Genomic DNA, 139,781 nt, shown 5'->3' on the forward strand with positions numbered 1-139,781 from the left:
TTTCCAATGCTAAAATGGGTTCACATACAATATCTTAAAGTGGATGTTAAAACACAATTTTCAGTCTTTAATAAAAAGAAGAACGGAGATTCAAGTCTTTTATTTACGGTGGTTTATCATTTAACACTATAAAAGTAGTATATTGAAATACATTAAATCATATAACTTCTAACTCTCTCAAATTCAAAATTAATTTTTTTCTTTTTGCAAGATTACTATTAAAAGTTTTTAAAATATTATAATTGCCACTGAAATTATCATTCCAATTAAATTTAAAATTATATATATATATATATATATAACTAAAATATCCTTTTTTAGTGTAAAATAGTTTTCATTAATTTTTTAATTACATAAGAAAACATTTTCTTTTATTGTACTTTGACATCGACTAATATTAGACAGATTTCGAAGTATTAAAAACAATTTATATATAGACAAAACCGACTTTTCCTAATATTCAAAATTATGTAAAAATTATTTAAAATAGAAGCCAACTCGTATATATATATATATAATATTTATTTATTTATTTTTGTGATTAAACCGAACCTTAGAGGCTTAGAATATAGCCTCTCTTTTTGCTGCCTCTCCGACCGCCACTCGTGTCCCTCAGTATGGGCAGGTAGTTGAGATTTATTCTCCAACCCAGCCCAGAAGCTGCCACGTAGCAGGAGAAGTTTGTTTTCCTAAGACTTACTGCAATCATTTGTTCGGGTGCCATATGATCTAATGCGCTAAGGTTTTAGGCCTAAACGTGTCACAGCTACAAGCCCAAATTAATGTTATCTTGACCATTTTTTGGTCAATTAGAGTATCTTTCAAAGTCTTTGATCATAATTTAAGATCTTTTACGTTTTAAAAAAAAAATATTATTATCATTATACCTTCCAAGCATCATAGTTATCATTTAAACCATCCAAATATGTCAAAAGTGTCATTATTGTTAGTCCTAAAGGAAGGATCCTTTTCCCGGGTTAAATTATTGGTTTTCTTATTTTTAAATATTAATATCATCGGGATACTGGATCTTATTCAAGTTTTAACTGAGATTAGTTAAACTTGAGCCAATAAAATTATGCTCTCGAAAATAAGATAATAATTTCGATGACATTATAGTATTCTAAAATAAAATAACAATAATTATAATATTTAAAAAAACTAAATTGTATTATAATAGTATGAGCATACCCACCCACAGCGGAAGATAATATTTATGAGCATAAATTTCTTTGTAAAATAAATTATGCATGTGTATATTTGTTTTAGCTCGTTTTGGTTCCTAGTTAGACCTATTTGTGGCATCTTCTTAAGAAGATTAATCCGTATGTTCAACTTATGTACCAAAAAATACTAGCACATATATCCAACTTATGATTAGACTATGAACTATTTATCAATAAAAGAAATCAATGAGGAGTATGTAAATTAACATCCTTATATATTATTACGTTTACCTGTTTCTCAAGTACTAAAATGTCTCAAAACTAACGACAAATCCTTTTTAATTGCTCATGTTTCACCAAAAGCTTAAACTCTATATACATTGTTGTTACTCTCGTCATGCTTGATGTGTTACTGTAACAGGTATTGGCATGACATCTTGCTGATGATATACATATATATATATAACTGCCTAACTTTGCAATATTAATTTGTAATTCTAACACGTAGATAAGCATCAGCTCCAGCTATATGCTGAAAAGAACAAGCATTTTGTTTTGCCATGCTACGTCGTACTACCGGGGCATGAATTAAATATGAAGCACTCGGAGATATTAATTAATGAGGTGCTAGTATTAAAATAACTTTTGTTCCTCAATAAATATATATATCCTAAAGATCTCGGGAATCACCGACCCATTAAAAAAATATTTCGCGTAGAAGGATACAGTAGCTTTCCTTAATGGACACATGTCTCGTTGGCTGAAACATAGATGTATCTAATTTCCAGATACGTACACTTTATGATTATAATAATTAGTAGTAGATAGATCTTGTGACGTATACAATATACAGTTGTAACGATGGGTATCAGTAGATAGCCATGGGCACCTTGCAATGTGGCATTCATTTTAATATTATAGTAGATATATGCACGTCGGGAAACATGCCTAGTTACTAGTTAGGCAGATATATATAAATATATTTGTATATATCTTAAATAAAGATTGCTTCAAGCGATAAATAGCAGTCGTGCAACATGCAATCATTTCCTACGACGACGTGTCATTGCTATGGTCATCTCGATCTAGTTTAATATCAATACATTTGCTCACTTGTAGGAGGAAACCGAAGATTTCAAGTCCAAATTTTGCTCGTTGTCCTTGGGCCCACCAATACTAATATAATATAGGAATATTGCTACTTTTATTCCCAATGTTATCTTTTTTTTTAATGGTTGGTTGAGCACCGTAAGAAGCGAGATAAAGTGTGACGAAGAAAATATGAGAGCAGAAAAGGAGTTAAAAGAAATTTGCGAAGAAGATAAGAATTTTAATTGCCATGCCTACCAAATATCTATCGAGGAAGAAGGCAAGCCGATGGTTGTTTAAGCCTCCTACCCGAAGATCATAAAATTCAGTTCCTTCTATAGTAACCATCATAGAAGACTGAAGAAGTGATTCATTGCTAGCTTTTCTTAGCACCAATCATAAAGAAGACAACCTTCGAGATGACCATTACTTTTGAATTGACGGCGGAGGCGAGGTCAGACCTAGTGGTGGAATAAAGAAATCTCAAAGTAATCAGAGGAAGACATACTCATTAAGCAAGTGTCAATAGGGATTCATGAGTGTCACAGCATAGAATGTATAGAAAGGGTACGTGAAGCCCCTTCCTAGCCAAGAGATCCACCATGTGGATTTTGTGAAGGATTGTAAGCTAAAGGAAGATCTGCATTTTGGAAGGATAGGGAGCCTAGGGTGAAAACGTATCGAATACGAATCGGATAGTATTTAATTCATATCCGAATTCATATTTTTATTCTGGATACAAATTTAGATATGAATATTAGACGGATAGCGAAATTTAAACTCATATCATAACTAAATAGATACGAATAATTTTTCGAATAGAGAATTAAACCTTAAACGGATATTGATCCAATTTTAAATAAGTTATAATTTTTTATTTAGACATAATTAACATAAAAATATTAAGAATTTCACAAAAAATAAATTTTTTGTATGTTAAATACATATAAGATTAGAAAAATTAATTTCTATAAATAATATATAACATATCATTAGTAATAATATTAATACTTACTATTTAAATAAACAAACTAAAAACTATAGATCATTTAAAAATATATGCGAGTAAACGGATATCAGATATCTGTATTCGAATTCAAAAATTATATTCGACTTGTATCCGAATCGGATATAAATTTTTTATTCGAATCCGATCCGAGTCGGGTCGGATAGCGGGTTGAGTCAGAATTAATTCGACTCGTTTTCATCCCTACGAGGAAGTCTTCCGGAGGCTATGAGCCCAGCTAGTACTAACCAAGGCATGTAGCAATAAGAATTGAGGGAGGCTAGCAAGGAGTCAAAGGGCAAGAATCTCCAAGAGGCCAAATTGTGGAAGCTGGTGACCAACCGGAGATTCTCCGAATCCCACTAACCAGAGCAACTTCAACGAATATGGTTTCATCCAACCTCCTTGGCCACTATAATTATTAAAATTTTCATCTAAAACTAATGGTGTAAATACCGAAACTAATATGGCAATAGAACATACTTTGATATCATATTAGATTAAGCTTTGAGATAACACAATTGAAATGTATATCTACCTCCTTTAAAGAAGGTTGCAGAGAAGAGTAACTTGCCAACCGTTTTCTCACCAAAAACATTTAAATTAGGTTGGAAGTTGGAGCACATTAATAACGTGCAAATTTCGATCCCCATCCAGGTCATTCTTTATTAGCGTTCCTTTTATTCATAGGACTTCTAGAAACTACCCCGGCCACGTGGAGCCGAGGCTTAGTGGAGGTTCACGTCAGCGTTACAGCACCATGACGTATGCTTTTCCTATTTATTTTTTATGCTTTCCCTATTGATCCAGTACTACAACCACTATTCCGGCCCAGATTTTATCACTTTACTTTATATGGAAATTTTCAAAAATAGCCCCCTCCATTATGGGACTTTTATTTTTCAAATCCTAATCTTTTTAAAATATAAGAAAATTTGTATATCTTTTTTTTATAATGAAATTATAATTTACACTTTATATTTTTACTATTTATAAATCGAGTATATAATTTAGTAAATATGTGCAAAAAATTTTTGTTAGAATTAAACTAACGTCGTCAGAATATTTTATTAAGTAAAGATATTTTATTTTTGAAGTAACTAAAATACCCTTAGTATGACTTAGTTAAGAGTAATTTTATAATTTTTTTTATATATTCAATTTAATTTAGAGGTTTTGATTAAGTTTAATTAACAGATCTAACACTAAAGTATTTTCTACATATTCATTAATCTATAAAGTTTAATTTATAAATAATAAAAATATAAGGTATAATCCATTAAATTATATATAATTTCTCTCAAGTTGACGAAGTAGTTGGAACTATAAAAAACACTCAGAATGGTCAAAACCCAATAAAGTCGTGTGTGTGTGTGTGTGTACATACAAGGTGTTTGATTAGGCCTTTCATGTGTGTCTTAGCCTAACTGATAACACTAGTTTAATTATATCTTCTTTTTTTTAATAGAGGTGAAGACTATGAAAGCTCTTTTAGTTAAATAGGTAATTTATTGTTGTCATAAAGTTTTTCTTCTATTGAGAGATATATCTGAGTTTATCGTGACTATTTTATTTTGTATGACCAGATAGGATCACATAATAATTGCATGTGCTATAGACAGTTGATGTAATGCTGTGCATAATGAATAATATCAGAGCTGGAGTGTGATCTCAACGTAAAGCTTGACGCAAAAAAAGAAGTTTCCTAATATCTCGATGAAATATTGGTTAATTATCTTGATGCGTCTTGGTACTTGGAGCAGTGTGGTACGATAACGTAATGAACATATCCTCTTTCTTTTTCTAATATATCCACCTTAGTGAAAAGGAAAAATATTATAGTTAATGTCCATAATCCAATACTTTTTTGGTTGTTTAACTCCAAAGATTCCTAGCCCTCACTTACATTCACACTTAAAACTACTCGAACTAGTCTCAGATTCACGTAGATAGTCATATAGCAAAGTCGACATAAGTTCGGCACTTTTACGTTGGCGAATCTCAAAAGTCTCAAGGTTGAGAGTAGAGACCAAACTTTAAATCCGACATCAGACCATTCGTTCTTTTAAAATCTTTACAGCTGATTTGGCCACGAAAGGAACTATAGACCAGGTATCTAAACTTTATGAAATCTAGACGCTACTTCAATCTAAGCACTAGACAACTTTGATAGTACGCAGTCGATCGCCATGCTATCTTTTATGTATAATTATGTTTCTTTGTCTAATTATCAAACACTTGTATACCATTTAGTTTATATATATGTATACATAGTCTTTTGGTGTAATTAGTAAGTTATGGTGATACCAAAACTATTACACTATAGATGGCACAACTTCTTCAAATTAAGGACAAATTAACTTAAAGTATTGTCAGAAACCTTTATCCATTTCACGTATAAATTCTAGCCTTTATGCATGCACTTTGCCAATTATTTACTAGCAGCTTCATCTTTTTTGCATTGTTGTTCCACATGAAGTTAGGCATCCCAAGGCATGAAAATCTTATCAAATCACATCCATCATAAATCTTAATTAACCAACACATTAATTTCATTTGTCTTACTTCAAGGTAATCTCTACAGCACACAAAACTATTTCTTTAAACACTCAACCATCCCCTTCATCTAACATACTACCCATTTGATCATTTATAGTCGTTGACAAATATAGGAGTTGAACTCAGCAAGACAACGACATGGCGAAAAGTTTCCATGCCTTGCTATGGAAAGAGAGGTGGGCTTTCAGTATCATATTATGATACTATCAATCTATATCTTTTACCTTCTCCATTGCTTGTTGTTGTTGGTTTCCTTACCAGTTCTGGTCTTTATTCTTCAAGCTATCAATTGTTCGCTCTCTCTTATCCTTAAGTTTAATTTGTCTTAGAAGATGACATAAGCTGCCAAACTTATTGGAGAGCTTCGTTACTCTTCTTTGACGAAGTTTACTCATTTGGGTATTAGCCCAATTAACTCAAAGTTTTATTCACATTAAATGTTGGTCTTCTTTTATTTACTTTTTACTAAGTCAAAAGATAAGGGTTTAATTCGTCTTCCTTTCGACTCTATCTAACTCTTATTTCTCTGCCATTATGAGTCATGGCGTACCATGAGCAACTTTTCTCTTGGGTATCAGCCCTTGACTTCTCTCTGCCCATCCAAAAATTTGCCATCAATGCTATGACTTGTTGAGACTTCAGAGTTCGTATGTGATGGATTGTTAAAGATTGCACGATTCATATTACACATGGCTTTGATTAGAATAGGACGCTCCCTTCCCTCTAATAATGGATTAGATTCGATGGGAGTGATCAATATGGGGTTTCATATATAAAGGAGGAGATTATTGAGAATTAACATGTGAGCAAATAGTATTAGTATGAGACCCTTATGAGCTGGATTAAGGTTTTAAGTTAGATAAGTATTGTGAGATTTATGCCACGCCCACTACCAATCGAGAGTGGCAATGGAACTTATACAATTTCTATACATCTAAAGGGATTTTGCGAAGTGCTTAGAAGGATCACATCACGCTTGTAATTAATCTTAATAGTTGGCCAATTCATTAGAGCATCAATTAAGTTGCCGTCTAATTGATAAAATTTTATTGATTCATGATTTGGATTTTATATATATTGCAACTTATGCAACTTTATAAGCGTTACTACTCAAATAACCATGTATTTAATACCATGCTGGATCCAAATTCCAAAGCCTAGCCCAAGCATGGTACGTTTAGATTCCATTTCAATTTTTTAAACAGGCATGGGCCCTTTTGTTGCGTGTGCATGGGCACTTTTGTTGGGCTCTCACGGTATTGCCATCGGCAGACAGCCCTCGTTACACATTGGGTTCAAGTCATAAATGAATCGCTAGTCTAACTAGATTTCTAAATGGATTGCGTTTATATTCATATTTATTATCTCTACCAGTTTAATATATTTACGATGCGATAACCTGAATAACAAGTTAACAATATGAATAAATTATTTTCTAATTTAAATAAATATATTTATAATATAATAATATGTAAAATCTGATATCTTATTTATGACTGTTGTACCTCGTTTAATAAATGAGTCGTGTTCTCTTCTAAACCTTACCGATACAATACCGGGTGCAACCTTGACCAGGAGCAGTCCCATTGATAAGGAAGTTCATCAGTCGAGTTGGTTGTTTAGTTAGATTTTTATATTAGTTTGTTCTAGATACTAGTGAGATTTGTGCTAATCTTTGTCAACTGTATTCCTTATTTAAATCTTTGTACACCACATCGAAATAATAACACAACGAATCCATGCATTTACACCAACTTGTCATTTGGTTTTTCCTATATGCTATCGAACCTATACACTAGACCACTTTCCAATGAATATATCTTCTTCCTCCTCTTCTCCTACAGCTGACTGCATCTCCTAATCCTTTCCTACCTTCACCACAATGACGAATATAATAACAGTGAAGTTTACTCGAGACAAGTACCACTTAAGAAAGGCTCAACTCGTCCCATACCTCCAATGTTTTTCGTTACTTTATTAATCATCTACCCAAATTTCCAAATGATGGCAGTTCCAAATATATACTGCATTTATATATACTTCTCTTTCTCACTCCAAGGAATATGTGTGACGTGGTAACATGAATGAAGCTAGACCTAGTTCCACTTCATAAACTTTACGTATATGATGGTGAAATCTTCCTCAATCCACAACTTTACAGAAGCACTGTGGAAGGGCTTACAATTAATGTCTGGAGAGTGAGAAAATTCATACATCGCTCGCTTGTACCGCATTGGTAGCTTGTCGAACATATATTAAGGTATCTTAAACACTCATGTAGCTTACTTATTTCTCCGTCGTCATGATCTAACCAATTACAAGCTTTCTTGAATGTTGATTGGGGAGGAGACAAATGATCGACGTTCAATTGGGGCCTATTGTGTTAAACTAAGCCATAATCTTATTTGATAGAGCTACTAACGACAACAAAGTGTTGTTCGAAGTAGCATGCATGCAGGGAGGAAGAATACAAGTGAAGTTTACTCGAGACAAGTACCACTTATGAAAGGCTCAACTCGTCTCATACCTCCGATGTTTTTCGCTATTTATTTAATCATCTACCCAAAATTTCAAATGATGGCTGTTCCAAATATATACTGCATTTATATATACCTCTTTCTCACTCAAAGGAATATGTGTGACGTGGTAACATGCATGAAGCTAGACCTTGTTTTACTTCATAAACTTTACATATATGATGGTGAAATCTTCCTCAACCTACAACTTTACAGAAGCACTTTGGAAGGGCTTACACTGTCTGGAGAGTGAGAAAATTCATACTTCGCTCTCATATATTAAGGTATCTTAAACACACATATAGCTTACTTATTTCTCCGTCGTCATGATCTAACCAATTACAAGATTCTTGAATGCTGATTGAGGAGGAGACAAATGATCGATGTTCAATTGGGGCCTATTGTATTAAACTAAGCCATAATCTTATTTGATAGAGCTACTAACGACAACAAAGTGTTGTTCGAAGTAGCATGCATGCAGGGAGGAAGAATACAAGTCTTTAGCCAATGCACTGCAGAACTACAGTGGATTCAATCCTTACTTGCTAAGTTGGGTTTATCCTTTACGTTGGTGCTCTCATCCGATCTCGTTTTCCACACGAGAACAAAGCACATTGAATTAGATTTCCACTATGTTCAAGATCAAGTTTTCAAAAAGAAGCTTCTTATTTGATTTCTGTGAAGCAAGGATCAAAGGATTGCGGGTATTGTTAGCCCAAGAGACCAGGATGGATTTATGCTGACTCTGTCAACTGTATTCTTTATTTAAAACCTTTGGACACCACATGAGATAGTAACACAAAGAAATCCATTTACACCAACGTGTCATTTAGTTTTTCCTGTAATATTCGACAAAAGGTATATACCCAAGTAGATCAGATCGGTTATTATAGAGTGGCCCAAAAATGGGCTCTTTAAATTATACAATTGTGGGTCTATCTTGTTATAGAGCATATAACTGGAAGCTCAAATGTGACTCCTTAGGGAGATTAATCTTGCTTGTGATCTCCCTGTCTTTTATGAGCTGCAATCAGAAACTAGTTTGGGTTCTAGATAGGTTCAAATAGAAATTTCAACAAATTCAATTGAAAACAAAGGAAAATTTATAAAATAAGTCTGTAATTTGAGTTTAGTATCATTTACACCTGCCATCTATGCATTAATATTTCGCCACATGCATGAGCTAAAGTAAATGTAGTTATCAAATGAAAGAAATAAAATAATTTCCTTTTATTCTCAGTCTTAAAAATAGGGTATAATTATATAATAAATAAATAAAAATGCTCAACTACTAGCAAAGTGATCGCGCTCGAGATTCGAGGTCAAATATCCCTAACTAATAGGTTAAACCTTTGAAGATTAAAATTATCTCATATATTTCCCATAGCTTCTTAAACTATTGAAAGAAAAAGAAAAAGAAAGAAGAACAAACTACAAAGTAATGCCCAAAAGAAATTTCAAAAGAAAAGAAAAAACTTATCATTTGCCTGACATCATTCAGGGACAGAGGGAACATGCTCCGAATTCTTAACGTTAATCCAATCAGATAAGCAAATAATTACACCAAAACTCAAACATATACACTAATACATTGCCTCCATACTCATACATGCGGAAATCAAACAAACCAAATCACTCAACTGGGAGAAAACCGATCCATAAGCAAGCACACAGTTGCCTCGGATAGACTCCCACTTCTCCTCTCTTTCCTCCTCATCTCTTCACCTTCTCCTCTCTCATCTCCTCTACTCTGCTCACTTTTCCCCTCACTTTTGCATCCATCCACTCTCGGAGAACTCCACTTCCCCATCTTTGCGAACTCACCCAACCAAATCCCCATCGATCCAGACATCTCTACAAACTCTCTACTGATCACTTGGCTATATCTCAAACAATACTATTACATATTTATACTCTATTCGATGGGTGAAGTGGGAAAGGGAAGGAAGCCAAGGTTTCGTGTTACCCGGGGCTCACGCGGTTCTACGTGGTTTACTATTTTCTATTCGTGTTCTAGAGGTGAATAGAGAGGTGGGTCCAGGTCGAATAGCGTCCTCTTGTCCGCCTTGTCGTGAGTGACGAGGCCACGCAAGTCGGATAGCAACGGCGAATAGGGCGAATTGGCTGCGAATATCCTCGATCGTCGCCGATAGGATATTTCCAAGTACTTGCTTCTGGCAAAGGGATATTATATTGGAATAACTTGTTGCTTTGAATAGTCTGGATAGGTGCCAGCTCGCAATTGACCAGCAAAGGAAAACGTGGGATAGTTGAAGGTAATGTTAGTATGGGTTGTAAAAGATCCACGTCTGTTTGTAAGACTATGAGTGGTGGTAATTAGAGGAGACAAATCCGGGAAATATCTTCTCTAGTTTAGGAAAAAAAATCTTAGATATGCTTCAGATTTTCTTGTTCTTCAACTCGGTAGAATTTTAAATATCTTGGAAAAAGGTCGTAAGTACTGTTCAACTTGTCATCTCAAATATAAATTTGGGCCTACTTCTATTATTAGGGGTCGTTTTAAAATAATAGATTATAATTAAAATATTAATGTATTTGAAAATAGAAAATTACTTAAATATAATTCTGTATTTTTTCTGAAGTGCTAAGGGATAATTTTTAAGATTTAAAAAAAAGGTTATTAGACACTATAATATATTGCTGCTAAGAAAATCTGGATTAGTATCTGTACGAATTCCTATACTTTCTGTAAACAAAAATAAATCTAGACGCCTTGAAAGTATTATTATTTTATATATATATATTTTTAAGAGATAATTATATTTAGATCCTCTAAACTATTATTATTTTTAAATATTTATCTTAATTTTTTATTACACAGACGCCTTGAAGTATTAAATTTTTTTTCACTTTGTGACATCGTAGAAGGAAAAACTGAAAAGATTAAGATACCCCACGGAAAGTAAATTAAGATATCTTTTTTTATCTAAAATATAAACGTAAATATACCATATAACTACTCACACGATAATATTAACGAAAAATTTAATAAAAATGATAGTTAAAATATTTTTAATAGTTTATAGAATCTAATGTCACAAAAAGTTTACGATTGGTATGTGAAATATAGTGATAGTTTAAAGATTTAAATATAATTAACACTAACCCTGGTGCTCTTTTACATTTGATCTATAGTGGCACACAGATGGATAATAATGAAATCATAACATTTTGATTCAAAACCCACCACCAGCATTAACTCATGCTACAAATTATATCTCGTGTAACCTCTAAAGTTGCCGACTAATAAAACATCAAAGTAGTATATACATCTAATAATTAAAGCAATCGACTACGACGGACAAAGCTGCCTCAGAGTTGAAGGCCTCGGGTCCATACGGCTTCGTCTCCCGAGCCCAAGTTAGAATTGGATTACTCGGGCGAGAAGCTGGCTCGTTCGATTTCTTGGTCTGGCTCGAGTCTAATTCGGGACTCGACTCGATGGAGGAGACTATGGTCCGGCCCTTCTCGCGAAGCTTCTCGATCTCTATGGTCCATAGATCGATTAATCCAGACATCTCTAACTAAGAGGGGAAGAGAGATTAGAGAAGGATTAGAAGGATGCAAAGCTTCATGATTAGAGTGGATTTATAGGGATTTAAACCTGGGATAATCTTAACTTTTTTTTTCTATATACAAAAGGAGCAGCCCCTGGTGTCTTTCATTTACCAGTGGATTTGCCCATAGGCAATGGCTGGGTGTATTATTAGAGTTGATTTGTTTCATTTGTCTTAGGAGAGGTCGATTTCGTGACCTATTTGTTATGTTTAAAAGTGTAGTTTTTTGCATCCGTTTGTTTCAGGATTTGGTATTATTCAATGTGCGTGGCAAAGTCTGGTTTCAACTTCCAAGACATAGAAGAAGTACCTTTCAGTTGAGTTAGTTTCTGTGTGCCTCTTTTGAGAAAAGAAAATTTAACACAAAGGTTGAAAGGTGGATGCTCAGTTCTTTTCCTTCTTCGTGAATACTGCAGCTCCTTTGTACTTCTAGAATTATATTATATACCACAGTGATACTGATGCTTATGGTATTAAGAGTATCCATATCTCAGTTCACAGTTTCAGAGATCATAGGTTTGATTTCCCACCTAATGTTAGAATTGATATTTAGTCAAATTTCTATTTGAACGTATTAAAGACCAACTTTCCCTGTCCATTATCTAAAGCAAAGGGAAACTATAGTGCTTCTGCAAATATAATTATTCTAGAAAATGGAAAGATCAAATATAATAGTGTTTGATAAGGAATCTGAAAAGGGGACAAGATTAGTTCAATGACTATTGCACAGTGAGTGTGTTGTGCACGAAGCCACCGAGGGATCTAGAGATTAGCTAAACTGGTAGTCCCAATATTTATTAAAATTTACTTTTTATTATTAGAATGAAGCTTAGAGAACTTATACTAAAGAGATATATCATAAAAATAATAATTTTCTCCCTCTAATTCAATAACAGAACTTAGTAAGTAATTAACAGGAGAATAGTAAATATAGAGATAAAATATTATTTAAATAGCATTGAGAATGGAAAAGAGAACCGCATTTTTAGTGAGGGCTGAGGATTGTATAAATTTGTGTTTCATTGCAAATTAGTGGGTAAGGGGCTAGCTATCTCGAAAATGCCTGCATTATATATGCTCCTTTTTTTTTTTTATAACAATACACGCTTACAAACATTTTACCAACATTCTACTAACAAAACAACGTGGCGACTTAGCAACTACAGAATAATGCCACATCTACGCTGTTTGTAGAATGGTCCTAAAATGTTTATGGGCAAGGAATTTTTCGTAGCTCAGATTGGATCCACCTGCTGAGTGATAGCAACATTCTTGTGCTTCATGAAAACACTTGCAATAGAACAAACTTCTCCCTACATCTTAGAAGGGATTTCTACCTTTTGGTTAAGTGAAAAGAGAAGATTTGGTTCTCTCCAAACATCAACAAACACTTTGGGATTCTTTTGAGCAACAAACATATCCCATTTACCAACTCTGTCTTCCTAATGAGATTTCTAGGTCAGGTACCCCTGGGAGCTTCTTGCTACAGTCAGTTTGTGGAGGAAACAATATGTGTAGTTCCTCCTCTTCTACTCTTTGTGGTGGATGGAAGGCTTCTCTTTGTTCTTCCACTGCCTGCTCACAGGAAAAATAAACATATAAAACAGTTGGAACAGTAGAGTGTTAAGTACATTTTATCCCTCTTGCTTTACCTCCCTAAACTTTTTTTTTGGTATCATTATCCACTTTCAGCTATAACGATGGTCAATTGAGACGATAAATGACTTTAATAATCCTTCTTATATTAAATAAACATTTATGCGAAGAGAAAGTTCGGAGTAGCTTGACGATACAAAAGAAATTTTTTGATTTTTGTTCAAATTAGTAACACTTTTTATGATTAAAATTACGATAAAAATTAGATTTGGATTGAAAAACTAATGGTTGCGATCTAATCTAAATTATTATATAGATGAGATATAAGATCTAAAACTTACTATGTGCTATATCTATGTCCCATGCATACTAGTCAGAAGAGTAATACATTCATTTATTGAGACATTTAAGACCACACATTTATTGCAGTTATTGCTCTATTTAACTGTACTTATTATTACTGAAACAAACTACGAGTCAACTGACAAAGGATTATGACATTGGTATCTATTTGGTCATGGGAAAAGAACCTTCTTTGCCCATTTGATATCTATTTGGTATCTATAATAGCGCTGTACTTATTCCAGTTACTTTCCATTTTCCAGGATCCCTCATTTTTTATTTTACTTTGTAGAACTAACTAAATCCAGATGTACAAACTCCATGTTATTGTCTGCAAAGTAAAATAATAAATGAACGAAGCTACAAAACAAATAAATAATTCATTTTTTTGTGTGCAAATGACTCAAAAGAAATGTAACATGGAATATACCTGATTTCCCTTGCTCAAGAAGTTATCACATATCAGATAGGTTTGTTGGATTGACTTGGTCCAACAACCATTCTCCTCTGTGGATGGATAAGGTCTCCTGCAGACAAACTTACATTTAAGTCCAACAGAAATAAAAGATAATTAAAATGAACATCCATTCTTGAATGTCTACTTTTCAAACTACTGAGACCATTAAAAGAGGAGATGGATGCATTTATCCAAGTAAATATCAACTTGCCATTATCTGAGAGGTGCAATCTAATAGGCCAAGTTATGAAACATCTCCTTGTCTTTTCCAAGTGTTTTTAGTTGATACCATCATTGTGCATTCCAGTTGGGGGTAGGGACAATCTGGCAGCTATAAGGCCCTCATAAATGAGAGTTATAATCTCTCCAGCTATCATTATTTATTTTGGTTCTTTTATGTCTGGGAGTTAAATTCATGGCTTTCATGGCTGGAGGATGAGCAGGGGAATGGGGCCTCCTCTAGGTACTACGCTGTTCAACTTGTTCTGGATTTGCAGACATATCCTACCAATAATTTTGAAATGGCAGGAACTCTTCCAATTATGAGTCAAAGTACATGCATGCATGTGCAGAGAGAGAGAGAGAGAGCGTTGAGGAGCTGTGCTGTCTCTAATGCAACAAGGAACAATTGCAGCATATATAGGAGCAAATTGTATGTCTCTATAAATAGCAGAACTGATGGAAATTGAGGTTTCTTCCCCTTTTATTCAAAAAATTTATCGGAAGAGAAGTTTTGCTACTCTAATATTCTTGAGTTAATTAATGACATGAGAAACAGCACCAATTAATGTACAACTTAATGTACTAATATATCTAATTTTCTCTTCTTAAAACAAAAGGACCACCAGCTTAAAATTCAATTACAAAAGGAACTTGAGTAATGAAGTGCAATATCTTTTTTGTTGAGAAGATTGACGTTGTTGTAAGCACTAGTAATCAGGAAGGTTCTTCTCCAGTAATATCAGCATGAAGTACAAAATTCATGTTTACACATGAGAGCACATGAAGTAAATGCATTATCGAAGATCATTCTCTCTTGAATTTGTCTACTTTAATTATTCCTAGTTGGATTTCCGGTCAAATCTGACAATAAGATTTAAATATAGCAGTCAAATATTACCCAAAACTTCATTATTAAATCTTAGTTCAAAATCGATCTCCCTTTCAATAACTCGTCTTTGGCTTTGACAACTATATATATATAACACTTCAAACTATGCTCCTCTTTAAAGACAAGAATACACTGCTAACTAGATATCAGATGGTGAAACACATGCTACTCTTTGCTGCAAGAACCTGCAATTCAGTTAATATTTAATTCTTCGATTGTAACATTAACATGACAGCTGGAAGTTTAGTCAATCTGACCACAAAAATTTAAATGAAGGGTCATTTTACTGTAACCTGCCATTATTTTAAATGGTCTCCATCCTAGCTACCCTACTGTCATTGGACTATATGTATGTAATTACTCTTTTCTTCTCTCTTAACTACATACTGTATGAAAAATACAAAGGCAATATATCTTGAATACACTGTAGATGCCTATCTAGAGAGTACTAACCAACAGTATCACATACGCGAAATTTTGGAATCTCGGATTCGAGGCATTCGCGCATGGTGCGAGAACTTTTCTTTGTTTTGATTTTATAGTGTCTTGATATATGATATAGTATATATATGTTATGATGAAAGGAGAACAAGGAGATGAAGTTAGTACACACACACCTAAGGGGGTTGTGTAGTGGTGCTGGTGTTGGTGGGTTTGGTGCGTTCAGGGAAACTTTGTCACATGGCAGTAGTCCTCCTCCCTCCACTTCTGGTCTTAATGTTCTCTGGTTCAAGCCCATAATAGTCTGGACTTGGCCTGCAAGCATTTCATCCACCGCCCATGTTAGAAATGGCTCTTCTTTAGGAGACACAATATACTAATAACATGTACAGTGAGATAAAGGCCAAGATAACACTAGGTATTATGTTATCAACCAGTTTCTTGATAGCTAGTGAGATGACTAGGTGATGGCATCTGTTCACCTCCTAGAAAGTTAAGAGAGAGAGAGAGAGAGAGCAAGAAGAATCCAAGTACCTGCCCCTTTATCACTTCCCTTCACTGTTCTATACATCTGCAACAACACCCATATGAAAAAAATTTAGAGGAATCATTGAAAGAAAGGATAAAAAAACTCATTAAGAGAAAAAGAGAGAGAGAGAGAGAAGAAAGTCCATCTTATTATTATTCCATGGGTGCTCTTTTGTTATCATCTTGTTCATCCAGAAAATCCTAAGCCCACCACATGATAGATTAAGAAAGAAAATAAAAAGGTAGGGGTAATTTCCGTCGTTTTTTCTTTTCTACCTGTAGGTGGCTCTTTACATGGGCCAGTGTGAGATCCTTCACGTTCATCAACTCTAATACGGATTTCGGCGTTGCTCCTGCATGCCCAATATATCAATTTCAAGAACTTAAGATCTACGCCATTGATTATGGTACTATCAAGAACAATTAATCTAACTAGCTAGGTACGTAAGCGTAAGCAATAAGCAATAAGCAAGCTTACTTACTCTCATGGCCTCCAAGGAGCGCCACCGCATGCACGAAATGCGCATGGAGTGTTGTGGTCCACCTCATCCTCGGAGCCCTAATGCTCCTCTTCCCTCCATTCGCCGACCTCGAATTCCGCTTGAATTCGTAGATCTGAGGGTGATGGTAGTGAAGCTGGTGGTAGAGATGGTGGTGCGTCTGCTCCGATGCGGGGGCTTCTATCCCTAATCTAAGTGTCGGCTCACCGGGTTTCGGCTCCCGGGCCCGGTCCAGGTGCAAGAACCCTTTCTCAAGGCTCAGCTCACTACCACTGCTCTCGGACTCCGTTGCAGAATTGTGATCCCCAAAAAAGGCTCTTCTTATCGCCGTATCTGTCGTAACCGGCGACGGCGGGCTAATCTGGAGGGAGAGATCAGGGAAGGTGGTAGAAGCAGTGGTTGTCATTGTACCACTTAGATCAAGTCATGCAAGGTAATTATCCCAGAGAGAATGCTAGGTTTTGGTGTAGATCTCTTCTTGGGTGGTGGGGAGAAGAGGAGAGGAGAGGAGAGGAGAGGAGAGGAGAGGACAGGGGGTGTAAAGGGACAAGGGGGAGCAGTGGAACAGCAAAGAGATGGAAAGAGGGAATGGTGGGATGGAGGAGAGATGAAAAGGAGAGGTGGATGGTTAGGGTGGATAAATAGAAGTGCACATCCTGTGATTAGCTCATGAGTGGCTTATGATTTATTTCCATGGGATTTTGTGATTAGAGAACCATGTACTAAATAGGCCAGCTTTAAAGATCTAGGTTGTGACAAAGGCTAATAGGATGTGTATATAGCTAGGTTTACAGGCTATAAGGATAAACTATTGCTATAAAAAGAGAGTGAAACAAGAAGGAATTGCAGTGTTCTCAGGTAGGAATAAAATGCAATAAGAACCAGAGAGAGAGAGAGAGAGAGAGAGAGAGAAAGAGAGAGAAGAGTGATATTTTAAGTAGGCAGAGGTATAATGCCTAGTGAGAGAATGTGGGATTTTTAACCTCTTCCATGAAAGGTGAGGGGGGAGAATAAATCTTGCAGGTAATAAATGGTGGATAGCGATAGAAAGAGAGACGAGAGCGAGAGGAAAAAGGACCAATACGTTTGACGTCAACAGATGGGGACCTAATTTGCCCACTATATAGCTCAATAAGTGGATCGTCTGCAGCACGATGCAGGAATTTGCTGCATCTCGATGCTTCGCAGTCTTTGCGAAAGTACAATTTTACCCTTCCACCCCCTGTTCCCCGAAGAAATAAAGATCACAAATAATATTCTTGTAACTTAAACTAAAACGTTACCATTTTTGTCCTTCCTTAAAGTTGTATATTAGTATAGGAAGAATGATAAAAGAAAAATAATATATTTTACTTTATATGTATTTCAAAAATACTCCGAATTAGTTTTCCCTACCTCTCATTTGGCTCTAAAAATTTACTTCTCCATTTATGTTAACCTTAATCTAAATATATATATTCAAGAATATTAAGTTCTTCTTACATCTAGAGTTATTTTAACTCATCTATATAGTGATTGATAGTTGAGAAAAATAATAGTTAGTGTTTTTGAGGTATTTTAGACAAAATATAGATGTTAAATAATAAATATTCATATGATAGTATGAATAATAATTGAACAAAGTTATGTCCATGCACTCTATAAACACTTTATAAAAACTTTTGATGTGACATATTCTTGTTTAGTGATTATCATGATGACATGACAAGAAAAACTATCAATCAACAAGATGACGCCACATCATTTTTACTTGTAAAGTGTCTTTGGGCACAATATTATGCGAATAATAATGAATGCGAAATGGAGAGTTAACATTTTTTTTATAATTTTTTCCCAATAATATAAGAGATAATATGGATAAATAATAAAATTGAAATTTAGCTAATTATCTTTTGGACCTGACCACACAAAACTCTTGTAACTAGGGTAGAAGACGATCAGGATGCGGTTGAAAGAGGAAAAGAGAACTGTTTGTTGGAATTTAGAGGACTCGATGTTTGATAACAAGTAGTTTGATTGGGAATAATTCTTCTATTATATTAATGGTCCCCTACTTACTCCTAATAATCCTCCTCCAAGAGATCATTTTAGAATACTTTTGAGTAAAGATTAATACTCCTTCTCTTGTTAGGTACATGGTCCTTTTATTAAGGTCTGGAAATTTTTTCTCTTTAGGTTGTAGGAGCTTTCTAGATATATCCGGCATTTAATCATCACTTACCTGAAGATTATCATCCTATACTTTTATTTGTGATATTTAACCTAGACTAGGGAAGCTAATTTCTCTAATCACATAGAAGTACTTGTAAAAATATTACATGTTGCGTGTTACGTATAATTAAAGAGATAATATATCAAAAGCTAATGTAATCAAATCAATAAATTTTGAATTAGTGAAATTTGAATTTCCTATCACTTAGTTTAGTTTTGACTACTTAAGTATATTTATTTACAAAGAAAAAAAAGTACACGAAAGGATTTTAGATACAAAGGGGAAATTACTAAATATTTATTAAAAGAATTAAAATAAGAAATAAAATTATTTTCCTCGATTATAGAATAAATAAGAGACAGAGAGATCAACCGCGGGTATTTATATTCAATTTTATCTTCATTTTATGTACCTTAAACTAGCTAACATAAATTGGATATTTGGTTGTAAACTAAAATATAGATATTATTATTATCTTTATTCCATCTAGAGGGAGCTGGAAAATGTACCATATAAATGAACCAAAATGCCTTTTATAATTAAAAAAAAATAGTATTGAATCTTTTTTGTAAAATTTAATCTCTAATAAAATTGAAAATGTAAAAAAAAATATATGTCATTTTATTTTCTTTCAAAAATCTTTCTAAGACAGTAATGCTGCCTTCGTAACTATTACCAAGATAGGTCTTGTAATCACTGTCTTAGTAAAGAATTCTAGCACATAATGATAAAACATCGTTGTCATTATTACTTGTGGCGTACTAAAAAGTGTGAAAGAAATCTTCATTACGAAGAGAAATTAAGGATGTATGAGAGATGAGTTAAAATATGAGTAATATTATTACCTTTCGTGGCATAAAAATAAAACATTATTAATTTTAGAAAGAAATTAAAAATATGTTATGTAAATAGATCAAAATATTCCTTATAGTTAAAAAATGTTAGTATCGAAATACTATTGTTAAATTAAATCTTCGATAAAGTTAAAATTATCTCAAAACATATACTAATTTGTGAGTCATGAAGTAGAGAGAGAGAGAGAGAGGAGAGATATAAGGAAACTATATAGAAAATATAAGTGCAAATAATAAATTAGAAATTTAAAAACTCATATACCAACATCCAAACATGTATCCCTATCTCTCTCTCTCTCTCTCTCTCTCTCTCTCTCTCTCTCTCTCTCTCTCTCTCTCTCTCTCTCTCTCTCTCTCACTCTCACATCCTATAGGGATGAAGTACCTTTGAGTTAATTATTATTCCCTAACTAAGTTTAAAAACTTCTTATATTCGAACCAAACACCACCTTACATTGTTTATCCAATCCACACGTACTCCCTCCCATGCACACACACACACACACACACACACACACACGTGTCGTGGAGCCCTCCGTGTCACACGTGCGAGCACGAGCAAAGGAGGAGGAGGAGGAGGACATCATCCTTGATCCTTCACAGCTAGCTCATCAGCCCCACCCACCCCCCCCTCTCTCTCTCTCTCTCTCTCTCTCTCTCTCTCTCTCTCTCTCTCTCTCTGACACTGAGGTAGGGATGTCCGGCAACATCGGAGCTGCGATTCACGTGCATGGGGCCTTAGATTTGTTTCCCCATCTGGACCCCACGTTCCTCGTCCTCCTCCTCCTCCTCCTCTGGCCTCCTTCACCCCCTCAACGGCTAGCTTTTGTCGACTTCCTCTGAGGTCCAATCTCTCTCTCTACTCACGCCCTTGATCCTCCCCTCTGTTCCCTCTCCGTGTCCAAATATTCTCGAGCCCCTCGAGGCCACGTCGCACGCATTGACGCTGCTCCCACGTGCGGACCTCACGCGACAACTACGAACAAAAATTACGAGGCGAGGCCTCTAACCCATTATTCTTCTCTAACCATTGATATAATACTTCCATGCATGCATCTGCTAATCTTTTGTTACTAGTAGTTTTCTAGTACAAAAGTGGAAGAATTCTTTGAGAGTGGTGTCGGTTGGAGCAAAAAAGGGTAATCATTTGTTAATGGATTTCGAAGCCGTGGTCAGCGCCTGATGCGGTGAGTCCTTTGGAACAAGGAATTTCCTTCTTTCTTTCTTTCTTTTTGTTGTTGTTGTTGTTGTATTATTTCATACATTTTAACTTATTATTTTTCTCAAGCTGCTGGAATTTATTTATTTCTAATGACAGATTTACCCTTCTTCCCGACAACTCCGTGCCCAGAGAACGAATGGTCTTCGATCGGCGATTAATCTCTTGCTCGTGGAGAAGCGGCGATTAATTGGTCAAAGAATGATAAATAATGCTCTCTCTCTCTCTCTCTCTCTCTCTCTGCATATCTATCTAGATCTCACGACAGAGAATGGATTGTTTAAATAAATAATTACTTGGATTTATATGTATATCTCTCAAAATATATGCCATTTGCATATATCCCCTACCGGTTATTTTTTAAATTAAATCTGAATAATTTAATGAAAAAAATAAGTATACCCTTAACTAAGATAAATACTTAAAAAAACTAGAATAAAAATATTTTTCTCTTTTTATATTTAAACTGTTTAAATTTTTAATGATTAATTAACTCCAAAAGATATTCACACAATATTAAGAGTTTTAAAGAATAGATATGCAAAATAGAACTATGTGTTTTGAATGATATACATGCAAATGTCGACTTTAGAGGGGTAGCAATAATAATAATAATAATAATAATAATAATATATTATATCTTTAATATGATCATCAATAATTATATGATTGTGCATAATGAAATGGAAATAATCCAATTAGCCAATAGGTTAGTATTACAAGTTAATAAATGATCCATGCTAGATAATTAATTTATCAAAAAGCTTAAACTATTAATTAATAAACTAACAATGTATATTGTGTCTTAAACATGACATAGAATAATAAAAATTATAATTCTCTAAAAGCTTAAGTGAGTAGTTAGTAAGTTAATATGAATCCAACTCTTGCAAGACCTATACATGTACGAGGCCTTTAATATCCACAGGTGTGTATTTTGGTGCATGAGTCACTCGAATATCTATCAATTACTAATTTGATTACCAAAATTCATTGCTATTCCTTTCCTTTGATGGTACCAATGGAATGTAACTAGAGAATAACGAGAATAGTCCAGTGATCACTATCCAAGTACTCTTGCTTGCAAATCTTCCACGGTTGCATGAGAGAAATAGGTCAACAATTTCTGATGTTGGTCTGGAAAGTGTAACTAGAATTGTACAGCTTTATCATGTTGGTGGTGCATGCATGCTACGAAATGATGTCCAGGTCGGTGCTGACACGAGTTAGGCATCACGTACTAATGTTGTTTTCTTTTTCCTTTTTCTTTTCTTTTTTTTTTCAAGAAATAATTGGAGTCGCCTGGTTATGAAATTAATAAGGTGAAGCATTTATAAAGTTACATAGTTAAAAGATAACAAATGGAGAAGAATAAGACAAGAAATGGAATAGGAGGGGCAATAACAACAGAACTCTCATTTTCGCAGTAAACTAGCGAGTTCTACATGGAACCCAATTGGGATGGGAGCTTTGTAATTGAAGATTATATTATTGTGCTCTCGCCAAATTTTCTACCAGAAAGTAAAGGCGAGGAGGAATTCACAAAGCTTATGAAAGGGATGAAGATCTTTATGATCAGACTGGAAGTCGTGACCTGAGCTGACTACCCCTTGTACTACTTTGGCTTACCAAAATAGATTACACCATAAATATAATATCAAATACTATCTATTTTAGTGTAGCTCTTAGGAAAATACTAAACTGTTAAGCATTTTATCTAGCTAAAGTTAAATGTTGTTATGATAAATATTTTTATTGAAAAAAATACTAAAAATTTCAGCACTCTATTAGGAAAAGAGGATAAACATAAATTACCGAACAATTAAGCAAACTATTCAATACCTTATTAAGCATTTCATTTGTAGCGCCATAGCTTTATACTTGGTTATTCATTTTTAGTTATAAAATATATTATTGTGTAGATATGAAAAAGATTTATAAGTTGGAATAACATAATTATTCTCCACAGCCAATTACACTGATCAAAATTGTAAAAAGATTATCATAACTCTTCCAAATTTTACTTTTAATTTTTTTCAGATAAATTGCTTAACTATTCAATATTTTCTAAAATGTAAAATACCGAATAGTTTAACATTGATATTTTATCCAAAAGTGCAAACGCTCAACTTATAAGTGTTTTACATAAGACTATAATGCTATATACTCATTTTGATATTAAATTTGAAATATGATTTCTTTGGATAAATAAGTTTTAAAAGATGGCTACTTTGGTCAAAATCTCCGATTAACTTACACCTATGTATTATGTGGTCCACACCAAGTTGTAGTATTTAGCTGATCATTAACAGTGATATGAAAATATTTAATTAGTCCATATATTTTGGTAATTTAGCGACTAGCTTATGGTAAAAATTTATCGAGAATCTATGATTAATTTTAGATTTTACAGGTGAAATTTTTGACCTTTTTATATTTATACTTTGTAGAAATAGTGATCAACAAGTCATTATAAGAACCATGAGGTTTTCCCTACGTAAGGAGCACATATATTTTGATAGTGAGTGTTTCAAAAATATTAACACTAATTATGATAGTGATTATTTGAAAAAATATATAGTTACAATTCACTAGTTTGAATCATAAAGAATTAAATATTTAAATTTGAAATCAAGGAGTGCAAGTTAAAATCTGATCAAATCAGAGAGGGCTAAAAAATAATTTGCCCAAATCATTTTATACCTCAAAATCTTTTTTTTAATAAGTCGTTAAGCCTCATTATCTCTCTCTCTCTCTCTCTCTCTCTCTCTCTCTACATATTTATTTACCAAAAGCAAGATAAACTAATTCAGACATTCACCATCTTTTTTAACGACATTTGCAATAACGGTTAGTTAAAAGTTCACGTTCAATATATAAGTAGCTTTCGTTCAACCTATAAAGGAGTAATATATATATATATATATATTACCGGTTTAGCAGGTAATTTTTTTTAGATATATAATCTTGCACATTATTTTTTAACAATTATATTATGTTAATATTTTATTAAGTAAAAGACATATATATCATTAACTGAGAGTAATGTATATATATTAAAATAAGGGTATTGATGTCTTTTATAATTAACTTGATGAAATTTTAATTACATTTTATCTTTTTAATTATTTTTTATTATTTACATATATCTCCCATTAGTTTAAGATTGATTTAAATTAAATTTTAATAGATAGAGATAGAGAATTATATTTAAATTAAAGTTTATCTCCAAACAATCAAATTTAAATTATTTAATATTAAATAATATCTCATATAATTAAGGCATAATTATATTTAAGAGAGAAATCTTAACGGAAAAAACGTGTAGAGCGCTTCTTCCGTACTTATCAATCACTTTGATAAAGATCTAATGGTTAAGATCTTCAAGGGTATAACAAGAAAATTGGAAAGTTAAGCACACATAATTAATCTTCTTAACTGATATACTCTTTTTCTTACGTAATGTGGTTTTGGAACCGGTACCGGAAAACTGGTACCGGGTATGAAAACTGGCTATTATAGCCATTGGATTAAGATTATAATTTTTAAAGGTGCATTAAAGTATTTGCCATATATATTTGTATAGGTTCAAAAGTTTAGATTGGTAAAGGTTTTATATATTGAATAACAAATATGTCCAACAAGATTCGAATTGAGAAACCGTAACTTCGACATCATACGCCTTGTAAACTACTTATAAAAACTTTTCTAAGTTTTTCCTAGACAATAAAGGCATGTTCACTTACAGAATAACATTAATACTATTATAGTTATTCTAAAAGGAAATTATATTTTATCCTCTATGGCTAAATCTAAATTTATTTACTTTTTTATAACTTCATTTGTGTTAATTTATCTCATTACGGTTATATTCAAATTAAAGTTATTATTTTTTTATTATCATATTTGACTAATTCATGTATCAAAAATTAAAGATACTTATTAGATATAAATTTATCTTAGATATAATAAGCCTTTTAATGTATCCAAAATAATATAAATTAAATTTCAAATGATAAAAAAAATACTAAATATGCTGAACATATACAAAGATATGGTAAATTATTACACAACTATATTAGAATACAACTAAATACTAGAATAACTTACACCGATATAAATTAGTATAAAATTTAAAATAACTAGACTAAAATTATCATTATTCAACGAGTGAACAAGCCCTCGTTAATGTTCGAATTTGCAGACAACCTCCAAGTGCGTTGTTATCCACACTACTATTCACACAATTATTCTTCTCCCACTCTACCCACAAAAAGAATTAATAGGCCGACCGGATCTATCCATAGATTCCTCGAAATCCCAAGTACGTGTTAATAAAAAGATTGATCATCTCCTCCCAACCACACAAACAACTTGCCGAGGAATTGAATTGAATTGAATTATTCTCCTTCTCCTTCTCCTTCTCCTTCTTCTTCTCTCTCATTTTATACATACTGTAGGGAAAAAGTTATATAGCCAAAGGACCACCGAGACTCGTGCCCACGGACTAACGTGCACCGATGAGATTAATTATTATATAATTAACTAACCACAGGAAGATGATCGAGGATAAAATTAATTAATTAATTACCTTGGTCAAACCCCACATCCATATCCATCAATTAAGCACTCAATAATTGAGCTCGCATCGTATCTCCTTTGATATAGAAGGGAGAGCCAGCAGCAGCCCTAATAGTACTCTTTATTTTTTAATCTTTTTCCACCTGCCTCAACTCAAACTTCACCATGAAAAGGCCCACAAAACTATGCATGGCTCTTTCTGAAAGTCTTCCATGTTTTAAGGATCAAATGGAAAGGTTATGGAATGAGAGAGACATGCGTTCATGTCCATTGCCAATCTCTCTGTCTCGTAGGTTAGGTATACATTTCGCCGGGGGTAGGGGGCTAAAGACCAATGGCCTTCCTCGTTTATTAATTGTGGATCGATCGTTAGAGGGAAGAAGGAATTGGATTCGATTGGATTGTTACTGAGTGAGGTGAGAATATGAGATCGAGCTATGCTTGCCTTCTATATTTGGTGCTAGTTGGATTGCACTATATAAGTGGGCTCATCTGAGCTTTACTCAAGATTCTCCTAAGGGTATAATGGTCTTTTAAGCAATTTGAAAAATTATATTTCACAAACTATATTTAAAGTTAAGCTTTTGGATTTTATCTCTTGACTAATATCTCAATGGTTTAGACACTAGATTCTTAAGATTTATAATAATTGATAAATTAGCATGCTATCAATTTTGAGATGAATGAGAGCTTAATGGAATCATAAATAAACTAGTATCGCTATGATTCTATCTAGGGAATATGAGAGCTAATTTTATAGTAGTCATATGTTTAAATTCTATTCGCATGCAGTAATACACCAATTTGCACTTTTTTTAAAAATAATTTTTCTATTACTTAAATTTTTTTTTTGATGATCTTACCTAATTTGACGCATAGCTTTGAATTTATCTCATTTTTACTTTTCAGTAAAGATTTCGATGACGACTTAATCGTGTTTTTTTTTTAATTGAATCGGTTTTGGCTTAGCCTGAGAAAAAAGTTCTCTTAAATTGAAAGCCTTTCTACAGAAAAGTTATCAATATCTTGCTGATTTGGAGCTACAATGAATCTTTCACTAGAAGAAAACAACCATTTCACTGTTCTCGAAGAAAAATTACACTAATAGTACAACAAGGTTACATCAGAGATATTCTTCTTCCATTTTGATCTTGAGAGCCATGGGAATTATTAGCCAACCTCTCCAGAAGGGTAGCTGATCACGATTCACAACCCAAAAGGCAACAAGATAAGCACCAATAGTCAAAATATATCAATGTCTCTTTCATGATTTAGAATGCAAAATTTAATCAAACAACACACACACATACATCCATTAATTAATTCCTCTTTCTGTCATTGTCTTCCTTTCAACCTTAAGAACTCTATATTTTTTTTTTTATATCCATCTTTCTTTGTCCCAAGACATCTTAAGATCTAGGTCTGAGACTGTCTCATCCCCATTTCCAAAGCTACCACATGGACCACTGTGTCCCAATCTCAGCTCTCTTATAGATTATAATCATTATTAAATGCCTAAATTCTCTTCTTCTTCTTTTTTAATTTTTTATAATCATGAGTTAGTATGCTATAATCTATACGTATATAGACGCTCAAGTGAAAAATTAATGAGATAACCTTTGTCATGAGCTAGTAGGACCAACTATTGGGCTAAATCCCATTTTTAAAACTAATTTCTCGGAGAAAGGGATGTTTAGGCTTCTTATTAAATTCTCCATGGCCTATGTCTGGGAGTCTGAGTCATTGGTTAATTTCCTACTGTTGTACTATGCACAGATGGCTACATGTTGTGATGTGGGAAGAGAATGAGATGGGGGAGAGGATAACAAACAGAAAGAGGCAAAGAGCTTTGTGTTTCAATTTATGCACCAACATCTAAATCAAATTGGACCACTTGCTCTTAGCCTTGGGGATCACAAAGTTGGATGCTTCCTTTAATACAAAGACTAACTTGTTTGCAATCTCTAGGTAGCCCTAGTTCTTGATTGCACTATAGCTATTAGAAGCAACAAAGAATAGGAATGGGGTCTTGGAGTTGTTTATCTATTTAATGCTAGCTTGATGAATTCATTCACATCATCAAAGAGTAAGATTAACAAATTAATTGTTTGAGTACAGTTGGCAGGCATACACAAATATATGTGTTCGAGTATCAAAAAGTAAATTCATCGTTCTCTATTAGTTTAAACTTTTAAAACAATCGGTTAAAATCAATCTAAAATCAGAGTTAGTATATTTCTGAAATTGTCATGCAATTTAGCTATAGTTTAGCAAAATTTAGGTGATAAAGTAGTATCAGTTGGGTTTGTAGAAATTTAGAAAGCCTTCGATTGACTGTTCTGAAATGAACTATTGACAAATAGTTGCTGATTTGATTGAGAAGGCCAGCAAAGACTTACTATTATTAGGGTTTGGAGGAAACCAACAAGTTTAGGAGACATTGTATTGGAATTTACTATCCACACATAGTTTCTGATTGGATTGAAAAGGCCAGCATAGACTTGGGGGGCAGTGTTGAGCCCCATGCAAGATTTTGGGGACAATAAAAAGGGGAAGAAGAAAGAAGAAGTAAACCGTATGAGGCCATTGAGAAAGAGATGAGAAGGGGAGATCATAACCAATGGAAACAAGTGATTTGGAGCTAAGGAGAATTAGACATCCCTGGAATCAAACTCTTATTTAATGCATTAGAAAAGACAGCTGATGACTGTTACAAGGTTGCAAGTCACAGTTTGAGGCACAAACTGCATTACTAAACTTGAACGGCATTCTCAGACTTTCAGCTGTGCAGGCCTTGGGAATATAACTTGAAAGAAAAAAGATATATATATATATATATATATATACTCTTGTTAGGTTGAAATTTAAATCGCCTTTTTGAATTTTTATTTGTGACTTTTAATCTCTCTACGGTGCTGATCTATGTATAACGTCCATAAAACATTAGCTCTGACATAAAAAAATTGATGTTGATTAGAACGTTCCTTTTAATTTACAATAAATAGTTAGAGAAAATATAAATTCTTATAGAAGATTGTAAGTATCCCCACCACTCCGAGAAGATAAGTGTTTTACAAAAAAAATTCAAAAATTGGTCAGCATATTAGAAATTGATATCGTTAAGATTTGATATATATTAATTATTTTTTAAACAATAAAATTTTAATAGTGTCCTAATTAAATCGATGTCGTTAAGATTTGATATATACTAATAATTGCACGTAAATATAACATTATAAGGCAAGCAAGCAAATAAAAGTTAAAAAATACATGGTAAATTTTTTACCAAACTATAGGAGGTGAAATGTATCTCCAATATAACTTAATCTGCCAATCTATCAGTTGCAGACTTGCAGTGCCAAATGGACCACTCCTGGCACCAGGTTGAGCCCCATGCTGCTCTTTTTGCTGGATGGGCTATAAAATCATAGAAAAAAAGGGCCTACTTGGTGTTCGACCTAATTTAATAAGGATTGTGAGGCAGAACTTGAGCCTATTTAGGGCCTTTAAGGAAAATGGCCTGGCCTAGTCTCATAAATTGGCAGGCCATAAAATTAAACTCCTTAAATCTAGTGACATGCTTGATGTATACCATCAAAGTCCAACCATATCAGCTTAATTATGATCATAAAGCTTAAATATATATATATATATATATATATATATACATTTCTGGATACCTCCTTAATGGGCATTTTAATTTGATTAGATAACATGAAATAGAATGTGGTAATGTAGAAAGATTACGATTGTGGCCTGTTCTTACTATCATCCAGGAATGTGTTATTGTTTAGTAACTCTCAATTGGTCGTAAATGCAATTAACAATTATGGCCAGAATATCAACTGAACTATTCTTAATATCATCCAGAAATGTGTTAGTATTCGATTTCAAAGCCCCTTTACTGGATCTTTAGTGACTCTTAATTGATCATCAATACGTTTAACAATTGTAGCCTGAATATTATTTGGAGTATTCTTACTGTCATCTAAGAATGTATTTGGTGGATTTCCCTTTTATCTCAGATTAAGGTTTGCCAGTCTAGTTGATTAAGATTATTCTTGTCAAAATTTGGACTGATTCACCTTTGGATTGGAATAGTAGTAGCTTTGCTGTAAATGAAATCATCTAGTTTATTTACTATTTCTCAAAAAAAAAAGAAAGGAAAAGTAAATGGAGGCAGAAATAGTTGCATTACATAGTACAATATTCTGTCTGTAGCTCTGTGCTTTTACTACTACTTTCAATGATCATTTGTTTAGTTTGCTTCAATGGTGAGCATAGCATTGGCATTCATAACGATTTATATGACAATCAGTGATAGGTAAACCACTGCAAAATTATGTTGAAGAGATTAAATCTGCTTCAGTTGCTATATGGAATTTGCTTCCCTGTTATTCTATTTGGATAATGTGGCAATTGAAGTTGATTTCTATCTTCTCATCATGAACAACAACATAATGCTTCTTGTGGAATTAAAAAAAAAAAGGATCTTTTTAAATCATCTCAAATATACTGAATTCTAGAAATTAAGATGATTCCAGATGAAAAAAGAATTTGTTGTAAACTATAGTATTAAATTATAGAAACAGAGTATAAATCTCTAATAGTTGATGCAACCCAAAATTAATGCACATTAACTCCCACCTCGCAAGAAGAAAATTATATCCATTTCTTGGAACAACTTCTTCTACTCGGCTTCCTCGAAGGAGGTCTCCACTCGAATAAGAACAAACCCAACTGCCACTCCGACCAGCACGAGCCCATTCATGATAGCTGCAATCCTAAAGATCTCAGCTGCGGCATTGCAGGTGGAAGACAGAGCTCCACCTTTCCCCTTCTTCCCACTTGGGACCCTGAGGGAGTTCACCACAGTGGCAAAGTTTTGGGCAGCGGATGCAGGGAGGCCAAGGGAGGACACCTTGTTGTTTACTTTGAGACCACCAAAGGAGTTCATCCCTTCTACGTAAACCACTCTAGACTTCTCCCTCATTGTGGAGTTCAAGCTTGAGCCAGAGATGGCAGCTACTGATTGAGTGGCTGGAGACATTGCTGCCATCTTTGGGAAGAAGATAGCGCAGCACCTGTGAAAGGGGGGAGTTATAAGGATGGCTTTGTAACTTGTTAGATTGGAGAAAGGAATGGAGTTTTAGGGGAGAGGATAGAGGAGGGAGAGCTTTGTATTGGAGAAGGAAGATGGTGGGGTTGTGGATAAGGTGAGGGATAGAGGGAGAGAGTGATTGGTAGAGATGGAGATTTTATCCTTCAATCTGGAGAAAGTTATGCCCAATTTTATCCTTGGTCCAACTGTCCAAGGAGGTCCACATTAAAAACAATACAAACTAGCACTATTTCAAACTTTTCCGTACATGCCATTGAAATTACTAACCGTTAAAATTTGAATAATTTAAATATAAATAAATAATAAAAATATTTATACTCTAGTTTTTATATGTTGACGGTAATTTTTTATTTTTTCTATTTACTTAAATTTTTTATCGGAAGGATAGGTCATAACTTTTGATGGGCATGCATACAAATATCAAAATTTAGAGGTAAATAAATAAGGGATTTTTTAAGGGTATACATGCAAAATACCCTCTTCTTTTGTTTTGTTGGGCCAGGTTTGGGTTTGGTCTTGGGCTTGGGCTTGGATTGGAGTTGGGCCAAAATCTTATAAAAGTTTTGCCTTTCGACCTGCTGGCTGCTGCTAAACCCAAAACCCTAATAGGTAGTCGTCGCTGCTTTCCTTCTCGAAAAATGGCTTGGCGTGGCTCGATCTCGAGGTCTCTTCTCGCCACTGCGAGATCGTCCTCCGCATCTCGCCTCCGCCCTCCGCCGCTCGCCGCCCCTCGCCTCCACCGCCGTCATCTCCCATTCCCTCCGTCGAGGTAAAGAAACCGTAACCTTAACCCTACTTTTAACTTTCCTCCCTGTTCTATCCTCTGAAATGGTTTCATACACACAGGCCTTTGGGTGCGTTAGGGTGCGTCCAGTCCCTGCTTCCTCTCCACAGCTCGGTGGCGATTCCTCGTCTCACCTCGCACTTATCGGCCAGCGCGAGAGCGTGCTGCGAGCTCTCTCAGGGTACCTTCCGCCGCACTTGTCAAGATCGCTAGTTGTCTCTCCTCTTTGTGATTCTTGTGGTCAGTCCCACTAAATTAGGATAGTTTGAAACAAAAAGAACAGCATTTAGATGTTTCCTTCCAACTAATAAATTTAAGGGGTCTAATGTTATATAATTGTTTTCTTGTACTCATTTCTTTTTATGATATGTAAATCTTTGTAAAGATAAGAATTTTGGTTGATAAGAGGACACTGGAATTGGGATTTGATAGGGGGAAATGGGAAAGATGGTTGATGCAGGAGAGCGGACGGCATCCAACGGAATTCCTTTCACTTAAAACACTGTAGGTTTTCTCCTCTTAAATGCCATTTCCAATAACAAATGAGTAGGAAATTCTAATTTTGGAGTGGTGAATGTGGAGAGACAAATAACATGGAAAGGAAAAAAAAAAGGCCACAGATCCTCTTTGATCGGTGTGGTGTGAGTGGCTCTAGAAATATGGTGTACCGTCGCACTTCATCAGTACTGATGTTTTATGCAGTCTGGAGATCTCTTCTCTTGATGTTTAAAGTTTGACTTTTCTCTGTTAATCATCTTTGTTTTGATATTGATGACTTTTTGATTAACTGATCGTCGCATGCTGGTATACCAACTCTTTCTGTACTTGCAGAAACTAGATTTCTGATAATTCTTTGGTGCTCCATTATCTATAGCATTTCAATAGCTCTTAGGATAGGATTAAGATTACTAATTATCATTTTGAGAATCTCTCCAGTTTACAGTAAACATTCTATGACATGATATCGGGAATTAGAGGTTGTTATTGCTATTATTTGCTGATGGTCTTACATTTTTTTTACCCTTGATATCTTAGAAATCTGAGACATCTATATCTTCTGTTCTTTGCTTCACATAAGTTAACTTTGGTTGATTGAGGATATTGGGGTTGAGATTTGTTAGGGAGGAATGGAAAAGATGGGTGATGCAAGAGAGAGGCCAACATTGCATCCAAAGCAGGAGGAACATCTGTTTTCAAATACTGTAGGTTTTTTCTTTTCCCAACTATTTTTATAAAAGTAAATACATGAATAAGATGTGATTCATAAAATGGAAATAATAAAGTAGCGAGCAAAAATAGTGTGCAAATCTCGTAGCCACTGCTTGGAGGACATTTTTCAATAGCTCATACTAGTTTAACATAAGGATTAACATATTGGCATGGCTACATGGATCAGTAAGGTTGGTACTCAGATTGATAGTTTGTATGAAACTGGCACAGGCTAATAAGGTTGGACTTCTAGTACAGGAGAGCGCCTTGATAATCCCATATGTTGATGTTGATTAGGGATTAGTTTGCTAATACATGGATCTGCATGCTGATAAACTTCATCCATGGTTAACGTGGAACCTTCATCCATGCTTGAGGACCTATGTTAATACAATATAGTTTTCATTTCCTTTAGGCTTTAAATTTTCTCGTAGTTAAACTTAGATTTACCTATTTAGTTTTACCTCTTGACTTAATAGATGTTTTAGAAATGGAACTTATACTTGCTTGGTTGTTGCATATGAATCTTAGTGGTCATCTTGTGTTCTAAGGTTATTCTGAATAATGAATAACCATTCATATGATATACTAATTTCCCCATATTTAAGATATCTGTCCTCCTTAAATCTTTTCCCTAGATGGCTTCTGGTGGTTAGGTTGTTATCTCCCGTTCATTTTTGGTTGGAGGAGAACACATTATTTTAATTCATCATTCCTATAAGTGATGCAACTTGATGCACTGAGATTATGCTAATAGCCAGTTCTAAAAACCTGTCAGTTTGTTCATACTTCCTAGAGTCGTTTGACACATTGTTGGGAGGAGTTCAATAATGTTGCTGTTTCTCTCATCACAATTCTCTCACAACTATTATCTTAATGCTTATCACTTATGCTTCCACAGTGCATAAAATTTCCTAGATTTTTCACACTCCCTACAACATGCGATTGCTACATATGATTCATATTCGTGTACTTGCATATTAAGGCTTGATATTATGTTAGTTGGTATGAATCCTTTCCTAGAGTTAGCACTATCTATTGAATGCAACTTCTTATGAGTAGCTCCATTAACATTTTTTAGTACAAGCTCAGCTTGAGCGACTTAAATAACTGGCAGATTTCTACCATGTGCTGGCAGTGTAACATTGACTTTCCACAAAGCTAAATTTGGTATAACGCTATTATAATGCTTTAAGGCTAGTGCAGATAGAGTTGTCAACCTTTTCTATGGATCTTAGGCTGATGGTAAGATGATTCAAGTATTCGATTCTTTAGGAATTACTTTAAACGCCTTAGAGCCTACTAGTCGAGATTCACAAAGATGAGAACTTTTTCTTTAGGGATTTTCTTTTTATTCTTGAGGCAGCCGGACAGACAAATAAAACTCAATCCTGAAGTCCACTTTTTGAAGAAAGGGCAAAATTTACCCTTGCTTCATTACGAGACTTAATAAAATACAATTATTGGAAAAAGATGAGAACTTTTTCTTTAGGGATTTTCTTTTTATTCTTGAGGCAGCCGGACAGACAAATAAAGCTCAATCCTGAGGTCCACTTTTTGAAGAAAGGGCAAAAATTTGCCCTTGCTTCATTACGAGACTTAATAAAATACAATTATTGGAAAAAGATGAGAACTTTTTTCTTTAGGGATTTTCTTTTTATTCTTGAGGCAGCTGGAGAGACAAATAAAACTCAATCCTGAGGTGCACTTTTTGAAGAAAGGGCAAAAATTTGCCCTTGCTTCATTACTAGACTTAATAAAATACAATATTGGAAAATTTAATAGCCTGTGAAGTGCGCCTTATGAGAATATCTGTGCATAGAAGATAATTTTAAACTATATAAATCTTGGGTCCATTATGCCCTGCAACAGAAAATAGAAAGTTGCAAAGGGAAGATGTCTGGAAGAATTTCCTAAAGGAAGAGTGTATTGACAAGTAAGCCTTAATAAAAGAACTAGAAAAAAAATAAATTCTGAAGTTTGTGGTGTTTGAAGTTGGATCCTAAAGGAGAAGCATGGAGTTAAATTTTTCTAAGCCAAGGTTTTTTGTTGCTATTCGTTTTTTCTTTTTTCCCCATAGTACTAGTACCAAGCTTTTCTGATCATAGAAGATTTTTCCTTTTTCTTTTTCATAGTAGTGTTGAGCTTTTACATCAGATATTTATGAGAGAATTAATTCATACCATCAGATGGTAGTTGAGTTTGCCATCCCTCTTCGGTAGCTCGTTCATTTATTATCAGAATCTTAAAATGATCTTCAAGCATCAAGGAATATACTTAATATGCAGTGTTAACTAAAGGCTGTATGTAATTTTGTGGCTCCATTGTTTGATTACTCAAAATCTGATCTCTCAATCTGTAGGTACTTGAAGACCATCGGTTGATGGAGTCTGTTGCGAAGGATGACAGCGGTTATGATACTTTCTATTTTGGAACGTTTCTAGCTAATTTTTATTAGCGGCAAAGTTGGAATGCTCTATCAGTACCTTTAATCTTGGAATTATCAAATTTTCATAATCCAGACATGATTGAATAATGTAATGTATGCTTCTAGTACAGTCTGCTGATGGATTTTGTATCAGCTGTTTATCTTGTTTTGTGGATTACAAATTTGACCATCTTGATTGAATTACAAATTTTGATGGCCAACTTGTTTGTCTGAATGTGTACTGAAGCCTGTATTATAGTTTAACCAGTTTCTTAAGTTTAATTAACTGGGACAATTTGCTACTAGCTTGATGTGATAGACACTATATTCTGTTATGAATTTAAAAGGACTGAACAAATAATATATTAACCTACAATTTCAAGTTCTTTTATTCTTTTTAACAATGGGGATGACCAGTTGGTTATGGTAACCTATTTAATTGTCCTACACTCTGCTCTGTCTAAACTGAAACAGGAAAAGAATCCTAGGTACTTATTTTGGTACAAGTAAGATGTTTCTTTAAACATGCTGAGAAGTATAACCATATATTTATTAAAGGTGTATTCTTTAATAAATAATTGACTAATCCAGTTTCCCAGTCACAGGATTAGAGCTTAATGTTGAAAGGAACAATCAATTAGTGGACGAGGTAGCAATTTATCATGAGAAATGCAATAAATATTGCCAATATATAAGGTGTTAATTACAATTTTCTCAACAAATTACCTGGAAGGAGGCCACAATAGATGAGAAATTAATATCATAGCAAAAATTCCCATGTACAATAGTTATTTTAAAAGATAAGAGTATTGAGTATAATAGTTAGAGTAATAGTAATCCTTTGCATTATAACTATCAGTTCCCATAATAAATATCTAAGGTGCAAAAATATCTTCAGGAAATATCTATAACCGGCGGCGTCCCGATATTTTCTTAAACCGATAACTACGCCCCCAGTTTTCCACATCGCTCGCTGTCACTCTTTCTCCTACCCAAATCTACGGCTCAGATCTAGAAGAACTCGTACACGTAGATTACCCCCACCAATCAAATGAAGACTCTTTAACAGCTCATCCGCCACGTCGTCATATTTTGTTTATTTTATATCTAAAATAATTATTCATCAATTATTACTTCTCTCTGAGAACCTTATCCATTTCACCTCCTCTCTTCTCGCTTCCCGTGTATTAAATAAAAGGATTGGAAGAACCTCCACTCCATCGACATCGAAGACGAAGAAATCCAAAGCTAAAAAAAAAATGCTCGGATCTGTTGCCGTCCGGTACTCTACTCCGCCTTCCTCTTCCTCTTCCGATCTATACCGGGGGAGGAGGTCGGGGGTGGTATGCGATGCGCGGCGGAGCAGCGCATCCATCCCGAAGCTGGAGCCCTTCAGTAGAAGCCGCATCGATCGGCTCCTCAAGGAGCCATCTTTCTTGCAGAAATCCGAGAGCGATCTCACTGGTATGCGATCATTTCTTCATTCTTTTCCGTGATTCGTATGCACTTCTTTTTTTAAAAGAAATTTGGGTACTTTTTATTTATTTTTTATAGATTACTGTTCGATACTCGAAGAAGGCGATGAATCCTACAGCTGTTGGAGAGCATACTTTGAGCTCAAAGATCTCGAGGTATCTGTCTGTTCTCATCTTAGGTTTTCTATGATTAAATCTTTGTCATAGCTCTAACTATTTCCCTTTTGGTTGTTAAATAGAAAGAACTACCAAAGGAAGACGTCGAAAAATTCGTGAGGCAGGCTGGCGGAACGAGATCTTTGATCGATTGCTTGCATGGGATCACCGCCATGGAGAAGAAGAAAGGAAAAGAAGTGGAAAGAGCAAGGTGTTCGGATTCAGGGGCAAGAAAGGAGGCGCCTTTCCATGTGCCTGACGGGCTGCCAAAGACCCAGGAAGAGATGGAAGAAGAAGAGAAGGCTCGAATGCCGGATTCACCTCTCACCAGGCTGCTTAGGAGCAAGGGGAGGCTTCCTTCTTGGTATTCCCCTGCCCCAGATCATGAAACAGATTGATCTTTGTACTCCTCCTACTGCCTACTAAATTTAATCACCTGGAGGTTTATGGTTTGTTAATTTAGTGCTCTAATGGCTTTATGAATTGCTTCTTAACATTTTTGTGTGCAAATGTTGGAGATAATTATAGTATAAGTATACTGAATCAAGTAGTAAATTCCTAATAGAATCAGAATAATTTTTGGACAAGCTTAGACGTGATCAGTCTGGAAAGTTATTAGAACTTTGTCATATGTAGGTAATTCGGCTATGAATGAGATGGTCTTGTGTAAGTATTTGGTGTATATGTATGTCTAGCCATAACAATGAATTACTAGTTGATAATTATTGAGAATCTAAAGATTTTAAAAGGAAAAGACTTTTTTATTTTGATAGTTTAGATCTACCCTAATGGATTGAAATATAGGCATTTAAACGTACAAGTATTTAAGCATATAAAATGTGGAAATATAAGAAGAGTCCAGTGTAGACTTTTGTACCCGGTTAACTTCTTAATAGATTTTAGTCTTTTGCCTACCAGACATTTGAGGCCAAAATGAGGGAGCAATTGATAAATATCCTGGTGGAGTATAGATAATAATAAAAGTAAAAGATCAAGAAACTATCCCTCAAACAATCTTCGACTTTGGATGAAACTATTCCTCAAACACATTCTAAGATCAAGAAGCAAGCAACAAAACTTTCAAGAGTTACCAACCAACTCTAACTATAGTAGAGTTGTTAGATACCTTCTTCATGACAAGGAGGTAGAGAAATTATTTGGTGGTTGGTATTTTGATAGTTTGGTTCGTTTCGGTTGATGACTCGATAGTACTTTTAGCTTAGAGGAATAGCTTGGCAAATTTAGTTCAGAGCAATTGTTCGGCGACACATATGGTTTAAAGCTTAGATTAGACAGCTAAAAGCTCGGTGAGATCTAAGTGTTTCTATATTTAGGGAATGTTGACTTTTTGTCTATCCTATATCTAACCTTCGAGCTCATGAATGATCCAAAAGAAATAAAAACTTCTAAAAATTCCGTCTATTTCTGAGGGCATCTCTATACATTCACCAATCCACGCTCGAAACAAATATGAATCCCTCCAAGAACTTCGAAACTTCATGACTCTAAGTTACGGATGAACCTCGGAACTCCCGAGAGTACTCGGCAAGTAGTCCTTCAACCAAAATTCTCTGCTCTTGGATTTGTCGTCCAGAACTCGTGGGAGCTGGAGCTGGTAGTAGTCAGCAGCCCCAATGACCTCGCTCATCGCCTCCACGGACAAGTACGACAAGAGTTAGGCTCAACATTAATCTGATCTGTTTGGTGCCAGACCACTTACGTTCATGGATTTGGCACACTTTTAATTATATTGTCTTGATCGACAACAGTGATTCAAGGCGACTTGATAACAAAGAGATAATTTGATTTTTGCCACAACATATATAAACTTGATGTTAATCCTTGATGGCTTACTCTGATACCATGAAAAGGATTACAAACTTAACTATATCAAGGAGTTGGTTTCCTCCACTCAGCTTAATTGTAGCGTGAGGTTGATGTATATTATATATATATATATATATATATAGATGATCATTTCCAGATTACCATTCAAATATAAAAGAATCCGTAAATATGTACAGTGAGCTGCCTAATAGACGTTTGCTTCAGGTCTTTCCTTCTTCCTTGGATAATTTGATATGCTGACAAGAATAATTGAAGACATAGTTTCTATCTTTATATTCGAAAAGAGAGTTAATTTACCCAATTTTAAACAGCTGAGGAAATGGAAACTCTCTGGAAGAAGAGTTCTTCTTTACTGCCTCTAGATCAAATAGAGATACTATAGTTGAAGTTGGCCAGCATAAGAGGACACGATACCTTAAAAGTTCCTTCCTCTTTCTACTTGAGAGTAAATTTGGAAGTACTTTCACGTTAAGTGTTTCCTAATTTAAGTCATCCATCCTCTCACGGTTGTATGTGTTCTCTCCGAAAAGGATTTATTAACAAACCCCTTATTTTTTTTTCTATAGAATATTTGTGACAGTTTACTATTACTTTAACTAACATTATTAACCCTTGTGAAGTTTTACAAATCATACCTTATATTTTACTTATTTTCTGATTCACAATTAATCTTTAAAAATTTTATAACTCGACCCCTCTTTTTCTTTATAATTTTTATTTAACATCTTGACGTTATTTTAACTAACTAATGTTGACCAAGTTATTAAAAATAACTCCACAATTTTTTTCTTATTTTTTAAATTTTTTTACCATCTTTCTCACTTACCTGCTCTACTGTTGTCGTTGCCACCGTTGCCTTTCCTCGTATCCATTCTCCCCATCTCTTTTTTTTCTTCAAGGAAGAAAATAATAGGATGAAAAAGATAGAAGTAATTTAAATATTTATAAATTATTCTAATAATATAATATTTATTTTAGTATCATGTAAATTAACCCAATGTGTTAAATAAAAATTAAAAAAAAAAGTTGTGAATCTCATTTTAAAATAAGAGCATTCAATTGCCCCAAGTTCCACTAAGATGACAAATTATCGCACCATTATTAGTTCCGAGATTAATTCCCTGTACGATGAATCAGCCAACCGTGATCGGAGAGGACACGGCGGCGCTGAGGTCATCAGGAAATTAAACAAGGAAAGAGTGAGAATAGAAAGAAAGCGTCCGGATACACTGCACCTAATCCACTATAAAAGAAAACGCCAAATTAACCAACCTCAAGGACGACATGGGCCTCGAAGTCGACCACGCATTCGTCCAGGCTCCCGAGCACCGCCCGAAGCCCACCATCTCCGAGGCCGGCGGCATCCCGCTCGTCGACCTCTCGGCGTCCGACCTACCGGCACTGGCGGCCGCGGTCGGGGCCGCGTGCCGCGACTGGGGGTTCTTCCAGGTGGTCAACCACGGGGTGCCACGGGAGCTCACCGAAAGACTCGCAGGAGTGGAGAGGGACTTCTTCGCCCTGCCAAAAGAGGAGAAGAGGAAGGTGAAGAGGGACGAGGTGAACCCTCTTGGTTACTACGACACGGAGCACACCAAGAACGTGAGGGATTGGAAGGAGGTCTTCGACTTCGTCGTCGTTGAGCCGTCGGACGACCTCCCACTCGACGGCGACGGCTCGCTTGTGTTGAAGAACAAGTGGCCTCAGCACCCTCCCGGTTTCAAGTACCTTTTTTTTTTTCTCCCCCTTCTTCTCTATTTTCATGTCAACACTTAATTCTTTCGATATATTGACAGATTGAATCATGCTATGTTTCTAAAATTCATAAGAAATTTTTAATATTTCTAAAATTGGAGGAGTCGAATTGCAAGCCATGATTTTCTGATATGTATTTATATTTTTGGGCAGGGAGGCTTGCAAGGAGTATGCCAAAGGTGTAGAAGAACTGGCTTTTAAGCTTCTAGAGCTCATCGCAATAAGCTTAGACTTGCCCACTAAGAGACTGCATGGTTTCTTTGCCGACCAAACTAGCTTTATCCGGTTTAACTACTACCCCCCTTGCCCGTACCCTGACCTCGCCCTCGGCGTCGGCCGGCATAAGGACGCTGGAGCTCTCACTATCCTATACCAGGACGACGTCGGCGGGCTCGACGTCAAAAGGAAGCCGGACGGCGAGTGGGCTCGAGTCAAGCCCATTCCTAACTCATTCATCATCAATGTAGGGGATATTATTCAGGTACTTCTACTAGGCTTCGCAATGATATCTATAGACAGCCAAAATGTTACAAAGAGGCTCAGGAAAGAACCCTTCCCAGGTACCCCAGCTGGCTAACTAGCTTGCTGATTTATTGCCTCATGGTAGAAGTGTTTGAAACTGATACAAGGGAAGAAAGAGCAGGGGAACTCGATGATGTTTGTCTTATACCAAGGGTTGGATTTTATAAACCTTTGTCTTGTTCGTTGATTTCATGGATTGATTACGGCTGCTTTTCCGTAGTTGATAACCTACCACACCACAGACTTGAGCTCTGTTAACTTCCATATGAATAATTTCTTCAATTGTGTATGATTGTGACAGGTTTGGAGCAATGATAGGTATGAGAGTGCAGAGCATAGAGTGTCGGTGAACTCGGAGAGGGAAAGGTTCTCAATCCCTTACTTCTTCAACCCTGCAAGCAATGTGATGGTGAAGCCATTAGAAGAGCTGGTGGATGACGAAAGGCCGGCCAGATATGAGGAGTACAACTGGGGCAACTTCTTTAAGACAAGAAAGGACAGCAACTTCAAGAAGTTGGAGGTGGAAAACATCCAGATATCTCATTTCAAGAAGGCTTAGTACTTATCTTGGTGAGAGGTTGTGAACTACCTTGATACATAATATAATGAAGGCCTGTACTAGTTTCACTTTATGTGATTATATATAGCAATAAGATAAGAGGAGTTGATGTATGTGTTCAGGAATATCTATGTATGCTTCTTGCTTCAACTTCTCGAAGGACCTACAATAGCCAATAGGTGATGCATAATAAATAAACAATTGGGCAGATCCATGAAAGGCAAACAAACTTAACAAAATTCACTGCATGATTTGTGTCTAGAAAGCTATAGCTCAAACATGGAGACTATTTTCTAGGCAAGCAAATGTTTCGATAATTTCTTTTCGCCTGGAAGCCCCTGGAACTCCTTAGCATTGTTCTAAGCTCTATCTAGTATGTAGTGCATCAGAAAAGAAGCCCTGTGCATGTCCACCTTTTACTCACTGCAACTGCCAGAAGGGTCTGCATTTCTGAGAATCCATGGATGTTTCAAGATCTCTTGAATAGAAAGTCTCTTTGATGAGTCCTTCACTAGTAGCTATATAAACAAAATGACATTAGACCTCAAAAGTTTGGTACGTGGACATCTTAACCAATGTAAAATATGAATGCTGTTGAATTTACCTTGCGTATAAGATCCTTAGCTTCAACAGAAACACAATGAGTGGAAGGGAATTTCAGATCCACTTGAACAATCCTGGTAAAGTTTTCATTTAGGATAGTACATCATATACTGACATTGTAAGGGTAACGATTCTTTACCTCCGTTTGGTATCATTTTCATCAGCAGCTTCGAAAGGTGGAGCGCCATAAAGGAACTCATAGCAAAGAATGCCTAGGGTCCAGTTATCAACAGCATGGTCATGTGCTCTTTTCTCCAGCATTTCTGGTGCGAGGTAATCCATAGTGCCACACATGGTATGCCTCTTAGCATTTGACTGAACAGCCCATCCAAAATCTGCAAGTTTAAGTCGACCCTACAAAACAACAAACAATTTTAACACGCATATTATTGATTATCCCATGGCTTTTCATGGGCTGGTTGCAATTGAGTACTTTCCTAGTAGAACATCATATCATGGTGCCAATGTATATTTAGCCAGCTGAGGTCAGTGGAAGATTCATCTTGGAATGAAATGAAGGCAGGTTGACAAGCATGAGCAGGTAAAGGAGTAGAGTTTTTTTTCCCAGTGGCATTGAATTCCCTACTACAGAAATACAATTCAAAGTGAACATGCCTATTTCTCTAACAATACTTAAAGGACATTTCCTCATGTCTTGGCTCTAACAGCATTCTTGCATTGAAATCTGATATTAATCATAAGGTGAGCAGAAAGTTAGCAGAATAATTCCACCAAACTGAGTACAAGAAAAACAAGCACTCATGTGCAGTAATTTTCAATAAAGAACATGATGCATCTGAAATGTATACCAAACACTTTATTCCACCTTCTTGGGAAACCTTAGGTTCCTTTAGGAAGTAAAGAGCACAATTATGATTTAAAATGCAAGGAGAATCATCTATTTACAGAAAGGTAATGATCTAATATCTTAAGATAAAAGAACAATCAGGGATTTCACGTAAACCGGAAGACACCAAAATTTTGGTTATAGAAAAAGATAAGTAACTTTTAACTATTCCATATGAAATGTAAATTACTATAGCTGTCTCCATCCAAAGAACAAACTGAATTAAGATAGCAGAGTTCAACAATCACAAGTAGAAATAAGACCCAAAAGAGATAGAAAAAGAAACTACTGAAATCATGAAGGGAGCATAACAAAAGAACACCAACCTCGATATCAAGCAATAGATTCTCTGGTTTGATGTCCCTATGGATCACATGCTTCTCATGGCAATAAGCAAGTGTCCTTGCAAGGCTTGCAATGTACTGCGGATAGTCAAAAACCAGATTGCCATAAGAATGGGAAACAAAGACAGAAACAAAATGCTTAAGCTTTGCAATTGGAATTCTTTATCCAAAATGGGAATCCAAATGGAACAGAAAGAAGAAAAAAAAACCATTAAAATCTTTAAAATTTTGAGTTCTAAATCTAAGAGTGGGAATTCAAACGGAAAATGATGAACAAAATTTGAATTATTTCTTTAAAATTGGGAATCCAAAGATCAAACTCACAGTGGCGGCTCTATTCTCGGAGAAATGGCGAAGGCTGTTGAGGAGCTTGTAGAGCTCTCCCCTGGCGGCGTATTCGAGCACCAAAAAGACGCGTTCTTCGTCATGGAACCACGCGAAGAGGCGGAGCACGTTCGGGTGGTTGAGTCGGCGCTGGATCTCGATCTCCCGTCGGATCTGGGCGTGGTAGCGGTACTTATCAAGCTTCGCCTTAAAGATCACCTTGAGAGCTACCACATAACCGCTCTGATTACAGAAGAGAGCAGGGTTTAATTCAAAAAAAAAAAAAATCAAAGAAATAGACGGGTGGAGGGTGGAATCGGAGATGAGATGAAACCTGTTTCTCTCTGGCGAGGTATACTTTGCCAAATTTTCCTTCTCCGATGCGCTTACCGATCTCGAAGTCGGCGAGGTTCCATTCCCCCTCCGACATTGCAGTTGGAAGAAGGCCAGAGGTGAGGTGAAACGAAGTAGTAATTTGGTGGGATGTTTTGAATCGTAGAAGAGAGGTTTCGACACTAATGTTTACAATAAATTGCGTTTAACCCCTTCCATTTAGTATATTTTAGAAAGTTCCCCTCTGTTTGGTACCATAAATATAGGGGATAATTACACATAGATCCTTCACCAGTCGCCCATTTTCACATAAACTCCTTAACAAATATATTTTTCAGAGTCGCTTTACAAAAACAAGGAGGTGTACGTAGAAGTAGCGAGTTCGGAGGAGCTTAACGTAATTATCCCAAAATATAATTAAGTCACGGATAAGCGGCGAATCGCGCTTAATTTAATAATACTACCCAAACCTTCTCTTCTTCCACTTGGGTCTAGGGTTTAAGGACTAATCGAGAACATCTCATCCTTAAGAAGAGGTACGAATTGGTTCATAGCATACAAATCCTCTACAGATTTCTACTCTCCGGGAAGTGTATTCTTCTATCGATCTCAGATTGCTTTTTATCTTCACTGCTCTTTCTATATCTGAAGGCGATGAGCTCCGCGGTATTGGGATCGGTTTCAATGGACGTTGGATTGCTTCGTAAGGTGCGCACTTCTAACTCTTTGTCATGGAGAAGCAATTAGCGAGAGAACAAAAGTTGATTTTTTTAAGCTAAAAGTTTTCGATCTTTGATCACAGTATGGAGTCCTAAGCTCTAGACCAAGGCAATGCGATGGTTGTATGCTTCGTGTAAGAGCATCCGCGGCTTCGTCGCCACGAATCTTGCAGTCTCGAAAGGAGAGGAGCCATAAATCGGAGAATACAGTTCGCATTGGGGTTCTGGGTGCTAGTGGTTATACTGGGGCGGAGGTACTTCTCTATCCTTCCAAATTTTCTTTGCCAATTCGTAGTTACTATGATGTGATTAGTTGACGACTATAGCTCAAAGGCAGTATGGTTCTTGGGTTCATTTTGGAATGGTTATTACCTTATGGATGCAAAGAGAAGCTGTGCATGATAGTGTGATTATCAAAATAAGAGGCATAGACGTCTTCCGACTCTTTTCATTACTAAGGTTCAAATATTTGGGTGCCACAAGCTCCGCCCATTTGTTATTTTTGCTCTGAAGTTGGAAGTTTTTGACTGCTTTAAGTCTGAACACAGAAAAATGTATCCAACTAGGTGAAATTCTTTGGATTAGTTGAGTTTGTTTGACGTTGATGCCATATAAGATAATTGTATGTCTCTGCAAAAATAATATCTAAGTTAGCCATTTTATTTAATAAAAATCACTTTCTCTGTAACCTATTTTGGGTACCCATAGATAGGGAAGCATTAGCATACTGTAAATTGCTCAATGGATTGGCAGTTTTTATACTAATCATTTAATTTGCTAAGTGCACCAAAAATTGCCAATTGAGTTGGCTATTTTTATTGAACAAAATTACTCTCTCCAAAATTGATTCTCCTTGATGCATCTAAATGGCACCCACGTGGACTAGAAGTCACATACTCGTGTAAAAACTGTAAATAGTTTGAAACTCACCTATGGGGGTACAATGTTTAGTGTGCACACTTACAATGGTTAAAAACTCGTGAAGTTGATGACCTTTCTTTTATTATTATGAAGCCATACGAGATTTCATTTATATTGTACATCTTTTGGATGTACATGATGATTTGAGGAAGAAGACAAAATGAATCAAGACAGAGGGCTGCGTAAGAATTCAATGGATTGTGGATCTTTTGAGATAAAATTGTTATTAAGCTCAAATAGGCAAAACATGGTCCTCTTTTCACTGATTTCACTGGACTTGGTTACACCTCGTCTATCTTACTTTTATACTTTTCCAGTATTTTCTCTCCTTTTGTTCAAATACACCTAATTAACCTCTATTGTGTCTTATATATGCAAGACTCGATGAGATGAACCATAATCACATTTTATCTTTCAAAAATAACTCTTTGCCTTCTATATATGTACAGTTTGTTGACTGTACAATTACGAAATTGAGGGAACACTATTAGTTTATCCTAGAAGTTATTACGTGATTAAACTACGTGACCTTTCACCCATTTGGTCCTCCTATTTCAGGCATGTCTCTATTTAAAATTTTAACTCTCTAGTTTTCATGGAATTGCTTCAAGTTGTATCCTGATTGATAATTTGACGTATTTGCAATATGAAGTATAACCAGGACCCATTGACCTGTCAGATACATTGTAAGATAGTTTTGTGATGTGGGTGAATTTATCTCATCTCTCTTCATACTCATGGGATGAAAGGTGCATTTTTTAATTCTACAGATTATTCGGCTCCTTGCAGACCATCCGCACTTTGGTATCACGATGATGACTGCAGATAGAAAAGCTGGTCAACCGATTGGATCAGTATTTCCGCATTTGATAACGCTAGTAGGTTTTCATCCTCCCCCCTTCTCTCTTCTGTTTTAATTTTTCATAGGTAGGCAAAGCAGCAAAGCTATGTTTTGCCTAGTGTTTATGATCTACTTGAGACATTGTATCATTATCTCGTTCCTTTTGACATCCTTTTTGTGATTGGGTAGGCACAGAAAATTGTAGTTGATATCTTATATCTTCTAGCTAATACCTGGACAGGCTTGATTTTTCCTACTACTATTAGAAAAATTTCCCCAACAGTTCAAAGGTTTTGCAAATCCAGTTCTATAAGGAGCTCAAGATGGGATTCGTCTCTCTGAACTGTGTGCTCATTAGACAATTTCATATTTTTCTCTCATGTTATTTGTTTCTAACTCTCTATGTTTGACACAAGTGACCTGCTGATATGGTTGTTTTTTATTTTTTATTTTATAGGACTTACCTGATCTGGTTGCTATCAAAGATGCAGATTTTTCTGATGTTGATGCTGTATTCTGTTGCTTGCCACATGGAACAACACAGGTCTTTCACATCAAATGTTCTTTACCTTTCAAATGTTTTCTTTTCAAGGAATAAGAGGAAATGATCTTATGCTCCATAAATATGGCTAGTAGTTTGTTCCTTCTCTGGCTCTAATGCTTTATCCTCACAGGAGATTATTAAAGGCTTGCCTGCAAGGTTGAAGATTGTTGATCTCTCCGCAGTATGTACTGGGGGCACTTTCATTACTGTTAAACTAGCTGATTATTTATATGCACAGCCAAGAATTCTTTATATTTTATGGTGGTGAAAATAACTATTTCTACAGGACTTCAGGTTGCGAAATGTTGATGAATATGAACAATGGTATGGTCTGCCTCATAAAGCACCAGATTTACAGGTACTGCTTTCTCGGATTGCACATTTTTTTGCTATCCTTGCATAATTTCACCTTAGCTTTCTGTCCAATACTAGCTTTACCTGATTAGCTACACCGGTGGCTTGGTACCAACTCTGTATTATCTTTGATGACTGTCTCATGTTTGTTGAAAATTATGATTATGCAAGAAAATGTGTCAGGGTTGCCATCACATCCTTCTTTATGAATTAGGGTTCATCCTTGCTGTGCTGCTTGATGAATATATGGTTGGTAATTAACATGGTATGCATTGATATTATTGAGAGGTTAAGAGTCATCTCCTACATTTGGACAGAGAACATGGATTTTATAAACCATTATGTATTGCAGACATTTGGTTTATTATTTCAGTTTTATAATGTATATCCTTTTTGTCCTGGAATTTTGCATGTTTGAAATTATATGGTGAACTTCTATTTACTGATGCAAGAGTTATATGGTGAAATTTCTATTTACTGGTGCTTAGATTGCTACAATATGTGATGACACTCTTCTTAGTTATAGATTTAATATTGTTCATATTGCTTTTAATTAGTCAACATCTATTATATGGCATGTCCTGTTACCTGTTAGATGTACTTCAATGTTGAAACATCACTATGAGTAAGAAGGCAGAAAAAGTGAGCATCCTTTCAGGTCCACATACTTTTGTTAATCATCCTATAGGCCGTACGAACAATATCTGTTTATTATTGCCTATTCTACCTCATTGTGCATACTGGGTTATTGTTGTAACTGATAATTTAACATGCTTCAGTTCTTTCATGTAAACTGAAACGTTAGACAGGTTTTATGGTGAAATTTTATTTTTGGTCTCTAAAGCACACGCAGAAGTTTTAAAAATAGTATGCTTGCATTATATCTTTGTAATTGCAATGTTTTTTCTTCCTGGATTCAGCAAAAAACTATATATGGCTTGACAGAAGTTTCAAGAGATGACATAAGAAATGCTAGGCTTGTTGCAAACCCAGGATGTTATCCTACATCTATTCAGCTCCCTCTTGTTCCACTCATAAAGGTTTGAACTCTATTTTCTCTTACAACATGAAATAATGCATCGTAGGACAACAGAGCTATCTCTGATGATCATCAAGAAGGATTATATTTGCAATGCCATCCTGATAGTACATATTCCAATATTTCATAATAGTATATACACCCTATACATCTCTCTTCAAAGGGGCAGCATTAGCAGACTCATCAAATGCAACTCCTGCAAGTCAATATATCAGCGGTTGCACTCTTCCATTTAAAATGTCTTCTCTTCTCAATCTTATCATCGAAACAGTAGTTAGATGGTACTAAAATTTCCGTTTAGAATTTATTTCCTTTCATGGACATTATCCATAACTGTTTCAGATGCATGCAATAATTTTCTGTCTTATATGCAGGGACACCTAATAGAACTGAGAAATATTATTATTGATGCAAAATCTGGGATCAGTGGGGCAGGTTTGATGCACGAATTATGTATTCAAGCTACAAAGAAAACTGCCTATTAGTTGATTGTATATGTTTCAGCATTTTGAGGAGCTTCTAACACAAGCTATCTCATAGGACGTGGAGCTAAAGAGGCAAATCTTTACACTGAAATTTCTGAAGGCATTCACTCTTATGGAATCACCAAGCATCGCCATGGTACACTGTCAGGATTTTACTAAATTCTAGTTGTCACGTATCAGAACATAAGAATACATAGCATTACTAATTACCTTCTCCTTTATTGGTGTATCCATTACAAAAGTATACTTATTCCTTTCTCCATGGTGCTATATTGTGTTCATATGACAAACTAGGTGCTGAACTCCAACAACAATATTATGCTAAAGTTTGGTACTCATCAACTGCTAAGACAATTTATGTGAACCCTCTTTTTGATTTGATGACAATCCCAACCTTTTTAATTATTAATATTTTCTAGTTAAGTACTTTTACTTTGAAGCAAACCAAAGAAAGAATATCCACAGTTAAGGATGTTTTGACAGTCCACACTTATGACATTCCACTTTTGTTCTGAAAAAAATAGATATCAATTTACCAAAGTGACCTCATCAACTTGCCTTTTCTTGATGTTGTACTAAATTCCACAATTGCCAGGACGTGCATCCTATGAGATTTATCTTCTCCTTGGCATATTATTTTTATTTCTAGTAGTACTTCAATGTAGCTTATGTTTGGACTTAGAATACTCTATACTAATTCCTTTTGTCATGTCAGTTCCTGAGATTGAACAAGGACTTTCTGATGCTTCACATTCTAAGGTGACTGTCAGCTTCACCCCACATTTGATGCCTATGGTAAGTACTTGTTAACATTTGCTGATTATTTCAACATAGTGAAGTCATTTTGTGATAGCTTCCCTACTGCACTCCAGGGAGGAGTTACCAAAATCCAGTAGCTGATATACCCTTTCTATATGCATTGAATAGAGCCGTGGAATGCAATCAACCATATATGTAGAAATGGCACCCGGGGTGACCATTGATGATTTATACCAGCAACTAATGTCTACTTACGAGGTACATCCCTTACCATGTTTAGGAAAGACTACTTGTTTGCTTAAGTTGCGCAACTAAAATCTGTTTATAGTTAGTATTTAGTAACGCATTATAGAATTAAAGATCCCAATTAATGCTTTTGAATAGTTGGTCTGGTTTAGTTAATTCAAAATGATGTATGAGATGTAAACTTGTGGAAATTTGAAAGCTCCTCTTCTTGTCTAATTATTGATTTCAAGCAGTGCTAATGCAAGTTTATTTCAAATTATTGAATGCCTAAGTGGCTTCAGTCTCCTGCAACACTAGAGTTAAAGTCCTACTATTTAAGGAGTTGATGGGTTGTCTTTCTAGCTCATTCAATAAAAATGAATCGAAATAGATTGTTTAATATTTGCATAATCTTGTTCCATTGAATGATTTGATTGGGAATGGTACAAAAAGTTCTTTTGGGTGTAATGAGTGAGTTGGTCTCCAGATGAACCATACACGACTTGTTCTCTACATTTGTGGAACTTTGAGTTGCTATTCTTTCCATCAATATGATTTCAAAGTAGCAACAATTTTTTTGCAGAGCGAAGAATTTGTCAGGTTGTTAGACAAAGGAGCTGTGCCCCACACACGGCATGTGCGTGGTTCGAATTACTGCTTCATGAATGTATTCCAAGATCGAATCCCTGGGAGAGCAATTATCATCTCAGTCGTATGTTTTTCCTTCAATCTCGGTTATAATTAAGCATCAGAAACTTACGAACCCTATCCCATAAAATCATTGTGATGTCTTAACATGGCTGTAATGCCACACTCTTTCTGCAGATTGATAATTTAGTGAAAGGAGCTTCAGGTCAAGCACTACAGAACCTTAATCTGATGATGGGATTTCCAGAGAACACTGGGCTCCAATACCAACCATTATTTCCTTAGCTTCCTTATTCAGACAGAGCAGGTAACTAGATAAGAATCATCACTATAATTCTAGGCCTAAATATTTGGCTGCATTAATTAGCTGAATAATGAGCTGCATGACCTTGCAGGAGTAGAATGGCCCATAATATAAGCTTAGGTGCAAGTTTTGTGATAGAGATGGGACATTCTAGCCCCTATTTTGTGACAATAATGTTTCTTGCTATCTTGTTCTTTTGCTGGTAGGTTGGCATGATTTTGTAATTTTGAATAATTATAATTAACTTATCAAGTATTAATAATATGTGTACTTCTAAAGATGTTATCATGAAATAGATGAAAATTTGAGAAATCCATCAAAAACACCTGTGTTTTTTTTTAAAAAAAAACTTTTATTATTATTTACATACTATCATATAGATATTTATCATTTGACTCCTACATTTTACCTAAAATTTCTAGGTGAATATTCTATTACTTTAAAAAAAAAAACTTAACATATCTCTCATTTAATTTTAAAAATCTGGTTCTCCAAAGATATTATGATCATTTTGTACTTTTAACTATTTAACTCATTTATATAGTAATTGACCATATATGAGTTAAATGATACATATTTATATCCTAAACGATAATTTTTATGGCCGGAGTTAAAATTAATCATGTGACAGTGATGTTATAGAACCCTCCGATCAGGCCATTCCGATTCCTCTAAAATGAAAAATATAATGAACAGAGAAATTAATGAACTATAGAGGACTAAATGAGGGGTCTAAGTGAGAATGGGGGGGGGGGGTTCTACTTCCCACTTCCCACAATCCACTTTCCAGTCGCTCTTTGCATTAAAACGGTGCGTAATTAATTTGGGTCGTCGGTCGGTAGTCCAACTTGGAGTGGTGGTGGGCCCGGAGATGACTTTATTCCTTTCTGGACCCCTCCTCCCCCCCTCCCCCCACCTAGAGCCGATGACCACTTTGGGGGAGGTCACTTTGAATCGCATTCCTGCACTAGAGTGTAGAGACCGGTGTACCTGACACGTGTCACTGTGCCATCTCATCAATCAACCCGCTCTTTTAGATTCTCCCAGTTCTAGGGTTTCCTTGTCCTTGAGGCCTTTAGGGTTCCCCTAGGAAATTGTGATTACGAGGATTACTAGATTAAGAGAGGTAATTTAGTAAAGACTTGGCTTGACTAGTATTCTAGTGGTTGAGAAATTAAGAGGCTCGCCACCTCTCAAATTTTAATCGACACAGTATATATGTTCGCAGGTGTAATTTTGATTATTTTGTCCAGTAAACTTTCATCGAAATTCCCACTTTGGTATGGATTTTAAGTAGGAAAAAGATATAATTCGTCCGATATCTAACAACTTAAATTTTTTTTATTAAAATTATTATAAAAAAATCACCTCTAATTATATTCATCACAAGTCCTAAGAAAGATTAGGAGGTTAAAACTATACATTTTGTTATCTACCATCTAATTATCATATTAGTGATATATTAGAAGCATAATTTTCACTTAATACCGTAACCTTTTGAGCTATATTAAAAAAATAAAAAGAATCTTCTCCTTATTGGAAGACGTTTGTACCTCCATTTGTAAAAGTTTGGACCACAATATAACAGGACAATTACATTGTTCTTGTAGTATGACTAGTCACTAGTGCCATTGCTTGCTACTGGCCTAAGACCCCTAATGCTAAAGGATTACACACATAGAAAATAAATATAAAATTAACAATTAAACAATGAAAAATATATATAATAATAAAAGTAAATCATACAATTTAGTTCCGAGTAATATAATTACTAGTTAAGCATCAAATTAATGTTGGTCGGAATTTTGTGGACTAGTTTTTGGTTATTTAATAACAAAATAAAATAAATACGCATATGAGATTATATGATCATATATATATATATATATAATAATATATATAATGGCACGAATCCCGAGGCAAAGAGCTACATAATAATATACTTCTCATGATGCATGTCATGTCACGTCATGTCCGACATCCACTGACATAAAAGGCTTAACCTCCCCCATCCACGTAGCTCCCCCAGCTACCCTTTCGCCTGGATCGCCTGAGGGGGGGCGCAATGTAGGAGTTTGCTTCACACGGCTACCTTTCAGTTTATTGTTGGATCGAAGTTTTCCGTCGCCCAATGACGGAGCGCCAGATACTGTGTCATGTAGGAAATTCCTGCACCTGAGGGTGCAGGCAGTGAGATCGTCGCTTCCCTCCAGGACCGTACGATAGACAACAATGGCAAAGGGCGCGAGGACTAGCGAACGCATCTTCTCTGCTCAGTATCTCATGTCGGTTATAAAGAGAGATTAAAAAATATATATATATTTCTTTCCACAATTTTTTACTTCTTCTTAGAGTATTCATAAGCTAGATAAGAAGAGTAGTATATATATATATTATAATTAGATTAGAGAGATAATTGTGATGGTGTTAGAGATAATCTCGAATGATTATTTTATTTTTTATCTCTCTCTCTAAAAGAAAAGGTAAAATGGTTGCTAGATTGTCTAACATTCTTTATAAATAACGTTTCCATACTTCTCCACCTTATTGCCAATTTAACATGACTTAATTTGTTATAGATCTCCCATGAAACCACATAAATTTTATTAATTGTCTCCCTTTTCCTTCCTTTTTTTCTTCTAAATTTATTATAGTATAGAGCAACAAGGCTCTATTGATGCGGATTTGCTTATTTTCTTCTATTGCCATAGATTCACCTCACCTGCTTCTTTTATCATCGCAAATTCTTTAGTTTCTTAGACTCTCATGGCCAAAAACAAGTTTGGATTCCTTGATAGAACTGTTTCTAAACTAGGAGATGTGAGAGGTTCTCAATGGGAGCAATTCAATCAAATGATATATGTATATATACATGGTTTCTTTTAACTCTGTTTATGTTAATATCGCCAATAGCATGATTTATGCTGAAATTGCTCGTGTATGTGTGGCTTAAATTGCGAGATTGTCTTGTCTTTCGCAACAAAATCCACCACAATTTTTTTAGATTTCTCGGGCATGCATTAGATATTCACCTAGAAGGTACATCATCAATTGATATTTATTTCATTGCTCTCGAAAGTTTTATGAGTTGACTTATCTTCTTATGGCTCCATTTTATCATATAAGTGTGGTTTCGCCGAAGCTGTCATTGATCGTCATTAGAGAGAAATGGTGACGCAATTTCTTATAGGATTAAATGATAGTTATACTGCCATCTGAAGCTAAATTCCTTTAATGGATCCTCTTCCGATGGTCAATCACACGCTTATTCTCTTTTACTTCAAGAAGAAAGATAAGGTAACTGCATGTTTTACCACCTTCTCAAGATGCTGCAGCATTATTTAATGCTAGTAGTTTTCATTGATCTAATAAGCCTACTACTAAAAAATGATCTCAAGAAAAATCTCAACTCAAATGTAACTAGTGAACACAGAATGCTAGTCGAGCTTTTCCTCCAAGGCTCATCAGTCTCCCAGGAGCAATACAATCAATTGATTGTTCTCCTAACTTTAGCTAGCTGCTCATGTTCCCACTCTTGTTATCAACCTTTTAGGGTAATGTAACTTAATTTCAGCATTACTTTCTTCTTATTGGATTATATATATAAGTGCATCAATTTGTGGATCGACTGAGTTAAGTCCTTATTTTTTATTGCATCTCAAATTAGTTATTTTGCTTATTAAATTAGTTCGGGTCTTTGCAAGGTTTCATCTGAACCTAGTTCTTATTTATTTGTGTTTGTTTAGCCATAGTCGAGTCGAATCACATCATAAATATAAACTTGATGGCTATACCCAACTTGAAACCATTGTCTCAGTTTATGGAAAAATAGGCAAATATCTTAGAAGGATAAGGTATAGTTAGTTATGTTAGATTAGAGGCAAATAGCAAACAGTTACAATGCACTCCACGTCATTCTTTGTTACAAAATATACCCAGTACGATTCGCGCTAGGAGTTTGAATGCAACTTATTCCATTTGAGCGAGCCTTCCGCTAATCATTTATGGCATGCAGTGGGCGTAAAGAATGCGAGAGAGCGACCAAGGAGAGCCCAAATGTCGAGGAGGTTTCAGTGCGCATCTCTCTCTCTCTCTCTCTCTCTCTGCTTCTCGAGAAGTGAATTACTTGTTGGTCCTAAAGAAGGTTCTGACCATGTCTGGCAGACCTCTAGGAGCAGTGGAGGAGAGAGAGAGAGAGAGAGAGAGAGAGAGGGGAATGGTACTTTTGGGTAATCTTAAATGACTAAATGTAATGGAAGAGAAGGGGCCGGAGTGAGTGGTGGTAGCTAGGGTTACTGCATGGTAATGGTAATGGTGAGGTACATGGCGTCGTTTTCTTGTGCAGTCTTGGTCGGCTTGCTACGCTGCCGGACGGCACGCGAGGTCAGATGGAATGAGACCGTACACAAACTAGTGCCCATATGAGAGATGCGGCCAGAAACACACATCATCTCAAGATTCGCATGCACAACATCATGCATAAAGAAATATTATAAACCAACCCACTAACGCTATATATATATATAGAGAGAGAGAGAGAGAGCTAAACCCAAATTCATATATAATTGTACGTATATGATCAAAGACAATGATATTTACTAATAAATTAGGCTTAAAGATGATGTAAGCATCACCGACCATGAGGAAAGTCTTAGTCAAGATCATGGTGAAATCCCCAATCAAAGCGATCAACGCGTCACGTCTCAGATGACTCATAAACTCTTGAGATTAATGTCAATAGCCCAAGTGACAATTTCATTTTTTGGGGCCTTCGGAATATTGTACAAAAATTTCCGAGTAGATCCAAGGTGATTCATGGCATGTAAGCCATGCATGATGAGGTGATCAAGTTGACTGTATGATTGAATTCCTCCAGCTCTCAGACAAACTAAATCCTGTACGTTGTTTTAGAACCCAACTGATATCTAATTAATTAGTCCTTCGAAAGACCCAACTTGGAGGACTCGTTGATGGATTTTTTACAACCCCGACTGCAGGAGTTTTTGTAACTAGTACTGCATGATTTATTAAAAAATTTTTTGTTTTGTTTTGTTTTTCTAACTCAGCAATCTTGATTGCGTAAAAATTTAGGCCTGATGCGTGCCTGCATACCATAAGAAAGTAGTTTGAGCTTGAAACTTAGAGTACCCAATTAGCGATTTAATTTAATAAAAATTATAAAATAACTTCAGAAAAGTTCCTACATATATGGGTGCACAGAATCTACTTCCTCACCTGGTGATAGGTATACAACTAATCACCTGGTCATCAAGTATTGGGATTAATTCTTGTTTAACAAATGTATGCCATAAAATAAAAAGAGAAGTCACCATCCATAGTTAAACCAATCCATGCCTATATATAAACAATCCAATCCAATCCAATCAAGATTGCCCCCACAAACACCTCCCAAGCTCCCCCAAAAATTCCATCCCTTCTTCCTCAACCCAATCTTTACACCACTCCAAGACCCACCACCTTCTCTCTTTTCCTTCCTTCCTACCAAACACCAGTCATGATTCAAGAACTTCTCACCGGAATGGTAGACGAGAACAAGATCTCCATCCCTTTAAACAACCACCTCCTAATCGACCACCCCTCGAACACCACTACGTCATCTTCTTCTTCTTCTTCCTCAGCCCACTCCAAGGTCTCGGCGGCTTCGTCGGAGGAGCCGCTCCGGTGCCCCCGGTGCGACTCGTCGAACACCAAATTCTGCTACTACAACAACTACAACCTCACCCAGCCACGTCACTTCTGCAAGACCTGCCGCCGGTACTGGACCAAAGGCGGCGCCCTCCGCAACGTGCCCATCGGCGGCGGATGCCGCAAGGCTAGGGCCATTCCCTCCATCGCAGCCAAGGCGAAGCCGGCGTCGAACGACGCCTCGGCGTCGCCTAACACCGCGCAGCTCATGGCGCTGCTGAGGGCCACTCAAAACCCTAACCCTAACCCTAGCCATAACTTGGAGAATTTGGGTCAGCTGCAGGTAGGGCTGGGGAGCTCCCTCTGGAGGAGCCATGGCCAGTACACGTGTCAACAGATGCAGCCACTGCAACGCAGTAGCATGTTACTGGGTGAAGTGCCAAGCTTAGGGATCAAGTGGCCTGGAAATTATCACAATGACCAGTTACAAGCTGTGATTAGTAGTATGGGTGGCTTCAATAATTCTTCTTCTTCTTCATCTGCTTGTGCTGTTACTACTTCTACCACTGCTAGTACTGCCATGGGGATGGGAGCAAAGATGGAGAGGAATGCTACTAGTGCTGCTGCTGCTGCTGGTGGTGGTTCTTCTATATTAGAGCAGATTCCTCTTGGGGGAGGTGATCAATTTGGTAATTACTGGAATTCGGGGCTCTCTTGGTCAGATCTTAATAGTGCTAATGGTGCATTTCCTTAGCTTTTCTTCTTTTTCTCAGAAAAAAAAAAGAAAGTTATTAGCATATTTAGTTATAACGTTCTTGGTGTACTACTCTTACAAACTATTCTTAGTGTTTAAAATGGTTGTCTACTTTTACTTGTGCTAGCTTTGTATTGATCATCACCATGAATCAAGAAATGGGTAGTGTTCCTTTTTCTCTGCACTGTCTACAAGAAAGAGGTGATCATGGTGCATTGATATTTGTATTGATGTGGGGTTTTCTTAGAGATCGAGGGAAGCATTGCAGTGCTTGGAGATTCCTTCTTGTTGTTGTGGAATGGGAAAGTGGGGGGAGGTAAAGGGGAGTAGCAGCCTTTGGAAGGAGTGTGACCTAAAACAGCAGCAGGGTTTGATTCCCTCCCACTGCCTCCTATCCAACAGCATGAGTGCCATGACTGCCTCGAAACTTGCACCTTATATTCCCTTCCTTCCGTCTCTTAATCCCCAAAAGTGTGCTTTGTCATATATACGTCTTTGTTTCCATGAGATAATAGTGTGAGCTTTGGTTTCATGGCTCATTGCAATCAACTTAGGGAAGTAGAACTGTTGTCTTTTATCGGTCCACTTCATATATTCACATGAACAACTACGAAATGAGATGAGGAATGCTATGTTAATTTACGTGTGAATGGAGGACGTACAATTCTTGATTCACGGTGAAGAATGCTCTCTCTCTCTCTCTCTCTCTCTCTCTCTATCGTACGTTAAAGCTAATGCTTTAGAGGCCGGCGAGGCTCCAAGAGTAGTTCGAGTCTATCGCTCTATATATATATATATATATATATCCTAACTCTAAGTTCATGAACTAGCTAGGACTGCTCATTCTACGAGCTTCAATTCTTTCCAAGACAAGGATTTTGCATGGATTTGCTTCAGAACTATTGCAGAAGATTAAAAAAATAGAAACAGCACAAGGTTGGAGACTTAGCTCAGCTTATAAACAATGGGCCGGCCAAGGCCTCAACAGTGAACACTGAGATTGGCGTACAATTCATGCACCCAAGAGTATAGAACTAAGGGTCTATTTGATTGCTGGCATTTAGTTCTGCAGTGATGCAGTTAAAATCCAGCAGATTCTTCTTTTGGGCATTTTGACAGGCATCTTAGCAGCAGTCATTCGTCATATTTTACAAGTAAAGGTTAGACCAACCTTTCACCTTTGGTTCTCAGTGCTAAGAAAGATCCTGATTTAATACTCTAAAAGCCTCTAGCAGAATGAACTCATTCACTCCATCAGGATTGTTATTCAAATTACACAACTTGCCCCTTTATTTATGTCAAAAATTAAAGAACCCTCTGAATTTTTCGTTTGTATCACTTAGTCCCTCCTGTGACTCAGACTTCATCCAAACTGACAAAATAAGTACAAAAATATTAACAAAATGTTAGAGAGAATTTTTCCACCACAAGAAATATTAAAATATCAGAATTGTTCCTCTCTTTTAAATTTAATTTTAAAATAAAGGAAATTTTATTAATCGCATTTTATGTTTTACTTATTTTGTGATTCATACTCCGTTTTTGAGGATTCTATAAATTGATCATTCATTTTTCTTATAATTTTTATTTAACACTCTGAGTTAAGGTGAATCATACCAGCAAAGAAATATTTCGATATAACATACTAAATATTTTATAAATTACCTAAATTACTCTTGTCTCCTTCATCTTCTCATTTTCTTGTGGCGACAGTGATCTCGGTAGGAAGTGATTGGGAGAAAAATAAAGGAAGATGATGGATTAGGGAAGAGGGGTAGAGAGATGATGATATTTTAGTAATTTAGTTCATGTCAGTTAGTTAATATAACGTTAGAGTGTTAAATAAAAATTATAGAGAAAAACGAATTATCAGATTAAATTCTCAAAAACAAAGTATGAATCGTAGAATAGTTAAAATGTAAGATGTGATTTGTAAAGATTTCTAAAATAAAATGCACTTCTAGCTTCTTCTATCTTCTCCAATTTAAGATTACAAGTTTTAAGTGTTAGTTAATATCTAACTATCACAATATATATATATATATATATATGATCATAAAAAAGTATCAATATCTTAAAAATATGGATAGAAGATTTATATTTACTCAAACAATTTAGGATTATCAATGTCATAGGGGTAATATGGTTGTGAGGCAAAATGATACAATGAAAATTTATGAGAGCTTAATTTAAGGCATAACTATAAAGGAGCCCAACTTTATTACAGATTGTGTGATTCTATCCATAGGATTGCAAATTTTAGTAAAGAAACCATGTACAATTTTTCAAACGAGCTCATAGAGAGGCAATGAATCAACGAAAAATAGCTGGATAGTGCTGTCAATACCAAAGATACAAGCATAATGCCTAACAACAAACAGCGGAGGTAAAGCGACAGCCCATTGAACAAACCAGCTCTTGATAAATTAGGACAGCATAGACATTCGACAGTCAACAAAATGTTCTTGAAAAGGAAGTGAAAGATTGAAATCACAATCACCTCAGATGTGTGAAGAAAAATTGACATTGACAGGAGATATTAAAGTAACAACTTTGTCGATACATTTGAACAAATAATGAGAAAAAAAAAAGATAAAATTGCATGATTTCAAGACAGACACCTCTTCTCTTTCTCTTATGGTAGGACCTTTGTTTACCTTCTCTCTTTTATCTGGAAAGTCACCCCATTGTGACATTATCTAGCAAAACTACAGAAGAAAATGAGTTTGTTTCACTATGGATGATGACCGATGGCCTTGCCGCAGAGCAGAGCATTAGGGGGAAGGTCATACTCATTTGAGTAGCTCTTCTCAGGAGTCCAAACTCGGATATAAAATTGCTGACCAAGGTATTGCCTTGCCCACATTGAGGATCTTAGGTTCCACATCCCTTGGTTATCTAAAGACACCAAGATTGCAGACCATCCATTCGGATAAACCTACATATTAATAACAAAAGAATAGCCGGTCAGCATGCAATGGTTGCGTTGGATCATTGATAAAAGACAAACTTTGGTTGTCAGAGCATCTTAATACACAAGAGGGTATCCTCTAAAATGGTTACCTGAACTGTGTGTCTACTGACAGCATCAACTAAGTTATACCTCTTCCTGATATTCTCTGTCCACTTACCAAAACCGTAGCTGCATAAACAAGTTGGAAGAACAATTAAATCATGATTTTAGCATCAAATGAGTATGATTGCAGACATATATCTAAACGCAAGTATGATATTACCAAGGATATGATTATCCCAACAATCTAAATCATGCCTAATATGGAGTTGATTTTTCATTGATATGTTCAGCAACAAACTTGACTCACAAAATGCTAGTTCTCAAACTTCATCTTGTCTAATCAAGGAGATGAAAGAAGCGGAAGATGGTTTCCTCACTATTAATGGGTAAGGTTGCTAAATTCTAACTTTCTCCTAAATTCATCAGTTAGATAAAACGCCATCCACATGATAACCTTTTTATCCAAATAATTACAATTTTCTCACATAAAAAATAAGTAATAGAAAATATAACCAAAGACAATTATGTATGAATGAACAGACGTGAACTAGAAAGATCATAGGTATCCAGAAGCATACCCAACAACCCAGAAGTCATAACCATCAAGATGCCATGTTTGGATTGCATTCTCGGTATTCTGGAACACAATCTCGATGAAGTCATGTAGATTAAACCGGACAACCGGGGTGCCCAGAACAGCAGTGCCTCCAGAGGGAGGAATGGGAAGGCTATCCCAGGCGAATACATTTGCAATGTTAAAGTTGTCAGCAAGTTTCAAAGGTGTATCAGGCATAACAAAGGAAACACCATCAACTGCATATCTCTGCTTCCCGTTCATCAGAGGTGCAGAATTGGCCAAGATAATTGACCTTGCTCTAGGAATAGTCCCATAGTGATATGAACCCTGGGGATTAGGCCTTGCAGCACTTGCTGTGAGATTCCACCTGCATATCATTACGATCAAAAAAATGATAACATAGATTTAAGAAACTAGAAGTCAAAGTCAAATGATAGACAGACTACCTGAAGGTCCTAGCTTGTTTCACGGACCAATGGACTTGGTAAGTCGGCCCGGCTGGGATTGGCCCAGAGACAGGGGAATTGGAATTGCTGTAATGCAAGATCCCAGTTGCAGTTAGGACCTTCTGTGTGAATCGGGTTGAGAAGACAATGAAGTAGTCCTTGGGGGCCTGATCAAGAGTAACCAAGACAGACATAGATTGGCCCACATGGATGTCAAGGGAGTCATATGTGTTCTGAAGTGTGTGGGTTCCTTCCACTTCCACCAGCTTCAACATATGGCCTTGAATCCTAAAGTTAATCGAAGTCGTCAAACCCACGTTGGAGATCCTAAAATGATAAGTTTTCCCTGTGCAATGCAGCATGTTTCCAGTAAGAAACATCTCTGAAAGGGTATTAATGAATCACAAAGAGTATACCTTGATCTCCATTGAAAAATGTCGACTGAGCTCCATTTATGATTAGTCCATCAGGGAAAGATAGAGAACTTCCTGAATCCAAAGTTTGCTGCAATGCCTGCAAAATTAGAAAAAGAATCTCATTTTTGCACAAATGTTAGATGATATGTCTCCAAAAAGCAAAATGCACTGAAAATTACCTTATGGCTGGCCTTATACCAGTCACCAACTAGCATTGTGAAATCTCCATCAGGCTTGGCGTACGGGACGGGAATTTGTGGTCTTTGGTAAACATTGAGCGCACCATAGCCGCCCGCAGCCCTCTGCATTCCAACTGAGGGGAAGTAGGTGAAGGTCCCAATCTGGTCCTTGGTCTGGAACTTGTAAGTGTAGTTCGAGTTGGGTGGAATGGGACAATTCGTCCCCAGAACCCCATCTTGCCATGAGTTTTTCCTCTGTTTGATCCCATTCCTAGGAACCCAACAACCCCATTATCAAAATCCATAACCAAGAAAAGGAAGTAGAGTCCTAAACAGAGCCACGATAAAGATAAAGAGTCCCAAAAACCCACCAAGTTAATAAGAAGGGCACATCGAGCTTATTGATGACATTAACAATTATGTTATCGTTGGTGACGCAGTCGAGACGAGGGCCCGGGAACTGCCCATTGATGAGGATTCCCTTCAACCCAAGAAACCAAGAAGCCATTTTAGCCCAATGTAAACAATACCCAAGCAGTAAAACCAGCGGACAAGCTCAAAACGGAGCAAAAGATAGGGGTAAAAAAAAGCACCTGTTGCTGGGATCCGAGAGGGGAGATGGGTCCGTAGGTCACCGTCCACGTGAAATAGCGATATGGGTCATCGGCGACGACGGAGGAGGAAGCAAAGAAACAAGCAAAGGCGGCAAAGACTACAGCAAGAAGCCTCATTCCCTTACCTTCCGATCGAAAACCTCGAGAGGAGAAGGGAAAAAACAAAATAGCTCGGGTTTTTCTGAGAAGAAGAGGGGAGAGAGAGGATGATTTAAGTAGCAAAAGCGGGAAGAAGGTGGTGACAGTAGTGAGTGCACTGGACGCGTTTACGCGTAGCGGCGGGAACTGGAGGGAGTTAAATGACCTTAAAGTCCCTGGATAGTGGTCTTATTCTATGGATAAGAGAAGAGGAATAAGTTTATTTATTCCAGTGGTACTTCGTGTTGGGGCCTCGGAGGTGTGTAAATGTCATGAATAGAAGCTGAGGCGTAGATTGGAAGGGAAGAATAGAGTAACATCGAGTTCGCGGCGTGATCGGCGCAGAGGAGGATTTTGAGGTGGGGAGGGGTCCAATGAGGTGGTTCGTTCACGTGCTCCTCGGGATCTATTTTAGTGGCACACTTCCCCAACTGATAACCAATTTAAATGGACAGAGGTGAAGATTTTCTCTTTTACGAGGGGGTAGATTGAAAAAGTATAGTAATAGATCGCAAGGAAATTAAGATGAGATTTATTTTTATGCGGTAGTTAGAAAGTTAGAATCATGTCGACTGTAGTGATGGCATTGGCACAGGGTTTCTTCGTACCAGGCACGGAGAAGAGGTGAGTTTGCTTTCTGGTAGAGGTGTTCGTTTGCATGTGAATCTGTTAAACTCTTTGCTTCTCTAATTAATCTCTCCCTCTCTCTCTCTCTAACATGCCTTTATTTTGGGCCTCAAGGATGAGTGCATGTAACTTGGCATGCAGATGCAGTCTAATAAATATGGTCCATCGTACGCGTAGCATGTGAGTAGGACCGCTGTAAACGTAGATAGAAAACATTATCATCAACTTCTCCCACGTATATAATGCAGTCCAGATCTGAGCGAATAATAAAATGGGGGACAAAATTACATTTTTACCCCTAAGTTAGATTAAATTCTGAAGTATGGAACAGACTGATCGGACTGGTGAGCTGATGAATCGATTACTAAATCGATTTGATTTTGTTATCAAACCAAATAATAATTAACCTGATAAAAATCAACTAATTCCGCGGTTGAACTAGCGATCGTGCAACTTGACTGATTTTTTACAAACTAGTTAGGTTAACTATTTTTGCAAAGTTACATAATTATTATATTCTATATCCTAATGGTATTTTAGTCTTTTATTTGATTGTATGTCTATCTAAAGTTCATGCTAGTATTTATCTCTCAACATATAAAAGTTTTGCAAGTATACCTTTTAAAAATATCTTTCTTTTTTGCATGCCATTAAAATTTGAACAATTTAACTATAAAAAGACAAAAAAAATTATAAATTTTTTTCAAGTATTTTTCTTAGTTGATAGTATAAATGACTTAACTTGAAAATAACCATGAGAGTATCTATATAAATAATATATATCTTGAGGGATATACATACAACTACACTACTTTTCTAGATTTTTTTTAATTTTTAGGATTATTTAAATATATATTTATTATTTATATATATAAAAAACTAGCGATTCGACTAGGTAAACCATCCGCTGTCCAATAACTTGACCTCTAACCGGATCAATGTTCGATACGGTTCTAATAACTATAATTGTAGAGACGCCGTAAATTATTAGTCTAACCACATAGATATATGTAAATTATGTTTTCTTTATAATAAAAATAATAATATGGCGTTTTCTTGTAGTAAGAGATGCAACATCTATCCGACTATCCTTAACCATTATTAGTTAATTGTATCTAACATACTCCTCCTCCTTCCCACCGCTATCCCTCTTCTTCTCTTCCTTTGCCAGGCCAAAACTTGAGTCCCAACTTCGATCTCGGCGCATACGAGGGCTGGCCCGAAGTTGGCCTGATGATTTTAGCTCGAAACGATCGACCCCAGTCATACTACGTATGCCGTTCATTATCATGACTTCACTAGGGTTCCAGTTGTTAATCATCATGCATGCATGAGCTTATTATAACATTCCCTTTCTTTTCTCTTCTTTTCCATATAGTTTAGGATTTCTCATCATTGAATGGAGTACACTTGAACACCCACGTTGGCCTCTTGAACTCTTTAATTCTTTGTCTCCAAGACTACACAAAACGAACTCCACACGAAATCAGAGTACTTTTGTTTATCTAAATAGTTTACTCTTTAAATTTAATACTTAAATAGGATTATTTTTTACACGTCAACTATTACTCGATGGGTCCAAAAAAAAAAAACCGAAGCTAAAATATTTAATTTAGCGTTTATTATTAAAATTAAAACCAATGGTTTCTTCGTTGATTGAATATATGGACGCCTTATATTAAGACTTAAATAGGCACCAACAAGAGCATCAATTTGCATGCCAAATAAACCGTCACAAATTTCAAAGCGCTTTAGTTGTAGTATAAAATAAGTGAAATATTTTCCTACGGGGCCTATGAGGTGGTAACTGATTTGCTAAGAATAAATAATTTTAGGTAATAAGTGTAAAGAGTGAACTACTTAGATGAATAAAAAAGTTTGTGAGACTTCGCTGTATGACTACATTGCATATGTAACACCCCAATTAAAAAAAAAAAACCTAGTGCACGTAACCTACACGTGTGTGCCCTTTTCTCTTTCCTTTCCTCTATCTTTTGTTATCTCCCTCTCCTTTTTTTTCTCTTCTTTTATTATCCTCGCCTGCAGCTCATTTTTCCTCTTTCTTCTCCTTGACGAGCCAAAGCGCCACTAGAACCGCCGACTCCCTAGATATATCAAAGTGCCGGAGCTCTCTCATTCTCCAAGTAAGTTTGATTTGCAATTCGTTAATTAATTTACGTTTTCCTCCATGTCTTCCTTAATTCTCGGTTTCATCAAAAATCCGACCGGGCGGCGACCTCATGCCTCGCTGCACCAGCCTCAGTAGCTTCCCCTCATCCTCTTCTTTCTGGTGGTGCCTTTTGTGGCCGTTTTGGCCCCCGGTGGAGGCTACACGTGGTAGCCTTGCCTCGTCATGTTTCAGGTCGAATTCCTGCCATCATCGTCATCAGCTAAGCAACCCAACCAATAGGTTAGTTTCTTCTTTGCAAGGAGATGTCGTGGGCCTCGACATTTAGGCCCTCCTGGTCGGGGCGGCCATGCGGCCTCTTGCCTTGGCCGCTAGTCTTGGCGAGGACATTCCTCGCCATCAGTTGCCCTTGACGGCTAGGCTTCCCCTCGGCTAGCTTCTACTTCTCGAGGGCAAGGTGCTAGTGGGGTCAGTTAGGACTATCGACAACTAGAATTGTCAATAGCTCCCTCACCTCATCGGTAGGTGGCTTGGTCCATTGGGGGTGGTTGTTGGCCCTCTAACGGCTAATCGACACCATGGGTGCCTTCCTTAGTCGACGGTGTGTTGGTTGGCGCGTCGATCTCAGCTGCCGGCATCGGTGCTCGCCGGCAGCCACTCCTCTCCTCGTCGGCTGTCCTTGGTTGAGAGAAAGGGAGGACGTGGTGGGGTGGTGGGCTGGGCAGGGTGTGGCCTAGCCCAGCTTGGGCTTGGCCTAGGTGCGGCCTAGCCCAAGTAGCTGATTTGACTTTCTTGTTAGTTGGGCTTTGGGCCTAGTGTTGATGGTTTTTATGGTAGTCCTTAGGTTGGTTTCAATCCAACCCATCGCTTTAATTCTTTTAAATTAGTTTAACCTTTTTGTTTTGTTAATCATGTCAAATGTGAGCCTTAACTAATCATGTTAGAGGATGGGTTTTGTATCATTGATTGCACTACTTTTAGATTATAGTAATGAATACTTTCTAGGCTTTATATTCACTAACTTCTAGTAAAAATATTTTCAGATCGATGGATGGACTCGAGATGTGAAAGGTCTAGCGAAAAGTAGTTTTAGTTCTTTATATTTATTTTTATTCTTGTAAAGTAAATTTGATAGCTTGTAACCCCTACATAAACATTATGATCTATTTTACGGATATGTATTTTGGAATTTATTGTGGCCTTTGGTGTTATGTGCTTAATTTTTTATTTGTATTATTTATGAAAATGTAAGTTTTTTTTTTTGTATATTGTATTGAAACATTAACCAGCATGTCATATGATAACCACGTAAATTCTACTCACGTGAGAGCACGTGTTTCGTGGCGGGTGTTACAGCCGGACACATTTCACATGTGTCCAAGTAAGGGTCTTAAATACATAGAAACGATTAATTCCGCATCTATTGCTCTATTTTCTTTCACTTTATTTGTTTATCAAATCATAATCAAGCGATAAACTTTAAAAAAATTATTTGTGCCTACGGGTACTTCCCCCAAAAATATTAAAAAAAGGCATTGTTTCAATCTCCACTGATGAGCTGTACATGGAGGCAACTTCTCTCCCGTTATGAACTCTTTCATCTCCTCCTGAGAAGAGTTGACCGTTTTGTTTATTATTCTTAGAAGCAAACCCAAAAGGTTGCTACTTGTCGTTGCTGCAATGACATATGCTTGTTGTATTCTACTTTCTCTTTCCTGGTTGCTATGTGTTCTTGGTTTTTTTTTTCCAATCAGATAGATTTTATAATGCACGGTTCCAAGTTAGTACTTGATAATTGGGTCTTTCAATTCATCGAAATATAGTTGTTTCCTGTTCAGAAGGAAGTACCCCTTATACCAAACTTAAAACATAGCAGAAACAAAACAAAAAAGAATCTGATCAATCTGCAAACACACAATTCTGCTTCCATAAATTCAAAGTAAAGCATCTTGTACCTCTTGATAGGTATTGTTGCTGCGTAGTGTTAGTAGGTATTGTTGGTGTACTACTCTGCATAGTGTTAGTAGGTATTGTTGCTGCGATACTGTCCTTGTATTCTTGAGCTTCTTAGTAAGCCGGAAGTACCATTACGGTTGTTGTCAGAAAGTTCTCAAGGGGAACCTTATGGCATGTGTTTGTTCATGCAATATCTTGTTAACTTCCAATTCTTCGTCATAGGGTAGCCAATATTAGTGCAGTTTTGTTTCAAATGAGTACTGACAGTAGTAAGCCTTGCTAACCTGACTTCACCAAAATTCTTTTAGTGGTTTCATGCTCATTCTTTACAAATTTCTACTTACTTATCTATTCTGAATCACTATTTTACCTTTGTCATGCCATTGAAATCATAAAACTTTCCTTTATAAACAAGTGAATCAATCTCTAAGGCTGTATTATGTTGTCATTTCACGAAACATGTTTTACGATAAAAATTAAAAAAGAAAAACATCAGCATTTTGGCATGAGAGGTCCACCATTTCCAAGAACCTTTCTCACATCTCAATTATTTTTCATTCTGGATGCACAAACTGCAAAACTTCCTTGACAGAGGTGTTAGCTACCTGTAGCAATTTTGCTGGACATGTCTCCAAGTTTGCATTCTTTTGGTGTCCCATTCCATTGAATATTGGTAACTATAGTTGATATTTTGATCCTTTGATTTTTAAGTTTGATATATTGGACCAATGTGATAATTTTCTGGAACCGCAGAATTTGCTTTTGTATGTCGTCACCTTTCTCATTATTTTTTTGTCAACCAAATCAATCCATTGGCTTTTACGATAGTGAAATCCTGGAAATGTTCATATTTTTCCAGTGGGAAAACTTCCATCTCTTCTTCTCTTCAGTAGGCTCCCTTCACAGCACTTCAACTGCCTCTCTTCTCATTTCCATGCTCTGTTTTCCCCTGTCTTCTTCACTTCAAGAGGTATACATGCAAAAAACCAAGAAGTACGAAGGTGCATATGCAGATTCTGCTAGGGACTCGTGAATGAATTGTTCGTTGCCTTCAAATCTCCATCTTTGTGCTTGAAATCATCCAACTGATTCTAAATGGTGCTGCCGGTATTGGCAGGGGTGATGTTATCCTTCTTAAAGTTCGTGACTTTGTTGTCTTCTTCTTCTATCGATTCAGGCAGCCGAAATCGAACATCAAATTAACTCACCACAAATCCTTTGTTGAAATTAAAGAGAAAGGTACTGAAGCAGCAGCTGCTTCTGCAACAATACTGCGTGGATCTGCATTCATTCCAAAAGAAACGAGGACTGTGGATTTTGTAGCCGATCACCCGTTCGTGTTCATGATCAGAGAAGACATGAGCGGATCAAGTAGTGCTATTCTCAGGGCATGTGCTCAATCCAACTTAATCTGTAGCATATACTGTCTGGTATAATGAGATGTTTGGCTTCAAATATTAGCTACACTAAATCTGATACGGTTCTAGTATGTCATATTGCTTGTCTCACTATATATGCCATTGGTGTTTAGATTATTCCGTATCCTAGCTAAGTGAGAGCCTCTTATATTATTAGGGCTGTGCTTACATACTATTTGTGAAATTAAAAAATATATATATATATATATATATATAACACTCTGCCTTTTAACATAATTACCGTTTACATATTTGTGATCTTCGTATCATAAATACTAGCTAATGAGCTTAAAAGATGAATAATACATACATACAGAGGAGCTAACCCTCCCTTTAGTTAGACATTTAGGCAAGAACCCAAACTATGCATAATAAGGCTGCTTATCTAACTTGATACCTCAAAGCCCACCCAAAATTTTTAGCCATAATTAAGTCGGAATTGGGCTTAGCATCTGTAGGGCCAATCCAACTCAAGACTTGATGCTCAACCTGTAACCCTAGTAGCCTCACCTTATTTTTCTATCATGATTCCTTTACTATATACATATATTACCTTCAGCTTTTATAGACTAACGGTTCTTATGAAACATGACAACCATTTTTAAGTCTTAAATGCATATTAAGCATCGAACCGACTTTAGGCTCGAATTTGACCTGGCTCGCAGACCAAAAATCTCTCTGCTTGATGGTCAAGATTAAGTCTCCAGGATAAAACTCGATCTAGATCGAAGAGCTATCAAGTTGAGCGCAAGTCAAGCTATGCTTGAGTTTTGTCCAATATTTTTGGGGCTTGACCTATGGCTATCCCTATATGCATATAATGCTCTGATAAGTTAAGACCTAGCTGTGTTAGGGTTTAAGATTTCTCCTTTTCTAAGTGAGCCATCAATGTTGCTTCTCTAGTTGGAGGAAGAGAAAATCCTCCTATTTTCTTGCTCTTTTTTTCTCTCTTTTTTCTACCTTCCACATAAAATCTCTTGCTCTTCCACAATAGTCGCTGTTGTCATCATCCTCGTGGTTGCCTCAATCTGAGCTCTTAGCGGAGAAGAGAGATCCGATCGATAATAGGTCTGAAATATTTTTACAACTATGCTCCAAATCGATGCACCAACGTTTGTTGAATTCTTTTACTACGTTGGATGGAATTAAACTCAATACCTATAAGAATAGAACTCATAACTTTCGTTGTAATTAGTAAGATTAACCAGAGCTGCAGTGCTGAATAATATACCATATATCTTACAGATGCATGAGTTATTTTATTACGTTGAGATATACGTGTCCTGAGATAATGTCAACACCAGCACCACGATGAGGTCGGTAGCGTTGACTTCTCTAGTAGCAACACGCCCTACTCACGTGCCCGTAATGTCGACGCGTTAATTTTTCGTGGACTTCTTTGCCCTCCTTCCCCATCCTTTATTTCTCATAGGAACCCGCCATCTATACGACGATACCTATCTAATAAATAACGAGATGAGAGATTGAGAGGTACCCTTTCTCGTCCTGGACGCTACTCTTATTCGACTCCCGCCGCGTCACCATTTCCTTCGTCTTCTCTTTTCTCTCCTCTCCTCTCCTCTTCTCAAAGGAAAGAAATTTAAACGGCAAATTTTATACCTTTATCCCTAAAAATGGATCTGAGGGATTCAATCGCGCACCAGACGGCTTTCTCCCTTCGGCTCGCGAGCCACGTGAGCTCCCGTGCCGCCGCCGAATCGAACCTCGTCTTCTCGCCGCTGTCCCTCCACGTGGCTCTCGGCCTCGTTGCTGCCGGAGCCAGGGGCCCCACCTTGGACCAGATTGCCTCCTTCCTCGCCGGATCCAAGGGCCCGGCCGCCGCCGACGCAGCCGGCGAGATCGCCGCCCTCTCATCGCAGGTTGTCGAGGTCGTCCTCGCCGATGGCTCGGCGACCGGTGGGCCCCGCTTATCCTTTGCCAACGGGGTCTGGTTCGATGCCTCGCTCTCACTCAAGCCCTCGTTCGAGGGGATCGTGACTTCTGTTTACAAGGCGGAGACTAAAACTGTCGATTTCCAAACAAAGGTGCGACTTTTATGTGATTCAGTGCGCTTTCAGATTAAATCCTAACTTCGGCAGTTCTACTTAATCAGTTTTTTCGATCTTCTTGATTTCTCGTTATCGGTAGGTTATAGGAGAAGGATCCATTTGCCCAATCCACTGGTTGTTACATATTTAAGCGTATACATATCTGTTAAATGAAGAAGATGGATAGATGACGCCTACTTTGAGAACGGAGACATTTATTAAATATATGTTTGGTTCATTTTGCTATCTATATACAAGTTAACGATCTTCTTGATGGCTTTATTTTTTATTGGTATGTGGATAGTAATCTTTGGGTAGGAAGATGGTTTCCATTAGCGAAAGCTATATTCAATTTTATTATGTCAGTGCTTGGCATGGATAAACTAGGACTTAGGACATTAGGTTCCTTTCTATGTGCCAGTGTTCAAAATTGTTCAGTATTATAGTATTTATTTCATATTCTTGTGGTGTAAGTGTTGGTTAAACCAAGTGGTTTAATTGCTTAAGTTCATTTTGTATGATTCATATTATCCATTTATCCTGACCTTAAAGTGCGTGCAGTTGGTTCAATACTAAATACAAATTCCCAGCATATCTGTAAACTATCCTTCCTTTGGAATGGCTCCCACTTTATTATACAGCCAACAGAGAAGTCATTTGCGAAATGTATTCATTAAGCTACTCTGTTGAGTGTTGAAAAAGCAATTGATTCACTACAGACAAAATGTGCATCTTACAAATGATATCATTAGGTCGGAACTATTCCATCCTGCTAGACGGACATTTTATTTTTTCTAGAAGACGCTAGATAGATTCAGTGTATGAAATAAGAGCCACTTTATACGACTGCTGTGAACTGCAAGCTCCGCCATTTTCCAAGAAGGCATTTACATCCTTATTGTAGGTATGTATTTCATTGGATTTATAAGGCTCCATTTGTACATCCTTATTGTATCTATTTCTTTAGAATCATACAAGGCTCCTTCATAAACAAATGGAGAAATGCATAAGGCTGTAATTGTGTTGATAAAATTTGTGCGCATTTTCAGAAACATGTTTTAATATTATAAAACAATGTCCACTTTGTATGGCTGTTCTGAATTTACAAGCTCCGCCATTTCTGATTGAACCTTTTACTCTGTCCTACTTTTCATGGTGCACATTCAAACTCGTTCATAGGGGTGTTGAGCAACTTGTAGCTAACCTCTGGATGTGCCTTTCTTTTGAAGTTCACATTAGTTTTGGCGTCCCATTCAATTTAATATTGATAACAATATATTAGTGATAAATATCAATCTTAGTAGCAAACAATTTTCTGATGTTTCAGAATTTTCTTTCTATTCTTTGAGCCAATTGAATGTTATCATTTTATCATTCTTGTCACTAATTTGTTTTGATAGTCCTAATTCAATTAGTATTCTGTGGATTGGCTTTTAGCAAATTCACTTGGCTTAAGATAGTGAAAGATTAACTTGTAAGTTGAGTTCAACTGAGTTGTTAGGTTTTGAGGAAAGAGTCTTTCAGTTGCCATTTTTCCTTTCCATAACTTGGAGTATTCTTGAAAACGCCAATACTTGCAGAAGTTGAAATTGTCCCTTCATGTTTACAGTAAGGTTCCTATTTGTTTTCTTTGCCGGACTCCATTCACTTTACTTTCATGGCCTCTTTCCCCTTTTTTATGCCCTGCTGTCTCACATCATTTTCCCTGCCCAGCAGGTGTTGCAGTTTTCAGGCACAAACAACTTTTATCTTAATTCTTACTAGAAAAAGAATAAATATCATGCTAAACTAGGCCTTATAATCCCCAATCAGCAACTTTTGCCCTGTGTTACGAGGATTATTTTGATGATTATAAACCTCCTTTAACGTTGGTTTTCTTTCTGTATGATTGCTCTTCTTAGTGGTGTGATACATGTATTACAAGATTTAATTTTCACCCCAATATTTAAACCTGAGTTAAGTTTCCAGTGACATCTACAGTGGTGTTACGATGATGACAAAATTGAAATCTGTGCATCTTGTTTCTGCCTGGAGATCTGTGTATGAATTGTTATTTACATTTTTAACTTTATTGCTTGAAATCATCCAACTGCTTCTATTCAACGTTGATTTTAGCAGTGGTGCTGCTATGCTTTTTAATGGTAGTGACTTTGTTGCCTTCTTATTCTATTGGTTAAGGCAGCTGAAGTGACTCATCAAGTCAACTCATGGGTTGAGAGTGCTACAGCTGGTCTGATCAAAGAGGTCCTTCCTGTGGGTTCTGTTGACCGGAGCACTAGGTTGGTGCTCAGTAATGCTTTGTATTTCAAAGGAGCTTGGACGGAGAAGTTTGATGCATCTGAAACCAAAGAGGATGAGTTCCACCTACTCAGCGGAAGCATTATTCAAGTGCCTTTCATGTCTAGTGGGAAAGACCAGCTCCTCTCCTCTTACAATGATTTCAAAGTGCTTAGGCTTCCGTATAAGCAAGGGGAGGATAGGAGACAATTTTCAATGTATATTTATCTACCTGAAGCAAAAGATGGTCTGAGGAGTTTTATTGAAAAGTTGAGTTCTCATCCTGAGTTCTTAGACCGCCATCTTCCCAGGCAAAAGGTTTCAGTGGGGAAATTCAAGGTACCCAAGTTCAAGATAAATTTTGGATTCGAAGCATCCGAACTATTAAAAGGTTTGGGGCTTGTATTGCCTTTCAGCAGTGATGGAGATTTAGGAGAAATGGTTGATTCACATACAGGCGATAGTCTCAGTGTTTCATCAATTTTTCACAAATCCTTTATTGAAGTTAATGAGGAAGGTACTGAAGCAGCTGCTGCTTCTGCCGCAGTGGTGAAATTAAGGGGATTGCCAATGAAGCCATTGGATTTTGTAGCTGATCACCCGTTTGTCTTTTTGATCAGAGAAGATATGACTGGAACAGTGCTATTTGTTGGGCATGTGCTCAATCCCTTGGCGGCTGAGTAAGCATTGATTTTGTATCAAACTCGATGGTATTGTATCTATTTTGGTTACTGTTCTGACTGTTACTCAGGAGTATGGATGTGAGTATCACCTTTGGGTTTAATACGATACCTTCAGTCCTTGTTTAACTTAATTTCATCTTTCACATTTTTAAGCTGTATTGCTTGTGTCAGAGAATAATTCACTGCTTAAAGATTGTTTTTATCCGAGCTTATGAGGCATTTCTTTCTCATGTTCTTGGTATTGCCGACATATCGGTTCACTTAGGTCAGCCTATACTTCTGTTTGTTTCACAGTTGGAAGGTATTAGTTGTTTTGCTGATAATGATACAAGTGGGCTTAAAGTGATGGAAAGCATTAGATTAACATACAATACAAGAGTGTACCTTTGGAAGGTTATCCAGTAGTTGTTATTGGTAGACCTCATTTCTTCTATTCATGAAATTTTTCATAAATCATTTATAAGCCGTCTGCTATTCAGGGGTGATGTAAGATGATCCTCCATTAAGCTCACTCAATAGACAGAAGTGTTATTAAATTGCCTCTTTGAATCAATATGTTTCCCTGTCTTGAGGATCTTGAACTGGTCAGTGGCCTATTTGCTCTCGAATTCGTCAGTTTGTAATCTAGAAGCATGTTTCTTTTACTATACTGGAACATTATGATATTATTTATGTTAAGACTTCCGTGTGTTAAGAGTTATAAGCAGTACTTAGAACAATCAATTTCCATGACACAAATTGCAGAATGGACCAGGAATGACATAGGGGGATCACATCTTGGGGCCCTCTTTTTAAATTTAAAAGGAAAATATTGTTTTGGTTGACTGATGGTTGCTTATTAATATAATTTTATAAATTACAGTTTAAGCTCATTTAGCTTGGCTAGATTTATAACTGATACCCCTATACTTTAAATTTAACCACTTAATCTCCTGTGAGCCAGGCCAATTTATAATTTGCTTAATTTTTCATCTAAAATTAAAGGTACAATAATTAAACTATATTTCTACGGGTCCCCGTTAACAATAATTGACTAAGTTTCAACAGATAAATTAAAATTGGGCTAAACCATGACTCAATGAGGGAATAAACTGTAATTCACCATAAAATTGTTGAACCTCTGTGAATGGATATTTCATCTATTGGTTTTCCAATGGAATCCTTTGATCATTGATCTGGAATATTGTAACTTGTAACCCAAGTATTATATCTGGAGAGTACTATTACTTTGAGATCAGAAAGCAAATGCCTTTCTATTGGTGCTTCATTAATGTTGAATTACCCAAGATATGTACCATTTTTAAAGTATTCCAAATTTAAAATTCACTTGGTGCTTGCAGTTAGTAGGAGTAGTCTATAATAAATAATCTGCTTGACTTGGTGCTAATAAATATATCAGAGGTCGGTGCCGACTTCCTCTGTTTCTCGTAGTTAGCAAATAAGAATAAGAATAGTAGTATTAATTCGTATACTCCACTGCAAATGCCTGCTTCCATGTGAAGTTGTTGGAAATTTGTTTCACTTCATGGATATCTTCGTCATTCTCTCAGTGTCATTTTATTTTCATCTCATGAATCACTGGGAGGTCTCATGGGATCAAGCAGGGAATAGGATTTTGCACCTGAGAGAGCCTGGAAGAAAACTTTGGATGCTATTCCAGAGCTGACATGCTTTTAAAGCAGCAAATGTGAAGATAGTATTACAGTTAGGGGACTCTCTCTCTCTCTCTCTCTCTCTCTCTCTCTGTGCCTACTGCAGAGGTGATTTAATTCTGGCATAAATTAACCAGCTTCCTGGAGTTCAGAAATCCTCCTGTTTCCTTGTTACGCGGCTGCTTTTGATAATAAACTTTAGGGATAATTATATTTAGGATTTTGATTATTTAAAACTGCCGTAAATTATTTTTACTCATCTAATATAAAACAAGCTATATTTTATTATGTTAGTAAAATCACTGATTGAGATAATAATATTAAATATAAGCCACTTTTTTTAGTGAGCATTTTAAAACTTTACTAGGAAAAAATTTGTTAAGCATTAGCAGAGACAAAACATTGGTGGCTCTATATTGAAATTTTAAGATTGGTCAAAAACCATATATTTAAATTCTCTTAATTATTTCTTATTATATACAGACAGATTTATTTATTTATTTTTTTGACATGCTTTCTTAACTATTAAAATATCTTAATTTTTTTCTTAGTTGTCCATTTAGATTTTTCGTTAACAAAATGTTTATCAAATTTAGGCGCTCTGCGGACTAATTTACTTTTACTTTTTCTTAAAAAAAGGGAATTTAGAAATAAAATAATTATTTAAATATTTACAAATATAGTTAGGAGTGAGAGATTAGAAAGTTGAGGGGATCAGCTTGTCAAATAAGTGGCAATTATGATATGTTTAAAGAATATAATAATAATTATGATATTTAGAAAGTTTTCAACGACAATTATGTAAAAATATCAAAATATTTTTCATTTTCTACCCTCCTCCTCTTCTATTTCTCCGTCCCCTCGGTATCCGTTAACTTATTACAATTTAAACTTCGATATCTCGATCTCTCCCTGTCTACTATTGTTAAAAAAAGGACCCAAACGTGTCGATGTACAATGTCTTTGTACAGAAGCTCTCTTCCATTATTTGCTCTTCTCTTCCTTGTTTCATACTTAAAACGACACTTCTATTATAACAGAAAAGAAGATGAGCATAGTTTCCAACTTTGAGCTCTAGTCGTTGTAGTAGCAGAAGAAGAAGAATAGCCACCAAGATGGTTGAGACGAACCCACCTCCGGCGATGGCGCCTCCGGCGACACAGCCGCCGCCGTTGGTTCCTCACATGGTCGGGACGGGAGTCATCCACACTCCTAACGAGCAGCTCCACACCCTTCAATTCTGCGTCCATTCCAACCCAAGTTGGCGTGAGAAGCTTCTCTTGCCTTTGATCCTCTTCCTTCCCCTGTTTTGATCACTACCCATTTGTGTTTCCTTTGATTCTGTTTGGTTTATGGTGGTTTTTGGCTAGGTCTCTTGGTTTTCGTTGTTGGGTCTCTGTGGATTTAGATTATTCTTTTACATTTCTTTCTTGTTGGTTGAGTAATTTTGCCTTCGTTCTTTGAAGATAGCTCATATCCCCAAGATTTTCCTTTTTTTTTTCTATTTGGAATTTGTTAGGTAGTGATCTTTCCTCAGTTATAGTTTGCTCATAAATCTTAGAACAAAATAAAAAATAAAACTTTGGGTTTTAATCCATTAGGAGGTTGGAGTTATCGAATTGATGGGTTTGGTTCATGATGTGCTTCGAACATAGATTGGAGATCCTTTAAGGCATTGATGGTTATAAGGTTCTTTTCTTTGGGACAGTTATCATAGGAGCACAATTCTTCTTTTCTATTCAAGCTGATTCTGTTCATTGTTGGGATGCATCTGCAGTCTTTATCTCCTCCCAACTTCTGTCCTTGTCAGTCTGATATAGATTACTCCATTATTTCTTAAGTTTTCACAGTTTCACTTTATTTTTCTAGTTTGATTTCTTTTGGAATTTCAAATTTTCTGAATGGTTTATATATGCATAACTTTCTCTTACGAGTTATTGGTTCTTTGCAGCGCAAGTGCTTGTACTTTCATTCCTGCACTATATTGTGATGTTGGGATCAATTGTAATGTACTCTACTTCGCTTGTTCCTCTAATGGGTGGAAACCATGTAATTACTTTGGAGCATATCTATCTGCAGTGTATATTATTAGTGTTTAATTAAGTTTCTCGTGAGTTTCTAATATCCAACATCCTTTCTGTGTTCATATGGAATAATTTTGAAAAGGGTGATAAGGCACGCGTCATTCAGACGTTTTTATTTATGAGTGGAGTAAATACACTACTTCAGACATTTATTGGAAGTCGACTTCCTACAGTGATGAATGCTTCCTTTGCATTTGCCATCCCAGTTATGTCGATAATCAGAGACTTCTCTATGCGTGCATACGATGATGAGCACCAGGTAAATTGATAGTAGTTTGCTACTTTGCTTGAGTTTGGAAGTATTATCATTGTTTATCCTTTAAAATAGAACTTTATCAAATTATTTGGCAGCAAAAGACAAATTTTTGAAGAGATTTTCATAAATGATCTCCATCTTATCTAGAAAAGAAAGTTAGTACAATAGGGTTGAGTTGGGCCTGTGGAATGTGGATTAGTTAGCTGACTTTAATCACCCATGTTGATTGTTGGGGAGGTTCTTATTCTAGGTAGTTAATTCTAGAAACACTGGATTTTGTAGTCTGGCCTTCAAGGTTCTATTTCATTATCTCTCCCTTTTTCCTTGTCTTCTCTTTTCTGTTCTTTTTCCCCCATTCAAGTATGAAATTCAGATACACATTTCATGCTTGACTTACTGAAAATTTAAGATATGTGTAGATTTTTTGTTGCTAAACTTTCTTTATCTCTCTCATTTTTGAGATTATTTATTTTTCATTTGATCACTGATTACCTTCGTGGTTTCATGAATACATGAGCTGCTGTTCCTTGTTTCTGTGCTCCTACCTGCAACTAGGGTAACAATGAAACTGTTAACAATCAAACCCAATCTCGATCCCTGAGTTCTACAAATCTTATCTGATTCAGATCCTAAATATCATAGTTAATAGTCCTCAGGTTGGATTTGGATAAGAGTTTCAAATCCCATGCATTGCTTATACCCAAAGCCTAATCCTTGTCATTATAACTGTTAGTTACCTTATTTGGATTCAAATCCTTCGTTGATCAGAGCGGAGACTGACCGTCACCAAACTATTTATCCTAATCATCTATTGGGGGTGTTTGCACTTTGCAGAGGTTTGTCCACACCATCAGAGCCATTCAAGGAGCCCTAATTGTGTCTTCATTCCTCAACATTATTATCGGATACAGCACAGCATGGGGGAAATACTCAAAGTAAAGGGTTCTTATCTTGCCAAGCTATTAATTTTAGGTTTACTTTTTAAAATAGTATGTTGTCATGCATTCATTAATTTTTAATAATGATTTAAATGTTTACAGGTATTTCAGTCCGGTAATTATAGTTCCCATAGTGTGTGTAGTGGGTCTTGGGTTATTTGGGCGGGGCTTTCCTCAGGTATAACAATTCAATCTTTAAGAAACCCGTGAAGGAACTCAAATGGCTTGAAGAATGTCAACACTTTTTAATATTTCAGGTTGGAAAATGTGTGGAGATTGGACTGCCTATGTTAATTCTGTTGGTTATTCTTCAACAGGTGATGATGTAAATAGACTGATGTCAAATATTAAATATCACAATTACTATATGCCGTGCAGGGAACCAACATACTCGCTGCTTAATATTCTTCTTGCAGTACACGAAGAAAATCCATGAGAGAGCTTACTTCTTGTTTGAGAGATTTTCATTGCTTTTGTGCATTGTTATTGTCTGGTCATTTGCTGCTATTCTTACTGCTGGTGGTGCATACAACCATGTCCCAGAAAAGACAAAGCAGCATTGCCGCACTGATAGATCCTACCTTATTTCTTCTGCTCCATGGTAAGATTTTGAGGAGTACTCTTTGATCTATCTCAGAAATACTACCCAGAGTAAGCCTTCCATTCAGCATTGCTCTTTCTGATTTTAGGATTAAATTTCCATACCCATTTCAGTGGGGTCCTCCAATTTTTACCGCAAGTCACTCATTTGGAATGATGGGTGCTGTACTTGTTTCAGCCGTTGAGGTGAGCGAAAAGAGACTCAAATTTGCCAAATATACTTCTTGGTTGTTTTATAAATATATGGTCTCTAATGCTTCTTACATCATACTTAGTCTACCGGGGCACATTATGCAGCAGCGCGTCTAGCAGGTGCTACACCTCCTCCTGCTCATGTTCTTAGCCGAAGCATTGGGTTGCAGGTTTGTTTTACAAAAAAGAGTCATATTCTCTTGAGAATAGTATCACAAAAATCTTGTAACTTATTCTGTGACTATTATGCTACTTAGCAGCATATAATGCCGTTAAGTTGAGCTATTTGATGTTTCTTAGAGGCTAGATATCAAGAAAATAGAGGAGGCAAGAAAATGTTAGTTTGGTTCTCTTGAAAAGCTTTTCTTGTTCACTTCTGACCTAGTAAATTTTATGAAGTGTCCAACCTATACCTTTATTTGCATAATGCAATTACATATATTTATCATATGGTTTTAACTCTTCTTTCGTGCTATGAATGTACTTGAGCACAGGGCATAGGCATGCTTCTTGAAGGCATTTTTGGGACTGCAGCTGGTTCAACTGCATCAGTGTGAGGGAATTCAGTCCTTTCTTTCCCCATTCTCTTCCTTTGTGGCATAAGTCTTCCCTCTTATGGCAATCTTTTCCATGAACAGCTACATGAATTATTTTTGCATCAAATATGTTAATACCATAAATTCATAAGGTTTACATTCTTCTCTGGATTAACTTGAGATGATGATGGTTCGATTACTACCTGTTATTTGTATTGCCAACACTGGTTTTGCGAAAATATATGTGCCAATTAGTTTTGATTGAATAAAAGTATTTGGAACGGTGATGCAGTGAAAATATTGGGTTCCTTGGCTTGACACGAGTTGGAAGCCGGAGAGTAGTGCAGATATCAACTGCTTTTATGATATTCTTTTCCATCTTTGGTACGTCTTCTCCTACATGATCTGATTTAGAGATATTCTTCTCCATATTATATATTGATGTCAGTGTGACAGAACTACCACAACTTACTAACCTGAAATATGTAAATACTCCTCATTGGCAGGGAAGTTTGGGGCCATTTTTGCATCAATCCCGTTGCCAATTTTTGCAGCAATATACTGTGTTCTCTTTGGTCTTGTTGGTGAGTTATAGTGATCCTCAATTCCTCATAATCATGGGCACACTGCCTATAACATTTCTTCATATCTCAATATCTTACTGGTATCATTTTCTAAATTCTTTTAGCTGCTGTGGGGATTTCATTTGCTCAATTTGCAAACAACAACTCCTTGAGGAACCTTTACATATTGGGCCTTTCACTTTTCCTTGGTGTATCTGTTCCTCAGTATTTTAATGAGTACACTGCTTCTGCGGGACATGGGCCTGCAAAATCAAATGCTGGATGGGTGAGTAATAGCTTATCAATCTACATCACTAGAAACCGCTTTTCCTTTATCCTGCATGTATACAAAATGTGTCAGATAACTGTAATGAAGTCCTCAGAGCATGAAGTTGGCTTGAGTTCCATAATTTCTGCAGTTTCTGCAGTTTGTTCTTTTCCCTGCTGTTCATCTTTAGAGTTTCACTTTCCTTGAGACAATCATCCTCAGGAAATTTAAGTCGTACAGATGTTTGGTGAAATGATAGTAACCTTCCATAAATATTTGGACTAAATAATGATATGATGACTCAAGTAGAAGCCATCTAGCAACATTTTGTGCTGGTTCTGACTCTCTTTTGCTTGCTTGATTTGCAGTTTAATGATATACTGAATACAATCTTCTCATCAGCTCCAACAGTGGCAATGTTAGTTGGGACACTGCTGGATAACACACTTGATGCAAGTACAGCTTCAGATGATAGAGGTCTCTCATGGTGGCGTCGTTTCCAATACCGTAAAGAGGATACTAGAAATGATGAGTTCTATAGTTTCCCCATCAAAGTGCATGAAATGATTCCAACACGATACCTCTAAGTTACTCCTGAGTTCCAGAGCATGCAAATCTTAAGGTGTTATGGATATGAAACCTTTTTTCTTGCAGTTCTTTTACAATAGTGCATGAAAAAGACTAGTGCTTCTCAGTATTATCTTTTTGCGAAATATGTTAGGTTTTCCTTTAGTCGGTAGTTTGCATTATAGATGACATTATGCCATTCCCTTTTTATTCTGATATGCATATTGCGCCTATTGTGGCCAAGGCTTGTTTTGGCCTATGGATTAAAACTATAACATACTTGATTTGTTACAAATAAGGATGGTCTTGCCAAAGGCATGTGCAGTGCCAAAACCTAATTGGCACGCCCCTGCGTGCCAGTGATATACCTCTTTTATGAACTTTATACATATTTGTAGTTTGAATATATGCATTAAACTCCATATTAGAGTCTTTTATCCTTAGGTAATGTTATAAATAACCTATTTTATTAAAGCAATAGTCAAGTAGAAACATTTTATATACATAATATGATTTAATACATTAATTAATTGATAATAAGTCAACAATTAAAACCAAGACTGATGTGAATTGGGTTAGGTCATATCACATTAAGGGACATTGGGCTCGCTGGGTCGAGCCATTTATCTTAGTTAAGTCATTTTCTATTTCACCTGCTATTTTAGTGAGTCCTAGACTTGGATGCCTGTTAAATATGGACTCAAATTGTTAAATTGATTAATTAGTCTAGGCAAGTTGATTTGTGTATTAGGAGTACGAGTCTTACTCGGTCTAGTCAAGTTACTTAAAGTAGTAAAAGTCTGGGTTAAGTCAGTTTAGAATTAGTCTCTATATATATGTGGAGAGCAACCTAACCTAACGTATCAAGGAATATTTTAATTGACTCTATCTCTATCTCTCAATTTTTTCCTTTGTGACCTCCCTTGTGTTTTCAAGCCGTTGATGCCATTCTCCAAGAGGCCAAAGTTTCTCCTTCCTCCTCGTCCGCCGATCCCTCTAGCCCATAGGGCCAACCTACTTCTCCTTCCTCTTTCCTTCGAAAATATCAACCTACCTAATCATCACTATCATCATCAACTATCCATGTCATTTCCATCACCATCTATAAGTCGATCCACCATTGCTGCCATCTAAACCGCAATAACCACCGCACTTGCCACCAACACCACCATTGATCTTTCATCCAGATCAGACCTAGATAGATTCTGAATATAAAAAGTGATTGAATACCAAAGATGCAGATCGGGAAGTTATGAAGCAAATTCATCTAGTTTCATAATTTTCTAACGGTGTAAGAATATTTGACGAATATTCTTCCCCTCGGACCAATAATTCTGCGACTACCCTAGATCTACCCTCTAAGCCAGGTTCACATCAATTGATACAAGAGCCAATAGTTCTCAAACAATAACCACCACCAAATCCATGGTAGCAAGACACATTAGGGTGTACCCTCTGGAGGAAGAGCAAGACACAAGGATTCAAGGTTGGAAGGTGCATCTTGATTTCCCCAAATTCGATAACGGTGATCCACTTGGTTGGGCCTATTGCGCTGAAAAAAATTTCTCATACCAGAGGACACTGGAGAACCAAAAGTTGTTGTTGGCAACCTCCCACCTTGAGAAACTCACAAATTGGTGGTTTTGAGCTTCTCGAAGAGTAGGCCCTTCGATTCGTGGGGCGAGTTAGCCGATGAGCTATGTAAGCTATTCGAATCAACCGAGTATGAGGATTTTTTGGCCATGCTCACCAAGCTAACCTAAAAGATGACGGTCCGAGCCTATCATAAGAAGTCCAACCGACTGAGTAATCAAGTTCGTGGGTGGGGAGACTTGACCCTAAATAGCCTATTTATTAAAGGCCTCCGTCATGATGTATAAGCCAAGGTGAAGGCGGCTCGACCTCGGAGCTTGCTAGAGGCATTCACCTTAGCTTAGATGATTGAGGAGGAGATCTAAGAGTGGCATTACAACATACATAACAACCGGACCTGAATAGACATGCGGGAAATTGCTAGGCCACCCGCGACCTCAACGGAGTAGCTAATCGCGGACACAAAAGATGAGCGAACTCTAGCTCAGCCACCTACGATCAGAATTAGTTCAAATCCACCCTTGGCCTACAAAGATTCTCCATGGCCTACTACATGTTGTCCCACAACAACCCAGGTGGAGGACAAAAGAGTTGAAGAGTTGTGTTTCAATAGTGATGAGAAACTCATCTCAGGGCATGGATACGTGAAGCTGGCTACCATAATGCTTATGGAAGAACCAATGCGAAATGAGGTTGTAGCACAAGGAGCAGAGTAAAGTGGATGAGGTGATGGAGGAGAATGAGGCCCATGTCGAGGTCTCCATGCATACGTGTCACTCAATTGAGTCAGATTCCCTATTGCATCTGGACCTTGGTAAGCTCGAGGCCAAAGTCGTGATCCAGTTCGATCACTTTCAAGGCATTCCCTATCAAGATCAGCCATCTTCTCTCCTCAAATGGGCTTCCCCACACTTTGGATTTGATGCCAGTCTAGTTGGCCAAAACAAGACTACGGATGCACTGATCAACTAGCTGGGTTGTCTCTCGTGTGCAAATGTCACCCAAGTCTACAAACGGGCTGAGCCTTAGTTTGACCCCTATCAGGGTCTTCCCTAATATGATCGGCCAACTATTCACCTTGGACGCACTCGTGCAAGGATTGTATGCGTTGCTGGTCTAGCCAACTCAAATTAGCCTGTGTGCACCTATCGACCAATCAAGTCATTCCTTGCATTAGGACACTGCCTAAGTCTATAATCAGGTTGAGCTTTGGTCAGACCCTTGTTGCGGTTTTCCCATCCTGGTTGGCCACCATCTCACCTTGGACAAGCTCTAGAAGGCTCTGGATGCAACTCAAATTCAATTGGCCCAAGATTAGCCCAAGCTGATCTCACATCAAACCAACTCAAGCCTCTTTTCGGTTTCAGTTTTCCCTTTCCTTTTAGAGGCTAAGGGAAGCCCACTTGAAAGGGCTATAGATGGTCAAACTCAAGTCCAAGATGAATAAGGAGGTTCAAGCTATCGTTGGATTCGCAGAGTAGGTTCCACCTAATCTACTCATTGTACCTAAGCTAATTGAACCCACCCGAGCTACCACTTTGAAGACAAAGTGAGCGAAAGCATGGTAGATTGATATGAACCGAGTTAAGGTGGATTACATCAAGGGAGATTAGGCTCGTTGGGTTGAGCCATTTATCTTAGTTTAGGCATTTTCTATTTCATCTATTATTTTAGTGAGTCCTAGACTTGGGTACCTACTAAATATGGGTGCAAGTTGTTAAATGGATTAATTGGTCCAGTCAAATCAATTTGTGTATTAGGAGTACAAGTCTTAATCTAGTCAAGTTATTTAAAATAGTAGAAGCTCGAGTTGGTTTAGGATTAGCCTCTATATATAAATGGAGAGCAATCTAACCTAGGGTATCAAGGAATATTTGCATTACCTCGATCTCTATCTCTCCCTTCTCTATCTCTTAATTTCATCTTCCGTAGCCTCCCTCATGTTCTTCTCAAGCTGTCGACACCTTTCTCCAAGAGGCTGAAGCTTCTCCTCCCTTTTCGTCTGTCAATTCTCCTAGTCCCATAGGGCCGGTCTACTTCTCGCTCCTCTACTCTTCTAAAGTATTAATCTACCTATTCATCACTATCATCATCAACCCTCCATGTCATTTCCACCAACATTTATCTACAAGCCAACTCACTATTACTACCCCCTAAACCGCAATCACCACTACACTCACCACCAACACCATTATCGGCCTTCCATCCAGATCAGACCCAGACAGAGTCTGAATATGAAAATGGGCTAAATACTAAAAACATAAATTAGGAAGTTACGAAGCGAATCTATCTGGTGTAGACATGATCATTGGGCGGGCCAGGCTGAGTTCGAGCCGAGCTTTTCGGGCCAACGGGGCTTAAGTATTTATTCACGACTCGAGCCACCAATCACTCGGGTCGGGCTAGAATAGTCTAGCCTGTTACCGCCCGTCGTTCAGTAAGAGATCGGGCTAGCCGGTCGGGCCGGGCCGGCCTGACCCACCAATCATTCAGCCCAACCCACATTTTAGTTATTTTTAGAAATTTTTTTACTATTAGCTTATTTAAAAAAAAATATATTTATGTCCCTCCATTTAAAAAATAATAATAATAAATTAAAAAATTTAAATGTGTGCTTTAAAAAAATGTAAAACGCATACCAAAATTTTAGTTGTTTTACTGTAGCAGAACATGTAAGTATTGTAGCAGAACGGGCGGGCTACTGTAGTAGATCAGATGGGCCTAGTTGCGGGCCAAACGGGCGGGCTTTCGGGCTAGGTCAGGCAGGCAAAGGGCTGGCCCGTGCAGCCCATGGGTAGTTCAGGCTCGGGCCGGGCCGGGCCAGGCATGGGCGGGCTGGGCCGTTTGATCAAGTCTAATCTGGTGTCATATTATTCTGACGACGTAAAAATATTCGGGGAATATTCTCCTTGGACTGCAAGGTCTAGCAATTCTGCGACTAACCTAGATGTACCCTCCAAGCCGGGTTCACATCGGAGACCTAGTTGAATGTAGTTAATCCAACATGTTTATCAATTTTAATCCAATTTGAATGAATTTGGCATATTAATGTTGGGTTTTTGAAATTCGGAGGAAATCTAATCATATTAAAATGTTTGCTAAAATTTATACAATTTGGGTTCAAATCAACTCATATATGTTTATATACCGGTCTTTGAACTAATTTAAATGAATTTGACATATTAATTTTAGACTTTTTAAAATTTAGGGAAAATTTTAGGGGAAATCAAATTTTCCATTTGATTCCTATATTTCATAATGTTTTTTTAATAGATTTAGTACCAAAATATTAGATCTATGTGGAATAAGCCTTACAAATAATAGATCTAGTAAAATTGAGTTAGATCTATCATTTGTACACCTCAAATTAATTTTTAAAGTGAAAAAATTGAAAACTCTATGCCGACATGACTCAACACAATTCGACACGGAGCTATGCCATTGGCACAACTCTCTCGGCACGATAAGTGCCGGTCGGTACAACCATCCTAGTTACAAATGCATTCCATAAAGAGTAGTGCTAAGGGTCCTCCATAATGTCCTCTAATGTACTCCATAATAGTATAATATTGCCCAAGCCTTGTTTCTTTTTTTCTCCTGTGTTGGAACTCATCTTGGATATTAAACATTCTTCTCAGCTAACTTTGTATAGGCTTGTTGGAAAAGTACCTTCCTCATAGTTTCGCATCACACAAAACTTGTGATGCAGTTGCCTTTGCATGCAGATCAGGGAAGAGGGAGAAAAGGAGGCTTGCAGCATCAGGAGAGGTGATAAAAATCTTCTAAGACTGAAATCAACCATGGATAATCCTTATGGTTTCTTTTCTTGCACAGAAATTTATGTAAATTATATCCAAGCATAAACTCTGTAGTTTTTGGTGTTTAAGCACTAACAAACTTGCATACGTTAATGTATTTAGCCAAACAAGACTTACTTTTTGCATTCTTTATCTAGTAACTTTCAGAATATTTTTACTTCTCAGTAAAACAGTGGATGATTCTGTTTATTTACCGTCGATAAGCAGCGGTCATGTGCCATGAAATCCTTGTTCACCTCCATTTTGTCTCAATCCAAACAGCAGTGTCATTCCCTATTTAAACTTGGGTGTTGTGATGCACCTAGGATCATATCATATTAGCTGCTGTTGCTTTTGTTTGTTGTTGATGTGGTTGTTCATATAGTCCACTCCCTTGAGGAAGGTTCCATTAAGAAACCAACCATCTCTCTGAGACTGTGTTGTCTTCTTGTAGTGCTTCTCATTCATCCTGGTAAAAGATAGTCTTAAATGATTTTAGAAAAGTTATCTTAAGAGTACATAAAGAAAACCTCACTGCCACAAGTAGCAAAAAAAAAAAGATTGAAGATAAACTACTGGCAGTAGAAAGCTGTCTATTTTGAAGGATTCAGACAATTTTTCATTTCAATGTCATTTAGGCACTCATAGGCCCAATGCCTCCAAATGGCACCCAAGTCTTCTCAAGAACCAAAGCATCTTAGATTATTAAATTGGTTAAACACACAGAAGAGCATCATCTGCTATGATATGTTGATGAATAATAATAACATGGTGGTGACCTCCAACCACTCATCAAAACTCACAAGTGGCTAAGTGTGAATGCCCTACCCAAAGGTCTCTCTGTGTACTTGAAAGGGTTGGTGCGGTTGCTATTTTTGACTGAAAGCAAAGAGAAGTTGTGTATGGCCATCTGAGACTTGATAGCAACCCAACTCTAGGAAAGCGAGATTCGCTCACAAGACTTTGTATCATGTTTCCCTTGGTCAATGGACAGTGACGTGATCTTCTTTTACATCCATAAATGTGGCTTAGTTCATCAAATTCTTGGGAGCTAATTACACTTATACCCTCTCAATTATTACTGTTTTTATATTCCCCAAATTTATTTTTGTGATACATAGGCTAAGAACAATTGAAAATGTCTTAAATATCTCTTATGTTAGGTTTCATTTACCTTATCCTTGTGTTGTAGAGAGAGGGAGGAAGAGAGAGAGAGAGAGAGAGAGAGAGAGAGAGAGATTTTAGTTTTACTAAAATACACTTACATTCTTAGGGGGTATTTTAGAGAGAGATATTTTCAATGGCTTAAAAAGTCTAAGTATAATTATTTTTACTCTCAGTGGCATTTCATATTATTTTACATCTCTAAATTGCGATGTGACTCAAGATTTTGACAATCTTGCCTGAACCGTGCGAATCTGTTAAAACGACGTGTCAGAGGATTCGAATTAGTGAAAATTAGGGAGGGCAAGATATATACAATCTTATCCTATTATCATCACTAGGGCCTACACTAATATTTCATAAAATATATGATATCTATCTTTATCTTTTAATTTCTGAGTTACATCTAACTAAAATTCATGGAGAGATTGCCATAAGAATAGCAGTTGAAACAAAATGACAAATGCCATACCAAGCCCAAACACCCTAAGAACTAGTAGGGGTGTTTCCATCCACAGAGTTATTATTATTTTCACATGAGAGAGTAATGGTATAAATAACTGTGGATAGATGGGGGGTTTCATGATAATAGTGTAGTACCCAAATGATATTTATGTGACTAAAGAATTATTGTCTATTATATAAGTACAATCTGGACTGCATAGTCCCTTCAGTGAAAAACCATAGTGTATGATGTTCTTCTAGCTCCAACACTAGAGAGAGAGATGATGCTATCTAACTCATCAATGGACAGGAGGACCAAAAGTTCATAGGAGACAAAATATTCTTCAAGATTCAAGATTGGAGGAGGACAAGAGAGACACCAAATTTGAAAAAGACTGATGGTTGTTTGCATGGGGGATTATAAGCTCAATCTTGTTCAACTTAATTGCCACTGGACAATTTTAAAATATCATAATTGCTATTATATTTTTTAAAATATTATAATTATCACTAATTTTTTTTATAATTGCTATTATGATTACTTTTGAATAAAATATTTCTAGCATTATTGTTCGAGTTGACAAACACATGTTAAAAACACCCTTCTTTCTTAAAGTTTAGAGTGTATAATATTTAACGACCATTTTTAACTTGCATAATATAAGATTATTTTCAGTGTACCATGATATTGGATAGATTTTAAACTATTTAGAAAATTCATGAATGGGCAAAATAATGTTGTTTTTAAACTATGTTCGGTTTGAATTATGATTAATTAGATTTAACTAATATAATACTTTTTAACAATTGTGATACTTCGAAGAATGTAGCGGTAATTATCGATATTTTAAAATATTTTCATGACAATTATGTTAAAATCCCTGGATTGTTACTACAATTCCATATAACTTTTTAAAAATTATTTATTAATAATCTAATATTACTATTTTACCCTTTGGGATGATAACACATAATTATTAATCATATCAATTATATCAACATGCTGCAAAGTTATAATCTCGTGTACCCGTGCAATTTGAGGTATTACCTCCGCATGCTTGAGTGGGTAGTTATAATCTTGCATACTCGCATAATGTGAAAAATTTTTGAAATATTATTTTCATCTAGCTAAAGAGTATTTTCATCATTTGATTTAAAACATCACTAATTTCTAATACGTTCATAATAACTTTATATCACATTAAATATAATTGTTATTACTTATATAGTAGCGAACTAAATATTAGAATAACTTATATTAGTATGAGCACTCTTCTACTTAGAATAGTTATGCCTAATCTACCCTATTTCACGAGCGGAGAAATACTTTCTCCTGTACGATAGATTAGAAACTTTTTGATATGATTTTGAGAGAGGAATAAAATTGGGTATTTCATATATATATATATATATATATATATGAGTGTATCTTATCCTTCCCAATAATTCTTCTCTTTTGTTTGCTAGCAAAAATGTATCCATTAATTACCAAGGGGATTGCCATCTTAACGCGTTGAATTGATGTCTATTTTAGCACGTGGAGGAAATATGCATGACATCATCGCTGACATACTTACCGGCGTCGTTTTATATTTTTGGTACCACAAAATCTTGGGAAAATTACAGAAACACCCTTAGAACTATAGCAATATTATCAAAGCTTTGACCTTAAAAAAGGTTTTTTGACCATACTAATAAATTACTAATCAGTATTATTACTTTATTTAATATTATTTTATTTAGTTATCACATTTAAGGTATCTTTTTTATTATTTTCAAAATAAAATATTTATTCTAGAAATAATTATTTTTTATATTTATTTGAATTATAAAATAAGGTATTTATAGTTATTTTTGATGTGATATAAAATAAAATAAATATATTTTATTTTTTATAAAATTACTATGAATACGCTGCTATTAGAAACTTATATATCTAAATAGACTATTATTTAAAATTTAATACTTTTAATAGATTTTTTTTTAAGACACGGCACTCATTGCAACAGAAAATTGCTCTCTCTCTCTCTCTCTCTCTCTAGAAAACTTCTCTAAATATGTGGTTGGCGGTTTGGTGATGGAGTCAATGTGGAGATGAAGGGATTTCGAGATGATAGAGTCCGTGTAGGGATAAAGAGATTTCGAGGATGTGGATGGAAGTGATGGGGGGATGAGAATGGTGTGAGTAAATTCATGATTTAGAGGGGAAGCTTAGGAAGGAGGAGGCCGACCATAAAGAACTAGGTTACGACAGTAGAAGGAGGGAGAAGAGTGAGAACCTTGGTGGCTTGACATTAGATAAAAGAGAATGGAAAGAAAGTATAAATTAGGAGTGATGAGGTATAGAAGATCTTCAACCTATTCTAAAAGAGCCAAATATAATATTCATAAACACCCTAAATTAGACTGGTGTTCACATATTTAGAGGCTAGCCCTAACTCAAACAAACATTCAAAAATAATTTTAATCGAACTAAAATCAATGTCGGACATTCGAATGCGTTGATAAACTTAGTCTCAACTTCGAGCATTTGAATGTCGTTCGAAAGCACCGTGGAATAGAGAAGAATGATGCTTTCAGTATGTAGCATCCTGAAATGGTGCATTTGAATGCTCAATGCCCCGAGCTCTCAACTAAGTAGTTCTCCAAAAATCAACTCCGAGCCCTCGCCATGTAGTCCTCTAAAAATCAACTACAACATCAACACATAGAATCTAGAGAAAAAAAAAATTTAACACGAGAGAATAAAAAAAATTTGAATTTGATTTATATAAGATTAATCAATTTCTTAAAAAATTCTATGCATGATCATTGAAGTTCGATACGCATTCCAAAGCTCAAAAGAATGATAAAAAAATAGTGATCTAAAGTGAAATATCTATTTCCTATTCTTCCACAGGAAACAATATTTTAAGAGGCTAAAGGGATTACTTAGAGCTCAAAGAAGGGAAAAATAAATATATAAAAAATTAGCACCTCCTTAGATATAACCTACACCAAAAAAGAGACAAGGTGTACTTTGACCCACTCTTTTGTGACCCATTCCAAAGCATCTTAGGGATGTCAAGCATAAGATATTTTTTATATTAAATACGTTTATAACGAAGAAGCATAATGCCAAACATAACACAAATAGGAATAACTTTAATAAAAATCAAAGATCATATCATATTTATATATTTAATTCAACATAAGGCCTTGAATTATAAGGTGTTTGATGCACTTAGACATCTCCAATTATTTTGTATAAAAGAAATTTAGTAGTACTTTTGCGATGATATGCATAGAAAAGAGATAGTTTCTTTTTAAAATATGTAAATAATTCTGATGGATAGTGTGAGAAGTTGGAAAGATATGTATATATATAATTATTAACCTACTTAAGTTACTCAAGTGGACTTGGCTTACATAAATTGAGGTTTTATATTTTCAAACAATATGATTTGATACTATTAACTCACTAACTATTTTAAAATTTTAAAGTGATGTTTATCTTTTATATTCTAACACAAGCTTTGACATGAGTAGTGTTTTATACAAAGGACAAAGCTCTAATCAGGTGCTTCCATTGCCATCTTCAACCAGGTCCACTCTCTCCCATGTCAATTAATAAAATAATTGTGATAGATTCCTAACCATGATAATCAAAAGTTAATAATACTTAAAGAAAATTGACAACTTTAGTCAATGATGTAAGATCTTTTCAAATTAGAATATTTTTTTATGAAAATTATAAAAAGAATGGTTAATGGTTATGTTAACCGTTCAAAAGCTTTCAGAGTTGACGAGTTAGTCTAAATCCTTAGGCTCCAACCCCCTCAACTTTTAGTCATTTTCACATAAATGAGCTGAGCTTAAGCGAGTAGAGAGCTACAGATGCACTATTCAAAATTAATTATGTTCCTAATTTCTTTTTTCGAGAGCCAAGTCTAATCCGATAAACCTATTTTAATAAAGATAGAGATAGAGTCAGAGATTAGATAATAGGTTTGTGTTTAGTTGTTTAGAATTATAGATAAATATGAGTTATTAGATCTTGATATGATGGTCACAAATTATACATAGTATAAATTGGTATTATATATTAATAAACTTGAGTCTTATTGACTCGAGCATGAGCGAGCCAAAATCTAATCAGGCTCTGTTAGAAACTAATTTTGAGCCTAAATTTTTGTTCGAGCTTGTCTAACCTATTAATAAAAATAACTAATCATTTTTATTTTACTTATAATTATCCCATGATCAATAATAAAAATATTTTTTTTATTTCTTTTTTTTAAGATAAGTACTAATTTAACAGTGTCACAACTAAACTGGTAACATTAATATGCAAATCTAAAAACACTTATCCAATACAAACCCCTCTAACTATATGAGTACTATCCCCAATTAGAAGTCGTACTAATCCAATATATTACTGTATAAACCGAAGAAAATTATATTTGGTCTTAGTTGGACGAGATATCTCGAAGTCTTCTTAGTGGTTAGATATGAGGCCTTTTCCTGTGACCCACAAACCCTAACTCTTTTCCACCCACCAAATTTCTAGTCAAGAGTCAAGCACTACTAGCTATCAGGGTCCCCTTTTTTTTTGTAATCCTCCTTTAGCTTTCCCAATTGTTTACTTCCCTCATTCTTTTCGCTTATAACATGAGATTAACTCATTCCTCTGTCTAGGATGGAGAGACAGGCTTGGATATCATTTCTAATTGAATGGGTGAAGCTTTTAATTGTTTAGTTAATAGATAGGTTTGATGAATTGAAACTTAGATTAATTCTTCTAAGATGATATATTAAAGGGATAGTTTCGTTTACACCTCCTGAACTATATCTAATTTTTTTTACGAAGACTCTCAAAATTCTTTCAAAGTTACAATGTCCCTTTCTAAACTTTAAAAAAATTTCAATGGCACTTTTTTTATTAGTGTGTTGTGAGAAATATGGGGCGAATCAACTTTGGCGACAGTCATATCAGACATAATTAACCTTAATAGAGATTTAAATGTAATTTTATTTTAACCTTTTAATTAAATTAGGATAATTACTTTCCCTTATCATCTTCAATCCTCCCTAATCCTATCCCCACCTTCTCCTCCTGCCCCTTCCCCCACCTTAACGTCGACAACATCGGCGACTACCGTCACGTCTCTCTCTCTCTCTCTCTCTCTCTCACCTCGTGCAACTTCTAGTAGAATCCCGCCATTGGGGTGGAGGATTCTGCTGAGGTACTGGTGGAATCTCTAAATTCAATAGCGGAGAGCCTGGTTGAGGCAACTCGGCTCCTTGCGGCTCGTTGCACGGTCGCTGCGTCACCGAGAGCAAGGAGCGGATGCACGTCGGCGAGGAGAGCCTCGTCGACTTCTAGGTGAAGGAGAGCCATCTCTTCAACTGTATTGCTGCCTCCGTCGAAGTACTCCGACTAGGATATCGGCGGCGACCATCTGCTGGGGCGAGGGGGCCCTTTTCCGACAGCACGGAGGGGTGGTTTGGGTGAGGATTTCGAATGGGTTTGGTGGAGGAGGAATGACAGTGGATTTAATGGAGGAGACGGTAGTTTGAGGCTATCTAAATAAATAATTTACTGATTTTATTTTATTTTACTACTGATTTGATGGTTTATTTATTAGAGGTATAATCATCATTAGTTGTTTTTCAACACTGTCGTTTACCGTTTCACATAGATCCAAAATTCAGGAAGTACATTATAAGCTAAAAAAGTTTAGAAAATTTAGACTGGGACACAGAGAAATGCCGTCTAATTTTAAAATATTAAAAATAATTTGATCATTTAATAACTTACTTATGACTAAAAATATTAGTATTAATAAACTATATTGATTCTAGCATTTGCACGATCAAAATAGGTTATAAAATTTTAGGGACAGAAAATCATTAGGCCCGAGCAACTCACCGGAGGAAGAGGCACCCTTACTCGGGTTGAAATTTGGTCTAAATCGCATGTAGGTTAGCTTCTTAAGTTTAAAAATTACAAGATAGTAAGTTAAAATGGAACAAAAGTGTAAGCAGATAAACTATAATATGCCCTAATATCAAATTAACTCACTTATATTTTATAAACATTTAAATCGGTAAAAGTAGATAGTTTTAACTTTTAATCCATCGTATTGTAACACCTTCTCTTATATATGTGCAATGAAAGGAGCGATCAAACAGGGGGTCCCACTAGTTCTACCCAATTAGTTGGCGGATCGGATCGGATCGGATCCGATATGTATCATCCGTTATCGACTCCCTTTATATTTGACCTCCACCACTCCGGCGGAAGTGAATAAAAAACTTCCCACTTATCCAGTGGAATAACGAGAGGAATAAGAAGCAGAGGATAACGGACGAATAACACCTGGTTATTCCATGGATACCTTCTTCACGGGGGAAATAGCGACGGAGGTGGTGAAGGAGCTGATCAAAGTTATCCGCCGGACTTATCTGTGCCGCTCGATCGCGGAGCAGCTGAAGCGGTCGGTGGATTCCCTGCTCCCCATCGTGCAGGAGATCCGCCTCTCCGGCGTCGAGCTGCCGCAGCCGCGTCAGACGCAGCTCTCTGATCTTGCCGCCCACCTCCGCCTCGCCCTCGAGCTCGCCCGCACCGCCGCCGCCTCGCCGCGGTGGAACGTCTACCGCTCCATGCAGCTCGCCCACCGCATGGAGAAGGTCGACCGTTGGATCTCCCGCTGGGTCGCCCGGCAGATGCCGGCGCACGTTCTCGCTGACGTCCACCACCTGAGGGTCGACTCAGAGGCGAGGCTCGAGCGCCTCGAGAAGCGCGTTGAGGAGGTGGCAGCTGCGCCGGTGGCGGTGGCGGCGGCGCCGGTGGTCGGAGTGGTGGGGCCGGGTAAGGGGGTGGCGGAGATGATGGAGGGGTTGGAGATCGGCATGGAGGAGGTGGTCGGGGCCGGGGTTAGAGTTGGGAAGGAGAGGGTGAAGGGGATGGTCATGGGGGGAGGAGGAGGAGCAGGGGGATGGAAGGTGGTGGGAATTTGCGGGATTGGGGGAAGTGGCAAGACGACGCTTGCGAAGGAGATTTGTAGGGATGAACAGATTCGAAGTATGGGTTTGGATTTCCTTTCTAATATTTTCGTTCTTCTGTGGATTTTTGAGGTTTTGGCAATTGGGTTTGTTCTAATTTGTGAGTTTGTCATAGAAAGATTGGATTTTGATCTGGCTTTGGGGGTATTTCTTGCCTTTGCCTTCGTTTCTTACGTTTTAATCGTATCAAGTATGTTATAATAAGGAAATCAAAGATCGTTCCTTTTCATTTGATAGATGTTAAAATTTATTTCTCCTTTAAGTTTCATCACTAATTGTTGTTCGTATCTTCTATTGTTTCGACTAAATTTGGAACACCGGACTTGGTTTAGTAACTGTTTGAAATTCTGAAACAATCATTATCTCCTACTTGCTTGAAAGTATGAAACTAGTCATTAATTTAATAATTCCTTGGAAGTTATGAAAGTTATCCTTATTAATTGTTGGGAAACTGAGGACATGGTAACTCCTCGCTTTACGTTAGTGGACCTCTAGAAGTATGAATTCTGGGTTTAATTTTTCTTTTCGTCTACATCCTTATCAAGAATTTTTCACTAACTATTTTCAAGCCGTATTGTCATATAATTGTTGATGGTTGTATTTCTATGACTACTTCACGACCAGATTAGTTCTGATGACTCAGTTATCAAATACTAGTAACTTAATCCTGCTTACTTTTCTAAACATGCGGCTCCTTTTCTTCAGGTCACTTTAATGATAGGATTTTCTTCGAGACAGTCTCACAATCTCCAAATCTGGAGAGCTTGAAGCTGAAGCTGTGGGAACAGATCACCGGGAATATGGTTATTGGTACTTATAGCCAGATTCCGGAATGGCAGTTCAGATTGGGTGCAAGAGACAGAGGACCAATACTTGTGATACTAGATGATGTGTGGTCTCTATCTGAACTCGAACAGCTTATATTCAAGTTACCTGGATGCAAGACCCTTGTTGTGTCAAGGTTCAAGTTTCCTGCAGTGATCAATGACTCTTATGAATTGGAATTGCTAGGAGAACAGGAGGCTTTATCGCTTTTTTGCCGTGCAGCTTTTGAGCAAGGGTCCATTCCACTCACTGCTGATAAGAAATTGGTGAAGCAGGTATCACTAGTTCAATTATTTCTGTTCCTAAACTTTCAAAAAGAATTTCTACTAGCTCTTTTCGCATAAAGAACTTTGCCATATAATGTGTATTTTCTCTCAAGAATATATTTATTAAGTACTATACAACTCGCACCTCTAGCATTTACTTGGTGTATGATCATAATGGTACAAGAGTTTCCATTTAAATTCTGCTCAGATATCTTACCAACTTTTAGAAGCTTATGGATCTTAGCTTCCAATATGCTTTTTTAACCTCTATGATGCATAATACTTATTGATCTTGTGAACTGTAGGTTGTTGCGGAATGCAAAGGGCTTCCTCTGGCTCTAAAAGTTATTGGCGCTTCTTTACGAGGTCAACCTCCAAAAATATGGGCAAGTGCCAAGAACAGGTTATCTCGAGGGGAGGCCATATCTGACTCCCACGAGAACAAACTGCTAGAACGGATGGCAGCAAGCATCGAGTGTCTCTCGTTGAAGGTTAGGGAGTGTTTTCTAGATTTAGGATCCTTCCCCGAAGATAAAAAAATTCCTCTGGATGTGCTAATCAACCTATGGATGGAAATACATGATCTCGATGAGGAGGATGCTTTTGCCATACTTGTTGAGTTGTCAAACAAAAACCTCCTCACACTGGTGAAAGATGCACAGTATGTGTCAGAACCATTATAGTATTTGTAATATACATGAACAGCTTTGACTGATTATCCTTTCTCTCTGTCCAGGAATAGAGCTGGAGACATGTACACCAATTATAGTGAGCTTTTCGTTACTCAGCATGATGTGTTGAGGGACCTGGCTCTTCACATGAACAGTCATGAACCTTTGAACAATCGTCGGAGGTTGGTTATGGCAAGGAGAGAAGAAAAACTTCCAAGAAATTGGGAGAGGAATAAGGATCAGGCCTTTGAGGCTCAGATTGTTTCAATTCACACAGGTAATAGAATCAACATTTACATTCCACATGTTTTTCTATTTTCGTTTCCACGGCATCGCACACATTGAGGCCAGGTCACAGGATCTACAGTAGTAACAGAGTATATGTTCTAGTAGGTTTGCATCTAAAATGAAGTAAAAGAGTCAGTACTGTTTTAATACTTAGGCCACTGATTCTTCATGGCAATTATCGAAGGCTTGATTGCATCTGATATTTCCACCAGAAAGCATGAACCCATAATTCTTGTGTTTCATTTTTCTTCTCCTGTTCTGGACAAAAAGGAAAGACAGAATTGCTATTCTTTATGATTTTGAGTATTTCCATTTGGACCACTGGCCTTGAATTCATGTTATGCTAGTTATCTCATATGCTGGATACCAGATAAAAAACAAAAGGTACAATAATAATTTATCAAACATAATTGGCCATTAGAGCATTAATAATGACATCTTGCTAGCAATATACAACTTACCTATCAAATTCTGTGACTGTTTCAAATAATTTGCTCTAAGTACTCTTGCGCTGGACTCTTGTTTTTGTAAATTTTAGTACTTCCTGATTGCTTTCCTGGATAAAGGAATTGAGTGGGCCATGTTCCTATTGCAGGTGAAATGAAAGAACATGATTGGTTCCAAATGTACTTCCCAAAAGCTGAGGTTCTCATTCTGACTTTCTCCTCTAGCATGTATTTTCTGCCTCCATTCATGGGGACAATGCCAAACCTCAAGGCCCTGGTGTTGATCAACTATGGCACCTCAAGTGCAGAACTAGGCAACCTATCTGTCTTTACAACCCTGAATAACTTGAGGAGCCTCTGGTTTGAGAGAATTAGGCTCCCACCTCTACCTAGAACGACAATACCTCTTCAAAACTTGCGAAAGATATCTCTTGTGATGTGTGAACTATACAACAGCCTCAAAGGATCTAAGATGGATCTCCGAATGACATTTCCTCGCCTCTCAGATCTCACAATTGATCATTCCGTTGACCTAAAAGAGTTGCCTTCCAGCATATGCGAAGTCAGCTCACTCTGCAGTATAAGCATTTCGAATTGCCATGATTTGTCAGAGCTGCCATATGAATTGGGTAAGCTTGATTCTCTACAAATCCTGAGGGTCTACGCTTGTCCAGCTCTGATGAGGCTTCCACAGTCAATTTGTCGTCTGAAAAAGTTGAAGTATCTAGATATATCTCAGAGCATTAACCTGAGAGATCTCCCAGATGAGCTTGGCCACTTAACCAGCTTGGAGAAGATTGACATGAGAGAATGCTCACAGCTGAGGAATCTTCCAAGGTCCTCATCATCATTGAAATCTCTTGGTCATGTGGTATGTGACGAAGACATGGCTTTGTTTTGGAAAGAAACAGAAGTCAGCATACCAGATCTTCGAGTTCAGGTAGCAGAGGAATGTTATAATTTAGACTGGCTTGTAGAATAATGTACAATTTATTGCAATTGTTTAGATGCAACCCCATGTATAATATGTGTATAAATTAATCAATAGAGTGACCGGAGACCCACATGTGGTTGACAAGATTTTTTTTTTTTTAATTCCAAGTGCTACTCTGGCAGCATATTAATCATGGTTGAAAGCAGGAAGTAGAAATATGCTACCTGGTGCGTGCACCATTTGCATATCAGCGAAATCAAGAGCTAAAAGAGAACAATTAATCAAATGACCACATGAGAAATCCAAAACAAGATTGATATATGAAAGATAAAATCTCTGTCAATTTGGATTCTGGCCTATAAATTAACATTCAATGGGCTGTTCCATTTGAGAATATATATATATATATAATCATAGTATTCATTCAAACGTACGAACAAAATATCCATAGATAAATATATTGGATGAAAATAGGACAACCTAATAGGGTGATATAAATTGTTAATGTGAAATCTAAACAAGATTTATGTCAAATACTCAGATGTATGTCTAGTACTATATTCACATGAGAAATCTAAACAAGTTTGATTTATGAAGATAAATCCCTGTCAGCCTAGATTGGGCCGTAAATTATCACTTATCTGTCCGATTAGAGAATACTTTCGAAGGGATTGATGAAAACCAATGCAAATAGGACAACCTAATAGGGCGGTAAAAAAAGTTGTTCATGTGGGCGTTGGACATGGTGAGGATCTCAACAGTCAACTAAAGATTCATAAATGATTGATGAAATAGCATCAGAGTTAACGAGCTCCAAATCTTGTCTTACAGTGGTAGCATATCCAAGCTCGTTGGCTAAAAAATTCATAGCCTCAACATATAGCAATGTTAATTCTTCTATTTTATTTCTGTTTTAACACACCTAGCTTTCACAAGTAAAACTTTCGATATTCCTAGTGCTCAAATGATGAGCTGAGCTGAGCTGAAATGGTACACAAACACAGAAAAAAACTAACATAATTTGTATAATCATGAAGCATGTAGATTAAGTACTCATAGTTACATATAACAGAACAATAAACAACACGAACAAAGTCAGCAGAGAGGGCATTTACCAAACCTGCTCACACATGACACATACAGCATGCTGACAGCATCGAAGCTGTGTACTTAAATACAAGCCCCCTGATGAGTGAGCAAATAGAAATGTTCAGAAACATCCTGCTCCACTAAACATCTCAAATATAAAAAAGTGCTAGCTTAGGTATCCACAATATTACAAAGCATACACTATCTCCCCACTACTGTCCACATCAAGTTCTGGATCAGATTCCAGATCCTCCATGTCATCATCAAAATCAACGCCGTCGACCAAGTACTGGTTGATTCCACGAGTGCCGGCTGCCGGTATGGTTGCTTCTGTTATGATCTGCATTATCTCATCAATGCTCTGCATTGGTTGGTCGGGTTCCTCATACTGGTTACTCACCATGTGGTCATCCATTAGATCACCAGGAAGGTTCTTCAAGAACCATTCATGGTTTCGGATCTCAGGGATCGAAATCCTCTGCAAATGCACATGATATAAATATATTAAGTTTTAAAAAAAAGAGAAAATCTGTAATAGTAGTAGGTAAAAGAATCTATTCAACATATTATTAGGCACTAACATTTTATAACCATTTTGTCATAATGATATTGAGGCAAAACATTTAACTAGAAACAAGCAACCAAGTCATTTGAAAAAGTAATTTCAGTGATTATCACAACTAATTCTCTCTAACTAAACAGAGGCAATAATAATTCAGATAACTTCAAGACCTCTAAGGAGAATACTTGATTGCATGGGTGTTACAGCCCTGAAAGCTAAAAATGTAAATGAACCTCTCGAGTCTTTCTCTAAACTCCCAAATTTCCTAATAGTCACTTACATATATTTCACACCCTTCAACCAAACTGATCCCCACCCAAAGAAGCATGCAACTCCTAATTACAACCTGGATAATCTATGATTTGTTTTTGGGTAGTAACATGATCCATTTAGCTTAAAAAGGATCCGCCCAATTTTTGTTCAAAAAGAAAATGTTATGAATCCTACCTTGAGTTAGTAAGATACAACATTCTGACATAAAATAAAAGTTTAGATAATAAGATTATTATGAACCAGAACATTGAATAGCCTATGCACAAATTAAAGGTTCAAAGGCTTCCAAGCAAACTCACTTTATAATATAGAACTCACCATGGCAGGATTGCCGACAAATATCCTTGAAATTAGGTGCTGGCACTGCGGGGATATGTGAACATAATCCGGAATTGAATACTGAACGCTCAATATACGCTGCAATATAAAGTAAATATTTTAGCTAATGTATAAGACATGACGAAACAGTAATTGTCTAGACCTGAATAGTTTTCTGGAAGTTCTTTGGCTCTTCTGGATCTTCAAAAGGATATGCCCCCACTAACATCACATAAAGAGTCACTCCACAAGACCATACGTCAGCAATCTGCATAATCAACAGCCAGTAGTTACTAGGACTAGTACTTTCTAGACATCAACTTCCTCAGCCAAGTAGATACTTAGATGGCAAGAAAATTTGAAGGGACACAAAAGTCTACACCAAACCTCATGAAGCAGCTGCATAGTTTCAAGCATATGAAGGTGCTAAAAGTGGATGCATAACAGCATCAAAAGCTCACAGATAGTAACAAGCTCAGAGAAGATGATAAAGTTGCTAAAAGCATACTATATTTACTAGATTAATGAAATTCACAACTTCCTTGTAAATAACATAATCTGCATATTGGAGGCATTTACTACATCATAGTAGCCCACTGCTTTGTTGTCAGTAATTATCTGAATATGCAATTATTATCGTTGACAATGGATTTCCAGTGACAACTTTATTGGTGCACAAAGCAGAAAGAACTAAAGGACAAACATGCAGTTTGAAATAATGATATACCTTTCCATCATATTCCTTCTTCAATAGAACTTCGGGAGCAATGTATGCAGGGGTTCCAACAGTTGACTTTGGTTGTGAATGAAGAACTGCTGACTGCAAATGCAGAAAGTCAAAGTTATGACAAAAAAGAGTGTTTAGAGAATAAAAAACAAGATACACAAATTTACATTGATCCTGCTTTTTTTTTTAAGTAGAATTCACCGAGCAGCCATTAGTAATATGTGTGATCATCAGAAATTTTGCTAGGGACAGTAAGACATACTATGTACCTACAGCATAGGCACACGTAGGAAATAAGTTCCTAAATGCCGAGCAGACAGATGTAATGAATTTCCTAACAGATAAATATTAAGTACCTTGGAGTAGCCAAAATCACATATCTTCAAACGAGGAGCAGTACTTCCATCCAACAATGTATTCTCCAGCTTTAAGTCCCGGTGGCACACTTGCTTGCAAATAAAGATCCACAAAGATAATCTAATCAATAGGAGAACCTAAAATAGAGCAGTAAAATAATTTTTAAAAAAATGCTATTAAATACCATGGAATGACAGTAGCTGACCCCTGATATAAGTTGCTGGAAAAAGAAGCGCGCCTACAAGAGAAAATAAAAGGCATTTAGTCCAGTTTAATAAAATAATTGCTGAATATGAACAAAATAGTAGTAAGCATATGAAAACCTCATCCTCACTGAAGCGGCCAGCATTGCATATGCGCTCAAAGAGCTCACCTCCAGAAGCATATTCCATGACAATAGCAAGATGAGTCGGAGTAAGAATAACCTAGAATTGAATTTAGGGAGAACTATATGTATGAGTATTCTTCCTTCCTGTTAACATACAAACAATATCATAAAAATCATGCATACCTCCTTGAACCTGATAATGTTAGGGTGCCTCAAAGACCTGTGATTGATTATTTCACGTTGAACATTTTCATCTATCTGTACAACAAAACAATTGTGCAATTATTCAACACGTCAGAGAAAGTTCTTGCAAAGTTTACTACAGCAATGAATTCAGCTAGCTTGATCAGATTGTTGTTTGTAACTACTAAAGGGGAGCAATTAATCAATTAGAAGAAGAACATGCACAATAACTTCATTATAATCAAGAAGAACATGTACAATAACTTCATTATAATCACCCAACTCAAGCACTCGGCTGGCTCTATCAGGAATACAAAGCAGAAAGGATATAACAGTACCAGTTGATAGAATATTTGTTTCTCTTTGAGACAAGAAGTGAGAAGAACTTAGAATCACGTAAACTTTCCACTTGGACTGATAACAAATTAAATCATGGGTGCAAAAACAGTACCACCTGCCTCCTAATTTCTAAACCAGGGGCATGAGGACCAAGATTGTCAACCAACAATAACTTCTACAAATAGGCAACAGTATTTTATAAGTCACGATACCTGTTTCTATAGATAGAATAGAATCAAGTATCCTACTAATAGTGATATATAATGTAAATTTCACCCGTTTAGAACTTGATACTGCTGATAAACAGTAAAAGCACTGTCGCAGCAAGAAAGAACTCCACAAGGCCCAAAATTCATCCAATTAACCCAGTTCAAAGTACATAAAACGCAAGCCTACCGATTGATTCCACATACAGAGCCTTACACTTGCTTCGCATCATTAAAAGAAGTCGTTAATAAGAAACTAAAGACGAGATTTTTCCCATTAAACCTACTGAATGAGATTTCCAACTAAAGTACTCTATTAGAACACATCAAGATATGGACTTTACGCACTAAAGCAAGGAGCTGTGACAGAAAAACACCGACCTTTTCGCCCCTCTCCATGTACTTTACGGCGACGAGCTCCCTAGTCTGCTTGTCTCTCATCAGCCTCGCGATCCCAAAGTTCCCCGATCCGATATCCCTCACCAGCTCGTACCGATCGCTGTCGTGCATTATTGGCATATCCATTCCCGGCCCTACCGTCACCGCCGCACGATCCATCCTCTCCTCCTCCTCCTTCGACCTCCGCCGTTCTCACATCAAATACGCACTCCTCCACATCCCAATCCGAGAAATCGAAGCTCGATTCCGGCGACGTGGCGCGAAACCAGACACCCCTCTATCCGATCGCACACCTGGATAGATCGCGAAGGGGTTCGTTGGAGGAAAGGGACGGCTACGGCTCGCGCCCACGAGACCCCGTGAGAGATCGATTCCCTTCGCCTCCTCTGCTTCGATCTCGACCTCAGATCTCTTCGATTCCTCTCCTCTTTATGTTTCTTCCTACTCCTTTTCTAGGGTTAGGGTTTCTAATTTCGGAGTTGGGGGGAGATGGCGAGAGCTCTCCTCCCGTGACCTCCTTTTACACTCTTCTTTGCACCGAAGCCTCCAAGCAAGAGAGAGAGAGAGAGAGAAGAGAGAGAGAGAGAGAGAGAGACAGAGAGAGATATTATCCAGGAGTTCGCCGACGAATTAAATAAAACTATTAGTACTAGGAGTAAATTACGAGACTGCCCCAACGGACGAATAATTGGTGGGTATAGTATGTGGACCGTTGATTACCAATCGGACGGAAGCGGAGAGTTGACTACGTTGCATATGGACCTGTACGGTTGCTTGAGCGGGGTCCGGATCGGACGGTTCGCGTTTCGTTGTCAGTGCGCGCTGGAACGAGGGCTTCCGTAACCGGTAAGGTTACCTCTTTCTCCTATCTATGCTATTTAACGGAAGTCACAGTGAACATACCGTCTCCAAGAATAAAAAACAAATATCATCACAGATAACCTTTTTTTATTCTCATAAATTTATAAATTTCTAATAAAATAATCAGAAAGAAAGAGCAGAATGCGGCGCCTCAACACTACTGTCGCACGAGGTGGCGAGATAGCTACTGTAGTTTTTATGCGGGAACGAGGGCATTTTAGTCATTTGAAGGCATTGGATTGGATGAGGGGTTTCGGCTCAGACTTGGCGGAACAAGCCCAAAGACCGGCTCTAGACCTATAGGCTATAGCTCCTTATGAGATTGATATCTAGAAATACAATATTGCCCCCCTTCCTCTGTATAATAAGAATGATAATAAAGCCAAAATTGACTTCATTACGGTCACTGTTATATCTCGTACATGTTCCATGATTTTAAAATTACTCGTTATATTCAACAATCTCTTATATGATAGAATTGGATGCATATGATATGTTAGTGCATATTTGACGATTGTTTGAATTGTAAAGTCTATTTTCTCACATGACCTTTAACGTCTACGTGACTTCACAATATTGGAGAGATTAAGTGTGATATATGAATAATTCTTGAGGGTTCATTGATAATTTGGAGAACTCTCGATAGTTATTTATTTTAATTAATTAGAGAACTCTTGCAGTTGAGCCATGAGACCGTGAGAGATAAAATAATAATTTATGTTATTTTTTTTCTCGAATGAGAACTAAATTAATAGTTAAATAAGTATCTATATTTGTTTTGTATACTACTAAGAGATAGGTGTCACATCTAATAGAAATCTTAGTCAAAACTCAACTGGCTAAAGACCTAAACTAAGTTGTGACTAAATTAGTCTTGAAAAATACTACTATAATTTTGAGGGATGCACTTTTCTCAATTGTTGTTGTTATGATGATGAAATAAGCAAGTTGCAATAACTATTACTGATTTTTAGGCAACCAAATCAGCCACTTGGTATCTTCACTAACTAAGGAGGTGACATAGCTCCTGGAATGGATAAATAGGACCATGCTTTGATCACCAATTGCAAGAGAGAAAAGTGTTTACAACTATTTGGTATGCATCGATTTTTTGGGTAGTAGACAGCCAAGTCATATAACCTTGTTTTGAGCCCTCAAATAATATATATATTTGTATTTGTGTCATTTTAGCCTTTATATAAAAGGCCAATCCTCTATATACAAGGTATCTAATTTTAGTGTAAGTAAATTGTTGTAATAAAATAGAGAATCTTTTCTCCTACAACCTTCACAATTTCTTGTAGTCTTCTTTTTCTAAACTCTTGCCTTTATATTCTAGTTGTTTCAAAGTTGATGATATTTTACGAAGAAGATAAAGTGCCACATAGACTCATGAGTCTAGCAAATGGTTAAGTCCATGATAAATGGTATTATAGTTTATCCTCTGAAGCTAATATTGTCTATATTGCATTAAAAAAGAAGAGGCACCTTAGAGCTTTTAGAGAACTTTCACATTGACTTCAAAAAAAATATGCGAGTGATGAAGGAAAGTGTCCAAGAAGCTATGGACGTTAGAGTTGATCATATGACCCAATCCCCTTATGCCGGACTTAAACCCAAATTGGACCCGGCCCGGCCAAAACCCGAATTGTTAATGGGCAGCAAAGGCTAGCTCTTTGCCCGCCTCAACCTCACCTAACTTGAAAACCTAACTCAAAAAGGTTTAAGGGCATGCGCAGCGCAAAAAAGTTTGAGCACTTTCTATGAAGCATGGAGCGGTATGGCTTGAGGACGAGGGAGAGAATGTCTAAATCTTATTCATATACTTTACTAATAATAATATGTTACGGTGACATCAATGACCGCGAGAGATTGAGAAGGGTCTTTGCTATATCTAATAATTGAGTGAAATTGAAGTGCAAGCTAAATGTGCAATTCTATTTCAAGAACATTGAGTTCTTAGCTTGAAAAAAAATTATGAAGGCTGAAACATAAGGGATTTTGCTAACTATGTTAAATAATTCACCCATTTGATTTTGTCCATCTCAAACATGTCAGATGATGATTGTATATTCTTCCTTAATGGGTTGCAGTAGTAGATGTATAAGAAGTTGGTGGCCCATGACATTAGTGACATCAACACTGTTATTACCATTGCTAAAAAGCTTCCAAGTACGAGTGATGTAGCAAGTTAGCAACTAGTTGCTAGATATTTAGCTATCGCAATAACACTAGGGGAGATGCTAGCAAGAAAGATGTCAAGAAATGGGATGGAAGGTTAAATTTTAGCCCGTAAAATAGTAGATTTTCTACTACATTTGTGATGAAAATTATTGAGCATACGATTGCCCAAGGAGTAAAAAGTTGAACACAATCTAATTCGTGGACAAGGAGGATAGCGAAGAAGAGTTGATCATTAGAGCACTCCAACATGTCAAGCCATCCAAAAACATATTTAATATGCATGACAAGCCCCTTAAGCAAAAGGGACTCATATACCCCAAGTATGATAATGAAAGGTGCAGCCACCTAAGTGATAATCGACATCAGCGTAACCAGTAACTCTATGTCTAATGGTGATGGACAAGCAAGCAACTTGGCCTCAACTAGACAAGGACGATAGCCGCATAAAAGTTGTAAACTCTAATACTTACTTAGCATTGGGCATGGCCAAAGATGTCGAAGTCAACGTTGGAATGTGAAGAAAACAAATCAACATAACGATGATGGGCTAGACGATTTCCACCTAATCCTAGCCTGATTTGATTGTCGCTGCCAACATAAGTCATCTCCTCACGATAATAATGATGAAGATAAAGGCACTATTAGCCCTACAACTTTGCAAGATATTAATTCTAAGCAAGAGCATGCCCCTTGCTACTTACAACTTCAAAGACGAGAATCATATGAAGTGATAGTCTCAACGAAAGCGTCGAACTCCCTTAAAAAGTTCAAGTACATGAGTTTGATAAAATTGTTCAAATAAAGACAGCCTAAATAAAATGTAAACCATACTATCGAGGCAAAGCTCAGTGTGTAGCTAATAGAGAAGACTATAAACTCCCTTGGTCAAAACATGATTTGATTATTATTTACTAGGTTAGGTTGTGTGGCACATTAAATTTTTATTTGAAAATGTAGATATTGTGTGCGACCGTCTTGCATCATTAGTGACATACGAGGTAATCCAAAAGTGTATTTATCTTTTTTTATTCTTGAAGAGTGAAAATAATATGAAGTGATAATTCCCGAGGTCAAATTTTCATTAAACATATTTTTTTTTAATCTTTTCCTTGTCTTTTTCATTTTTTATATATTAATCCAAATTAAGTTTCCAGAAATTAGTGGTTTTAATAATTACCTAATAAATAGATAGGTAAAAACTAGGGCTTTTGTAATTTAATCGCATTTAATTTTTTTCAATTTGTAATAATAAACTATAATATGCATTAGAAATATAAATTTTGTGCATTCTAATATAACAAAATATGCTTTGATAATAGAAACTGTATGATAAACCGAAAACTAAATACAACTAAATAATAAAAGCCCCCTAAATACACATACAATATACACACTAAAATAAAGCGAGATATAATTATCACAAGTATTGGTTGCATGTAATTATAAATGTATATGTGTGTGTGTTTTATATTTTATATTACATCAACTTTTATATAAGAATAACGACTAGAGTGTATATTTCTGCGCATAGTAGAAATCCATAATTATAATCTTATGTAATTAGGTAATGACCATTTATATATTTAATTAATAATGAGCAAGTTAAGAACTGCAAATATGTAAGAATATTTGTAGCAATAGTAATACTAATAATATAAAAATTAAATGTAGAAGATATATTTACTAAGTTATCAAGAGTACAATTTGTAAATATAAATCTAAATATATTTTTGTATTTTATTTAATTAATTCTAGTAGATAAGAGACTAACCTTATACTATATAAGTATTTTCGGATTTCGGATCCCGGGGAACCATGCCAGCGAAAACTTGGTGTCTAATTGATAGATGTGCGCAGTAGTTGCTGTGTATTCTATAGTCGTACTATGAGTAATCTTACCAATAGATACTCTTAGCTTTTATAATTATCAAATATTTTTTGACCAAACAAACTTATTCATGATGTATTTTCTTTAACTTATAATGTATAAGTTGTGACATAATATTTGACAAAAGATAGACGTAAAAGGATATATCAAATTATTCAAAGAGATGAATAGTGCCAATAAATAATGTTGATGAACAATATCGATAAATATTTGTTATGAAGATAAATAATACCGTGTTTAGCGTTTGAATGATCGTAGAACGGATTGGCTAGAGTGCAAACTCTCCAGAAGTGTTCAAAAGCTCTTTGGACATTCTTGAGGTCGTATTTGAAAAGATTTGAAAGGACTTTTAGGATTTTCTAGTCCGCTTGAGAGAGGTTTTTTAAAATTTTAACACCTATATGAAATTAACAAATGCTATTTCATTTTGAGGGCTTTTGAATATCTCTTCGATATCATAATGCTAGTAGTCAATAAAAAGAAAAAGGAAGAGATTATTATTATCCAAGATCAAGTTCCTAACCAGAGCTGCAATGTGAAGATCATGGAGGTTTTGTAGTTATCTATGTACATCAATGTCTTGAGGTAGTAGTGAAACGTAGGCATTATCCATTCAAACGGCCATATGAACACCGGAACTACGGAACAAGTTTGAGGTCAGGCTATCAAATTTGAGCCAAAAAAAAGCAGCAGTTAAACTCATCAACTATATTGAAAGGTTAGCTTCTAAGTAAACTGGTTATCTAACATAGTATTACATCATGAGGTCTTGAGTTTACATTCTATTGGGCTTACCTTGACAATATAGACTATAAGAACTACAGTCCTTTAAAAGGGCTCAAGTTTCTGAGTCAGAATGTTGTCTAACAATGTATAATAGAATAATAATAATTCAGATAAGAACGTGATAAGATAATTCAAGTTCAATTTTTAGTTCTACTAAATTTTGATAGTAGGACAGGAGAGGGAGTCACTGGAAACGACCAACAAACATACCAAGATACAGCAAGCATCAAATGCTAACTGATCATATTTATAATACTAGTGGCATTATGGCAACATGCCAGAGAAGATGATAAGGATTCATGCTATGCCCAATGCTTGCTGTCTATGTTTTATCTACTCTACCATGAAAGGATAGGAATGTCTTGAATAGCTACTTGTCATCTTGCATGCAAATATATGTGAGGAGAAAAAAAATGGAGAAGAAGACAACACTTGTAGTTGCGCAGTTCTATACTGCAATAAAGACACCATTATATAGCAATTTTTTTCAATAAGTTTTCTAAAACAATCAGCAGAAAGTTATCATCTAATTCTGCATGCATAGTTCTACTGCAGCAGTGGTCCAAATATGATTTTGTCCTTTCAAACCCATGCATTTTTTTAGGTTGTCAAATTACTTTGGTGTCTATTGGAGAAAACCATTCATAGATATTGATATGTTTCGACTTTTAAATGAATAAATTATAGCTTTGATAATTAAATAGAGAAGAGATTGGAAAATTCTCTACGGTATCTTAGAACATACAGTAGAGTTACTTTCTCTGTCCATATTATGACATTACTAAATAATAAGTAGATTCCTAAGAAGGTTTTGAGATCAGAGTAAATGTAATGCAGGTAACTTGAATGGATAAGGAGTTGCAGGTCCAGTAGAGTTTATTAATCTCCTATTTCCAATTGATAAGGAATTAGCTTACAATTGTCATGATCTAATGATATAAAAGAAACTTTTATCAATTGGAAATAGGAACATATACATAGATGGAAGAAAGTAAAAGTTGTCTATTAATATGTGGAAGGATGCAGATAAATTACTGCAAGTTCTATTTCATGGTTATTTAGGATGTCACTTACATGATAAACTGGTCATATTTGGACTTGAATCTGTTGCAAGTTCTATTTCTAGTCTTCATCTTTGTTTTCCTACCACTGCTGTGAATTACTTCTAAATGTCGGAAAAAATATTCAATCAGATGTATGTGTTTTTTTAAAAACTTCAGACATTTATTGCTAGAGTTGCATGTCTCTGAAAGCAGCATTAAAAGTGTGGATGCCTCCCATTTGCAAATCAAGAAACATTGCATGCCAATTGCCTTCCATTTGCAAATCAAGATTTAAATAGAGTTTCTGGCATCTCATCTTATGAAGACTAATAAATGAACTGCTCCTTCTAGACAAAAGGATTTGAGATCTTTAAGTTTAGCTATTCATCCATCCTAAAGCTTCTGAATCATGGAATGTTTCCCTTAAGGCCACACAACTTTGTTATTCTGTTAACAAAGTTACTATCTATCAGGGCTTTGCTACAGAGATTTCTAACAGAAGTACATCTCTAGGAGCATCACAGGAGAAGGAAACAAGAGAAAGAAGAGAAAGGAGTAGCTGTACATTGCTCTCAAATTTATTCTTAGATTGCAAGGAATAACACGATGATCGACATTATTTACTAAACATCTTTAACATCTGTCGTATAAGATATCTTCGAAAAAAATTTCTTTAGACAAATCTTTAGGGGTGGTTAGCCAAATCTAGTTCTAACCTTCAGAACTATTGTTATTGGTTTAATAATTCACTGCCAGACCTATCCATGCTCCTCTCTCAGGATAGATCTGGATCATTTGTTGATGACTACCTAGCTATCTTTGTTACTCAAAAACTATTATAAAACTATGCAAGCAATAACATGGTAAAGCATATTCCTGGCTCATGAGTCATGATCATTGCAAATATACACAGCCAAAAGTGCAGGTAATCTACTTCATGTTACAATGTATTGATCCACATTATGTTCATCTACTAGCCCTCCTCAAAAGCAATAAGAAATAGTTGGACAGCTCATAGAAGATTGGAAATTAATCAAAAATATCCTGCGTTTTGCTTTTATTTTCATTTATACCCTATCTCATCGATATTTATTATCTCACCCCCTACATTATATGTCTAATTCTCAAAAATACCCTAAATTAAATATAAACACCCGACGAAATGAAGAATATACCACTACTTTTAAAACTAAAAAAATTAGATAGCTAAATTACTCCTCGTCAAAAGCACGTTGAGTTATGCCTTATTTTTTTCTTTCTTTCTTTTTCTTTGACTTGATAACGATGACACTTCAGTTAATTTATACCTATAGTTACGTTAAGTAATGTATATAATAATCTTTGATTAAAAAAACCTAATATTATGATTGTTTCGATGATTAAACTTAAAATATATGAATGAAATGATAAATATTCATAACGTACAGCGTAAATAATAATAAAAGCAAAATTCTGAAATTTTTTTAATCAATTTCCATAAAAGATTTAAGGGTAGGAGTATGTGTCATTTAGGGTTTCAATTACTATGAGCTTACTGTAGTACTTGGACCAAGTTGATGGTTGTCATCATTAATAGTTAGAATACTACTACTAATATTGTGTCAAGATCTAGTGAATCCTGTCTGATGACCTGTTGCTTGATTCTATCCATAATTTAGCAATTCTTTTTGCCATCCAGTTGGAGATTTTTTAAAAAAAAATATGTAAAGAAATTGAGCTTCTTTTGACTTTCTCATTCTTTAGTGAAAATATAATATAGATATCATAGGGATCCTCATGTATTTTTTATTTTTATTGTAGAGATCCATATGATTGATTACTAGGTTTCCAAATTTATGCTATGTGGTCTTGATTTGTGACTAAGGCTTTATTTTATTGTATAAGAAAATTTATATTTTTATCTCGTGTGATTATGTCTAAATTTAGTTCACCTTTTATAATTTTATTTACGACACTTTACTCCCCCTTATAATTTTATTTAAGACTGAAATAGTTATTTTTCTCATTATATTTGACTAAATTAGAAATCGAATATAAAAATCTAAAATTATAGAGAATTTTATAAGCTTTTTAATATATCTAAATAATACTAATTAGATTCGAGATGACAAAAATATAATAAAATATACATATGTTCAATATATTTATCATATCTTTATTATCTTAAAAAATCTAATCATTAGGTTAGATTCATCAAGTATCATTTTGCCAATACGAAAATAAATAATACATGATTAGTTACACTTAAACACGCAAAACTTGCCGGCTTTGACAATTTGCGTGTTAAGATCAACATCAAATTCATTCTTAATGCATGAAATCAAGACCAAAGAAGAAGAAAAATGATTTTTACATTAGTGGTTCTAAATCTAACATCTCATTTTGTAGGTATAATATAAGTCTTAAATGCAAATAAAGAATCTATGAACATTATGATAAGGAAATGTGTGACAAATTATCACACCTCTTATTCTGATAGTAAAATGTGCATAACTCAAATTTATGCACGATGATCACATTTATATATATTTCTAGAGAAACTATAATGTTTAGATGTTATTTATAAATAATGAGTTAATTAACAAATAATGAAGGCTTATGCACTAATTAGTAATCCAACACAATCTTTATAATCGCATGTAAAGGGGCTTGTTAAGGATGCGGTATATGCTTGTTAAGGATGCGGTATAAAAAATTAGCCTATTATCTAACAAAATTATTATTATTATAAAGTGCAACAAAAAGATTAATAGAAGATCAAAGATGATTAGGGTTGACGGTGAAAGAGGGGATAAAATTGTGTTAACTCACCTACCGGTCTAAAAACATAATCATTTTATATAATAATAGTTTTTATATTTCATATTCTAACACTCTTATTCCTAGGCTTGAAATATTTGATTAGCTCATGAAATATATTTAAATTAGATAAATAAATATTTTATATTTTAAATAAGAGATGCGTTACATGATTTCAATCGGTAACTTATGCTTCGATATTAATCTTTTAACTCATCTGCTACTCTAAAAGTTTATACCGTTAAAAATAATTTTATATTTTATATTTTAATAGGTTGAAAAAGCTTCTGCTATTCTGGACCCCCCAAGATTTGATGTCATTCGTCTGCACCAAAAGCCAAACAGTGCTCCAAAAGTCAAAAACTAAAAGGTTCACAGTAACTCCCCACTACTATTATCATCACAGTAAGCATGTACAAGAAAAGCCAGGACATTGGGCCAGGGATGAATAATCCATAGATTCTTTCTAACTTCATATGTAGGAATTTGTTGCAATTGAAGAATATAATATAAATCTTAATGCATCAAGCCCTAGTTACCTTGTGTTTTAATTTCTTTGTTTAAATAGTTATTTAATATGATAGTTAGAGTTTAATTTGTTCTCGAACTTCTATTTTCTATTTTGGTGCAGTTGGGAGGGGCTACAATTAGTGGTAGGATTTGCATATTAAATCCTCATTCAGTATGAGATGAGTAATGCCGGCGAAAATCTAAGAGAAAGTCACTTAAGCTATAGTTCGACTATCAATCCTTTTATTCAATATGTCAAATATGTTGTTATAACATAACACCATCTTATCTATCCGCTCTTCCAACCGTTGTATCAATGCATCAAGTTTATCAAATGAAGATAATGTGTTCGATTATCTATTATAAGCATTGAGATTGAAATACTATATGCGTATAATTTGAGCTCATTTTAGCTTATCTCTTAGGAGGTTTAGTACAGTTGTAAAAAATATATATAACTAGGTCTTTTGTCTAACCTACAACATATAAACTTATGATCAATTAAAAAAGAGAGATTAAATGTATTTTAGTTCCCTATACTTGTGTATAAAATCACATTATCTCTATATAATTTTTTTAGATCAAATTATTTATTATACTTATGACTAAAGTAAAATTATTAAAAATTTTATCCCACTTGACCCATAGCCCTGTCCGAACCATAGCCCTGTCTGAATCACTAAAATACACCTGTTATATTTATTAGACAAATAGGGTAATTAGGGCGGTTTTGATAATTATTCAATTTTTTATAACATGATATTTTGGTCATTTAACCATGTTCTATTAATTTTGATCGAAACTCTAACTATTTTACTTTAGTCACAAATAAAATAAAGGAATTTGCTTAGCATAAAAAAATTGTGTATGATTCCTCTAAGTGGTCCATAGAAGGAGATACCAATTAAAGATATGGATTAAATATAACCCCATGATTGTTTGGATGAAAATTACTTTCATCTCCTCTAAACTTTTTTTTATTATTATACCACTAAACTTCTCTGAACCATAATTATTAATTTTTTCATCTAAAGTTAATGGATATGTTTCTTTTATCTTAACACGTGTTACTCATCGAGCAAGAATCACCGAACCTTTTTGAACTTCTTTAGTGTATCCTATCCCAATTCATATTTAACTACGTCTATAATTGCAATTAAAAGAGAGACTATATGGCTGAGCCTGAGCGAGCCGGCTTCAGCTCTGATTGAGCCGAGCCGGACTCAAAACAAGTTTAACACCCCCTGACTACGCGAGTTTAAAAATGCATTTAACCATAAAGAAATTCTAAGCCATCTTTTCCATTATTCATTTAATATTTTGTGTGTGTGGAGAGAGTCCCTTTCTGTCCTTTTTAAGGGTCCTTTCTCTTTCTAGTGGTGAGATGGAGGGATTCCTTAAGCCACATCTAAGTGGGCTTAACTTAGTCTAGATTCCTTCTGCTAAGAAACTGATAAGAAATCTAACCAAGTTGTTGGATTCCCTCTTGTTGGAATACACCCACCTTGTATTCTCTACCAGGCCACACACTTTAGGCAATGTCCTTGTCTCCTTGGGCAGTTCAATATTCCCCTCCTTTAAGATAAGGGGGGAGGAGCTACTTCAAAAGAATCTTTCTAATCTTGTGATAAAATTATTTTGATGGACTGCCATTTTTATGTGACATAAAAGTGAAACATAATACCAATTTATTAACTAGCTATATACATAATGTTTTTAATAATAATAATAATAATAAAGCACCAAAAGAAGGGCTAAATGGCAAAGTTTTTTTTGAAAAAAGTCATCATGCTTTTTAAAGATGAGCAGGTTTTATTTTTAGAGTTTAGGAGGGGGAGAAACGACAAAACGTCTTTTGGTGGACAAGGAGAGGCACTGATGGTAGTGGGGGCAAAGTGATTGCATTTCTATTGAGAGATTGAGAGAAAGAGAGAAGAGGAGAGATGATAGAGAGAGTGGGTAACAAAAGGAGAGCCGAGCGAATCCCGGGGAGAATTTTTTTTTTTTTACAAAAAAAAAACAGCAATTTTTTTTTATAAATAAGACCCCGTAGAAAGGCCAAATTACGACACGGAGCGCGCCACGCGGCCACCTGCGCCGCGCCCTAAATGCGACGAACCGCGTCATCTTCCACAAGGCCGACAGCGCCACGTGGGCCGGCACGACGCCATCGCGCCAATGGAATCTTTCTCTCCGCGATTGAACTGAAAAAAAAAGGAGATTTTTTCGTTTTAAGAAGTTTAATTTTATTAGTGGAATCTGCCATCGGAGTTATTACCGATTGCCCCCCCCCTTCCCCCCCTCATCCTGCCGTACTAATTTGTGATTAGATGGGATTAGGAATCTTGAGGTTTGTCGTTCTGATGTTTAATTAATGGGAGCCTTAGTAGTATTGGGTGGATTCCACAATTAACCACTAGACCAAGGAATCCTATTACATAAACTATCATCTACTGTTTTTATTATTTCATAAAACTATAAAATATAACTTCCTCTCTCCTGGTCCCAGAGAATCTACAATCAAACTTCAAACTTTTCTCCTTTCTAGTAAAAGCTAGAGCTAATGGAAATTGAAACTTCCACTACTGAATTCTAACCTGTAAGAGAGAGAGAGAGAGAGAGAGAGAGAGAGATAAATTTGCAACTCATGGGGAAATAGGTTTGGTACGTAAAATCTGAGGGACTATTCTGCAAAACTCCATCGTGTCCAAAGTCTTCCCTTCCATCCATGGGAGTTTTGGAATCACATGAACGTGTGAAGCAAAACTAAGTATGGTGGAATCTTGCAGTGATGTGGGAAGTTGGTTGGCTGCTTCTTTTCATAATTATGACCCTCCTCCCCTCTTATCTTTTGCAAGGCGATGGCTTAGATTTGTGTGGGGTTTATGATGGAAGAATCCAATGCCAATCATAATAAATGAGCCATGGCATTTGTGCTTACTGTTTTCCGAGAGAGAGAGAGAGAGAGAGATGTCATTGCAACTGGGGATTGTCATTTGTCTCTTACACCCTAGGTTAAGATGGGAAAAGCTTTGTTTCTTTCGGACCTCCATTTGTGAACTAATCCATCTCTTCTTTGGGTGCTGGAATTTTATTATGATTATTTCAGTCTTCCTTTTTTATTTATATAAATTTCTCCTAATTAACTGATTTTTTTAAGTATATATATATATATACACATATTCAAATTATGCTCTACAGGAATATATGTATATCATAATTAATAATAATTGAAAGCGACTAGATAGATGAGAAAGATAGTACATCAGGTTTAAATTCTGGTAATCCATTTGAAATTCTCCTGTTGTATCATTTTCCACATTTCCTTCCTTTTGGAAAATTTCTGGTATTCTACACATGCATGAGTATGCGTAGTGTATTCATAAGTCTACAATATTTTCATATTTAAATGTATGGTTAAATATATTTTATTCGTTTCAGAACTTTGTGTTGAGTTATTACATCTCCATATAATTACAAACACAATTAACAATGACAAAATAACTGTAAATAACTATGCTTCTATTAAATATATATATGTCTTCCAAAGAGAAAGCTTAGTAAACTTATGAAAAGTATGGGGAGGAATTTTCATCTAAAGTATATGGAGCTCAAAAAATATTTTAATTAAAGAAGAAATTATAATTTAACTCTTATGATTCCACTTATAGATAGCTTCAGTCACTTCTACTCTTTTCTATTATATTTAATTTTTATATAAGAAATATATATTATATTTTTATTATTTAAAATTTAATCGATATTATTTTACATATATAAATTTAATCCTCGTACCTAACAAGCATCGTCAAATTTGACAAATATAGGAGTTAAATTATTATAATTTTTTACTAATTAAATTCATATAATTTAGCAATGAAGACCACCATTTGTGGTAAAAATTTCAATTAAAGTACTGCTCCTAATTTATAATAAATACAGAGGAAGGAAGGAAGGAAGGAATGGGAGGAGTGGGTGGAATCTTTTGTGGCTGTAGGAGTTTGTCACGTAGCTCCACCGAGAGAATCTTTCCCTCTCTGCTGTCATGTCACAAAAATCCCCCAATCCTTATCCCCAACTACGCAACTAAATATTCCCAAATAATTTCCCCCAAAAAAAATTCAAATAAATGAAGCATCTAGAGATGCCTCGGCCACGTGGGCGACTATCACTTGCACGGCAAGAAGGGTTCGCACACAATAATAATTAGACCGTTTCTCACAGCACCTTATGACAAAAGAAAAAAAAAAAGAGAATTAAAAAGTATTATCTTATCCGAGTAGGCGGAATAAAAGTTATTCAAGAAAAGGAATCTCCTCCGGGGCGTCCGCGTGTCGCGATCTTATTGACCCGACCGTACACGGCGGACACAGTTTTCCCATGCATACGGCATGCTGAAGAATTACCCTTGTTGTTATGAATAAGTAACGAAGATGCCATCCACGGGGAATCTTATGCCCAGGAGGAGCAAAACAGCATCGGACGGTTCGCATCGGAATAATATTTTTGACGTCCGGTTAAGGAAACCCGTTGGGGTTCTACGCAAGAATCTGAATCAGAAACCCTCCAATTTCTTTTTTTTTTTAATCTTTAAGAAATTTCATTATAAAAGATTAAATAGATTAATATCGAATTATTTCCTATTTATTTTTAACACCTTAAAAAAGGTTCAAATAAGTAGCGTCTCTTGACTAATATATATATATTAAGATCTTAATATAAGTCCAATGATGATAAATATGGGACAGGAAGGACTAGCATGAAAAAGTCAAACAATGCTTTAAAGTAATAGATATCTGAGAGCATATCTCGTTGAGATATGCTGATGACACATAATCTTGCAGTCCTTTGTAGTATGCGTAACATTTACTCATAGATTTGCAAATTCTAAATCTAACTTTCTCTCGGTCGGTCCAATGCATTGATTGATTTTTGTCTTTTTCCTCAACTTCAAAAATAAAAATAAAAAAATTACAGACAAGTTTATCAAAGCGCCATTCATTTTCTTTCACTGTATTTGACACCGTAAATTTATATTTTTTTTTCTAAAAAAAAATTACTCAAAGGTGTTAAAGTAATTTTTGTGCATCTCTATGTAATGGAATTAATATTTTAAAACATTAAAATTAAGACATAGGGGTCCAGTTTTTTTACTAAATCTTTCAAAATTTTACCACCAAATTGATGAAGGGGTAAAATATAATACTATTTGATTAGGGGTAACTTTGTTATTCTGAGAATTATAATCAAAGACTTGCTAATAGAAGGCAGGGCCTGTTCTCTCATCAACCCAATTCAAAAATTGGGAAGAGGATAAAGAGGTAATAAAAGTGAATCTAACTTTTCCTCGTTCCAGAGATACCTACGCCCTCTCCTACCCCTCCGAAGAATCTCGGAAGGCGAGGAAACCGAGACACGCAAACGGTAGGTTAGACTTTACGAGAAGAGATAAGGAAAAGGTGTCAAAAAAAATTAATTAAATATAAAAAGGGGGAAGTAAATGAAAAGTTGTAAGAGGAAATAAAAAATTAAATTAAAAAAAGAAGAAGAAAAGATTCCGAGTCTGGACACCGCAGGAAGCGGTATCTCGACTCCGGTTAGCGGAACTTTTGGGATGTGGTTACGCGACGAATCGCCCCTGCGTTGGTTGTCGAGTCGATAACCCCTTCCCCTCTTCGCAAATTCCCAATTTGCCCTTCCACCCTTATCCGGTTCGACCGAATTGAGATTACCGGGTCAGTTAAACCACATCCTTTTCCATAAGTATCGAATTAACGATTAATTAATTTTTTTTATAAGTTTTTAAGAAAGGTTAAAAATAATAATCCTCCAACGAAGGTGCATTTTAATGGTTTTTGGTAGCGGAGGTGGAGGGAGCTAAATTTGTAATAATAGAAAATTTATTACAAGTGTGTCGAGTTTAAAACGTTAAATACTCTAATTTTGAGGGGTCAAACTATAAAATTTGGGATCCCATTCGTTAATAGCTGTCCGGATGATAACTCTCTATCCCTCCCTCCAAGCAAATTCCTATTTTACCCTCGAAGCTTGTCCGGTTCAGTCAAACCGCCTCCCTTTCCCCTCTCACCGCTCCCGCACTAGTATAATATGAGACCCACTCCCTTCTCGCCTCCTCCCCTGGCTTCAATATTTGTTCACATCGCAAGGCGAGAGATTTGAGAGGTGGGTCTGGTGAGATGGGCTCGGCGGTGCCGGAGATTGGGTTGGATTTGAAGCTTTGCGCTATGAAAACCGTGGGTGGGTTCTTAAAGGAGGCGTTTGCGATCGACGACGGAGACGGGAAAGTGGCGAAACTGGAGGAATACGTTAGAAATCTAGAGATGGAAAGGGGAAAGATCGAGGTATTCAAGCGTGAGCTTCCCCTCTGCATGCAACTCCTCGTCGATGGTGAGCTGGGTTCTCGTTATTTTTGCTCTTTTTTTCTTTGGGAATTTTATGCGTTTTATATGATCAAAGTTGGATTTTGTGTGCCATGCCTAAGCTTTTCTTTTCTTTGGATAATTGCAGTGATCGAGGGTTTGAAGGAGGAGCTCGAGCGATGCCGGAATGAGCGTGACGGCCATGTCCAGGAATTCATACCCTTGAAAAGTAAATTCGAAGAGGAGCAAGGGGTAAAACTGGAAGCGGATTCTAGGGATAAGATGGACTGGATGAGCTCCGTCCAGCTTTGGAGCGACAATTATAGTAATAGTGACAACAACTCTAACGACAACGAGAAGAAATCCATGGAAGAGGTATACAAAAGTTATGATCTTTGTTTTCTTCCTCTGTAAATTTTGATGGTTTTCTGAAATGGGTGTTTTGGGTTTTGATCTCAGCGAGAGGATAAGACCAAAAACAATGGCGTCTCTGGCGCATTCTTGCCGTTTAAACGCGTATCGGCCATTACGGTGAGCTCAGAGAAGGAAGAGAAGGTTACAGTAACATTGCCCGACCTCTCTTTGTTGTCTCCGGGGATCAAGAGCTCTTGCCCAGGTGGCGTGTTTACCGGCCAGGAACGCCGGGGTGATGGGTTGAGCTCTAATGATGTAGAAAGAGCTCCGATGAGTTCTCCGGCGACATCCGGTGTTCATCTCACTCTGCAGCAATCACAGCAGCAGCAGTCGCAGAGGAAGACGAGGCGGTGTTGGTCGCCGGAGCTGCATCGGCGTTTCGTCGTCGCACTACAACAGCTCGGCGGTGCCCAAGGTTGTACGGAATATCCCTTAAATAATTGATAGGATTTTGTAGGCAAAGAAGAAAATTTTCTACTTGAATTTCTCAAGATTCATAAATATCGTGGTTTTAATTTTGTGATGACACAATTTGGGTCCTTTTCCTTGTTTTATATGGAGAAGAATTTCGATCGGAAGAGATGAATAGACTATAATCTGATTGCTTTTATCTTTGTTTGCTTTGATGCAGTGGCTACTCCAAAGCAGATCAGAGAACTGATGAAGGTTGATGGCCTCACAAATGATGAAGTGAAGAGCCACCTCCAAGTAAGTAATTGATAACAACTCTTCATAATTACAACCTTGAGTTTTTTTAGATTGTTGCTCATATCTAATAAAGTGTTCATCTTTTTTCAGAAGTACCGATTACATACTCGAAGGATGCCGATCGGTTCAGGCGCGGTGAATCGACCGGTTGTAGCGGTTGGTGGCTTGTGGGTTCCTCAGGAAACCTACACCACCTCACAGCAGAGCACTTCTCAATCTGGATCTCCTCAGGGCCCTCTTCAATTGACCGGATCGAGCACGGCTGTTTCTGTTACCGCCGGAGATAGCTGCGAGGAAGAAGATGGGAAATCAGAAAGCTACAGCTGGAAATGAGTGACATCAAATGCTGAAATTGATTGAGTTTGAGAATACAGAGGGGACCTTTTTGATGTCTAGTGAAGAAGAGAGACTGACATATGGAAATAGCTACATAGAGATATATAAATAGTTGTTCTGATACAATATTTGGGGGAAAACTTGTGGGGTTGGAGAGAGAGAGAGAGAGAGAGAGAGAGAGAGAGAGAGAGGAGAGGTAGCAGTTCAGAGGAGACTACTCATTGAGCTCCTCATATGAAATTTTGCAGGGAGTTTCAAAAAATTTTCCCCCTGTTCTTCCTCCTGCTTCTTCTGTTCTCAGAATTATTGGGGGTTATTTTGGCACTTATTGAACATTGAACAGAAGTGTCATTTCCCCTTCAGATTTAAACCTTACTGTATTTTAACATGACAAATGTTGGATCTTTCTCTGAGCTTATTGTTCAGATTTAGTTGATCCTGGTAACCACTGTTGGTGAGTGCCACACTACCTATGGTGCTGTGATCCATAGTCCTATTAGCATCTGTTGGTTATTGCAAGTAGGAAGTACCTTAAGCATCAATGTGAGTGTTCTTTTCTCATGTGTTGCATAAGTTTTCTTTTCTGGTTACTTTGTCTTCAGATTCAACACATGGCATACAGATTAAGTGGAACATAGACGAGGGCAATAATATGCTGCATCCTCAAATTTCTTGCTTATAGCACTTTATTCTAAAGAGCAGTTATTGCTTTTGCTATCAATGGCCCAGGACCATTCTTTTAGTACTGCTGTCATCTTCTTCATCTGAAATGAATCCAATGCATCTTGCATCTTGTATCTTTTCGTCGACGATCCGAAATCGTTTCGAAGGACCACTCGAGGTACATTGTAAGGGAATCTTTAGTTCAGCATGGTCTTGTATCCTTACACAAATTTGAGTCCAATGATCAATTCCATTAACTGTTTGGTAGTGGAAAGAACACTACCACATGCTTCTTCTTGTTGTCATGCTACCATTCAAGGTTCTTCGCCATTTTATTTTTTTCTTTTCCTTTTTTGACTCCATCTACTACTTCACCGTGAGCTATTACGACATCTACTCTACCAATATTAGTTATGTTGTCTAGTCTCAAACTCCCAATACTAGATAATTCTCAGACAGCTGAAAGCCTGGAGCTAATAATGAAACAGGTCACCATTGCTATAAATAGGAAAAGGAGGATAAACTTTACATCTGTAACACGAATATCGTCGTCGATTATCTGTAGTTTGTTGGATAATTATCCGCGTGCTGGAATGTATATTGGAATAGATCATTGCTACGAATAGAGAATTCTTTTACCTAAGATTTGTTTCCTCTTCCCTTTTGTGGAGAAAAAGTAACAGCATGGGCAATGCAACAAACTTGAAAACCAACGAGGATCATGCCGAATGACAGAGATATACAAGATAATATGAAATAAGTTTATCATTTGAATCATGTGTTTTATTTTTAATTCCTCAAACATACTCTCTTAAAACCTTGAGAAAGCTTTTAAATATTAAGTTAAAAGTAAAATGGGAGCTGATTTTAAGGACAAATTAGAGGTGTTCTTGGTACTTTAATTTTTATTTTTAAAAGCAACGAGATATTTCCCTTTATGTTGGTAGCTATTATAAACGATAAAAAATAAACAAACCATAAGATATTTTAGATAAATTTTCCAGCATGATATATATAGTCTACAAAGAAATGTAAGGTTTTTGAAGAAAATTATTTAGTAGAGGACATGATATTACAAAGTAGATGTTGCTAATTGCTAAGTTACTATACTAAATATAAACACCAAAATATAGAAAGCAAATGGTCGACAACCTTTTTATCTCTTTACTGTGTAGTAATACCATATTCCTTATCTAAAAGGATAGAGTGGGACAAGTATGTCTTTTTCATTGATGGCATGTATAGATTAGACCACCGAGTCTATAAGATACAGCAAGATCACAACTTTTTTTTAAAGGAAAAAAGGTTGTAAGTTAGAACAATTCATTAACTTTCAATAACATATCAACATAGATAGTTTCATCTAGAGAAGAGCAAAAATAGTGTGTTAGACTGTTTGAAACAAGATACACAATTAGTCTACAATAGATATTATTATAGATGACGCGAAGCATCAAGCTCGTGGGTATAAAAAAACAAGAGTGAAGCACGACTATGGCGGATTTATAAGAGCATAGAGTCTGAGTCAATCTGTAAGTTCCATTAGATTAATAGTCTAAAGACATAATCTCATATATCCACGAAATTAGGAAGATCGAAAGATCATCAATATGAGATGGATAGAAAGATAAATAGAAATTTATATACCGGAACATTGTAGTATGAGCAAAATAAATAAAATAAAACCAAGATTACATAACACGACGAGGCAAGTGAGAAGAAGAGAGAAAGGGAACTATCGGATTAAGGCGCCAACAAACACGAGCTACAACTATGTACATGAGATAGACGAGAGAGTATGAGGGTGACATGGCAATAGCAACCTAAGAGAAGTTAGACAAAACATAGCGTGACAAAACATGGATGTGATAATGGCTTAAAAAAGAAACCCGTCATAGAGAGGGCACTCCACTGCTTAGAAAAAAAACCTGCTAAAACCAAGTAGGTTGCAAAGTGGTGTAAGGTGGCGGTAGTGGCAAGAGACAATGCAGGGATAATAAGAGAAGGTTCAAGGAGGTGGCAAGCAACGCAATAAGGCAAAAAGAGAAGGCATATGGGTGACAGAGCAACTCTAAGTGTCGATCGGTCCAAGAAGGAATCAGATTAAGTTGCTGTGAACCAATTTGATGAGATGAATTAGAAGGGGAAGCGAGTTGGAAACCTCGATACAATGAGTTAGTAGAGGAGAAAAAGAAGAGAGAGTTGGAGTCAAATCAAGTCCTCTAGGAAACTCGATAATATCAGAGTGGGAGAGAAAAATGGAGGGGAAAACAAAAGGAGAAAACAGAAAAAAGAGAAGAAATTAGGAAGACGAAAAAAATATATATAAGAAAAGAATAGAGAAGACCCACAAGAGAGGAAGACCTCTCTTAGCCAATATGCTGGGAGAGGGGAGGGTAGGTAGTCATCGATAACAAGAATATTTTCGGAGGTGAGGGGAGAAGGTAACCTACCCCTAGTAGAGTTAAGCGTCAAAAGAGATAAAAAAAAAAAAACTAGTATCCTACAAGATCATAAATTTAGATACATATATTAGATGATTACCTAAATCCTATTAAAATCATATCCAACTTAAAAAAATATAGATATAAATCTCATAAGAATCAAATCTTAAATAATTTAGATATGAAGAGAATCTTAATTGTTTGTAGATACAAATTAGATATCAACTGGATCTTAATTAAGCAAAAATATAAATCGAATAAAAGAGGCAGAATTTAGACATTTAAAAATGAGTGAATTTAAACATATCAAAGTTTGATGATTGTAAAATTTGAGGATATACAATACTTTAATATTTGAATGGAATCGGGTCGGGTCGGATATTAACCGACCCGTTTTCACTCCTAAATGCGGGCAGTCGCCGCTGTAAGCTTCCCCAACTCCACTGCCTTTCTCCCGCTAGGGTTTATCTTTGGGTTTTTCTTTTCGTTATCTCTGTTACTCTTCAACCCATAAAATCAGCAAGATTTAGGGTGTATATTTGCATATACTGTTGTTATTGGATTGCGTCGTTGGTAATTCTTATTCTCGTTGAAAAATTCGAGCTTGTTATGCTCATTGGAAGCAGTAATTGATCGGGAAATATGAGGGAAATTGTGACGATCCAAGTCGGTGATTTCGCGAACTATATTGGCTCTCATTTTTGGAACTTTCAGGTGAGGTTTTGTATGCTGATCGTTGAATTCTATGATCACTTGAATAATGCAAAGCAAATTCATTTTGCCATGGTAGGCTGTAGGAGTTGCTACTGAGATAACATCTTCCACTTTATTTTACTGTCTTCTTTTTCTGATAGAGGTGTATGGATATGTCTCACTATTCTATACTTGACTTTTCATCTGCCTTTGTCAGAGGTTTTACAAATCATTCTTTACAGTATCGGTGTGACTTTAGTGTGCAACAATTGAAGCTCCGGTTTTGTTGTTTCATTTGAAATCGAAGAAATTATTGTCTCTAAATTTTAGATATAACAGTGCTAAAATTGTATGTTTAGACAAATGGATGATAGGATTCCAAATCATTTCTGCAGTGGATCAGAATATACGAACTCAATACTGTCAAATGGTGGATAACACATATAATAGTTAATTAATCTGAACATTTATTTTTCAATACCTTTGAGAAATATCATGAGGCTTCCTTTATGAACTTGTGCCTTGGATTAATTGTTCAATTAATGATTTATCTTTGTAGGATGAGTTACTTGGACTAGCAGATGAACCCGATTCAGATCCAGTTTTCAGGAGGCCATCCTTGGATATGGACATTCTTTATCGTACTGGTGAAACACGGCAGGTGCATTAGATTGCAAATAAATTTTTCTTTCATTCGTGAGTCAGAAAATAAATAGTTTACAACATTTGATTTAATAGTTCTTTTTATTGAGTCCAGAAATGGATGATCCTCTCCTACCTGTTGTGAGCATTTGATTGTTCATTCTTGAAAAGATTAAATGCCTGCCAGGGCCATTGTGTCATTCTTTAAAAAAAAAAGCTCTTTTGACCTAGATGTTGAAAGTACTTGTATCAGGTTGTTAACGGGATTTATTAAGTATTATCATGTTTGATAGGATGAAAACATCTCATTAACCATTTTTTCAGTGTTAATCTTGTTGGAGTATCTTATTATACTATCTCTTTTGCAGGGCATCTGTACATACTGCCCTCGTCTGATATCTATTGGCTCTCAAGGTAGTTATCTACAAATCATTGATTTCTCAGATTTTTTACTTGAATATAGTAACATTTTGCAATATTTAAAGGATTAAAGAGTGTAGGCTGGTAATGACCTTATCTCTCTCTCTCTCTCTCTCTCTCTCACTTATATGTATCTTTTACTATGTTCTAAAATTCAGTGTTAAATGGCTAATTGCTGACATGTGTCACTAATCGCTAGTTGGATAGATGCTCAGAGAAGTTTCAAATTCATAGTTGGATTGTTAGAGATACTTCAATAATCATCTGTTAAATGCCTAATAGCTGACAACGTGTGTTACTAATCGCTAGTTGGATAAATGCTCAAAAAAGTTTCAATCAAGGTTCCAAGTATCGGAATCGGGATCGGGATTGGCCGTCTGAAAAAACGATACATATCGGCTGTATCGGCAGTATTGGCCGTCCGTATCGACCTGTATTTTCAAATAATTTTAAAATACAGAAAAATTCTTAATTTTTTTTAGAAAAATAATAATAAGATATAAATATAAATTATTCATATATAAAGTCTAAAAACTAAAAAATAAATACTATTTTCTCAATTTCTATTTCTCCCTTTCTACTACTCACACTCTCCCTTTCCCCCACACAAATTAAAAAAAAAATTACCTTCTCTCCACTAATTCTCTTTTTTATCAAACTCTCTCCCTAATTAACTCTCTCTTACTCTCTCCCTTAAAAACCCTCTCTCCCTCACCGACTATCACCTCTTTTCCTCTTTAACATAGTTTTTTAATTTTTGTTTTCTCTCCATGTCTCTCTTTCTCTCTCTCTTCTTCCCTCTCTCTTTTACTGCTGCAACCCACAAACTCTTATTCTCTTTCCCTCTCTTTTTCCCTCTCTCTTGCTCCATCTCTCTCTCTCTCTCTCTCTCTCTCTCTCTCTCTTCCTCCCTCTCTTTCCCCTTTCTTTCTCTCTTACCCATGCTCGTCTCGGGCGGGATCGGCCGATACGGCTGATCTCGACCCGAAACGAATCGGCGGCCAATACCCGACCGAAACCAATCAATAGATTGGTTTCGGCTAGGATAGCCGATCCCGATCCGTTTCGGCCGATCCCACTCAAGATTGGCCGAAACTAGGAACCATGGTTTCAATTTGTAGTTGGACTGTTGTAGGTACTTCAGTAGTCACCTTTATTAGACATTGACTACATTAATCACATGTTTGCTTTGTTTCCTGAATATGCTCTTACCACGTGTTCTGTATATGTACTATCCCATTGTTTGATACCAATCGGTCTTATGTACTATTAATGTCATTTTCTCCAATTAGATATATATGAATGCCTTTTCTCTCTGTCATCTAGTTTCGCCCTTTGCTGAGGTATCAAATTAAGTTTTGCAGGATCGCTTGGTTCTCTCAGCTCCTCAGGTTCTTTGAATAGTAACACTTCTTCAGTTGATGCAATGGATGTTGTGACATGGTAAACCAATGTTTTTACTTAGCATTTGCAACCTGGTCAGATTAGTTTTTGTTGTTCATATTGGACGTTCTATGTTACCATATTGATACCATAATTGGTTAAATTGATGAAATTAGAGCTGTCTCAGTGGGGGTTTACTGGAGCACAAAATTTTTAAGGCATTCTGGGCACACCTGTATCTAGAACATTATCATATAAGCTGGTCAAATAATGTGCCAATTTTATTGGTTATGACTTTCTTTATGATAACTAGCCATGCTTTATGCTTATTAAGCATCATATGATCACTTCATCATGCGTTATGATCGGAATCTCATGGTTGAACTGTTCACTACAAGCCCATGGTGAAGTGAAATACTTCTTAATTTCAAAAAGTAATTCAAAATTATTTTTTAATCAAATATTAGGAGAGCAGGTTTAAAATCTATATTTGGGAGCATCTTCTGATCTTCCTTTTGGCTAACAAAATTATAATAATTTGTTGGCATTTTGTCTACGGAGCGATCTACATTGACGCTCAGAAATGATCATGTATTTTAAATTATAAAATGATACAGTGTGACATAGTATAATTTCTGATGTTTTTTTTCCTTTTTCTCTTTGTAGGGCAAAGAAAATGCTCTTACTTACAAAGGTGTTTAAAATTTTGAACTTAATGTTTTAAGGTTACTTTAGGTGGGTAGAAGATATTTTCGTTCCTGATATAGTTAAAATTATGATTTTGAAATTTGCTAGTAGTAACTCCCATCATAATGAAGAGAATATGTTATATTATCTAGAGTTAAAATTGCTGCTTTATTTGTGAGGTATGATCTGATCAAGTCCAAGGAGTGAAAACATTAAACATCTCTTTGGCTGTTTCATTAGAGTATAAGTACACCATTTGAAAATGATAATACTTCTTCATTATGAGTTAATGTGTAAATATATTTAGATTAGTCATGGAATGACTTTCTTTCTTTTTGTATACCTTAATAAGACATATTTGCACAGGACTGGTAAAGTAACAAGATCAGTAGGGAAACCTTGTGACAAGAACAAGTTTTTGCAAAGCTTATCTGAGGAAGAACAAGACAAGTCAAGTTTTTTGGTGAATGATACTGATAGGGAGGGGGGAACTCAGAGAAGAATTCAAGATAAGGATCGAGTTGAGTCCCTAGAAAATGATGTTCGATTTTGGACCGATTATTCTAAAGTTCAATATCATCCTCAGACCCTATATGAGTTGTATGGATCATGGACTGATTTTAATAAGTTTGACAACTATGGAACTGGAAAGGATGTTTCAGAATGGTCACATATAGAGGAAATGAATGAGAGGCTGCGCTTTTTTGTTGAAGAATGCGATCATATTCAGGTATTTGTTTATCAGTAAATGAAATGTCATTTAATATTGATATATTCTAATAGATGACATTGGACACACAGCAGTATGATATATGTGGCAAGCCATAATTATCATGCCAAGTGCACCTTATAATAGATGACATTTTCCCCCTGCTAACCCCAGGTTGGCAGGAGCTGCTTTGTGTGCCAGGATATTCATCTGATAACAGCAACTTCTCCTTAGTAAGCCACCGGTTGAGTTCTGATTTTATAATCAGTGTTATATGTTGTGCTCTCATCCATACCATCGACTATCCATAAGCATTAATCCAAAACACTATGCACTTTTTGCTCGATGCCTACACTAAGAAGTTTTAGTACATCAATTTAAACAATGGATGCATTTCTGCAATCAAATTTACAAAAGGAAATGATATATTCAGGATCTATTAATCATATATTCTCATGCTTTGCTTTGGGTATAAACAAAATGCATTCCATTTGTTGAGCACAAAATTAATGGTATCGAGATGTCTATTCAAGATATGCAACATTGTCTTTGCGTGGACTCTAGTGAAAAGGAAATTGTATTCATTATGCTTTGCCCTACTGCGATGTAGACCACATTGTTCTTCAGCTAATAATTTTCACATAGTAATTTGCTGCATGCTACAATTTCATAGTTTCTCTTTGTCAAGCCATATGCTGCTTCTACAGGGCATCCAGTTCATTGTCGATGATTCAGGAGGTTTTTCCAGCATAGCTGCAGATTTTTTGCAGAACATTGCTGATGAGTACACCAATTCACCTGTATTGCTTTATAGCGCGAGAGATCCAGTTACTTATGCATGTGCCATAAATCAGAGGGAGTCAATCACAAGATCTCTCCACGATGCTGTCTCGTTTTCAAAGCTATCTTGCTTTTGCAAATTGATGATACCAGTTGGATTGCCTTCTCTAAGTATGCATGCATTGCTTATTTATCAATTCTTCCATTATTTCATTAATATTTGGTCTCAATCTGTTGGAAATTGTGCACATTTGCAAATCCCATATTGGCTGTGGGTTTTTTGTTCAGTCCTGGGCTACGTTGTGCGCAGCAGAACTAGGACTTACAAGTTACAAAATGTTCATTCATATGACCAAAAATATTGGTTACAGGATGTACTCCAAAATAGTATAGCCTTTTCGTATATGCGTGATGCTTTGATTACTCTGCCTTAAGCCCAGGGTGCTTACGAATGCTTAAGATTCTTGCTGGGTGAGCTTTTACCATGAGTTTTGATATATAGCTTACTGTTTTCCACTTGTGCAGCCACTTCTTATTGTCCAATTTCTGCAGCCCCTTAGGGATTAGCTAATTCAAATAAAAAACATCTATATAACAACACAAATAGTTGAATTAAAGTCTTGATTGTTATTGTTGTTGTTGATATGCCACTTCTGCTCCCATGTTCATACATGTAGTTATGATTTTGAGCAGTTATCTTGTTACACTTTGCCTACTTCTACACAACAATCTGCGGGAGGATTCCCATTACAATGTACTAGCTTGAGTTTCTAGCCTTCCTTTTTCATCTTTGAGCTAATAGGTATTGTATTTTCTATCCTAAAGGTAAAATGTCCTCTTTACTTAGTGTGAAAGATGAGAAGCTTTTCCACTGCAGTGCTGTTTATGCTGCGTCAATACACTCAGTAAGTGTTCCATTTCGATTGAAACCTCTTGGGCCAAATACAGAATCAGCATATGCTACTGGCGCTCTTGATATTGGTGAACTCATCCACATATTAGCTGGTCAAGGCAGGCAAAACATGGTGTCTATTATGGATATAGCTATGCCAACTCCATCTTTGACAGGTATTATTTAGATTGTTACTGTTTCTGTTGACTTGCAATCAAAAAGCAGTGCTGACATTTTTGGAGTTCAGATGAAATCCATCAGGGACATATACAGAGGAGCTTGCATTCTTTAACACCTGAGATAGGAGAGGATGATGAGGACCTGTATGCAATTGAATCCTTAATGGTTCATGGAGCTTTTCACTCAGGTAATGTCTTTGCCCTTTAAGATTTCCTCTCATTTTTAGAGTCTATTTAGAAAGAATTTGCAACTCTGCAGTTCACATGGCTATCATTTTAATATGTTGTCCTTGTGTTAGTTACTGTATCATAATCCATAACAGTGCTAGTGCCAAATATAGATGTGTAGTTTATGATGCTTTGCGCTCCATGCATATAATTCCAGTCTAGTAAGGTTAAATGATGATGCATTATTTTTTGTCATTTTCTTCCACCTTTCGTTTTCAACAATCTTTCTCGCGCACTTCTATTATTCAGGTTTAAATATCAACTTTTACCTTGTGCATTCGTTCCTTCAATTGTAATTATCCTTGCATTGGATTGTAGGTGATCAGCGGGCTTCAGTTGCACAAGTGAAGAATTCTGTTTGTGCTGCATATGAAGGCAGATGTACAAAACCAATGTTCTCACATCTCTCTGCGACACTTTGCCCACTTCCAATCCCACTGCCATTTCCGACCATATTTGATAGCTCTGTAGGCTCACATGGTGAGATATTAGGCAATCAATCTGAAAAGGGTCAGCCAAGGGGATCACTTGAGATTGATTCGGTACCGGTGGCCACGCGGCTGCGATCAAGTAGGGCCATTATGCCTTTTATAGATACACGTTTGACAAACCTTCGCAAACATGGGATAGCAAGAGGTGCACGAGGTGCCGAGCTGCTGCGGGGTTGGGGATTTGGTAAAGAGGAACTTGAAGACATGGAGCAGGATCTCTCCAAAATGTTATCAGCATTTGATCCTTATTCCCAGTTGACATCAGATTCGGATTAGTGTTCTGTGCTTATAGATTTCATACACACCCTAAGGCTTGTTTATTAGGCTCCTCAATTTTTGTGTATCTTACTCGTATATATATAACGTCCTCTCCTGTCTAAAGTCTTAATTTGTTTATCAATTTATTTGGTTTTTTAATATAGAAACTTGGGGAAATGTTTTTCAGGTCTTTGTAGTTGATCAAACTTCTAAGATTTTACTGAACTTCTATTTGTCACTTAATCTGCGTTCTAATATATGTTCAACAATGGTGAAGGTTACTTTCTATTAAAACTGTTTATCTTTTATAGTGTCGCAGAGATTTACATCCTCATTTGCCTCAATTGAAGCTGCACCAACGGCCACTTCCTATTACTTCCAGAGATGCGACTATCCGCCACTTCCTATTACTTCCAGAGATGCGACTAAAAATTGAATCATGAAAAAGACTACTTGTCTCAATTTAGCATAGCTGCCGTTTATAGGCAGTCACCTGTTGATTTTCTCTGTTCTTGTAAAATTCCCCATATTGACCTTGAATGCCTTCCCTCCGTTTATTAGCTCCTATTAACTTCATACTGACTTTTACGGTTTTATCTCGATGTTTGAAGACAAATGTATGTACAGTATGGCAAAGTTCAAAACAGCAAGTCGAAGTCTAGCCAGTAACTGGGACTACTCCAAATCTGAGATTTTCCATTCATCTATCTCAGACCATCCACTTCTATTCTTTCGGTAGGTTCCTACCTTCTTTGTGTCGCATAGCTCAAGCTGCTTTCTGACCCAAGGAGGGTCATCTGGACTAATCCACAGACATTCACGAGTGTCCTTGTGTTTAAAATCTGGGCACCTGCTATTTATCTTTGATTGCCTGTTGTCCCACCATTCATATGGATTAGAAAAGAAGAGTTGCCACAAGTGGAGGCGTTCTCTAATAGTCTCTTCGTGATCTGCAGCATCTAAACTCAAGTAGAAAGAATAGGTGGAAGATCGTCAATTGCTGTTAGCATGATAATCCTCTGATGAAGAATAGAAACACAACCAATAAGCATGTGCCTACCTGAATAAATCCAACAGACTAAAGAATAACATCCAAAAAATAATAATCTATGAGCAAAGTTCAGAAAAATAGGATGACAAACTTACTGGAGGAGGGCCCTGCTAATTCTTGATTCCTCAAACCCTCATGCTTCAGGGAAGTTTGATTTTGACGTTTATATTTAACATAATTTAAATCTCTGACAATAACCTGTGAGAAAATGTTCAACAAAACATGTTTAAAGTAGGGATATATATATATATATATGCATGTATGTAATACTGCCCAAGACTCATGCTTACATGGAGTCTGGGGGATGATAAAGCACACAACCTTACCCTCATTTCCAACATTTGAACCTAGTACCATTTGGATTCAAGGGAAAAGACCTACTGACACACCAGAAGGCTGTTTGGTTGGAATAAACCCCCTTTGTTCCAGAATAGTTTGCCAAATACAGGATAAAATTTTGGAATAGAAAATGGAATAAACCCCTTTTTTCTGGAAGAAGCCTATTCCATGTTTTGGGAAAGATATATTAGAACAACTCACCCCACTTGTTCCAAATGGCAAATGACCGGATTGCCCACTACTTTCCTTTTTTTGCATTTCGTTCTCTTACCATCTCCACCACCGGTTTTTCTCCCTGCAATGGATCGATGTCAATGGAGAAGGCAAGAGAAACAACACTTCTCAACGACTTCGCTCTAGGCCGCAGCGGCAGAGCTAAGGCACCATTTTTTAAATATTTTTTGGGGATTTTTTGGTTGGTTTTCTAGGAACATGAAACCGGAGAAGGAGGTGGAGATGTTGGCAAATAAGATCCTAACATTGCGCCTGATCCATCACTGCCATAATGGCTCCAATGCCATTGATGATGAGTTGATGACAAGCTAGGGGTGAAAACGAGTCAGATTAAATCAGACCTAACATGCTACCTGATTGTCATCGAATTGGATGCGGATAAAAAAAAACCATTCGACCTGGATCTGAATATGAATAGGGATGTAGTAAAATGTCTGAATCCGGATAGTTTGTTAAGAAGAATTTAGATCCAAATACAGATATGGGTATAGCTAATGTTATCAGTATCGGATAATGGATATCCTTTTAATTGCTTATATAAATACCCAATCCTCTAAACCACCCTAATCCTACCCTTTCCATCTCTCCCAATTAGTAGCCGTCTCCACCCCCAACTCTCTAAAATCTCTCGTTGGCATCACCGATCACCGTCTTCGTCACCATCACCCCTCTGGCCTCTCTGCCGCCATCACCAATTCATCGCAGCATCACCAAGCCCCGCCTCCTCCGATCCTCCCTCCTTGAGCTCGTCGTCACCAAGTGAAGGGGAGGAAGAGCACAACGAGGAAGATGAGGAGATGATGGCATCTATTGCTCCTGAGAGGTGGGATGTGATGGATATTGGCCAAGCCATGGTATGAACTTGTTTCAGCTTCATTCGTATGTGGTTTCTTGATTAATTCCTTATGTTAAAGTGTTCTTATGTTATGCTAGCGCCAGATTATGGCAGCGTTTTTTATTCCAATGAACACGATAATGCAACTCGTTATAGATGGAATTGTAGAAAATAATAAAAGGACAGTGTTGTGCATGATTTAGTTTGGAAGACTTGGTATATTTCAATTTGGTCCTATTCTAGTGTCATAAGTTTTGCATTACTTGAGGTGTTGTGGGAAATGCTTTGTCATAATTTTAGAACTTCCAAAATCTGAGCTGTTCTTTGTCCACACTGTCTCGCTTCGCTTTCTACTTATTTTCATAATTCTGCTAGGTCGGAATTGTAGATTTTCTTTCTTCATAGGTAAATCTGTAAAGCAACATACTTCACAAGTTCACAAACATAGTCACTAAGTTCTTTGTTTGTTATGTTGAATTGTAGACTGCAGAGATCAGCTTGCTCAAACTAGTCTTTTCTTAAGTTATATGCTCTAGTTGGTAATGTCTGTCATAGGGATTGAGAATGATCTGTTGTGTGTATGATATTTGCAAATCTTCTTCCATCTTAACTAGCTCTATTTCTATGGGAAACTCCAAAAACAATCGTGGATGTAGTACCTTTTAACCATGTTTGATGTTGGAGTTCTGACTTCAAAACAATTAACAGATTAGCATTTTGCATTGAGTATGTTTCAGATTACCTAATCAAAATGTCCTTTTATCAGCACTTTTGAAAACATTTTACTTGCAAGCACTTTTGTATTAATTGTGTCTAAAATAAAAATTATAATTTATTTACAATCTGATTTGTATCCATTTAAGGTCCAATCCTTATTTAAAAATTATCCGAATTGTGTTAAAAAATTATCAGTTTAGTTATGATACAGTTTTAGATTTTGCTATCCGTCAAGTATTTGTATCTGTATTCAGACTAAAAATATGGATCTGAATATAGGTTGAGTACTATCCGGTCTGTATCCGATCTGTCCTCACCCCCTATAACAAGCTCATGCAAAGAAATTATGGTCATGGATAATGATGGTGCTCGTGCATGTTGGACCTCAACATTGATGATCTCAAATGGGTCGTCGTCACCATTGAGGTTGCTCTTCGGGACGCCCTTCCCCAGGAATGATGTGGCATGCCATTATATTATCCTAGGCTAGCACTTCACCACAGAAGAAGATTTTGGGTTGGCAAGGAAGCTATCTCCATGTATTTCAAGTATCTAATGTCACATCTATTTTGATGCAAAACTCAATTGACCCATCTCAGTTTTACACAAATTATGGCAATAATCTTGGCACGCCTTAATGGCTTTGGAGAATCCCTTTTTGTTTGATTCAGTTAGATGCCACACTTCTATGAGTTGCAAAATGTGCTCTTTTGATACTAATTATAGATTGGATGGTCAAATATCATATCCAATTGGAAACTTGAAATGGAATGGAAGCATTTGGTGTTGGTGTTTTGGATAGAAACTATTACAATGTAACATGACTATAATATACTTGGTATTTTGGTAATATATTAAAATATATTTGTAGTAAAAAAATGTTTAATTATGGGATGTCAACTTGTAAGGCTTTTTATGATTGTTTTTGTAGTGTAAATTATGATGAACTATTTTAAATTACTTTTTAATCAATATTTGTAAAAATCTTCATGAGAAGATAATATAATAGTTGTAAAATAAAATTACAATTATCTTTAATTTTAAACTTATTTCCTATTTTCCCTAAATAAATAACAAACATTTATTAGTTCCAATCGTAACTAGATCTTCAATTTTACATTAAACTAAGAAAAGGGCAATAAGGTCAATTTGATTATTTTTATCCTTATTCCAACTATCACACCAAACACTATCTCATCCCCTATTTCTATTCCAGCATTTATTCTTCCTTTTGCAACCAAACACCAAGTTGGAAATGAAATAAAAAACCTTTATCTCGGAATAAGTTCTCAGTCACCCCAATTCTATTTTTTTCCTTATTCTGCAACTAAACGATCCCCAAGTGATGTCCTCAATAAACAGGGCATAAAACAATGAGACAATTCAAGATAACGAGAAAGACTAATATTCTTCTAAAGAATCTTGAGAAACCTTCAGTTTATTATCTTGAAAATCATTCATTTGTCAAGCTTAATTTAAAGAGTTTTATAAACACTTCTACACAATTTAAGAAAAGGCAGAAAAGAAAAATCTCTTAAAAATGTTATCTCATGCCACCGAGAATAATTTATCTTCAAATTGAAATTAGCAAAAGGAAACTTGGTTAAAATATAAAACCACCAAATAAATTAGCTTTCAATTAATGTGTGCATGACCAGCCAAAGAAAGGCATGCTCAGGAAAAGTTTCTCAGGACAAACCTTGTAAAAGACATGACGATCCCCCTGTTCATCAACCTTTTCATAAGAATTTAAAGGTCCAGAAACATAGACAATGTCATTTGGCTTGAGATATCTGATGGATATTTCCGCCAGTTTGTTCCACATTGTCAGTAATATCCTGTTCCAATTTTGCTCATTGTAAGCAGAAAAACAATGTATGGTGTAATTGCACGTAATCTCCACATGAATGAGAAATAAGCATTACTTCATAAACCTAGAAGTACAAAAAAAATCAGGAAATCACAAATCAGAAACATATAAAGATCTGTTTTTAAGTGTGAAGAAAGCTTTTAGGCATGCATCCAAGAGAATGGTTTCCCGGTGAACAAGATATAAGTACAGCTATGATAATGTGGCAAGATGTCTGATAGAATGATAAATGATGCCTGAAGTATAGTGAGTACATCATGCAAGATGGTTCTTGGTGAGCACAGCATTGGTATGGACAAGAATTAACTACAACTTATGCTGTACTCACCAAGATTGTTTTCTTTTTATCTGTGCAAATGAATGATTTGACCAATGAATGACCAAACTCAAAGGTCTTAAGCTTCAACCTCATGTAACATGTATAATTCTATTCATAAAGCCCAAAGATAGACTGGTTAACAGGACTCAATTTGGACGATTCATGCCAACAACGGCCACTTTAATGAGCACAGCATCAATTTCCATCATTAGATTGCCTCGTCTCTCCATTCGATTGAACTAATTTTTCACAAAAAAATGGTGACCTTGAAACATATAATTTGCTTGGTTACTGTATTAGCCTAGTATCGATCAAAATAAGGGGCAAATGGTATAACATCACGAGGTATTTGAAGAGAATCTAAAGGAAATACTAACGATTACGATAACTACTGGAAAAAAAAGGAAAAAGATAGTGGATCTCACTGGAAATGAGAAGAAGAAGAAATGGCAGGATCGATGGACGAAGGCGTCTTCAACTTAAGAAATGTATAAGCCCCAGACATCGTGGGGTAGCTCATCTTGTATCGCCTTACAGGGGCGACCACCGTCCCGATGAAACTGCACGAATTACAATGAACCGGCCACGTCATCACAGACGGCGGAGGCCGGAGCGGCATACTGGGATCCCTCATCATGTTTTGCTTCTTCAAAGGGGCGTCCACTGTTCCGATGAAATTATTCGAGTTCCAAGGAATCTGCCACGTCCTAACGATCGGCGGAGGCCGGAACATGGATCGCCGGTAAGCAAGGCTCTCCGCCGTGCCGCCGCTTAGGGTTTCGTGGATCGGCAGAGAGGGAGAGGACGCGAACCAACGAAGGATTTGACGATGGAAGGAGGAGGAGGAAGGCGAAGGAAATTGCCATCCCATGGATGCAAAGGGGAGACTACTACTAGGGTTTCAATCGGAAGCTTATTTTGCTTTGTGCGTCGGAGAGAGCAAGCTATTTTGATCGTTAGGCCACTCGCATCAGCGGCAATTTCCTTTGGAATGTTTTATTTAGGTTAAAATAATATTTTAAAAATATTTACAAATTCTTTACACCTAATAACAGTTCATGGCCGCTTCCCCCCCTCTCTTCAACCTTACCCCATTCTTCGGACTTAAGTTTCTCGGTTATCAACATCTATGGGTTCACCAACTCATCTCTAAAAAATACTTTTTAAGTTGAGCTGGCCCAGGACTCACTATGGTTGGGTTGGTTAGCTTGCGCTTGTTGAGACTTTAATACTCTCAGTTTCTCCTCAGGTTTAGCCCATCTTTGTGAGTTGGCCCAATAAGAGTAGAAACTTCACTTGATCCAATCACCAAACCTCTCCAACCTTCTCCAAGCTCGATAAGACCCTCTTCTCAGCTAAGTGGCATGTCACTCCTAGATGAGTCATGTGCTCGACCCTTTCTTGCTATATTTTGAATCACACCCAAATTTGGCTTGACATTTCTATCTCCTTGTATCTCTCCGGTTGTTTAAGTTTGAGTAAATGTAGCTAGGAGTCTAACATTTAGGTAGCTCATCTTGATGCGGTGGCCAGAGACGCCTTCCTCCTCCAACTCGACTACTTCCTTTCTGCTTAAGCTCAAGTTCTTCTGATGCAAAATCTTCTTCTGGTGCTCCTCAAAATTTCGCGATGTTTGGGCTAGGAATGCCTTTATCTTGAAAGCAAAGACTCTTCCCCTAACAAGGCTAGATGTCAATCCCTCCTAAAGCATGAGCTTGTTTTGTAAATAACTTGGCCCAAGAGTAGTCGTCTTTCTCGAAGAAAAATTATACTTTAACCAACTCTCTATCTAGAGATTACCATATCCCATTTTAGGAATTACTTATAATCCTCGGAGCCCTTCTCCTATTGAGATAGATTGAGAGTCAGTCTTCTTGGAATCGGTTAACCTTTTATCCTCAATTCCCTTGATGCCCCTTCTTCAATGAGGAAGTCAAAGCTACAGTCTTTAGCCTTGGAGTCGAGGAAGCTCTCAAGCCTAATGACTTTGCTATTATTTTCTATCAACAATTCCATCTAGTTATCAAGGAAGACCAAAGTGCGTCATTGGAGCCCTCCATGGGTTGGATGTCTACCTTCTTATGGAAAAAAGACTTCGCATGCCTTATTTCGGATTTCAGACCTATCAACCTCCTCAATTGCCACTTCAAGGTCATCTCCAAGCTTGTCGCTTCTCACCTCTTTGAGGCTCTTCAAGGCCTTGTCCACTTCTACCTCCGTCTCTATCAAAGGAAGCTCGATCCTATATAGCTTCACTCTGGTTAGCAAGCTTATCTCTTAGGTGGTCTGTATTAAATAGACCA

At 36.4% G+C, this 139,781-nt stretch overlaps 16 protein-coding genes and 1 long non-coding RNA gene across 32 annotated transcripts; 11 read left to right on the top strand and 6 right to left on the bottom strand.

The window, feature by feature from the left end:
• Positions 1 to 13,172: 13,172 nt before the first annotated feature.
• On the bottom strand, positions 13,173 to 17,986 carry LOC140785270 (probable transcription factor KAN2). The gene is made up of 6 exons (XM_073133077.1): positions 16,872 to 17,986; positions 16,666 to 16,742; positions 16,396 to 16,432; positions 16,038 to 16,176; positions 14,283 to 14,379; positions 13,173 to 13,489 (listed from the first exon to the last, which is right to left on the bottom strand). Exons 1-6 carry the CDS (start codon positions 17,293 to 17,295, stop codon positions 13,340 to 13,342), a joined length of 924 nt encoding a protein of 307 aa, XP_072989178.1. The 5' UTR covers positions 17,296 to 17,986; the 3' UTR covers positions 13,173 to 13,339.
• Positions 17,987 to 20,604: 2,618 nt separating this feature from the next.
• Positions 20,605 to 21,499, top strand: LOC140784878 (uncharacterized). The gene is made up of 2 exons (XR_012108331.1): positions 20,605 to 21,142; positions 21,274 to 21,499. It is a non-coding gene; the product is annotated as an uncharacterized lncRNA (long non-coding RNA).
• Positions 21,500 to 30,445: 8,946 nt separating this feature from the next.
• On the bottom strand, positions 30,446 to 30,814 carry LOC140783540 (uncharacterized). The gene has a single exon (XM_073130445.1). It carries the CDS (start codon positions 30,812 to 30,814, stop codon positions 30,446 to 30,448), a length of 369 nt encoding a protein of 122 aa, XP_072986546.1.
• A 641-nt stretch (positions 30,815 to 31,455) lies between these two features.
• On the top strand, positions 31,456 to 35,519 carry LOC140784962 (uncharacterized). 8 transcript variants are annotated; one of them, XR_012108343.1, is made up of 5 exons: positions 31,456 to 31,646; positions 31,724 to 31,901; positions 32,094 to 32,165; positions 32,783 to 32,863; positions 35,233 to 35,519. XR_012108343.1 is itself a non-coding variant. In XM_073132609.1 (4 exons), exons 1-3 carry the CDS (start codon positions 31,516 to 31,518, stop codon positions 32,114 to 32,116), a joined length of 273 nt encoding a protein of 90 aa, XP_072988710.1. In that variant the 5' UTR covers positions 31,456 to 31,515; the 3' UTR covers positions 32,117 to 32,165; positions 35,233 to 35,519. The 8 variants fall into 8 exon arrangements, 3 of the variants coding, with proteins under 3 accessions (XP_072988710.1, XP_072988709.1, XP_072988711.1); XR_012108346.1 differs by having other exon boundaries at positions 31,724 to 31,842; XR_012108344.1 differs by lacking the exon at positions 32,783 to 32,863.
• A 913-nt stretch (positions 35,520 to 36,432) lies between these two features.
• Positions 36,433 to 37,425, top strand: LOC140783508 (CCG-binding protein 1-like). Its single transcript, XM_073130408.1, has 3 exons — positions 36,433 to 36,762; positions 36,853 to 36,929; positions 37,013 to 37,425. The coding sequence occupies exons 1-3, from the start codon at positions 36,558 to 36,560 to the stop codon at positions 37,325 to 37,327; spliced, it is 597 nt and encodes a 198-aa protein (XP_072986509.1). The 5' UTR covers positions 36,433 to 36,557; the 3' UTR covers positions 37,328 to 37,425.
• A 2,613-nt stretch (positions 37,426 to 40,038) lies between these two features.
• Positions 40,039 to 41,723, top strand: LOC140783509 (protein LATERAL BRANCHING OXIDOREDUCTASE 1-like). Of its 2 annotated transcripts, XR_012108150.1 has the most exons (4): positions 40,039 to 40,498; positions 40,683 to 41,010; positions 41,090 to 41,204; positions 41,353 to 41,723. XR_012108150.1 is itself a non-coding variant. In XM_073130410.1 (3 exons), the coding sequence occupies exons 1-3, from the start codon at positions 40,062 to 40,064 to the stop codon at positions 41,608 to 41,610; spliced, it is 1,023 nt and encodes a 340-aa protein (XP_072986511.1). In that variant the 5' UTR covers positions 40,041 to 40,061; the 3' UTR covers positions 41,611 to 41,723. The 2 variants fall into 2 exon arrangements, 1 of the variants encoding a protein (XP_072986511.1); XM_073130410.1 differs by lacking the exon at positions 41,090 to 41,204 and having other exon boundaries at positions 40,041 to 40,498.
• Positions 41,724 to 41,725: 2 nt separating this feature from the next.
• On the bottom strand, positions 41,726 to 44,212 carry LOC140783510 (serine/threonine-protein kinase Aurora-3-like). The gene is made up of 6 exons (XM_073130411.1): positions 44,063 to 44,212; positions 43,729 to 43,971; positions 43,387 to 43,482; positions 42,353 to 42,567; positions 42,215 to 42,287; positions 41,726 to 42,128 (listed from the first exon to the last, which is right to left on the bottom strand). The coding sequence occupies exons 1-6, from the start codon at positions 44,156 to 44,158 to the stop codon at positions 42,027 to 42,029; spliced, it is 825 nt and encodes a 274-aa protein (XP_072986512.1). The 5' UTR covers positions 44,159 to 44,212; the 3' UTR covers positions 41,726 to 42,026.
• Positions 44,213 to 44,505: 293 nt separating this feature from the next.
• Positions 44,506 to 51,178, top strand: LOC140785077 (probable N-acetyl-gamma-glutamyl-phosphate reductase, chloroplastic). 3 transcript variants are annotated; one of them, XM_073132788.1, is made up of 15 exons: positions 44,506 to 44,597; positions 44,713 to 44,769; positions 44,864 to 45,034; positions 46,472 to 46,579; positions 47,000 to 47,086; positions 47,217 to 47,267; positions 47,373 to 47,444; positions 48,361 to 48,480; positions 48,854 to 48,914; positions 49,020 to 49,100; positions 49,680 to 49,759; positions 49,892 to 49,981; positions 50,532 to 50,660; positions 50,774 to 50,903; positions 50,992 to 51,178. In XM_073132788.1, the coding sequence occupies exons 2-14, from the start codon at positions 44,716 to 44,718 to the stop codon at positions 50,879 to 50,881; spliced, it is 1,212 nt and encodes a 403-aa protein (XP_072988889.1). In that variant the 5' UTR covers positions 44,506 to 44,597; positions 44,713 to 44,715; the 3' UTR covers positions 50,882 to 50,903; positions 50,992 to 51,178. The 3 variants fall into 3 exon arrangements, with proteins under 3 accessions (XP_072988889.1, XP_072988890.1, XP_072988888.1); XM_073132789.1 differs by having other exon boundaries at positions 44,518 to 44,597; positions 46,472 to 46,583; positions 47,034 to 47,086; XM_073132787.1 differs by lacking the exon at positions 44,506 to 44,597 and having other exon boundaries at positions 44,604 to 44,769.
• A 5,114-nt stretch (positions 51,179 to 56,292) lies between these two features.
• LOC140784589 (uncharacterized) lies at positions 56,293 to 57,478 on the top strand. The gene has a single exon (XM_073132081.1). It carries the CDS (start codon positions 56,416 to 56,418, stop codon positions 57,298 to 57,300), a length of 885 nt encoding a protein of 294 aa, XP_072988182.1. The 5' UTR covers positions 56,293 to 56,415; the 3' UTR covers positions 57,301 to 57,478.
• Positions 57,479 to 59,743: 2,265 nt separating this feature from the next.
• LOC140783199 (L-ascorbate oxidase homolog) lies at positions 59,744 to 62,740 on the bottom strand. Its single transcript, XM_073129980.1, has 8 exons — positions 62,528 to 62,740; positions 62,306 to 62,415; positions 61,935 to 62,205; positions 61,756 to 61,852; positions 61,340 to 61,685; positions 60,895 to 61,260; positions 60,364 to 60,442; positions 59,744 to 60,238 (listed from the first exon to the last, which is right to left on the bottom strand). The coding sequence occupies exons 1-8, from the start codon at positions 62,663 to 62,665 to the stop codon at positions 60,035 to 60,037; spliced, it is 1,611 nt and encodes a 536-aa protein (XP_072986081.1). The 5' UTR covers positions 62,666 to 62,740; the 3' UTR covers positions 59,744 to 60,034.
• Positions 62,741 to 70,267: 7,527 nt separating this feature from the next.
• Positions 70,268 to 73,954, top strand: LOC140784485 (serpin-ZXA). Its single transcript, XM_073131926.1, has 2 exons — positions 70,268 to 70,860; positions 73,042 to 73,954. Exons 1-2 carry the CDS (start codon positions 70,450 to 70,452, stop codon positions 73,822 to 73,824), a joined length of 1,194 nt encoding a protein of 397 aa, XP_072988027.1. The 5' UTR covers positions 70,268 to 70,449; the 3' UTR covers positions 73,825 to 73,954.
• A 2,495-nt stretch (positions 73,955 to 76,449) lies between these two features.
• Positions 76,450 to 87,082, top strand: LOC140784939 (nucleobase-ascorbate transporter 3-like). Of its 2 annotated transcripts, none has more exons than XM_073132568.1 (15): positions 76,450 to 76,741; positions 77,427 to 77,524; positions 77,642 to 77,818; positions 78,650 to 78,750; positions 78,856 to 78,931; positions 79,011 to 79,070; positions 79,170 to 79,354; positions 79,443 to 79,539; positions 79,629 to 79,715; positions 80,040 to 80,098; positions 80,374 to 80,465; positions 80,588 to 80,665; positions 80,770 to 80,930; positions 81,281 to 81,534; positions 86,782 to 87,082. In XM_073132568.1, exons 1-14 carry the CDS (start codon positions 76,591 to 76,593, stop codon positions 81,497 to 81,499), a joined length of 1,641 nt encoding a protein of 546 aa, XP_072988669.1. In that variant the 5' UTR covers positions 76,450 to 76,590; the 3' UTR covers positions 81,500 to 81,534; positions 86,782 to 87,082. The 2 variants fall into 2 exon arrangements, with proteins under 2 accessions (XP_072988669.1, XP_072988668.1); XM_073132567.1 differs by having other exon boundaries at positions 86,798 to 87,082.
• A 7,675-nt stretch (positions 87,083 to 94,757) lies between these two features.
• LOC140784989 (probable disease resistance protein At4g33300) lies at positions 94,758 to 99,098 on the top strand. The gene is made up of 5 exons (XM_073132665.1): positions 94,758 to 95,543; positions 96,230 to 96,624; positions 96,921 to 97,276; positions 97,352 to 97,563; positions 98,170 to 99,098. Exons 1-5 carry the CDS (start codon positions 94,850 to 94,852, stop codon positions 99,000 to 99,002), a joined length of 2,490 nt encoding a protein of 829 aa, XP_072988766.1. The 5' UTR covers positions 94,758 to 94,849; the 3' UTR covers positions 99,003 to 99,098.
• An 876-nt stretch (positions 99,099 to 99,974) lies between these two features.
• Positions 99,975 to 104,362, bottom strand: LOC140784137 (serine/threonine-protein kinase SAPK10). The gene is made up of 9 exons (XM_073131362.1): positions 103,718 to 104,362; positions 102,792 to 102,866; positions 102,604 to 102,705; positions 102,465 to 102,518; positions 102,280 to 102,372; positions 101,924 to 102,016; positions 101,360 to 101,464; positions 101,197 to 101,295; positions 99,975 to 100,521 (listed from the first exon to the last, which is right to left on the bottom strand). The coding sequence occupies exons 1-9, from the start codon at positions 103,892 to 103,894 to the stop codon at positions 100,231 to 100,233; spliced, it is 1,089 nt and encodes a 362-aa protein (XP_072987463.1). The 5' UTR covers positions 103,895 to 104,362; the 3' UTR covers positions 99,975 to 100,230.
• Positions 104,363 to 119,795: 15,433 nt separating this feature from the next.
• LOC140784329 (myb family transcription factor EFM-like) lies at positions 119,796 to 122,014 on the top strand. Its single transcript, XM_073131660.1, has 5 exons — positions 119,796 to 120,214; positions 120,335 to 120,561; positions 120,646 to 121,015; positions 121,232 to 121,308; positions 121,399 to 122,014. The coding sequence occupies exons 1-5, from the start codon at positions 120,004 to 120,006 to the stop codon at positions 121,639 to 121,641; spliced, it is 1,128 nt and encodes a 375-aa protein (XP_072987761.1). The 5' UTR covers positions 119,796 to 120,003; the 3' UTR covers positions 121,642 to 122,014.
• Positions 122,015 to 125,161: 3,147 nt separating this feature from the next.
• Positions 125,162 to 132,356, top strand: LOC140784336 (uncharacterized). 3 transcript variants are annotated; one of them, XM_073131676.1, is made up of 9 exons: positions 125,162 to 125,465; positions 126,004 to 126,105; positions 126,455 to 126,500; positions 127,871 to 127,949; positions 128,943 to 129,306; positions 129,993 to 130,236; positions 130,891 to 131,133; positions 131,205 to 131,324; positions 131,683 to 132,356. In XM_073131676.1, exons 1-9 carry the CDS (start codon positions 125,394 to 125,396, stop codon positions 132,129 to 132,131), a joined length of 1,719 nt encoding a protein of 572 aa, XP_072987777.1. In that variant the 5' UTR covers positions 125,162 to 125,393; the 3' UTR covers positions 132,132 to 132,356. The 3 variants fall into 3 exon arrangements, with proteins under 3 accessions (XP_072987777.1, XP_072987778.1, XP_072987780.1); XM_073131677.1 differs by having other exon boundaries at positions 125,218 to 125,465; positions 131,014 to 131,133; XM_073131679.1 differs by lacking the exon at positions 125,162 to 125,465 and having other exon boundaries at positions 126,004 to 126,101.
• A 16-nt stretch (positions 132,357 to 132,372) lies between these two features.
• LOC140784337 (protein OSB1, mitochondrial-like) lies at positions 132,373 to 138,470 on the bottom strand. Of its 3 annotated transcripts, none has more exons than XM_073131680.1 (4): positions 137,904 to 138,470; positions 136,989 to 137,127; positions 133,260 to 133,362; positions 132,373 to 133,072 (listed from the first exon to the last, which is right to left on the bottom strand). In XM_073131680.1, exons 1-4 carry the CDS (start codon positions 138,347 to 138,349, stop codon positions 132,789 to 132,791), a joined length of 972 nt encoding a protein of 323 aa, XP_072987781.1. In that variant the 5' UTR covers positions 138,350 to 138,470; the 3' UTR covers positions 132,373 to 132,788. The 3 variants fall into 3 exon arrangements, with proteins under 3 accessions (XP_072987781.1, XP_072987783.1, XP_072987782.1); XM_073131682.1 differs by having other exon boundaries at positions 132,373 to 133,132; XM_073131681.1 differs by having other exon boundaries at positions 132,373 to 133,173.
• Positions 138,471 to 139,781: the final 1,311 nt, after the last annotated feature.

Source organism: Typha latifolia, chromosome 3 (assembly GCF_019914945.1).
Source record: "Typha latifolia isolate L0001 chromosome 3, TyphaL0001v2, whole genome shotgun sequence".
Lineage (NCBI taxonomy): Eukaryota > Viridiplantae > Streptophyta > Magnoliopsida > Poales > Typhaceae > Typha > Typha latifolia.

Excerpts from the sequence above, each read along its gene's own strand:
- LOC140783509 (XM_073130410.1), top strand. The coding sequence starts at position 40,062 with ATGGGCCTCGAAGTCGACCACGCATTCGTCCAGGCTCCCGAGCACCGC. Across the intron at positions 40,499-40,682 it reads CAGCACCCTCCCGGTTTCAA|GGAGGCTTGCAAGGAGTATG; the intron begins GTACCTTTTTTT and ends ATTTTTGGGCAG. Across the intron at positions 41,011-41,352 it reads ATGTAGGGGATATTATTCAG|GTTTGGAGCAATGATAGGTA; the intron begins GTACTTCTACTA and ends TGATTGTGACAG.
- LOC140783508 (XM_073130408.1), top strand. The coding sequence starts at position 36,558 with ATGCTCGGATCTGTTGCCGTCCGGTACTCTACTCCGCCTTCCTCTTCC. Across the intron at positions 36,763-36,852 it reads ATCCGAGAGCGATCTCACTG|ATTACTGTTCGATACTCGAA; the intron begins GTATGCGATCAT and ends TATTTTTTATAG. Across the intron at positions 36,930-37,012 it reads TTGAGCTCAAAGATCTCGAG|AAAGAACTACCAAAGGAAGA; the intron begins GTATCTGTCTGT and ends GTTGTTAAATAG.
- LOC140785077 (XM_073132788.1), top strand. The coding sequence starts at position 44,716 with ATGAGCTCCGCGGTATTGGGATCGGTTTCAATGGACGTTGGATTGCTT. Across the intron at positions 45,035-46,471 it reads GTGGTTATACTGGGGCGGAG|ATTATTCGGCTCCTTGCAGA; the intron begins GTACTTCTCTAT and ends TTAATTCTACAG. Across the intron at positions 46,580-46,999 it reads TTCCGCATTTGATAACGCTA|GACTTACCTGATCTGGTTGC; the intron begins GTAGGTTTTCAT and ends TTTATTTTATAG.
- LOC140784939 (XM_073132568.1), top strand. The coding sequence starts at position 76,591 with ATGGTTGAGACGAACCCACCTCCGGCGATGGCGCCTCCGGCGACACAG. Across the intron at positions 76,742-77,426 it reads CCATTCCAACCCAAGTTGGC|CGCAAGTGCTTGTACTTTCA; the intron begins GTGAGAAGCTTC and ends GGTTCTTTGCAG. Across the intron at positions 79,716-80,039 it reads GCCGAAGCATTGGGTTGCAG|GGCATAGGCATGCTTCTTGA; the intron begins GTTTGTTTTACA and ends ACTTGAGCACAG.
- LOC140784336 (XM_073131676.1), top strand. The coding sequence starts at position 125,394 with ATGAGGGAAATTGTGACGATCCAAGTCGGTGATTTCGCGAACTATATT. Across the intron at positions 126,501-127,870 it reads GATATCTATTGGCTCTCAAG|GATCGCTTGGTTCTCTCAGC; the intron begins GTAGTTATCTAC and ends TAAGTTTTGCAG. Across the intron at positions 130,237-130,890 it reads AGTTGGATTGCCTTCTCTAA|GTAAAATGTCCTCTTTACTT; the intron begins GTATGCATGCAT and ends TCTATCCTAAAG.
- LOC140784329 (XM_073131660.1), top strand. The coding sequence starts at position 120,004 with ATGGGCTCGGCGGTGCCGGAGATTGGGTTGGATTTGAAGCTTTGCGCT. Across the intron at positions 120,562-120,645 it reads AGAAGAAATCCATGGAAGAG|CGAGAGGATAAGACCAAAAA; the intron begins GTATACAAAAGT and ends TTTTGATCTCAG. Across the intron at positions 121,309-121,398 it reads AAGTGAAGAGCCACCTCCAA|AAGTACCGATTACATACTCG; the intron begins GTAAGTAATTGA and ends ATCTTTTTTCAG.
- LOC140784989 (XM_073132665.1), top strand. The coding sequence starts at position 94,850 with ATGGATACCTTCTTCACGGGGGAAATAGCGACGGAGGTGGTGAAGGAG. Across the intron at positions 95,544-96,229 it reads TAGGGATGAACAGATTCGAA|GTCACTTTAATGATAGGATT; the intron begins GTATGGGTTTGG and ends CCTTTTCTTCAG. Across the intron at positions 96,625-96,920 it reads ATAAGAAATTGGTGAAGCAG|GTTGTTGCGGAATGCAAAGG; the intron begins GTATCACTAGTT and ends TGTGAACTGTAG.
- LOC140783510 (XM_073130411.1), bottom strand. The coding sequence starts at position 44,158 with ATGTCGGAGGGGGAATGGAACCTCGCCGACTTCGAGATCGGTAAGCGC. Across the intron at positions 43,483-43,728 it reads CCGAGAATAGAGCCGCCACT|TACATTGCAAGCCTTGCAAG; the intron begins GTGAGTTTGATC and ends GACTATCCGCAG. Across the intron at positions 42,129-42,214 it reads CTAAGGATCTTATACGCAAG|CTACTAGTGAAGGACTCATC; the intron begins GTAAATTCAACA and ends TTGTTTATATAG.
- LOC140784589 (XM_073132081.1), top strand. The coding sequence starts at position 56,416 with ATGATTCAAGAACTTCTCACCGGAATGGTAGACGAGAACAAGATCTCC.
- LOC140785270 (XM_073133077.1), bottom strand. The coding sequence starts at position 17,295 with ATGACAACCACTGCTTCTACCACCTTCCCTGATCTCTCCCTCCAGATT. Across the intron at positions 16,433-16,665 it reads ATGTAAAGAGCCACCTACAG|ATGTATAGAACAGTGAAGGG; the intron begins GTAGAAAAGAAA and ends GTGTTGTTGCAG. Across the intron at positions 14,380-16,037 it reads CCACTACACAACCCCCTTAG|GAGACCTTATCCATCCACAG; the intron begins GTGTGTGTGTAC and ends GTTTGTCTGCAG.
- LOC140784137 (XM_073131362.1), bottom strand. The coding sequence starts at position 103,894 with ATGGATCGTGCGGCGGTGACGGTAGGGCCGGGAATGGATATGCCAATA. Across the intron at positions 101,465-101,923 it reads AGAAGGAATATGATGGAAAG|ATTGCTGACGTATGGTCTTG; the intron begins GTATATCATTAT and ends TTGATTATGCAG. Across the intron at positions 101,296-101,359 it reads ACTTCCAGAAAACTATTCAG|CGTATATTGAGCGTTCAGTA; the intron begins GTCTAGACAATT and ends TTTATATTGCAG.
- LOC140784485 (XM_073131926.1), top strand. The coding sequence starts at position 70,450 with ATGGATCTGAGGGATTCAATCGCGCACCAGACGGCTTTCTCCCTTCGG. Across the intron at positions 70,861-73,041 it reads CTGTCGATTTCCAAACAAAG|GCAGCTGAAGTGACTCATCA; the intron begins GTGCGACTTTTA and ends CTATTGGTTAAG.
- LOC140783540 (XM_073130445.1), bottom strand. The coding sequence starts at position 30,814 with ATGGCAGCAATGTCTCCAGCCACTCAATCAGTAGCTGCCATCTCTGGC.
- LOC140783199 (XM_073129980.1), bottom strand. The coding sequence starts at position 62,665 with ATGAGGCTTCTTGCTGTAGTCTTTGCCGCCTTTGCTTGTTTCTTTGCT. Across the intron at positions 62,416-62,527 it reads CTCTCGGATCCCAGCAACAG|GGAATCCTCATCAATGGGCA; the intron begins GTGCTTTTTTTT and ends CTTGGGTTGAAG. Across the intron at positions 60,239-60,363 it reads TCAGTAGACACACAGTTCAG|GTTTATCCGAATGGATGGTC; the intron begins GTAACCATTTTA and ends ATTAATATGTAG.
- LOC140784962 (XM_073132608.1), top strand. The coding sequence starts at position 31,516 with ATGGCTTGGCGTGGCTCGATCTCGAGGTCTCTTCTCGCCACTGCGAGA. Across the intron at positions 31,647-31,723 it reads CTCCCATTCCCTCCGTCGAG|GCCTTTGGGTGCGTTAGGGT; the intron begins GTAAAGAAACCG and ends TCATACACACAG.
- LOC140784337 (XM_073131680.1), bottom strand. The coding sequence starts at position 138,349 with ATGGGATGGCAATTTCCTTCGCCTTCCTCCTCCTCCTTCCATCGTCAA. Across the intron at positions 137,128-137,903 it reads TCTTCTTCTTCTCATTTCCA|GATATTACTGACAATGTGGA; the intron begins GTGAGATCCACT and ends AAATTGGAACAG. Across the intron at positions 133,363-136,988 it reads ATCGTCATGTCTTTTACAAG|GTTATTGTCAGAGATTTAAA; the intron begins GTTTGTCCTGAG and ends ATTTTCTCACAG.